This window comes from Henckelia pumila, chromosome 3 (genome assembly GCF_033568475.1).
Source record: "Henckelia pumila isolate YLH828 chromosome 3, ASM3356847v2, whole genome shotgun sequence".
In the NCBI taxonomy this organism is placed as follows: Eukaryota; Viridiplantae; Streptophyta; class Magnoliopsida; order Lamiales; family Gesneriaceae; genus Henckelia; species Henckelia pumila.
Window position 1 is genome coordinate 175,567,527 of NC_133122.1, and position 121,896 is coordinate 175,689,422.

Here is a 121,896-nt window from a genome sequence, read left to right on the forward strand (position 1 = left end):
TTTATGCATGCATAAATTTATACATGTTTGAATATTGTGTATATTATTGAAATGTTGGGTAGATATTTAAGAAACCCGATGTTGGATTATTAATTGGGTTATGCGGTATTTAAGTTGAACTAAATATAATATAATTTTTTTTTTTGTTGTGAAGGAAATAATTCAGAGTGATTGTGTGTCAACTGAGCAAAATTTTCAAACTCCGTAATTGCGGATGCATTTGTTATTGGGTTGGCTACCCAAGATGTTTTATGGGGCATGTGACATACATTGGTGTTGTCCATATATATGATATGTCTGTCCAATGGGAGTTTGTATTCGGTTTGAGCATTGACTCATTTGACATGATTTAAGTTTCTGTACAAACTAAAGTTTATTTGAATTATCCTGAAATAAAGTGATGACTTTCATTGCGGTTTAGCATCTGGTTGAAAGTTTGATTTTTGACTCTTTGAGTTATTAAGAGGACCAATTGAAAATACATGTATGTTTTTCGTTCACATTTATGTATTTCCATGCTACATATCCATACTTGATCTATGTTATTGTTTATGCCTTTATTGTGATCACTGCTGGGTATAGTGATTTATAAAAGTAGCGAAAGCCTATTTGGTTCTATATTGACATAATCAATATACCAGATTGTTAAAGAATATTTTGGTTTAGATAGCACGAGCTCAATCTAGTATTTTGCATGTACAATATCCGGATAACTTATGTGGCCCAAGTGAGAGATTGTTGGAACTATTTTGTGGGCTCACATAATTAAATTAATTGTACATGGACATGCTATCTAATAAAGGGCCCAATAAGGTGATCTAATTAATTATGGGTTTCCAAAATATTAAATAAGTTGGTATGGTCCACCTTATGTGTAGAAACTCAGCCCAATTTGGTCTTCTGTGATGGGTAAAAGACTACTTAGGTTATATATATAGGTTATGGTTCCCAAGACGCAGAGAAAAATTACAGAATACATACGGCACACATATTCTAGATCTATATCCTAGTTCCCATCTCAGGCAAGAATAAGGTGGTCGATTCTCTGTTGTCTTGGAAGATCCATAACTCCAACGCTAGATTGATCAATGGGTTCTGGTACGTATTTATTGTTATTTATATTTCTGATAATTTGACATGAATTCCTGGCTTGTTGTGATATTTGGTTTAATCACAATATTTATAGATTTATTATTAAATCTCCAACAGCTCCATGTTAGGAGATCAAGTATCTAAGTTTTGGTGTTTAACAAACAACTGTGCACGGAAGCAGAAGCAGAAGAAAAAGTTACGGAATAGAAGCAGGAGTTACAAAAGCAGAAGCATAAGCAAAAAAACTTAAATAGCAGACAAGTATATAAAGACCAGATCAGAAAAAATAATACTAACATAAATAATCAACCATGTCTTGATTCTTGGATGATCAAGAATCTTCTTGATGACAGAAAGGTCGGGCTTGAACTTATTCTCGAATTGATTCATCACCAGAATCACTCTCTTCAGTGCTTCTTCATCTCCATGCTTGAGCTCGAATTTCGCCTTCCAGGCTTGCTTACATAGCATTTCTATTAGCTCCTTGGTTTCGTACGGAACTTGGATCAAATTCAACGGAAAAACATCAAGGGCAGTCGCTATAGAACGAATCGATACCTGAAACTGGCTGATCACCGTGTCGGATTTCATCAAAATCCCACTAGTAGAATTTCTGCCTTTTACTCCTGCAATAACCAAGGCCGATTTGGAACTTTCGGCGAAGAACAGAGGAAATGCTATGCAACGATGTAAGGAAAAAATGTTCGAAATTATAATGGCTCGATTCTTTTGGATTTTGTGTCAGATTTTTTGTGAAATTATGTTGGAAACCTTAAATACGTTAAGTGCCAATTCTGCAACCATTAATATAATACTCCATCTCTTGTTTCCTTTTCTAAATTCAATTCTTCTCACAAACACAAGCAGACGAAATATTTTTTCTTCCCGACTTTGTTGATCTCTCCATCACTTGGAGGCATTTGTTTTGTTTTGTTTTTCTTATCCACAAATAATGAATATATTATGAACTCGTTTCCCTTCACCAAATTATAGAGTGGTTCTTTCTTTCTTTAACTAATTGTGTCAATGATCCTTGTTTGAAAGATATTTGGGTTTCTTTTTCGTTTCTTTCGGATAGCGAAGTCGCGCGTAGGAGGAGGATCAGAGAGGTTATGGGAATGGATACTGTAAGGCCCGAAAATATTAAGTTTTTAATTACGGAATTTAAGATTTAAATTCCGAATAAAAGTGAAAAGATGAATTTAAGAATATGGAAATTAGAGATTTCAATTTCGGGTCAGAAATATTTAATTTGAGGATTTTCGGATTTTAAGATTTTAATATCCAGAATTTTTAAATTAAAAGATTAAAAATTGCAATTGATATTTATGGAATTTAAGATGTGAATTCCAAGATGATAAATATCAAAGATTTAATTTGAGGATAAAATCCGAGCAAGGACCCATTTGCAAATATTGAGCAATTCAAGGACTAAAATGCGATAAGGTCCGAAATGATTTAATTTTAATTCGAGAATATTTAATTTGAGAATATTTAGAGTTAAGAATTAAATTCTAATATTCTTAAATTATTTAGAATTAAAATTAAATTAAATCGCTTGTCCGGGGACTGAATTGCAATTAGGCCAAAGTTAAGGGACCAAAATGCAAATTCCTTGCAACTTGATATGTTTATACGTGTAAAGTAAGGAATTATCAGATTGTTTCAGTCAACATTCAGAAAGTGAACGAGAGAAAGAGAAGGAAAGGTTCAAAGTTCATTTTCTTCCTTTCAACTCCGATATCTTTTGATCCGTCCGGTAGAATTTTCGATTGAATATATATTTGTGATCACAGCTCCGAGTACTTCGTTTTGACGTAAGTTTTATGAAGTTCTACCATGTTTGAATTTTAAGTTGTTGGTAGAATTACGATTTGATTGTATAAACATGTTCTAGCATATACAACGATAGCATATCTAAGACGGATCGAGAAAAGATTGTCGTTTGGACATGTTTTTTATTTTTGAAAGAATTGTTGAAATTCTGAAAATATGGGGCTGTATATTTCGAAATTATCTTGTGGAATTGGTGATGATATATTGTTGAGATGGTTGTATTGATGATGCTTATGCTTTGAGAATTACCGAAATCATACCGTTACGCCACCGGTTCAAGATTTTGAATTGATATGCATTCTAAAGATCTAGAGCTCATCTTCAAGTTTATTGTGGATGAATTGAATATGAGATTATGTTGAGAATGAAGATATAATGATATTTAAATCGAAAGATTTATTGGACTCGAATAGTTGCGACGTCGATTTGAATTTCGATTGTATTAGCAAGAATTGAACTGTATAAGCTTTAAAGAAACATCGATTCAGATTTGAACTTGATGTTTAGCTATGTTATAAACCATTTCAGATTGAATTGAAGATTATCGAAGTCGAATCGACGAGTTCGAGTTCGAATGACTTGAAGTGTTTGAAGTTGAATTAAGAATACCTTCAAGTAGCACTGATTGAAATGAGCAGATTGTATGACCGATTTGGCTAGCATTGAGATGATCAGCATAGGCAACAGATTCAAGAGGTTTGAATCGCGATGAAAGGTATGAATCGACATTATCCTGTTGTGGGGACCCGGGTTGCTAATCTCATCTTAGGATAATAAATGATTAATTAACAAGTAATCAAACAATACATGAATAATAACCCAAGAGCTAAAAATTTTTTTTTTTTTTTTTTAAAGAAGGCCCCTCGCTCGATCGGGTAAACTTTACCGATCGAGCGAGCACAAAGTAAAAACTCTCGGGTCTGCTTATCAAATGCATGTTCCATGGTTGACAATAAGAGTGTTTCCTGCAGATTTTCTGGAAATACAACTCGCTCGATCGGTAGGATTTCACCGATCGAGCGAGACCTTTATTTTGCAAAACAAAGGGTTGAGATTTTATGCCCGCTCGATCGGTAAAGTTTCACCGATCGAGCGAGGCCAATATGGATGCAGACCCGAGAGTTTTTACTTTGTGCTTGCTCGATCGGTAAAGTTTACCCGATCGAGCGAGGGGCCTTCTTTAAAAAAAAAAAAAAAAATTTTAGCTCTTGGGTTATTATTCATGTATTGTTTGATTACTTGTTAATTAATCATTTATTATCCTAAGATGAGATTAGCAACCCGGGTCCACACAATAGGTGGTATCAGAGCGTAAAGTCTTGGACTAAGATAGAAGTTGAGCGGGGTAGATTGAGTCACATGCATTTATAGTATTGCATGATTATGCTTTACTTGCTTTACAGAATTGTATGCGACGATGATTGTTTGATTGAACACTGCTTGCTTTATCGATATGCGAATTACATGCTTATATGCTGATATGTATGCATGATTTCTTGAATTCATTAGAATAAATGAATTCGTTGCAAGCATGTTTTATATGAAAAGCATGATAATTTTCAAGCATGTGTTCTATTCAGAAGCATGAGATTATATGTATGTTATACTTAAATTGTATGTTATAATCTCTGCCATAACGATTGCTTCTGTTATTGAATAAGACAGATTATGCAGAGAGCATGAGAACCTCAGATAGAACAGAACCGCAGATAGAACAGAACAGTGTTGAGGTAAGTTTTTGAGCCTATTGCACTGAGGAGTATGTTAGTTGAACAACTCCAAAGCTATGAATCGTCAACTCAGAAAGATATAGAATATACTATGTCTAGAAAGGATTTGATTTGAAGAGCTGGATCAGTTGTTCAAGAGAAGCATATTCAGATGAACATAGAACCATCCTGATTTTATATCAACTCCAGGACTTAGCAAGAAGTTGTTGAAGTTGCCAGAAGAAGTACTGAAATTGTTTGGCAGGTAAGTAAACAGAATTGTTTCTTTCCGTATATGCTAAAGAAGATAGAACAGTAGACTTTGCAGACTAGAAGCATAAGTTGATTTCAAACCAGTAATAGAAGAACGAAATCATGAACTGGTAGTATGAGGCAGAGTTGATTTTTTTTTATTCACGCCTCTGTAATTGTGGAAACACTATAATCATCACCTTCACTAAACTTTCATAGCAGTATAGCTATGAAGCAAGCGATAGTGACAATAACAGCAAAGATCGAGTCAGTCTAAATGCCAGCAGATGAAGATATATAAGCATAGTTCCACTAGCTGAAAGGCTCAAGTTGTATCAGATAAGAATATTATAGGTAAGTGAGTTAATTCTAGTTAACCGCTTATATATTGATTGCATAGCATACGTTCATAGATCAGTGATTTGTTATGCTATAATCTGTATCTGATGAGCCTGTATTCATCGTATTTGCTGAAATTTTGCCTTTGAGTAGATGGAATACATTTGAATGATTAGACAGAGAAGATGAAATGCAGACTTGAGGAAATAAGATTGAATATGCATTATAGATATTAATGAAATAAATGAGTATCGGATAAGAATTGATTGATTCTGTGCAGTGACTAAGTTAGATCAGCAATAGCAATGAGTAGAGATCTATTTGATATGAGTTTCAGAAATAAATTTCTCTTATGTCGGTACTGTTTATATCACGATGATCATGGAAGAATGTCAGTATAAGTCTAGTCGATATATTAAACTAGTACAGAATCAACCTAGAATTGACAGCTATGTCAGTGGTTAGAATGTACAGACATAGTTCAATGACATATATCGATTTTTCTACAACATAAATGCAGTTCTATATAGAGTGGTGTCTAGTACGATGGTATTATGACAACTTGTATAGAAGAGCATTACGTGAACTGAAGAACTCCAGAAACAGTTAGAAGATTGAGTAGAACAGAGTTATGTAGTACCGACATGATGATTAATTCTATGACAATAAGTTACGTCGAAAAGATTATATTCGACTATTGTCAGCTAAGAATTAATAAATGAACTCATGTCAATAGAGAATAAGAAAAATCAGTTACAGTTGAGCGTTATCTTCAATTTTGCTGAAACTATTACATCATAGAAATCGTGATTCTTGAATTTCTTAATATCGATTATGAGGTTTTTGTATTCGACCTCGATCAAGTTTGATGGACTCTTATTTTTTTTTACTAGAGTCTAATTTGATTCCATCTTCTTGATTTTTATGATGCAAGTGATATGGTATCACTTAGCAGATTTTATCATTCAGAATATGTAATTTTGGATGATCTTGATTTGAGCAAGTTCCTTTGAGCTGAGATTTGAGAATTTTGATTATTTGATGTATTTATTCAGTGTATTTTGAAGTAGTTGGCTCGTAACTGATAGAAATTCAGATTCAGAATACTAGAAAGATTTCTGGGTTTTAGCTAATTGCTGGATTTATTGGGTACAGATCTGTACTTGTTGAATATTTATGCTTGGCAGATACTTAAACAATCAGAATTGTTGTGATCCAAGCTAAACTCGAATTAGTTTGGACAGATAAAAACAATAGAATATTGATTGAGAATGCTAGAGTAAGATATGAGATAAGACAGCAGAGCAGAACAGATGAATTTTTGCGGTGAATAATTGTTTGATTATGCCAGATATTCTAGATATGGAATATCAGATTCTGAAAGAGGCATATGACAATATATTTCATATTTATTCAGTTGTCTAAACATGTATGACTTACATGTAGTCATTACTTGGAAATCAGTATTGGTGAAATAATTGAAAGCAGATACGACATAATTAACAGTACCAATACAAAAATTCCAGTGAAAGAAGCAGAAAAAAAGAATTCATATGGTTTATGTAACAGATTAGTTACATAAGAGTTGAAATCAGATCAACTTTTTGAACGACTTTGGTTCGAATCTACTCGAATCGTCATGATTTTGCGATTTAGAGTGTAGTAGATTTCGACAGATTCATGAATATGTTGTATTAGATATGATACAAACATAAAAAAATACTGGTTATGCATTTAGCAAGATGATCAGATTACAGGAATTCTTGAAATCTATTGTCGAGATAGAGACTTTAGATATGTTTTCTAGATTGTGGCATTGATTGTCAGATGTTCTGAGTGTTTGGTTGTATGAGATTTCATTATACCATCCTCTGATTAGTGGATTATCAGATGTGATTATCCAGATTTTCGAGGATATTCTCAGAACAATAGTACTAGATTCGGTACTAATTGATGGATTATTTGACACTTGATTACTATGATTCCTGTGACAGCTATTTGATAGATATAAAGACAGTATTTTGATGATTGATTGATCAGAAACACAGAATTGTCTTTATATTGAAATAAAATTTCAGAAATATCAGCTATCAGACCAGCTATGAGTCACGAAATGATAGCGAATGTGAAGATGGTTTTGAACAGAATAAGAACAGAACAGCATAGACAGAATGAGCAAATGAGTAACAGATAGAAATGTGAAGCCTGAACATAATGATCAGTTAAGAATTTCTTTTCCGAGCATCATTAGGTTTAGAAAGAGATTTCAGAATTGATTCCTATGAGTATTTGATCTAGCTTATGGAGTCATACTCGAATTTTCAGATAGATGAATTGTTATCCATATGCATTGGCTGAAGAATATCAGCTAGAATATGTATGTGCATTCAATTCAGATACAACAGAAGTCGATAAGATTGTAAGCAAGACAAACTAACTGATGCAGAGTTAGATCACGAGAAAGAGAATCTTAGATATAAGTTGACTGAGTGATTATATGTATTGCAGAAACAATCAGAAAGAAGATTAAGATACGATAGAAGAGAAGATATCAGAATAGATATCGAAAGCTTAGAGAATTGAAGTCAGTATTACTTCAGTCAGCTATACAGTTTACGAGAATCAGCAGTCAGATTGAATGCGATTTCGAGGACGAAATCATTCCTTAGAGGGGAGGAATTGTAAGGCCCGAAAATATTAAGTTCTTAATTACGGAATTTAAGATTTAAATTCCGAATAAAAGTGAAAAGATGAATTCAAGAATATGGAAATTAGAGATTTCAATTTCGGGTCAGAAATATTTAATTTGAGGATTTTCGGATTTTAAGATTTTAATATCCAGAATTCTTAAATTAAAAGATTAAAAATTGCAATTGATATTTATGGAATTTAAGATGTGAATTCCAAGATGATAAATATCAAAGATTGAATTTGAGGATAAAATCCGAGCAAGGACCCATTTGCAAATATTGAGCAATTCAAGGACTAAAATGCGATAAGGTCCGAAATGATTTAATTTTAATTCGAAAATATTTAATTTGAGAATATTTAGAGTTAAGAATTGAATTATAATATTCTTAAATTATTTAGAATTGAAATTAAATTAAATCGCATGTCCGGGGACTGAATTGCAATTAGGCCAAAGTTTAGGGACCAAAATGAAAATTCCTTGCAACTTGATATGTTTATACGTGTAAAGTAAGGAATTATCAGATTGTTTCAGTCAACATTCAGAAAGTGAACGAGAGAAAGAGAAGGAAAGGTTCAAAGTTCATTTTCTTCCTTTCAACTCCGATATCTTTTGATCCGCCCGGTAGAATTTTCGATTGAATATATATTTGTGATCACAGCTCCGAGTACTTCGTTTTGACGTAAGTTTTATGAAGTTCTACCATTTTTGAATTTTAAGTTGTTGGTAGAATTACGATTTGATTGTATAAACATGTTCTAGCATATACAACGATAGCATATCTAAGACGGATCGAGAAAAGATTGTCGTTTGAACATGTTTTTGATTTTTGAAAGAATTATTGAAATTCTGAAAATATGGGGCTGTATATTTCGAAATTATCTTGTGGAATTGGTGATGATATATTGTTGAGATGGTTGTATTGATGATGCTTATGCTTTGAGAATTACCGAAATCATACCGTTACGCCACCGGTTCAAGATTTTGAATTGATATGCATTCTAAAGATCTAGAGCTCATCTTCAAGTTTATTGTGGATGAATTGAATATGAGATTATGTTGAGAATGAAGATATAATGATATTTAAATCGAAAGATTTATTGGACTCGAATAGTTGCGACGTCGATTTGAATTTCGATTGTATTAGCAAGAATTGAACTGTATAAGCTTTAAAGAAACATCGATTCAGATTTGAACTTGATGTTTAGCTATGTTATAAACCATTTCAGATTTGAATTGAAGATTATCGAAGTCGAATCGACGAGTTCGAGTTCGAATGACTTGAAGTGTTTGAAGTTGAATTAAGAATACCTTCAAGTAGCACTGATTAAAATGAGCAGATTGTATGACCGATTTGGCTAGCATTGAGATGATCAGCATAGGCAACAGATTCAAGAGGTTTGAATCGCGATGAAAGGTATGAATCGACATTATTCTTGCCAGGTAGAACAACTCGAGAACGTGGTGGTTTTCGAGTTATCCTGAAATCACATACTTAGTTGTTTCAATGCTCTTATGTGATTTATATGAGTTTTGATGCTTTGATTGATTATGTGATTATATGTTCAAGATGTTTTACAGTCTTTAATGCATACATCTTATGTTGCATTCATCTTGAACTCCAGCCTGTAAAGCATAAGGGCAGATTAGCCTAGAGTGCGAAATGACGTTTGGAGAATTATAGTTGAGTGGCATGGATTGCATCCTTCGCTTTCAGAGCCAGAAGACTCTCTATAATTGCACCAAAGTCAGAGGATTAAAATACTTGATGCCGCCTCGATTGGGAGTGTCGGCGGTTTGATAGTTATTTTATTCCTCGGGATCCCAAAGAACTGAGCTTTATTGATATCAGATTTGATAGTCTATTCCTTGGCACATGCATTGCATTTATGCATTAACCTAGAGATTGTTATGGTTTAGATTATGCAGATATAAATGCTAGCATGTTGTGATACACTATTCTAGATATGAATGTGTGCTATTGCTTTAGATGAATCATTATGTGTTAAGAGTTTAAGCGTCGATGATGATTCTATGATTTACATGTTATTACATGTTTTATGATTTTAGAGTTTTATAGCATATAGATTCCATATGCTTTCATGATGTATATGCATGTCTTTCATACTGAGATTTATTCTCACCGGAGTTATCCGGCTGTTGCTTTGTTTGTATGTGTGCATTGCATCAGGTTGGGGGCATGAGCGAGTCAGATGTGACTTGGATAGCACAAGATTGAAAGATTAGAAGTGGAGATTCGGGTTTTAAGCAGCTGATATGTATTGTATACAAACATGTTTAGAAGACAAGGAATCTTGTACATGTTTATGTGAATCCTAGTTTATATTCAAGAATGGATGTATTTGAATATTAGGATTTATTTGTCAATGCATGTATATTATTTGGTAGCTTATCAAATGCATGTTCCATGGTTGACAATAAGAGTGTTTCCTGCAGATTTTCTGGAAATACAGCTCGCTCGATCGGTAGGATTTCACCGATCGAGCGAGACCTTTATTTTGCAAAACAAAGGGTTGAGATTTTATGCCCGCTCGATCGGTAAAGTTTCACCGATCGAGCGAGGCCAATATGGATGCAGACCCGAGAGTTTTTACTTTGTGCTCGCTCGATCGGTAAAGTTTACCCGATCGAGCGAGGGGCCTTCTTTAAAAAAAAAAAAATTTTTTTTTAGCTCTTGGGTTATTATTCATGTATTGTTTGATTACTTGTTAATTAATCATTTATTATCCTAAGATGAGATTAGTAACCCGGGTCCCCACAGATACTAAAGGGAAACTTGTGGCTGGTTCACACATCAAGAATGAATTTGTAATTATATGAGCCTGTGAAGTACCGGTCCTTTATGCTTTCTTTGTTTTCCAATCAGAGCATGGTGAGCTCGAGTCACAAAGTTGTTGTGATTATATGCACTAAGCTTATTAAAGGTTCTCTGGCTCCAAGAGGGTGGATAAAGCTAGTAAGTTTTGGAAATTCTTGAGAGATTTGGTGTGCCAGATCGTCCAGGCTGAGCGCCAGGTAAAATCTCGATTGATATCTTGTTTCGATTTTTTCATTCTTCTTTTACTCAGTTGATTATGCTTTGATTGTATTGACGTGCTCTTCTCTGAAACAGTTTTTGTAGAATTTCAGGAGAATGATATGTTTATTCCCACATCTATTTTGTGTTTTTCTCATAATTTAAGTGACGAGATTCTGTTTTTGGTGCAGATAGACTTGACTTCGCACATTGTTAGCCTTTATTTGACATTAAAGGTATTCGTTTTCACCCATCTTTGCTTTGATTGTGTTTTTTTTATAAATAGACTAACTTGTGAAAGGATTATCTTTGGTTGTCCTTTTGTATAGTCATTCCTCTTATTTTTCAGTTTTTATTGATATGCAAATCTAGACTTTGGTGATCTTCTTATTGCCAAGGGTCTTGGCTCAACTATTGTGAACTAGTGTCGTTACCATGATAACTCTGTATTGGAAATTTTGTGTACCAGCAGAAGTTTGTTTAAATTTAAATAAATTGAAATGGCAGATAAGAAGATATCATATCTTAGTTCCATTTTGTCTCATGATGTTCAAACTGGCTATAGGGGGTTTGAATGTCGATCAGCTATGTATCAGAGACCATTTAGTTTTGGCGGTTCAGGATTACAATATCCCATGAATGCTTCAGTACTACCTGTGTTTGTTGAGGCTCCGGCCAAAAAAGGGCTCAGTGCTGGCTTTGTTATTGAATTTTTAATGGGTGGAGTTTCAGCTGCTGTGTCTGAAACTGCAGCCGCCCCTATTGAGCGTGTGAAGCTTTTGATTCAAAACCAGGGTGAAATGATCAAGTCAGGCAGGCATTCCGAACCATACAAGGGTATTGGAGATTGTTTCAAGAGAACGACACAGGATGAAGGAATTGTATCGTTATGGAGAGGAAACACTGCCAATGTTATGCGTTACTTTCCCACTCAGGTTATAATTGATAAATTAATATATACTCTGCTTCTTTCATTAATATTATTTTATACGATATATTGTTGTATAAGTGCTACAGGCCTTGAACTTTGCATTCAAAGACTAATTTAGGAGACTTTTTGACTTCAAGAGCGATGGCTACTATAAATGGTTTGCTGGCAATATTGCATCTGGTGCTGCTGCTGGAGCTTCATCACTGCTTCATCTGGGTAACAATTTTTTAAAAAAATCTTAGTGTAGTGAAGTAAAAAACTTTTACCCCTTTCTCTAACTTGACATATTCTCTCCCTTCTCTCTGTGGGAACGTGAAAACATTTTCGATTCCACCCACATCTTACGAATTTTCCTACTGATTGTTACACTATTTTCGTTTGATTCAATACTGAGTTAACTTCTAATCACCTTCATTATCTCCCAAATCGAGTGATTAATCGCAAGGTACACTGTTGGTCGCGATTTTCCAATCGCGTTTTTTCAAATCTCCGCATCTTGGGCTCTTCTTTTCTTGATTTCTGGGCTTTTGGTTGTGATTTGCTGCAATATTATGATGTTCTTGGTTCGTTTCCATGGCTGTTAACTTCGTTAGGGACATTGGTCACGATTCTGTTCAAATCGCGAGTGTACATCTGCGTACACTTCGGTTTTTCAATCTCTGAATTTTTAGGCTTTCATCTCGTGATTGAGCTTCATTTTCAGAGTATTTTGGGGTCGATTTCACTACTGGACTCCTGCTACTGCATCTGCGTGAGGTACTTCGCTTGAACTTGGATTTTCCACTGCTAGGGTTCTTTTTTCTACGATTTATGGATTTTGCTTGGGGTTTTGATTGTATCGGTTGGAATATTGGCTCCATTTGAGCGTGTGGTGACTGTGGGTTGTGGTTTTGGGGCTGCATGCCATCTTCAAATTGGTTTGTTCTCGGCCAGCTTCATTTATGCACATTAGGTGTTTATTTCTTTGCCTCAATTGATTACACTCAATTTTGAGTAACGTCTAATATGATTGGCTTTAGGCATTTGTAAAATTGTGAATGACATGAGATAATATTAGAAGGTGGTATGAAATTTTCAATTTGTTAGGCTGTAAATAACAGTGGCCATTGAGCTTACATTTTAAGAAGAGTTTATGACAAATTTGATTCCTTTGATTTCAATTTCGTTGTCCGTGTTGATCCACAACTGCTTATTAGCATTTTTAGTAGCTTTATTTTCTTTCTGCAAACATACACGCTGACTCACCTTCACAAAGCCAACTATGGATCTGCGAGAGTCAATCCTCAACCAAACCGACGTTTCCTTGTCTCTGGCAAAGCACGTCATCAGTACCGAAACCGAGATTCAATCCTCAACTAAACTTCCACTATATATATCTTATCTTTAGAAAATTTTGATGTCAATTACTGAAAACATCAGAATTGCAGTCTAAACTTCCACTATATATATCTTAGTATCTGAAGGACTGAGAGAAAAGGGGTATAATATTTGACTTGAATTTATTTTATGGTACCAATGCATGTTATTCATTAGTAATGAATTCTAATTGTCTTTGACAGATCTGGAAACCTACAGAAAAGGGATCATCCCCTTCTTATTGGGCAACTATAAGGGCTGTTCTGCAAGCCGGTGTCTGTATGAGATTGTATTACTTGTATTTGTATCTTGTACCACATTTTCCACTTTCTCGATTCACTGAACTAGCATACCAAGATTGAGGGTTCTGGAAACGCTTGACATACCAGTACACGTATGGTTTTACTCATCGGTGGAGAATATTATTTCATTTATTCTTGTTCAATTTTGTGGGTTTCTTTTTTAAGTCTTATCATATAAATATTGCATTCCTATATCTTTGTTTATTAATTCAATCCATTTCATGAAGAGAATACATTTGGATTTCTGAAGATAGAGACCGGATGTTTCTATATTATTACTTATTAATCTGGAATAATATCATTTTTTTTCTTTGCAGACGACCGTCGTTTCTTGATTTGAGTAGTACATGCAATTTAAATCTAATAATTTTTTGTAAAAGACTAACTTTTTGTGATTGACAGTTAATTTTCTTCACATGCAATCCTGCAATTTCACTTTGTACACAAGAAACGGCCTTCAAGATCTTTTAATAGGTGAAAATTTTAAACTCTTTGACTAGTTGAGGCTATGGTCATTTGGAGCAGGGCGGCTTTCTATAAATTTTCTATTATGTCTTCTTTCATCAACCTATTATGGTGTATTTTTCATTCATAGATGCCTTTTTTTAGTTCACATTCATAAATTTAGCATCTTTCTTGGCATACCATGACTGATAAGGGAAATATTGGTTTGTTTTCTCAATTTACAGGTTCTTCGTTGTGGAAAGGAGTATGATCTAGAATACAACATACAAACAAAAAGCTAACATCTCAAAGAAAATTCACAACCATCCTTGTAACACAATTGAAAACACGTTGAAATCTAGCAATAATTCCATGCCATCAAAGACAGGACCATGGCTCAAATTGCAACATTTGAATCCACAGGTCATCAAATAGCAATATTTTAATTTACGGGTAAAGCTTTTTATTACTTTCAAATATCTGACCTAGCCCTTTATTTGATTTATATGATGATATATATTGTTTGAGAATATATTTTTCATTCAATATATTTTTTTTTGTTGTGGCATAATGGGTTATGCTTTTCCTGTGAGTATGTTACAGACATATTATTATCATGAATTTGTTCTTTATTGATTAATGGGAATTTTCGGTTGATGATATATATTAGATTACTAAATAGTTTCTTATTACTTTATTTAATGTGATTGTTATGATTTGATGTGGCATAACAGTGTAAAGTATGCCTTCTTGTGAGCTAAGTTTGGGGAAGCTTATTATTGTCTTGAGTTAGTGCTATATTGATTTAAAATGATATATTCTGATTGAGAATGATAATTAGATGACCAACAAATTTCCATGTTCTTGGTTGTGAAATATAGTTATTGCCTCATATCACTTACATGTTTCGTTTTTATATCTTTTGTTATTTAAATTTGACAGAGGATGGCATGGTTTATTGGTTGTGGGATTCTGGCAGATCACCCCCAATGACAAGTTCTGTTCTAGCGGGCCTCTCAAACAGAATTTTACCTCCCATGTGAGACCCTTTACGCTCGCTGTAAGAAAAAATAAAATTTATTTTTGTGCATCATATGCTAACACAATCTGCTAAGAATCGATCTTGGCAGCAAAGAGGATCTTGAACAACAATTTTTGTGGCAACTTTTAAAACTCATAACAAGCTGATACATGTCAGCATGCATACCAAATAGGTTGCTGCTTATTCTTTGTTCTGGATTTCAGTTTGCAACTAGCTGCCTTGTTTTTTGTTACTTTGTTTATTGCAAGATAGGATGAGATTGTCTATTTACTGCAAGTGTAATGCTTCTCCTATTGCATGAGGATAACTAAAGGATTCTAATTGTTTATGTTTTGAACAAATTTATTTTAAAGTGTCAATATAATCATTTAATTTCAACAGTGTATGGATTGTATTTTGCTTGGCTTGATAAATTGGGCATCATATGCTAACACAAGTCTGCTAAATTCTGGTATCCCCAAAATTTGAATTGCTGAGAACTGATCTTGGCAGCAAAGATTATCTTGAACAACAATTTGTTGCAATTTTTAAAGCCCATAAAAATCTGATCATACATGTCAGCATGCATACCAAATAGGTTGTTGCTTATTCTTTATTTTGGATTTCAGTTTGCAACTGCTGCCTTGTTGGTTTACCGTGACATTCCTTTTTTTTTTTTTGAATTTCAATTTGCAGGATACGTCAAGAATCAGTGTTACAATCAAGAACAATTTGACGAAGTTAGAAGTGAATGGAGTGAATTTGTCTACTCGCATGTAGGTGCTTAAATATGTCATTCACGTTGGGATAGTAATTTCTTTTGAGAAAATACGTGTGGATGTGTACACGTTTAGTTTTGAGAAAGTACGTGTGGATATGTGCATATAATTTTGCGTTATTTTGGTGGATAGACTTGTTGACTTATGTATGCTTGTCGTTTTGGGATGAATTTATTATTAGTGTATTTAAAGTTTCAAAAATATATTTATGGCATTATTGTACCAAAATTTTAATTTACAAGCAATGTGTTCTATTGATTCGGTAATTTTAGTATCAACATAGTAAATCGAAGAATTTACTTCATAATTGATTTAAATGCTGCAGTCATATGTATTCTATTGATTCGGTAATTTTAGTAATCGACAAATATAAAAGTAAATCATTATCTTCTACTTCGTATATTAATCAAAATACTGAAGTAAAACAAATTCTATTACTTCGGCAATTTCATTAATAGACAAATTAGAAGAATGCATTTTACTATGATAATATTGAAAATTAACGAATTAAAAGATATTATATCACTTCGTCTGTTAATGAAATTGATGAAGTAAAAGCTATTCTATGGCTTCAGTAATTTCATTAATAAGCGAAGTACAAGATTGCATTTTACTTCGGTGATAAAAGAAATTAACGAAGTTAAAAACAATCTTTCACTTCGTATACGAACCGAAATATAATCATAGTTGTTACTTCATTAAATTCATTAATTATCAAAGTATAAGCATATGTTTGACTTCGTAACTTATGAAATGAGCAAAGTAAAAGATATGTTTTTACTTCGGCACCGGTCCAATTCTGCCTTCAAAAAATGACCAAAGACTTCGGTAATTTAAGGTATAAGAGTTCGACGATTCAGCGAAGTAAAAACGTACTCTATTACTTCACGTGACACTACTTCGGTAATTAAGTTCCTACGACTTCGATTAATAACTGAAGTCTTACGCGATTTTTCTACTAGTGTCCAAAGTCTAGCCCCTTCACGTGTGCAATCTTTCATAAAGAACTTAATATATATTTATTTCGGATGTACTGATGTTTGGTACTCAATAATATTGTTTCATGTTGGACCAGGTTAGAATATCGATATTTTTAAGCTTATGATATTGAAAACTATAGTGTATAATTTATTTCAATCTGGAACTTCTAATAATAGAGTAGACCCTATAAATTTGGGTTTAGCTTGATTATTTATGTTAGTATTATTTTTCCTTGATCAGGTGATTATCCAATCGTGATTCCTCAATTTCCACCCTTTGGCAATTCTATGTTAATTTTTTTATGATGATGGCATTCAATCGTGATTCCTCAATTTCCACCCTTTGGCAATTCTATGTTAATTTTTTTATGATGATGTCATCATCAATGATGGTATTATATTTTACTGATAAATCGTAATTTAATTTGCAAGAAATTACTCATGAATTTTTCTGTCGTCGCGGTAGAGTATTTGTTCAAAATATTTCAGTAGTATTTATAAGTTCATAAATTCGTTTTTATCGTGGTTATTATTTGTTTATCCCAAATTTATATGTTTTTGTTCTTCAATTTCTTGCGTGGATCATGTTTATAAGCTTGTCCTCTTTAGTGGAATAAAAAATCATTTGAATTGCTTAGATGGGTTTGGAAAATCTCTTTTTGCACACAATTCCATTTGGTTATTCAAATTGCTTGTTAAAGTTTTTTCAATTTTTTGGAATGCATAAAGCTCGTGACTTTGATATAGTTCTCGTTTTCATATTGTATTGTTCCGAATTTTGATTATTTTTTCTTAAAATATATTTGATAATGTGATAATGTTAATCCTTTTATATAATTTTCAAATATGTCATGGATTACGAAAGGGAGAAATTGTTGATGATGTTGAGTTGATAAATGATGAGGAGGTAATTTTTTTCACAAAGATGAAATGTGGACACATGAGAAGACAATGAAGATGGACACTTACCGCGTTCGTATTGATGCGAATATAATTTTTTGTGAAAGAAGATTGCTGAAAAACAATTTTCATTAATATGTATCATATTGTTATGCTTTTGTTGTAGATGCAAATATAATCGTATGTAATCAGTAGTAAAATATTTTGTAGAAACAAGTTTGTTGAAAGTGTTATTTATACAAAATTTTAGGCATAATTCAGAATGAATTTTTTATATCAATTTCACTTTATAGAGAATATGTGTGAGCTTAGAAATTGGTACACCGCGTAACCAATAAGAGTACATATCTTACACAATATAGCATATATTGGTCGATGTCCCTGGTTAGAATTTTGGGCCATTATGGTTAGAATTTGGCCAAGTTAAAAATAATTAGAATCAAATTTTCATGTAAACTTAATAATTATGATTGAACATGAAATAAAAGAGGACATATACAAGTTGTAACACAAAAAATAGATTAAGTGGTTACATTTTTGGAGTTGATTTAAGTACGATAGTAAGATATTAGTGCATAATTTGCATAATTGAGCATAATTGTTCGTCTTTTGATGTTGATATGGTCTTACTAAAATTAAATATGCTCCATGTTAAGAAGTCGAGTACCTAAGTTTTGGTATTTAACAAGCAGTTGTGTACATAAACAGAAGCAGAAGCAAAAGAACTTTAAGTTATAGAAGTTACGGAACAGAAGCAGGAGTTACGGAACAGAAGCAGAAGGAGAAAAACTTAAATAGCAGATAAGTAGATGAAGACCAGATCAGAACATCCTATTAACTATTCTAAGTTATTATCCAAAGGTCTCTAGTACATTGAGTAGCTTTGACTTGTGCAGCCACAGTGTACCTTTTTACAGTGAACTAAAGGACAAAAAAACGACTATTTATCAACGAATGTATTTGAATCAAAGATGACCGTTATCTTGTACATATAAATAGAGACCACAAAATACAAAAAAATTAACCAACCGGATTACAAGAACTCACACCACTTACAACTTAGCAAAGAGCAATTGAACACTTTCAGTTGTTACATACATACAAAAAGAGTTCGACGCTTAGATAGAAGATTATATACAGAAGCCGAAGAACACTAGCACATACATCTAGACATATCAGATATCTTAGGATCACTTTGTGTTACGTGTTGAGTTTTACAATCTCTGTAAACTAATCAGTTGAGTGATCTGATCAAAACACTCTTGTAAGATCAGTTGAGAACTAACTTGTTGAGTCAAGGAGTCTCAGTTGTAGGCAGTAGGGTAAGTCATAGCTGAGGTGGGGTGTTGCAAGGGTTGTAATACTCAAATTTTTCTAGTAGTACCTTCTAGCAGAACCAAAATAAGGGGTGACGTAGGAGCAGTTGAGTCTCTGAACATCCAGAAACAAACCACTGTAGTATTTACTGTTTTCTACTCTTGCTTACCAGTAGAACAAACTGATGATGTCCAATCTCCTAGTTGACCTCTTTCCGTACAAGTATATTTGTTGGTTTACTCTTGGAGATACCATAAGAAATAAGAGTTCAGTTGCTCACAGTACTACTGAACTCAACAACAACAAGTAGTTACTGCCCCTATCAAATCAGCTTCGAGACGGTAGTGACCCTTACCGAGATCACCTAATAATGAGAACTTAGGCATGTATTTAACTTAAATAAAAATAGTAATCCAGAATAAACTGCGGAAGCAATAAAAATTATACAATCCCAAGAAAAGGAATCTGTAAATACCCAAATAATTATACAACCATATCGAATAATGTATTATCCCAAATACATCAGAAAATAAGGACCAAGGCAAAATCCCAGCTGGCCGACAACCGCCTAGTCCCTCCTGAATCCACCCGCCTCATTCAATCGCAAACCTACTGTAAGGCCCGGGATTATTTAATTTTAATCCAAGAATATTTTATTTGAAAATATTTAGAGTAGGGTGCTGAATTTTCCAATCTGAGGCAAGACAATTTGAACATTGAAGAATATGTGGCCAAATTTTCAAGTCTTTTGAAATGTTCCCCACATATAGCAGCGATTGATGAAACTATGGCAGACCATTTTATTAATGACCTCAATCCAGATGTGTTTACCCTGGTGAACAGTGGATGACCCAATAACTTTTCTGAAGCATTGAATAAAGCTAAGGGAGCAGAAGCGGGTTTATTGAGACAAAGAGGAGCACCGTTCATTCCACAGCCATCACCACAGTCAGTACCCACTACAACAAAAATGGTCATTAACAACAGTTAAAAGACAACGCTTTTTACAAAAAGCGTTGTTAAAAAAGGAAACACAACGCTTTTATAAGAAAGCGTTGTCTTTATTTGTTTAAATGTATAAAAGACAACATTTTATTTGTCATCCACAACGCTTTTTAAAAAGGGTTGTGGATGGCCGTAAAAAAACGGTCATCCACAACCCTTTTTAAAAAGGGTTGTGGATAAGCGTTATTTTTAATTTTTTTTTACAACGCTCTTTTTAAAATAAAAGTTTGAAAAATAAAGAAATAATTCTAATAGAATATACGAGAGCTATCCGCCACTCTCAAAGAAATCGATTGAACCCTCGATCCCCATCAAATCTCTCACCGTCTTCGCGACATGCGATGGCCTCGTCACATCCCAATCTTCAATTCGTCTTCTGCAGTTTTCAGCAGGCGGCCGAGTGATTCAGGCCACTACAATCAGTGTTCCGACGGCGGCTAATCGCTGGAGTCTCTGCCGCTTCTCTGCTGAGTATCGGTGCCAATTTAGGCATCATTACGAGCTTTCTTCTGAGATTCTCTCCGGAGGAAGCTCGACATCTAAAGATCGACGAACTCTAACATCTTCGCAATGCTTTCCATTTGTTGCTAACTTTCTCGATTCTACCGCCTATCTCTTAGGTATCCCGCTATTATTTGCATTTGATGAGGTGATGCAATTATCTCGATATTGAGTTCCAGAATTTAAATTTTTTTTTTTTGGTATTGTTTGTTGTGTGTTTATGTTTTTCTTTGGTTCTTATGCTTGTGAATGTATCTAATTTTGGATCGGTGAATCATTTTTTAGCTTTCTCTGTGCTAGATCGTGTTAGGTGACATAGATCTGCGATTTTGGTTGTGTACGCGTGTTCGTTGAATGAATTGGTGTGTCTGTTGTGTACTTGTGTTGATTGGGCGATAAGAATATCCTTTTGTTCGTGGATCCGTGAATAGTCGGGAGTATATGTTAGTGTGTTACGTAAGAGAGTGTATGTTCATTGATGTAATGTTGTATCTTAAGCATTTTATTTTTTCTGGAGAAATCAAAGCTTGTGCATGACATGTTCTTCCTATGTAATATGTGGTCTTGGATCAAAATAATTTTGTTTGATACTTCAAAGCAGAATTTAAACAAAAAAAAAGTTGATCATGGCTCCAGCTGCAGCAGGGGATTCAATTAAGCCTAGAGGTATCTTTTTTGTTTATTTAGCAACTATATATATGCTACTGCGAGTGTTTGTTGCTTCCATCCCTCAGCTTTCTTGTGGCGTTTCGGCATGCATGTGCTTTTTTGCTTAATCTCGTCGATTAGATATTCCAGTCTCAGTTTTATGTTTCCCTCATTTTCCTTGATTCTTTTGAATATTGCTTTTTCCGTTGAGCCTAAGACTCCGCTGAGTCGCTATTTTGCTCCTACGAAAGAAATTTTCGATAGTAAAGAAGTAACATCTCAACTCTAGTTTCGTTGATCTGATCCGACTACTCCAAACACGGGCCTGTTGAACGGCTGAATTGTTTTTGTCAAGAGGGTTCAGAAGTCTTTAATATGTTGCAAAGTCTTGGTTTTCTTCCTGGTTGGTATTATTCTGGTCCAAACAGTCTCAAGCCCTGTTATTCCCAACGTGTTGAAAATGAAGAAGAGTCATTCCTGTTTATAGCCAAAGCCTTATAACCTTACCGGATTTTGTTAACGGGTCACTTGTTTGTATACACAACGGTCTTAAATAAATCCATGTATGCAAATTTTTTCAATTAATGTGATTTACTGATTTCTTTCTGACCTATTAAAAGCTGAGGTGCATATAGGTAGTACTTTTTAGCAATTCAATACCTTTGAGAATATGCATCCTAAACCGATGCAATACAATTATCATTCAAACTGTGAACTCTTCTGCTAATAAACAATTTCTACCACGTATTTGCTTGCCCTCATCTGATCTACAGCCGATTTATAGATATATTCAACACCATCTATATACACGGATGAAAAACATGCTGCTAGTGAATCTTGGCCCATGAAAATTGATGATTATTTCCCGTGAGCACTAACTAACTTGTATTCCTATTTTTTTATTCTGATGTTTATATTTATCTTGATCCAAGATACTGTTACTGTTGATTTGGAACAGATATGCAACAATGATTATGCTTGCTGGACTGGATTTTATACAAGTCGACCTGCATTGAAAAGATATGTTTGTTTGCTGAGTGGTTATTATGCTTGCTGGACTGCAAACAATAATTTTTTTTTTTGCTCAGGGACAACTCCTAATTATGTGTTACAATGATTTAGTCATGAAACTTGTTATCTTAATTTCTTTATTTAACAATATGCTATAGTTTTTATGTATATATTCGTGAAGTATAAGAACATAATACGAAAACCATGACAAGAGACTGACATGCCATGATATCCAGCTACATTTTGCATGCTGGCAGCAATTTTTTGCATTTTTTTGGATATATTTTTGGCTTAGTGCATTACTAACTTATGTTCTACATGTCTAGGCAGCTAGGCAACTTGAATTTCTGAGGGGAAGAACATCTAGCACCAGTACTGATTTCTAGGCACTATAGATGACTATGCAAAACTACTGGCCATTGGAGTCACTGAGGTGCATTTCTATGATATTTTGCACTATAATCACATCACAACATCTTGCCTTGTGCTTATAAATGGACCTATACTTTAAAATCCTAGGAGTATTATCAAATGGTTTTATATTTGCAGGCAGAAACTGTGGTGAATTCAGCTTTGTCATATCTGGTTGGTTGTAATTTGGGGAGGCAGTGTGCTGAATCCACGGTGAAACTTAGCCAGGTCAGGTGGCACTTAAACTTTGTTTTTAATAATTTACAGTATTTATTTTATGTTTGTCATGATCATTTTAATTTATTCATATTTGTTTTATGTTTGTTTTTATTTTTAATAATTTACAGTATGGAGATACAAATTAAAAGAAAAGAGATTGTTGCGACTTTAATGAAAGCTCGAGATGCTAATATGTGCTGAAGTGAGGAATCAAATGGATTTAGCATTCTGAGATTTGGTATGATCGTCGACTCCGGTTTGAGGCAGAAAGTATAGCGCAAATGGCCGAGATAAACATGAAGAATTCGATTATTTGTTATATTTGAATGATTTATAATATTGAAATATTGTATATTATATTTAATTTTCAAAAAATTTGAATATTGAGTGATAATATTGAAAATTTGTGAATTATATTTTTTTTTTTGTTTTTTATTTGAGAAAAGACAACGCTTTTTAAACGTTGTCGTACGTGGAAAAAGTGTTGTCGTTACTAAAAAAGACAACGCTTAAAAAGCTTTTGAACTACGACAACGCTTTTTTGTGACAAAGATAACGCGGAAAAAGCGTTGTCGTTTTTAAATACGACAACGCTTTAAAAAGCGTTGTCTTTTCCAAAAACGACAACGCTTTTTCCGCGTTGTCTTTGAGCGTGGTCTTTTATAACACTGGTTACGACAACGCTTTTTTGAGGACATTAACAACGCGGAAAAAGCGTTGTCTTTGGCCGTTTTTCTTGTAGTGTCCCTCAGTGTTACCCCAGAATCCGCCATAGTTTCAGCAAACATCTCCTAGATTTGAGGGAGGAAGTAGTGGCAGAAAGGATTCTAGATTCAGGCCTAAAGGGAAGCAAATCAAGAAGGCAAACAGTAGTTCCTCCAGTTTGAGTGGAAAGAGGCCGTTTGGTACAGGGCAAAGATGTAAGGCCCGATATTATTTAATTTTAATCCGGGTATATTTAATTTTAGAATTTTGGAGTTTGAATTTAAATTCTAATATTCTTAAATTATTTAGGATTGAAATTGAATTAAAAAATTTCATAAGGACTGAATTGCAAATAGTGAAGTTTTAAGGGGCCAAAATGCAAATCTTGGATTTAGTGGATGACACATGTCTTGTATTGGCTTTGTACGTGTATATTATATCTTTTAGCATCAGATTAGCTTCTTCTTCAGCAGCAAACCGAGACTTCAATTTCTTTGTCTAAATTGATCTTCAATCTTCATTATTTCAAGATCCGTCCATCCAAAAAATATTCTGAGCACGGTTTTGGAATCCTTGCAAGCGGGGATTCGTTTTGATGTAAGAATCTCTTTGCTTCAGCTAGTTTAGAAATCATGTTGGTAGGGATCAGATTTGAAGCACGAATATGTTTTCTTGGTGTTATGTATAGTGTATATTTGAAGTCGAATCGAAGAACGAATGTCCTCGGCATTTATACGAATTTTTGAAGCTATTTTTGAACTTGTAATCTCTGATATGGTTGGTTTTGAGGAGTTCTTGCTGGTTTAAGTATGTATATGAGACTTATATGATGGTTGGAATTGATGGCTATGAGTTACGGTTACCGATTTTCAATCGTTACGCCGCCGGTTCGCAAAATTGATAGATTTTGTATTCTTGTGATTGAGCTGTGGTATAACTGAGTTCTTGCTGATGTTATGGCTTTGAATACCATTCATTTCAGATTCAATCAAAGGACAATAGCTTCGAGAGTTTCGGTTTCGAACCGGGAGAAAAATTGATCAAAGTTGGTGAGCTTTAGACTTTGATACTTGAGTTTAGTTTGAGCAGAATTGTTATTTCAATTGTGTATTTTGCAGCTTGTGGATATAGCTTGTTTCTTATCAAGAATAAGGTATAATACGACGATGATCAAGTGGGGATGTTCGTCGAGACGAGTTTAACTTCTCGATTCCCTTAAATCACACATTACTTGAAATACATGTTTATATTGTGGTTATTCTTGTTGAGCTAAGATAGGATGATTGTGGTTATGTCATTTTATTATATTGTGAGCCTAACATTTATTCAAGCCTTGCTAATATTGTCGATGAGTTATAAACTTCGATATCAAGTATCAATGACCAGAATTTATCATTGATAGATCGACTTTGGTTATAGCATCAGTGGTGAGCTTGAACCTGATGATGAGTGGTGCGTTTTAGCATCTATACCGAGTTGATCAGTAGGCTTTGAATCTTTATCGTATGGCTAACTGCTTGTGATATCTAGGATCCTTTTTGATTGAAATGCATGGAACTTGTTATCGATGTTTCATTATATGTTTTCGTGGTTTTATACTAAGTTTTATACTTACCGGTTTATCCGGCTGTTGTTTTGTTTTGTGTGTGCATTACAACAGAGGATGCAGGGCCGAGTCATAGAGGGTCTTGAGCGATGGAAGTTAGAGAAGTGACGTTCCGGGCTAAGTTGTAAAAGTGCTGTCAAAAATATGAATAATGTTTATAGCATGTGTTGGTGGTGTTTGTACCAACATAGTAAATATTAACTTGGAGTTAGTTGAGTACTTGTGGTATATTGTAATCTTGGCTTTTGAATAAGTTGTCATGTATTTTGTACATGTTGTTCTTGTATGTATAACCTTGTTTACATTTGATTACATGTTGTTAGATTTCAAAGACAACACAAGAGCACAAGAAAAATATGCAGATTTCTGCACTGAAGTGGCCGCTCGATCGGTGCAATTTGACCGATTGCGCGGTGCATATGAAATGCCAAACCCAAGAGTTTGGGATTTCTTGGCCGCTCGATCGGTCAAGTTTAACCGATCGAGCGGAGGGTCCATTTTTATAAAAAAAAAATTTATTTCTTTTGTATTACTTGTACTTAGTTCTAATGCATCGTGTTGAGTCTTTGGATTAAAGTAAATGAGCCCGGGGTCGCCACAAGAGATCTAGTGATTCAGGGGTTTATTGTGGCAAGTGTGGTGGCCGTCATGCTACTGATCAGTGTAGAGGAGTATCAGGTGTTTGTAATATTTGTCTTCAACCAGGTCATTATGACAAGGTGTGTCCTCAAAGAGCAACAGACGGAGCCTCTGGTGCAAGTTCTTCTTGACCAGTACCTCAGGCAAAAAGACAATCAGTGCATTCATTCCAGCCACATCAACAACCCAGAGCAGGAGAAAGCCAGACTGTGACTAAACCTCCTAGGCAACATGCAAGAGTATTTGCATTGACTAAGGAGCAGGCTCAGCAGCACCTGACGATATTATAGCAGGTAACTGCTTTATCTTTGGTTATCCTGCTTATGTTTTGATAGATACAGGTGCATCACATACATTTATTGGAAACATTTGTGATGATGCATTTTTTATGGTCTGAGCCATTTCCTACTGTTTTTTTTATTTCTTCACCTTTGGGTGAAGGCATTGTATCTGTTCGATTGATTAGAAACTGTGCTTTGAAATATGATGGAAATATGATTGATTTGGATTGTATAGTACTTGGCAGATTTCGATTGCATTATCGGTATAGACATGTTAACCAAGTGCAGGACGACCGTGGACTGTTTCCAGAAAGTGGTTAGATTTCGACCTGAAATGGCAGAGGAATGGAAATTCTACGGTAAGGGTTCTCGAGCCAATATCTCTTTTATATCTGTGTTATCTATGACCCGTTTATTGCAGAGAGGGGTAGAAGAATTTCTAGTTTATGCAGTTGATGTTTTAAAAACAAGCCCGACAGTGACAGATATTCCAGTAGTGCATGAATTTGCCGATGTATTTCCTGATGAAATCCCTAGTTTACCTCCATTTCGAGAAATAGATTTGACTATTGAGCTAATACTAGGTACACAACCGATATCTAAAGCTCCTTACAGAATGGCACCGATTGAATTGAAGGAGTTAAAGGACCAATTGGAAGATTTGTTGGCCAAAGGGTACATTAGACAGAGTGTTTCACCTTGGGGCGCTCCGGTATTTTTTTACGAAAGAAATATGGTTCTATGCGGTTATGTATCGATTATCGTCAACTGAACAATGTAACAATAAAGAATAAATATCCATTGCCTAGAATAGATGATTTGTTTGATCAGCTACAGGGTTCAGCTATCTATTCTAAGATTGATTTGCGATCTGGATATCATCAGCTGAGAGTAAGAGATGAAGATATCCCTAAAACTGCTTTCAGAACAAGGTATGGACATTATGAATTCATTGTCATGCCTTTTGGTTTAACCAACGCTCCTGCAGTATTTATGGGATTGATGAATAGAGTATTTCAAAAATACTTAGATGACTTTGTCATTATTTTTATTGATGATATCTTGATATATTCCAAGAATGTACATGATCATGCTGAACATCTCAAAATTATCTTACAGACTTTGAGAACTAAGAAATTATATGCCAAGTTATCGAAATGTGAGTTTTGGTTGCAGAAAGTTGTGTTTCTTGGGCATATCATTTCAGGTGATGGTATTTCAGTGGATCCAAGCAAGGTAGAGGCTGTACTGAATTGGCCTAGACCTATATCAGTGCCAGAAATACGGAGTTTTATGGGCTTAGCAGGATATTATCGCATATTTATTCGAGATTTTTCCAGCATTGCCAAGCCTATTACGCAATTAACTCAGAAAAATATGCCATATATCTGGACTGAAGCTTGTGAAGCTAGTTTCATAGAGTTGAAAAAGAGGCTTACCAGTGCACCTATATTGACGATTCCTTCAGGTACAGGTGATTTTGTCGTTTATTGTGATGCTTTTCACAATGGTCTGGGTTGTGTGCTTATGCAACGTGGTCATGTTATTGCTTATGCTTCGAGACAGTTAAAGCCACACGAAACTCGGTATCATATCCATGATTTGGAGCTTGCCGCTATTGTCTTTGCATTGAAGATATTGCGACATTATCTGTACGGTGAGAAGTTTGAAATCTATTTTGATCACAAAAGCTTAAAATATCTGTTTTCGCAGTCAAAATTGAATATGAGATAGCGTAGATGGCTTGATTTACTGAAAGATTTTGATTGCAAGATTAAATACTATCCAGGAAAATCTAATGCAGCTGCAGATGCCTTAAGTAGAAAGATATGTTCTTTATCCTTGTCTACGATAGGTGTATCTCAATTGGTTGAAGATTGCAGTATTTCTGGATTAGTATTTGAAACAGATATGCAACCTATCAGAGTTTGTGCTATTAGAGCTGAACCAGAATTATTGATACAAATCAAAGAAACACAGAGAGTTAATCAGAGTATTCAAAAATCGATTGAGTTGGTCAGATCGGGACATCAATCAGAGTATCAGGTCAGTGCTGATGATATTTTGTATGTGAATAACAGAATTGTTGTTTCAGATATTTTTGATTTGAAACAGCAAATTACGAAAGAGGCTCACAACAGTAAATTCAGTATTCATCCTGGTGACAGAAAAATGTACAATGATCTGAAAACACAGTTTTGGTGGAAACAGATGAAGTCAGATGTGACTGAATTTGTATCCAGATGTTTGAATTGCCAACAGGTGAAAGCGGAAAGATAAAGACCAGGTGGTCTATTGCAGAGTTTGTCCATTCCAGAGTGAAAATGAGATCATATTTCCATGGATTTTGTTACACAGTTACCACGTTCATCCAGAGGGTGCGATGCCATTTGGGCGATTCTTGATTGATTGACGAAGTCCACATGTTTCATTTCGTACAGGATGACGTACAGACATGATCAGATGACAGAGATTTACGTCAGAGAAGTGGTAAGATTGCATGGTGTGCCTAAATCTATCGTTTCAGATCGAGACCCTAGATTTACATCATACTTTTGGCATATCTTACAGCAAGCTCTAGGTACTCAATTGCATCTGAGTACTGCATATCATTCTCAAATAGACGGAAAGTTAGAGCGAACTATCCAGACACTTGAGGATATGCTGAGAGCTGTAGTACTAGACTTTGGTACTAGTTGGCTAGATTCGTTACCACTTGCTGAATTTTCTTATAATAACAGCTATCAGACAAGCATTGAGATGGCTCCTTTTGAAGCATTGCACGAAAAGAAATATAGATCACCGTTGTATTGGGATGATATCTCAGAAGTACCTGATGTTGGGCGTGATATGATCCATGAAATGACTGAAAAAGTGAAGCTTATTCAGAAAAGAATGAAAACAGCTCGGGACAGACAAGAAAAATATGCGAACATAAGACGATGACCTCTATCTTTTGATCAGGGAGACAGAGTTTTCTTGAAAATTTCACCTTTCAGAGGAACACTCAGATTTGGTAAAAGAAGAAAATTATCTCCGCGTTTTATCGGTCCTTATGAGATTATCGAGAAGATAGGCGATCTTGCTTATCGACTCGCTCTTCCTCCATCTTTGTCTGGTATTCATGATGTATTTCATATCTCTATGCTTCGAAAGTATCAGCCTGATGCTTCCCATATTCTCCAGCCTGATGAAGCTGAACTTGAAGAGACTCTTAGTGATTTTGAGGTATTGATTTTTGAGTATTCCCTTTTAAATCACAGATAATCCAGATGGGATAGAACACTTGAAATAGCTATGATTTTTGAGTATTTCCTTTTAAATCACATACTTGTTTTCTTCTATGCTTTTATGTGATTTTGATAGTTGTTATTGTTTGGTTTGATTCTTTGATTAATTGTTCAAGATGTTTTATAGCATTTAATGCATACAAAATATGTTGCATTCATTTTGAACTCAAACCTGAAAAGCATAGAGGGCTGATTGGCCTAGAGTGCATATGACGTTTGGAGGGCTGTAGTTGAGTGGCACGGAATGTAGAGTTACTTCCAGAGCCAGAAGATTTACTATAGTTGCACTAAAGTCAGGGGAAATAAAATACTTGACTTTACCTCGATTGGGTGAGTTGGTGTTAGTTTGAGATTTTATTTCCTCGGGATCCCAAGAACCGATATTTGATTGATATCCGATTTGATAGTCTGCCATTGAAACATGCATTGCATTCATGTTTATTATATTGCATGTTTTGTTATTTATACTGGGATTTTTTTCTCACTGGAGGTATCCGGTCATTGCTGTGTTTTGTATGTGTGCATGACAATAGGTGGGGCAGGAGCTGGTCAGACTCGACGTGGATAGCTCGGGATATAGTCTTAGCATGTGAGGACTCGGGTTTTAAGCAAGAGAACATATCTTTTGAGTTGTTAAACATGTTAGAACACAAACAAGAACCTTTGTATATATTTGCGTCAAATACTTGTTTATGTTGACGTCATGTCTCTGAGAAGATGAGATAATGTTTGTATGCATGTTTATGCCTTGATAGTTGAATAACAATTCATGACTATTAAGTTTGAAATTAAACAAGTGATGTATACTCTGTTATCAGCCTTGACATGTTAATATTTTGAATTTTTATAGCAGGGAACAGACCCCGTGCAGATTTTGGGTAAGGGTCTGTGTACCCTATTGTTTTCGAACATGTTTAGCTTAAAGAAGGCATGGACCTCGTGTATGCCATGTGCCAAGGTCCGTGTAGCCCACTGTTCTGCAAATTCTTCATTTTGATTTTTCAGCCATGGGCACGGACCCATGTCCAGAAGATGCACGGACCCCGTGCCATTGTCCGTTCATGGTCCGGACCTAGGTCCGTGTGGGTTGCCCATTTAAAAAAATTTATTCTTTTAGCGACGTGTTTTCGCGTCGCCAAATGTAACATGTTGCGTCGCCAAATGTCCTGTATTATTTATTTAATTATTAAGCTGACTAATATTCAGATTGAATATTTCTAGTTATTAATTGCCCTAAAATAAGATTAGAAACCCGAGGTCCCCACACCTTCCCCATGGAATAGCGTGTCCAGATACACAAAGTACGAGACGTGAGCATAAAACGCTCAGTACGAGAGTATGAGTATACCTTGTTATATAAATACATGAATGCAAATGTACCGCCTACTGAAACTAGAGGCCAGGATCAAATAACAAAGACATACCGGGCCCTGGTATGTAGAACTATGTGTCATCGCTTCAGGAGGTGACTCCCATACCAAATATCAGTGGATACTCCGGACCTAAATCGATGGAAGTCCATCCACTAACAGGATAGGCTAAAACCCTACTACCAGACATCTCAAAAGAGATAGCTCAAATGCAAATGTATGCAGCATAAAATCATGACACATAAATCATGCAGTCACATAATACATGCATACTCAGTCAAAATATCTCGAACAGTACTTTCGTACCTCAACTAAAGGCAAGCTCTACCAGCTCTAGGTCCACGCCTATAGTCCGCGCTACAATGTCAAACGATACTAATATCATTATATTATTTTAAAAGCCTTAACTAGACTATAGCATACTCCCTATTTACTATAAGGAGCCAAAGTTATACATGCATCCGTCGTCAGCCCGTTGTTGTTGCTTGCCTCAAAACTAGGCCACAGCTCCGCTACGACGCCTGGACCGCACTGCTGCTTTCGAATTTCCCAGGAAAAGCCTAGAATTCCTAGATCTAAACTAGAATACTAAGGAATCGAGAGAAGAGAGGAGTTCGGTGCGCCTGAAAATGAAGTCTCAGCCCTCTATTTATAGGCAACGTTCAGACCGTCCAAACTAGGCTTCGGAGCCTCCGAACACGTTTGGAGCGTCCAAACTTGACTTCGAAGGGTCCGAAGTCCCATCACCACGTCAGCCATGACGTCATCTTGCTGACGTAACCAATGACGTAATTCCCGAACTTGTTTGGATCATCCGAACCCGCCGATGGAGCGTTCGATCATGATCGGAGCATCCGATCCTTTCTTCGAAGCGTCTGAACACGTTCGGATCCTCCGATCTTCCCTTCGGACCGTCCGAACTACTATTTAATGGTGATTAGCCCCTTAATCCCCTTACTTGGTTACGGGCTACTACAGAGACAGTAGTAGCTCGCGTCTACCCCAGCAGTAGCAGCATCTCGATCCTGACACTCCATCAAAATATTTTATGATGGAATGCTAAATGAACCAAATAATTTTGAATTAATAAGGTACAATTTGTGACATTTCACAACACAGAAAGATCTGGTTTTATGTAGGTAAATATATGTTCTTCTAGGTATAATCTCTCATAATCTCTAGTTTGACTTGAAAATGACAATTACTGATCGTCATTTGAATATCTTAACATAAATTAAGTTTGAATGGTAAATATTTATAAATAATTTTATACTTAATCTATCACAACACATGAAAAAATAATAGTACACATACTGCCTAATAGAGCATGTGTTGTTCTATCCACATGATTAAAATTTGGTCTCTAAGATCGACCTTGCCAAATGAAAATAAATTAGGGTTCGAATTGTCCCATTGGAATAATCTCAAATATATTTGAAATAATTTCGGATATTTGCGACACAAATTGATAAGCAATTGGGAGTGAGAGATACTAGCTCATTCTTTGCACACGCTCCAAGATATTTTCATTTGGTGCATAACATGCATTTATGATGATTATGATGAGTTTTCACTCTCGTAACTGTTGAAGTCGGATATTAAAAATAATTACATAATTGTAGTCATTGGATAATGAATTATATCAACACATGTGAAGCTTAATTGAGCATGTGTTATTTTACTTTTCAGGATAAAATTTGGGCCCATAGGATCGACCTTTCTTAATGAGAAAAAAATTAGACTCGAAAGTCCTCAATTTGGAATAATACCAAATATATTTAGAATAATCTCAGACATTTGCGGCATAATCATGCACATAGGAAATTGGGAATGAGACTCGTTTTTTGCTCATACATAAGATGTTATAATTTGGTACATAACAAACATTATGATGTTTACGATGAATTTTCATTGTTTATGAATTGTCAACCGATTATATTTGTGTTGGTCATTCAATGTCATGTGCATTAATTTATCTAATATATGAGATAAATGTGTTGCTCATTATTCAATGGAATCACATGTGATGATATCATTTATTGTACCTAATTTATACAATTGTGTAATTAATGTAATTATAAACTTAAAAAATTGCTGAATATATATTTTAACATCGATTATCTCATTTGTAAGACGACACACGTATTTGAATTCCACTATTAAGCTCTAAAATAAAAAAATATTAAACACAATAAATTGAAACAATATCAAAACCAAAACCCTAGAAATTGGGGGCAAATGCATAAAACCTAGAGTAGTTTTGTTTTTTTCTTTTTTCTTTTTTCTTTTTTTACTTTTAGAAATCAAGCATATATATTCAAATACCAAAGTCCCGAGAAACAACGGAAAGGTAAGAAGGCAAATCATTTCTAACAAATTCTAAAGCCGAATCCAAAATATATGGTTTTTATAGTAAGGAGATAAGTCACTGCATTCTCCGATCGTTTCATATGCTCCCGGAAAATAAACACCGGGGAACCAATAAGATTCTGAATTTCCACTGCAATTGTACCTTTTGGTCCAAAATCCTGACAAGGTTGGTTAATAGCATGGACCGCATGTAGAGATCCGAGAAAATATAAATTTGGTAAAACTACGATTCAAGCAAAACTCCATACCATACCGGATTACAATCAGTTTAGCCCCTTTCACCGATCTTCGGATGTCAAAACCTAAAGTAGTTCTAAAACAACAAAATATCTAAAACCATAATATATATATTTGCGACAAACGACAAAAGAAGTCCTCAAAATGGACACGAGAGATTTAAAAAGATAAAGCTTCGAATCTTCTCCAACTTTCGTTTCCTTTTCCTTTTTCGCCGAATTCTTCTCCTTACTACCGCATGTTACTTCATTTCCTCTCAAAGATTTCCTTCGTTTTTGTCATCGGTTCTTTAACGAGGATTTTCGCCGGAGATTAGGGGTGTAAACAAGTCGAGCTACTCTCGTGAGTAGCTCGTGAGCAGCTCGGTCAAAACTCGACTCGAGATCGATTTGATCGAGCTCGAGCTCGAGCTCGAACTCGAAATATATGTGCTCGAGTAGCTCGCGAGCTACTCGATAACACATATAAATATAAAATATAATATAAATATATATATAAATATAATGTATATAATATTTTATTTATTTATTTATTCATATAATTTTTTATTTATATATATTTATATATAATTTTTAGGATCGAGCTCGAGCTCGAGTAGCTCGAGATGTAAACGAGCTCGAGCTCAAGTACGAAATTAACTACTCGATCGAGCTCGAGTAGTTAAATATGAGTCAAGCTCGAGCTCGAGTAGTGTGGTACTCGACTCGACTCGACTCGTTTGCACCCCTACCGGAGATAATCTACTTCGATTTGCACAATTTATTTTGGGTCCTGAAAATATTTGAGAGCAAACCAGTATGTTTTTGACATAAATAGCGATCTCAAACAAATGACAGAATTTTATTAAAAAGTGAAAAACAGAAAAAAAAAAAAAAAAAAAAAATTGACATAGAGTCCGGCAACAAACTTATATTATACATTTGCTACCTATCAGTTCCCCGTATCTCATTTCATGTCCAAACCCATTGGGCCCATACGCGTCGGCCAAGATTCCAACCAAATCATACGTCCCCGTTCTTTTGACGCCATATATGATTGTTTCACCCACTTTTCTTTTATTTATCCTTCAGAAAATTATCTAAATCTATGAATATTAGATTTCACAGATTTATCCTACATATTTGCGCCCATATCTCCGTGAAGTGAATTGTGCAATCGGAGGCTGTTTACGTTATCATCTTGTCCGTGGACGACCAGGTATCTGTAATTCTTGATTACTATTTTTATTTTTGTAGTGTGTGTGATTGCTTTTTTTTTTTTTCTTCTCTTTTTCCTTTTTGGGTTTCTTGATGATTAACTATTTGATGCAATTCAATCTGATCCGATTCGGTTCTTGTGCAGTCGGGTTGTTGAATGGTGTTTAGGTTCTTGTTAATTGATCGACTAGTTGTATTGATGATGAATGAGATTTTTATCGGCTCTCTCTTCGTTTGTGGCTTGTTGATTGTTGGTATTTTTCGGTGGGCTTTATTGTATCACTTTCTAGTTGGATCTACAGAACAATTGGTTTCGATCCATGAAGGAATCTGAAAAGAACTAGTTTTTGCAGGAGGTGCAAGGGGACAACTGCGCGTTTAATATTTTCGGGGAGAACTTCAAAGAAGATGCAGAAAGTACCTTCTTTAGTTGATTTATGCATTCAGGTGGCAATAGATAATCTTCGATATCTAGGAGATGTTGGAGAGACAGACAGTTATCTCTTGGACCGCATTCTACCCCACTGTACAGTTGACCAATTGATGCATATTGAGAACAGTACAGAAGTAATATTTATTTGCCATCCATTTTCTGTTTTTAGATATGCTGCTACATTTTTTTTTATGGTTAAATGATGTCCTGAACTTTGTGGTGTTGTTGCAGGGGAGAGATCTAAGCCCTGTAACTGATGAGCTGTGGAAAAAGTTTTACATGCGCCAATTTGGCACTGAAAGTGTCGATATCGTGGCTGAGAGGATGAGACAGAAACGAGTGGTCTTTAAATGGAAACAATTGTATGAGGTAATTCACTTTTTCTGCCTACTTGTTTATGAGTAATTGCAGAGTTTTCCTTCTTGATGTGTTGCTTTATGCAGGCAAAGCTTAAAGAAAGAGAAGAGGCGACACAAAAGTCTCTTGATCGGGTAAAGAAAAGATATCAAGAAGAGAATGCTAGTAAGCGGTTTTTTCATATTTATTAACTTTCCAAATTTTGGTTTTATGCTCGCAAATATAGGACACATCTAGAAAATGGAGTCACTTAACCTGGCCTCATCTTTGCATAGTCTTGCACCATGATGGGGTCAATTGTATCCAGTGTTTTAAACAGCGCGTTATAGCGCATTTTAGGGAGTGACTATTGAGCGCTACATAGCGCTTCTTCCTTTGCGATCTCCATAAATAGCGACACAATTTGTCAGCGGGAGGCTCATTCGCCCAAATAACGTGCACTATCTCATTATTTTGAGCATAGCTTGCGCTATTTGGGCCAGAACTCAAAGGCCCAAATTTGGCAGATTTATGTCAAAAATAACATCCAATACTCAAAGCCCCTCCCCAAACCAAAAACCCTAGAGCCGATTTCAGGTGTAAATTTCCGCATTCTTGGGTGATTTTCGGTCGATTGTTGGGTTCAATTTCTTGGCAGATTGTTGAATTAAAATTGGTTGTAAATGTCTACAAAATTGATTTGTGGATGGATTTATTTTGGCATGTAAAGAAAAAGATTAATCATTATGATTTCATGACTACGTCTCACTTATTTCCTTATATAAGTATATTTATATTTTTAATTAAATAATAGACGTGCATGAATAGCTTACGCTATGCGCTATGGTATCTACGCTACGCAATGACAAGACAAATAAATTCTTTGGGTCAACGCTACGCTTTTTAAAACACTGATTGTATGAAGCCTTTTAATTCTTATCAATTATCAATTATGGGTTCTGGATATCGTCGTCTATACTCTATACCTAATGGAGGCGCTTTGCCATTTATGATAACCATCTTTATGTTTCCATTACTATTTTCTTTGTGTTGAAACCTTCACCATTTTGTGCACATATGATTGACTTGAATTTCTTTTCCCTCCATCTAGTTCCATCGTTATAATCTTGTTATAAAATCTCTATTCTGCTACTTTTACTTGCTTGCATACCGCTTAATTTTTAGCCATCCAAATTCCACTAAGAAGTAGCTGATGTAACAGCTTCCTTCAACTTAATGTGTAGCTTCCACCGCACCAACATTGACACTGATCTCAAGTATTAAACTATTAAAACGAGTTTCATTATTTCTTGGGTAGGTGCTTCTTGAGCACTATCCTAAACTTTTGTTCATGTTGACTACTTATCTTGTAGGGAAACAAAGTCGACAAGTTCAGCTGTGCACAAAGATTCCACCTTCAAGCAGAAAAAGAAGCTTTGAAAGTATTTCTTCCCCTCGGTTTATTTGATGAATTAATGCTTCTTTATATGGTTTTGAAATGCTTCAGAAATAATAGTGTGTAAATTAAGTGATGCGTAAGAAATCATTTATAGGTGGAAGTAGCATCTGCAATGCTAAGAGTGGCTTGATGAAGAAGGCAAAGCTGGAATTCCTCAACAGGTAACTTGTTGATGTAGTAGACTATTTGCATTCTGATGTAGTATGATTTATACTCGCTCACAAATTAGGTAAATATTTTGCAATGACATTGGTCCCATTTTCGTTTTAATAGTGGCTTAACCTTTACTCTGAACTTATTGATTTCAAGATCTACATTCGAGTTGCATGTTTGCATTCCATGGGATTTGAATGACACATTGACAAAAATCATTTCTGCATCGAAGTAAGTTATCTTTGGCCACGTTCTTACATGTCTTTTTGTGCTTGTTGTCACGGCAGCCATGAGGTTAAGAACTTAGCAGCAATGAAGAATAAGGCGGTGCACAGGAGCAACAAGTAATGCTCTCAATAATCACAATGCTCTCAATAATCACACACACTTGGATCATTGATCTCTATTTTTTAGAGTTTCTGATGATGATGTTTTTATGCCAATGCAGTTCTTTCAGTGTTCCGTCCGTGAAGAAACCAAGTTCGTATTCTGGGTTAGCTGCTGCTTCTTCTTTGTCCAAATTGGCTAAGCCAGTTCAAAAGAGGATTTAGGCTACATTTGAGACTTTGGGAGTCTCATTTGAAAAATGTTAGTTGTCCAAACGTAAACCGTTATTTGTACCCAAAGAAAACTACATGTGATTGAGGTAGTGTTTGTTCGAGTTTTTAGGAAGCATTTTTCAACTTTTTTTAAATAAAATTTCACAATTTTAAAATTTTGTTAAAAACAAGTTGAAAAATGCTTCTTAGAAGTTTTCAAAACACTACCTGAGTCTATATTTTAATGCACAAAGTTCATATTTGTTACATATAAATTATAATGGCGCAAACGGCTGATATGGGGGGCTGGACGGAGAAGTTTGGCCATATGGTGTAATTTCCATTTCAAATTTTCAAATTGTTGTTTTTGGTTTTAAAATTTAACTTATTTCTACTTTCCAAATTTTGACGTTTCAGCCCAATTTATTGAAAACGATGGTTTTAAAAAGTGTGAAGTACGTCATGATCAAGCTTCAAATTTTATAATATTAAGTGAGTTTAGAACAAACTTAAACAAAAAAAATCGATTTTTATTTTTGGTATTATTTTAATTATATTAAGTTGATTAATAGAAAAATAACATATTATAAACTTAAAAATTTTAAAAATAAATACATAAATTTTCAAGTTACAAAATACGTAAATCTCATAATCTCAAAATCACAAATTATTTGAGGTAAAAACTTTTGTGTTGACCACTAAAAAAAAAATTACGAAAACTTTTGTGTTGGGTTGAGTTTTATCTCTTGATAGCAAAGAAATGAATTATGCAAGAAAATTTTTATTTCGATGTGGCAATTTTTATTTCGATGTCTTTTAAGTTTTTTTTTTTTTTGTTTAAAAAACATATATTATTAAATATTTATTATTTAAAATTTAAATATTTTTATAAAAATAACTTCATTATTATTTTTAAAAATTACTTTTTTCAAAATTATTTGTGTTTTTTTTTTTTTTACGTTTTTTCGCGCGTAATATTATCAAACAAAAAGTTGACCGCCTTTTTTCACGTTTTTTCCCAAAACAAAAATTTTTATTAGTACTTCACACTCAATCGTGCTTTAAGTGATGTTTCTCACGTTTTTTAGAACACGGTTGAAGACTACGAAATTGATTGGTAATATAACTTACATCTACAACTCTTTATTCATTATAAATACAAATAGAACTATTTAATGGTTTTAATTAATATGAGCTTAAATAATATAAATGGTATATCGATTTTTCATCAATAATTTTTCTTCGTGTAAATTTCAGCTCTCGATGGAAAACTAAAGATAAAATCCTGAGTCCGTCCGACCACGCAGATGCGTCATATGAATGAATCTCCACCGCTCAATAACTAACATGCATATCAACAGTAACATGCAGATGATTATTAAGTTCGTTATAAAAATGCTGTGATTACAAACTCATATGTATCTTATTCTGCATCTAAAACACACAAATCAGCCAAAATCCCTTCTAATGACAAAATTAATCCCAGCTGATGGTTCCCAACGCACCAAAGTCTTTTGATACTTATTAAATGCGGATAATCTATTGTAGATGTGTAACGAACCTAGGCTCCGGATCCAGCCAGTCGCCTCTTTGTTGCATTCGAGATGGACACTCGACCAAGTTTATCAGCTTCTGCAGACAACATCCGTTCTTTTAGGGGCATGTAGTGTCGTAGCCATACACCGGTGTACACCTTGAAATTACAAAACAAGGATCAATATCCGATGAGAAAAAGCAGATATCTTCTTGGTTCTTCCATGTTTCCCTAGTGATATTTACAGGTATGAGCTAGGTACCACGAAGAGTAAAAAGCATTTTTGTTCTTGTTAATTGGCTTAACATAATGACACCGGGACGTGCTAAAGGTTAATATAATTATATAAGCTGAGAACTAGGAGAAAAGATTGAAAATTTTGACATGTAAAAGCCCAGGGAAGAACTAAAAGAAAAATGTAAGGTAATACACAACCTGTGCTGGTCTCATTATCTTTGTGTCGGGATCATCCAGGGATTCTCTCCAGTGGGACAAATAACCAGCCATTCGAGGAATTGCAAACAAAACAGGAAAGAACTCTGTGGGAAAACCCATTGCCCTGATAAAAGTCATGGATAATATACATCAATGTAAAATTAACTATCAAAACAAAAGATTTTGTACCTACGACACGGGAAAATTTATAAAGACAGGTAATTTCTGCACGTACCTATAAATTAAACCAGAATAGAAGTCAACATTGGGATACAACTTCCGCTTCACAAAATATTCGTCTGATAGGGCAGCTTTCTCCAAAGCCATGGCCACCTGAAAAGTACATGAAATTGATAAAAAGGAATCTGTGTCAACCATGCAGAGAAGTGTTTCATGATGCGAATATCATTTATTCCAAATTTATTATCGGATCGATGCATAACATGCAACCACAGGCTGAAGACACCACCATTGTGTAATCCACATGAATGTAAGTCAAGAATCCACATGGCAATCACATCTATGACATTTGCACACATGAAAAAACAAGAGGCACGGGGTCATGAAGTCCCATTCCATTTAGCAGTCAAAAGTGCCCACCTAGGACCTGGTTGGAACAGCCAACCAACCCCATCCTCCATGCTGATCATAATTTTATTTTTATAACCTGACAAAGTTGGCCATTGCACCATTTGGTCCTTGGTGTGATAATCAAGAAGGTGGTGAAGGTCCTTGCACGCAAGTATAATACTTCAGACGCTTTGTCAGTTATTGTCATGTAAAATCGGGAAAAAAATAGGAGCAATATATCCTCCTAATTTTGATATGAAATGAATCTCAATCTTCTGTTTAGAACAAAAGAAAACTACTTTTTAAGCACTTTAAGCTTTCATTTTAGAACTCATTATAGAATGTCAAACAGGCTGCAAATAGGTTTATCATAGAATGTAGCACTTCCCGTTCGTTTAAATAAAACTCTAAATTCACTTTTGTAATTCACAGAACCCACCTCTATTAGAGGATCCCTGCCAACAATCGAAAATACTTCTTCAGCAAGTTTCTTGATAACCTTTGCTCGGGGATCGTAATTTTTGTAGACACGGTGCCCGAAACCAGACATTTTGCGCTTCCTGAGTTTATTTTCACAAACATGTCATTTGTTTTAAAGTCAATCCTGCATAGTAAAATTTGTACTCGCACGAAAGGTAACCACCATGGAAAGATACTGGGATACCAACCTATTTTTTACACCTTCAATGAACTCTGGTATGTTGTCAATACTTCCAATCTCACCCAGCATCTTGAGCACAGCCTATAACGTACACAAGAAAAGAGACACCATTCAGGGTGGCAAGTGTAAACAAGCATGGGACTCCTTGCTACATATTTATTTACTTATAGACTTCTTTTCCCATCCGACGAAAGGCCAAAGTTTCCGAAGAACAGCTACAAGAGCACTGAAATACTCCGTACCTCGTTGGCTCCACCATGAAGGGGACCATACAAGGCTCCAACTGCTCCAGCAAGGGCTGTATACACATCGACACCACTGACCATGCAAGATAACATTAGTTAAAATTTGAAAGAATGATTTCTCCATCTCAGTCAAACAAGACGATACAACCTTGAAGCTAGATGCCTAGCAGCAGCAGTGGAGCAATTCATTTCATGTTCTGCGTGCAATACAAAAAGAATATCGAGAGCACGAGCAAGTCGAGGATTTGGTGTATAAGTTCTGTTGCCCCTGTTCATTGCATACCGAAAACCTCCAGTTATAAGGCACCTTAGGCTTAAAAAATATAGCATATTTGCCAATTTAATTTTGCGTTTAAATGAATAATCCCTTGGCTTGAAAAAAATGTGAAAACAGAAAGTATTAAGGTAAATCGACATAATGAATCTAATATACTGAAACGGTTCGGAAAGAAGGTAGAAAATAGGTCATACAATGAATCAAGCATATATAAGAAGTTCTCTGAGTATGAAAGGTTGCCGGATGGTAGAACAGGTGGCCTACCGGCCATCCTCAAATATGCGGCAGCAGCTATAGTTGGTGCCTGCATTATTAGAATGTCTATTAGTGCTGTCACCACAAGAAGTCATTATAGATACGACAAAAATTGCAGAAACAATAGTCTGTGTCACAAGAATAGCAATATCTAGTCATGAACTCGGCAACAGAGTAGTAGTTAAAAGTAAAGAATAAAGACATCACCTTCCCCAGTATGCGCACTATTTGTTTGTCTCTCACTTGTTTAGACTTATATAACTCTTGCCCCTAAACAAAATACGAAACAATCACTCAAATTGCAGTTTATTGATATACGTTAAAAAAACCATAAAGGAGATAAGATGTCCCAGCAACAGGAGGATGATCTATAAGACTTAAAGAGACCCAAAAAATGTGCACTATTATGAAGGGTGCAAGCAGCTTGAGAGCTTTAAGAAAATGAAATTTTACGCAATCTTGATCCTAACTACATTTCTAAAAGCCCAGAATGTCACGAAAACAATCTACATAACCAAAAGTTGGTATCTTCAACGTATCCATTCCATGGTCTGGAAGCAGGGTCCTGGTAATAAAAAACCCCATACACTTTGAAGCGAGTTAGTCTCTCACCTTGACAAGGACGATTGTGCAAAATATATAATTAAAGGAGAGGTAGGACAGTAAGAAACTAGGATTCTCAAGCTAATGGCTTACTTTTAAAGCTGGATTAGCATCTGGATGAAAGACAGAAAGAGCACTCATTGCACTGACAAGGACACCCATTGGGTGTGCATCATGGGGCATCGACTGTATAATATCCTGCAAAACATGGTGAAAGTACATTGAGCAAACATATCATGTCTTTCCAACAGCAATTAGAATGATATCGGAGGCAAAAAAATATGGGTGGCTAAATGAAAAAAGTGATTTATGACTGATTCTCGGGCATCGATGAGCATGATAGAAAGAATTTCAATAAATTTGTTGTTCCTATCGAATTACGGAGGGGAAAAAGACAAGCGTACCAATATCCCTTGTGGAACAGCTGAATGCTGTGAAACAGCAAATTCCCAATCTGCCAACTGACTTTCAGATGGTAAATTACCGTACACTGCAATAGAAAGGGTAAGAAACTTACTAAAGAAAAGGATGGGTATGATACGTGTCGTTGTGCCAAAGATATGTGCCAATATTCTTAACCAGAAGACTTAGTCGATGGAAGTTGACGACTTATGTACGTAGTTGGAGAACTTGGTGGGAAGTTTAGAGAGAAGTTGACAGCATTGATCTGATATTTTCTATGTTTGTAAGACTCACAATAGTCATGAATGGAAGGCATGCAGAGAAGAAGCCAGAATGTCATTCTTCCTCTAATTACTTCTTTTCCCTGTTATTCTACCAAATTCTTCTTCTCAAAGTAGCAGTTCAAAAGGTCATTCATTAGTTCAGAAAAATCAGTTGCCAATTATTGCGGCCAAATAGAGGTACTAAGAATTGGAAGGCCAGAGTCTGAAATATAGTGACAAATGCATGCACGGATTGTTAATCGACAGGACACAGAAAATCATGTGTGGCCACATAAAAAAGATATTTGAGCAGACGAATTTTGCATAAATTGAACTAAAGATATACAAGATCTTAGTTCAAAGTTCTAAAGAATCATCCACACACACACACACAAAAATTAGACAGTTAGCAAACGGGGTGAAGCACAACTGTATATCTTAAGTTGATTATTTAAGATACAAACAACGAAGAGAATGTTAACACTTACTCAAAAGATAAGCCACTTCCAGAAAGGAACTCCCCTCGGCCAGTTCCTCAATAGGGTAACCCCTGTATCTAAGAACCCCTTCATCACCATCAATGTAGCAAATTGATGATCGAACCGGAGCCGTGTTAAGATATCCAGGATCATAAAGCTTGAGCCCCTTATCATTCTTACCCGTCGATATCTGTAATTTTCATTTAAATCATAAATCTTTAAAAGCACTTCGTTTTCATGTTACTCAAAAACAATATCTGTCACAATTATCCATGAATCAACAATCTTCAAATACTAATCGCAGCATAATTATAATTATTATAATTAGAACACAAAAGATCACATCCTCGTAGCCCAATTCCGTATTACCTTTTTCAAGTCGGTGGCTTTGATAGTGCCTTCTTCGGATACCTGAACCTCGTACCTTTTACCGGTACGCTGATCGATAATTGACAGCGATCCTCTGAGATCCATAGGAGGCTCCACGGCGGCGGAGCAGGTGGAAGATTCCAGGATTCCGGATGAAACGGTGCCGGATTTATCATTTGGAGCTGAGAGATGAGCTGAGAGCACTGCTAAGCGGCCTCGAGCAACCGTAGAATGATCGACGCTTCCCATTTGATTGGATTACTTGCTCTGAGATTGTCTTGCAAATCTTGAGAAATGCAAGCTTCGATTGCAAATCATGTATTTATACGGTCATCGGGATTTGCACCGATATTACTCCGCTTCTGTTTATTTTGTTACGCGAAAAAGTTTATTTTTTAATCATTTTGCATTCAGATTTTGGCTAATCAAATTTCTCGATTTAGCAATTTTAATTTTTCCCCTAAGGATATGTTCGACAATACACATGTTGGCAAACAAATGTTAGTTAAACTTATATTAATGATATAACTACGTGAGTGTAGAAAAGACTAAAATAACATAACTACGTCGATTCTCCTGCCAACATCTTTTTGTATTAGTCTGTCACAAAGGGTTTGCCTAGTATGGTTTACCTGACTAACGTAGTTTGCAGGCTATTGCGTTAGTCCGAAGTTTATCCAGAGCACACCGAAAAATAGCTGTTGTAGGTTATCATGTCACAAAAAAAAAATAATAAAATAAAATAACATAGCGAAAACAAAAATTACACAGTAAAATAAGAACCAGAATCACAGATATACAAGTCAAAAAATAAGTTTCCCGTTTATTATTGAATCGATCCATATGTAAATGGGGAGGTCTTTTATATATTTTTATTATTATTTTCTCCATGGTAATTTGGATTTCAATGACTTAAATCTCGGATACATGTGGCTGGCGTATCACATATACATGTGAACGAATTTTTTTTTTCTTTCCTTTTTTTATATCATTGAAACCTGCAACATTTATATTTAGTATTTACCGAGTACATCTCTGAGTAAACTCTTATGTAATGACATGCAAACTAAGCTAGCAAATTATATCTTATTGAGTAGGTCATGTATGACCAATTCGTCCGAAAAAATATCGACAAAAACAAAATATTTATCATTAATTAAACACCTAGCTATTCTACCAATTCAGACACCAACCATGATGATGTAAATAGCTAAAAGAATCAAAGTTATCGACAAAATTATTAAGCCGAAATTGATTTTAAAAATTAATAATGTTGATTTGTGGGGGTGGATTGCTGATAATTTTTAATTGGTGGGATCTTGGGATGCACATTAATAAAGGATAACAACCGTCATTGTGCACAGTTGGCGTCGCGTGGATTGGGATTGGGGATTTGGATAGGACTTCTCACAATTCTAATTCTATAAATATAAACAAATCAAACTTTGTTACGACACGCAATAAGTCGATAATTTTAAATATCTTGCGAACTAGTAAGAAAATGCATGGGCTGACTTCTTTTTAACAGAGTAGCCATTCTTGGAACACGAAATTTATTTTAGTAGTTGAGTATACTTAAAATTTGAAATACATCATTTTGGAAGACAATGAATATAATGTTTATTGTGAATGCGCATACTGTATAGAATATTGATGTATGGGAAAAAAAACACGTTTTATTAAAAATTAGATTTGGACCTAACTCACCTCAAAAGCTAGCTCAAAAGATGAGGATTGTCCTTGTCTATACAAAAAGCTCCCAGGTACTCTATCCTACCAATGTGGGACAATATTTCATTGTTGAGGTTTCTGTTCGACTTACATTAATTTGTACTACTACTGCCACTGAATTTGAAAATTAAGGTTCCGTTTGGACGTATACTTTAAAAACGTTTGTAGTATTTTATAAGTAAAAAAATCTTAAAGTATGTGTTTGGATAAAATTTTTGTGAAATGTTTTTAAAAAATATTTTTTAAAAAGTGTTCTTCAAGTATAGTTTTTAAAAAACACTTGAAATGTGTTTTTTGATGCTTTTGGAATGAAACTATGGAAGACAAAGATGAACAAAATTACTTTTGAAATGTTAAAATATTTTTATAAAAAAATTGTTCAAACACATATTTATTTTTAAAAAAATTATAAAAACATTTTATAAGTACATATACTACATAGCGAGACTGAACTTTCTATTTTTTTTGATATAACCTTGTGCTTGTTGCCACTGCTATTTGATTTTATCTTTTTCAACCATTTGGTCCAACTCAGTCCATTGGACCGAACAAACTTTGCCCCAAGGTATGGTATTCAACCGGAAGCCCAAATAAAGCCCATTAAATATCTACTTCATCTTTGCTTTCAAATGAGAACGTCTGCCAATCCAAATGAGCCCAAGATCATTATTTTTTGTACTCTCCTGCTTGAATTTTTTTCAAGTTTTTATATATTTATTAATTCCAACAGCCCATATCAAAAATAAAATCCTTCCGACGTCGCGATTACATTCGGTTTAATTTATCTGCTACCTTTTTTTAAAAAAAAAGTTATACGGTCAATTATTATAATTGGATCTCAAACACAAAATATCGTTTCAAATTTAAGAACTTTTGATCGACATTTATTTGTTGCACTTCTAAGGTCACTGAGAGAGCTTCTCAGGTGCTTCCAAGAAGCTCTTCCAAACACTACCTAAGTCACATATTTAGCCGCTTTTTTCAAGCTAATTATGTTAATACTAATGAAGTGATGATATTCTCGTAACCAAAACCACAAATTTAGTCAAATCCTATAATCCCAATTGGTCTTAATTTGTAGACTTTAGTCACGATTTCTACGTTTTCCAATAAACAAATGACACACAAAATGGATGAAAAACAAACTTGATTTGACAATAAGCACAAGATGATGAAGATTCCAAATACGAATAATTTCCTTATATACATACTTAGGTGATCTTAAGCTTTTAAACAGCACAAACTTGAGTGTTTCCGTATCTATAGACATTGATCCACTAGAGGCCATATGTTTTGATGGTGACAACATATAAATCACATAATTTGGATGGCCCATGTGCCCAACTTTTCGTGAACCCTAATCACATGTATATCCCCTCAATATTCTTCACCTCCAACAGTGACAACACTAGGGGATCAGTCTTTTTCTTGTGCATTAATTCCACTTTGATGATTGTAAACCAAACCACAACTAAAAAAACCCTTCATTTCATGTTTCTTTTGAGTTGCTTTCTTTATAATGTTATTCTTCTCATTTGTGCAACTTTCACTTCGTGGGATATCTTTTTTCATGTTGTACATGGTAGTTTGTGCATTGTGTGTGTCTTATGGGAAACGGTTTTGTGTGCAAAGAGTCATCATTGTTTTTTAGTGCAATTTCGTCTTGGTGGATGATTAATCTTGCTTCTTAGGTTTCTTCCTAAAAGAGTAGCCTAAAAATGAAGAACAATTATGTAAGATAAGAGGTGAAGAATAACCTTGGGTTATATATATATCCATGTGCAATCAATCACCCTTTGTTTCAAATTGTTGGCAATTCAACTAAAGTCCAAATCATGAAAAAATATTTTCATTTGTACGAAGTTTTTAATTAAGTAAAGCCTAAAAGCAGATCCATAAAAATTTAGGCTTATGATGGACAATATATCATATAATTGTGGAGATATGTGAGTTTCATGACATAATATATATACTGTTTCGGGATTTTCGACTTGCAAACAACAGTCTTCCCGACTACATTTACGTCGAATTAAGGTTTTCGTTTCGACTGTGGATCTTACAATGGATTTGTGATTTTCTAAGGTGCACGAATTAAGTTGTGTGTCAATATGTTGTGGTACGCTAAATACGAGACTGTTTTATGGTCATGCTTGTGTGTGTGTGTGTATATATGCGATGTATCTTCCTTTGTCTAAATCCAGACAACTTAGTTACGAATTATAGCAGCACATAAAATCAAAACGGATACCAAAAAAAATATGTCAATAAAATTGACCACAAATTCAAATTCAAGAATCAATCAAAATATAGAATGAAGAAATGGTGAAATTTGTACAAAATTTGAGAGAGGGAAGGGGGGACCATGAAAGCAATTCAAGAGAAGATGAATTGAAGATGTAATAATGATTGTGAAAGGTGGCAATAAAATCGAATGCAGTACCCATTCAATGCGTCATGCCCCTTCCTGTCTCTGTCACACTTCCACCATCTTTCAGACTTGGGGTAAATAATTTTTAATTAATTCAATAATAAATAAATAAAATAGCTAGTGTGGTGGAGTTATTTTAAAATATTTTCCGAAAAGTCAATAAAATATCAAATAAATTGATTTTTTTTATAAGTAAAATAATATGAGAAATATTTTTTAAAAAATGTGTGTGATAATAATTGATGATGTTTTTCACATGTAAAGAAATATATATCATGAGACGATGATGGTCAACTTCAATAATAAAGTGCTATCTTTAAATGTCTTAGAATAGAAATTACAGCATTTACAAAGGTTGTCCTATTTCTGGTTTTTTTTTCAGGGGTTGAAAATTCAGACATCCTAGACTCCGATAATGAACTCAAAACGTGTGATTGGACCATGTTCAAATGTACATTCACGGGAATATAAAAAATTAGTAAAAAGTAATGTGATAAAAAAAAATTAGTAAAAAGTCTTGAATGTTATTAGACCATTGTGAAAATATTTCTTATCACAAAAGTAAACAAAAACACAAGCAATTTGTCTCTAACTGGACTATATCTATATCTATACTATTAATTAGAGTTAAATATTTATACTATTACTAACTAATTTTTTGTATATTGATGAAACTTTTTATAATGCCGAAACTATCATTTATCCACTTAATTTTATATTTTACAAATATATTTTCATCCTATCTCTTATCTTCTATCATTTAAATTTCAAATTTTGATAATTTTAATGTAATTTTTTTTAGAAAAAACATTTTTCTTCATTTTTTTTACAAACACACACATTGTGTGTGTCATGACGTGTTAGTTAGTTATTATTTAAAGTTAAATATTTTAAAGTAATTAAGTTTTTGGTACGTACTAGTGAAGCTTATTTTAAAATTTCAGAAATATTCCTGCCTTTTTTTTTTTTTCTTTTAAGGCAAAACATGTTACAAATTTAACTAAATATTCTTCCAATTTTTATTGATTAATTTTCCATCCAAATTAAATTAGCATACACATTTTCAATTTCACAACCCAAGTAAAAATACCACCACCCGAAATCTCTAAGTTTCGAACTTGTCATTAATTTTTACATATACATTGAATTTGTTTCGATAACAAGTATAATATAATGGAAAAGCTATATATTTATCCACAACATCAACAAAACTGGGTCAAAAACTTGGCATCACTAGGTTGGCAACCACTATGTCATAAAATGTTTGAACAACATCTCGTAGAATCTCACTTAAGATTTAAATTATTGCAAAATATATATATATATATATATGATGTACAACAATTATGCCCAATTCTATGTCTACCATGTACAAGTCAACTCATCTATTGTATTGGTCAACTCACTTATTGTACATGGTGGGCACGGAGTTGGGCACAGTTGTTGGGCAGCATAATAAAACTCATATATATATATATATATATATATATATATATAAAGTTTCGATCACATGGGCAACTACGTGAGCAACAACTGACGTGGCAATCACTCATTAGATGTACAAGGTGTCACGTCAGCTGTTGCTTACGTAGTTGCCCATGATGGTTGCCCATATGATCAAAACTTTATATATGTGTGTGTGTGTAAAGTTTTGATCTCCGGGACATTTACTGTGAGCACATGTCAATCAATGTGGCATATATATATATACATATATATATATATATGTCAAACTTTAAATTGCAAAACAAATCCACAAAACTAACAAATTTCAAAAATAAGACCCAACCAATACTATTGTTAACGAAAAACACCACATAATAATTGCATTGATCTCCTGGAATATTTTTATGTGATTCTTTCTGAAATACCCTGATGCAAATAACCACATTCGATATTTTAATTTTGTTTTTCTAAAACATTTATTCCATCAAATTAATAACACTGACACAACTTATTAGTTTTAAATATTTAAAATTTAAAACATATATGATATTTTATTATAAATATTTTATTATTATGAGAAAAAAACTTCAGAAAAAAATCGATAAAGATAAATTTTTATCAACACAATATATTTATGTAAAAAACAAAATTTACATTTCGCTAATATGTATGGAAAGATATGTTGGGATCTAACTAAAAAGGAAGATTGCGCAGGGGAAACATTTGATCCGAAGTGAAATTTTGAAAGAGTAATCTGTTTACAATAATTTTTGAAATAATGAAATATAATTTTTTTTTGGGAAGTCAAATATAAAATTGAATTGTAAAAATAACAAAAATAAAAACACAGAATTCAACAGGATGGCCATCAGATTCGCCACAAAGAAACGTGTATATTTCATGAACGTAACTTATAATTAGTCCCAACGGTGACGCACAACCTCGTCGAAAGTAATTGCCTCGCTCCAAAGAATTCACTATTTAACTCAGACGACTATTTATTATACCTTTCTCCAAAAAAAGAAAAAAAAAAGTTAAATGAATTTCAAATATGTTATTCACGTTAAAAAAATGAATTTTTTTTGTAAATTAAATTTTTTTGTTACAATAATGGATTTACGCCTAACTTTACCGCAAAAAAAAAGCTAATTCGAGAGAAAAATATTGTCCAAATCAACATGTACAACCCTAAAAAATATTAATCCAGTCGATATCAAACATCTAATATTTTAAATGTTTCATGTACGCAAGTGAATTGGGACAATGCTCCACCTTGTCATGTATCCACTCCAGGGCCCTGTTACACCGGAAAATGGGAGATATTTTTGTTTTCGATTAAAACAGCATTTTGGTAGAATTCAAAGATATATTGTTCAACATAAAATAAAAAAAAAAATCATTTGAAACGGTTTTATGGATCGATTTTGTGAAACAGATATCTTATTTGTGTCACTGATGAAAAATTATTATTATTTATTATAAATATGAGTAATTGACCCATATAAATGACAAAGATATATGAGATTGTCTCACAAAAGACCTACTTTTACTTCATTATTGAAAGAAAATAATCAATGTGTTTCACAAACTAGTCGTGAAACAATACACTATTATGAAGAGAACACTTTTTTTAAAAGATGAATTCATCACGTTTGAGTAACCTCGTCTAGAATAAATATAATCTATCTTCACCGTCTTTATCCAAATTAACCTCGTGTTCTATTTCAAATTTCTATATCGCAATCATCATGGTTATAGTTTTTGTTTGATGGAACCTGAAGCAAAAAAGTAAAAACGAATCCTCCTTGTACGGTAAATAATTATAAAATTCAGTTTAAAAAAAACGATAAACAATACATAAATATATTAGAATCACGTCAATAACAAACTAATAAATGATTCAAATAATTGCATAAATTCTACTCGTCGAGTTTTTTTAGAGGTGAAATTTTGTTGTCAATATATATACAAACATAACTAACTCATTTAATCTATCATGTGGTATTATTGATTGAAAGTACTTCAGCATTGGTAAGTTAACAAATTTTAAGGTAAATATAAGTATTTTAGAATAAATCATTTAGTTTTTTCTAAACATTGAAACATATTAATTTTTTTTTATTTGTTAAATAGCATCTAACGAGAATCAATTTCGAACACATTTCATCACCATTAATATATCTGAAAGTCCATTTCTAAAAAAAAATTAGAAGCTACAACACTTCATCAAGCTAGTTAAAACCTCAATCCTTGACTTCTCAAAATCTAATAAAAGCTCAAAAATTATCTTGATATTGTTTAAATTGTTCAAACGAACTTGAAAAGAAGATCAGAGTTTATCAATTATAAACAATTAAATATTCAATCAGGTATTTTTTTTATTTTCTATTAATATAGGGATATATATTTATTTATTTATTCAGTGGATCACCAACTCAACATATATATAATTTAATTTTAAAAAATTGGGCCCCCTCTTGGGTCCCTAAGGTGGTGACCTCGTCGGCTTTATGGAAAGTAAGGCTCTATCAAACAATATTCAATTAGGATGTAAAAGGAACTAATGAGTTCGCGAGATTTTCGAGTTGACTAGAAAAATATTTTATATGCCATAGAACTATCGAATTTGATCTGAACTTGAACATGTAAACAATTTTTCTTCCAATCGAACTTGAGTCCAAATCATATATTTTGAGTTTTTATTTTCGAGTAACTCGCAAATATATTTGAATATTTTGAGCCTTAATCCAAAACAAATTCGAAAAAAAAAATTGAATCGAATTCAAGCTCAAATATACCTAATTCAGACTAGCCTTAAAGTTTTCTTCATATTCAACTTGATCCGTTTTGTTTACATTCCTAATCTCATTTAGGACTATCTTTTACTCCTTGTTAAATATCACACTTGTCATTAACAGCTATCGAGGGTTGATTAAAAGCAAATCACATATAGCATATGATATTTGTGTTCAGTGGCGGCTCCACTAAGGGGCAAGAGGCAGCTTCACCTCTAAATTTTTTTGAAAAATTACCAAAATTCCCTTATTTGAAAAATTAAAATTTATAAAGACAAATTAGGAACCAAACACGGTAACGCAAGTGCGGAGCTAGAAAATTTAAGCTAAGCTTCGTTATTTAGCGGGCAAATTGCATTTCATCCCATGTGTTATCACTTAAGAGCATATAACCCCCTGTATAATATTTATTGTCTTATTAGTCCTTGTGTTCTTAAATTAGGTGCACACTTGCCCCATTTGTCATCTGAATAATACTTATTTGTCAAATTACTAAAATGGTCAAGATATATATCATTTTTTTATTTCTTTTCTCACACATCCTCTAATCGTAAAACCTCATTTGATATTTTCAAAAAAAAAAAAAAAAAAACTCATTTTCGGGTAAGCGAAGAAACTTAGGGCAAAAATGAAGACGATCAAACTCTACAATCAAGCAATTACAGTCATAAAAGAAGAGAAAATCGGTGCTCTTTGGTTAGTTGTCTCTCAAATGTTAAATTTCTAGTATTTAAACCTTACATTTGGGTAGTGTCGGCCGATTTTGTTTTTGAATGGAGAAGCTATTTTTTTTCCAAAATATATATTTTAATATATTTTTTATGTATGACATGGTGGAAAATTCGAGTGTGATAATGAATAAAAAGTGCATTGTGTTGGTGATATCAAAGCATGAGTTTTGAAAAATAAGCTTTGACAGATTAAACTTTGATAATTATATTCATTATATAGCTAATGGCGAAGCAATTAGGCAAATGCCAAATGTTGAGTTTATTTATTTATTTATTTATTTTTGTAACAATATTCTACATATGTGATTGAACCATGGTCATATTTTCATTTATAAAAATCGACAGATTGATGAAACGATGAGATAATGATTTCAACATCATATATTAAGGAAACGATGCACAAGCTTGATATTGTAATGGACCTGAAAGGAAATTTAAAAATTTCTAGGGGATAGACGGATGGTGGCCGCTTAGGCGATTTTTATGCAAATATTTTAATTAATTATACAAATATATATGAAATATTAAATATGCATAAATTTGTTATATATTTTCATTAATATTTTTTCAATAATGCTTACATGTACAAATTTTTTATGTGCATATATTTCAACAAAATATGCAAAAATTTGTTCATTTTTTTTTAAAAAGTTTTTATCAAGAAGTATTTTTTCAAAAAAAAAAATCGAATTTGTTAGACAATTTGTCACTTCTAGCTGGCAGTCAAATTTTTCAACGACACCTAAAAACACAAAATTGATAAAAATCGAGGTAATGGGTGATTGCCTACACCGTCTAAGGCAGCGTTATTGCTCATGCTAAAGAACTCCCAAAAAAAAATAACCCTACGAGGGACTTCATGTTCATAGATCTTAGATGTAAAAATTGGTATATTAAAGTTAAAAATATGTGGTAAGGGTAATTTGGGCAAAAAAGGTGTAAAATATAAAAAAAAATGCTTGAATACATGCAATTCAGGCGCGTGAAAAAACAAACACCATAATAGGGACTAATATGCACCTAATTTTAAAACACAAAGGTAAGACAATAAATATTACACAGGGGTTATATGCTCTTAAGTGATAACACAAGGGGGTAAAATGGAATTCACACTTATTTAGCATCTGAAAAAATTTGAGGTCCAAGCACTAATTTTTTAAACATAAAAACAAATAGGTTTTTTTATACCTAAAAACTAATGGTTCAAACAAGAAGAGATACGACATATTCATTAGCTTATAAGCTTCTGACATTGGTTTTGATTTTATTGGTGGTAGCCATTGTAGTTTGTAGAGCATTTTCTGCTATGAAGATTATTAAAAATCATCTTCGTAATTTAATGAGAAAAAAATATGTTTTAATTTTTTATATTGAAAAAGATATATTTCTTAGCTTAACGAATGAAGTTATTATTATAACAATAACTTTCAGAAAATATTAAATCTTAGGGGTCAATTAGTAAAATTTAAAATTTAAAAATATTATTTAAATTTTATTATTATATTTTGATTTTTTTATGTGATTACATATATATATATATATATATATATATTTGTGATCTTTGGTTCTTTATCCGACTGCCCTCCCTTGACATAATTCTTGGATCCGCCCTGTTTGTGTTTCGATCATTTGATTTGCAATAAGTAGTTAGTTCAAGTGTTATATTTCAAGAGTCAATCGATCCACACTCACCAGCAGAATCCATACCATAACCAATTAATTTAGGACAATATTCGATTTATGAAACAGGAAAAATATTGCATCAATGCAATTATACACCAAAATTTGTTTCTCTGATAATTAAAAATTAACTGACAGAATATAATACTATTTCCAACTCTCTTTTATTTTTTATATTTTTTTAGAAAGGTTAACGTCAATATAATTATTATATATTATCTCAGAAAAAAATAAAATAATCATACAATGTTTTATCTTTTAATATGTTGATAAGAATATATTTTGGAAAGAAAATTGAGGTCTGGTTCTATAATTTATATTTTTTTTTTCATATTTGTCTTATTATTAGTCAGTTCATGTACCCACTAATTTTCTCATCTTTCAATTTTATTATTATTTTTTTACTGAAAAATTGATGTGACATCGAACACGCTATATAGAATTTTTAGTGGCTCATCGTTATTTTTCAAATGTCTGGTCATCTTTTTTCTCTTGCCACGTTAGCATTACGATAAAAAAAAAAAGGCTAACTCGGAAAATTAAATACAGACTACATGGACAAAAATATACAAGTTAGAGAATATAATTTTCCCCGTGGGGGAGTAAACAAAATTTGAGACTTTAATTAGTTGTGGGGAGAAAAAGTGTAGCTCGACGATTAATTTAACTAATTCATTTTTTTAAACATGATTAAGGAGTTTTTAAATGAGTTAAAGGAGTGAAAAATTGGATTCAGGACGTTCGAAAGTGGTTCAGGGAAGTTCTTAAGTGTTTGGGAATTCGGACGATCCGAACCAAGCAAATCCAAGGGATCGGACCATCCGAACAGTTCGGAAGCTATGTTGGAGTTCGGAGGCTCCGAAGAGATCGAACGATCCGAAGTCAGGATCGGACGATCCGATCGCGTTCAGATAAGAGATATGAATTTGATTTGACAACACGCAGAGATCGAACGATCCGAAGGTTGGGATCAGACGATCCGATCTCCTGTCGGCTGATGGCAAGACACGTGTTCGGATGGATTTTCTTGAGAAGGATCGGACGATCCGATCTCAAAGATCGGACCATCCAATATCCGTCTATAAATGAGACCGAGAGCTCCTCATTTCTCACTCATTCCTGCTTTTTCCCTCTTGTTTCTAGCTCGGTTTTAGGGCCTTTTAGTTGTTTTTTTCGGGGGCAAAGGGGCGACAGAGCACTGTCGGAGTTGTAGAGGAGTTGTGCCCAAGTTGTGGGGCTATCGCCATCAGTGAGCTAACGACAGACGTATGTATACTACTAAACTCAAATTAGTTTAAGTTAGTATCTATTAGTCTAGTTAAAACTTTTAGAAGATTTATAGTGATACAATGATTGTCTGCTTATAGACTTGGACTATAGAGCTTGTATCACTAGGTTGTTTACTTGGAGGTACAGACGTACTATCCGAGATACCCTGATTGAGTATGCATTTTCTATGATTGCATGTCTTATGTGGCATTGATTATATGTGCATTTATTATATCACGGATATTATGCTGCATGCATTGGCATTTTCAGCCTATATTTCATTGATACTACCAGTAGAGGGGTCGCTTAACCCCAATATTTGTGGGTGGATTTCATGGTTTTGGATCCGGTGATAAGCCCACAGGGTTTATGGTATGGGAGTGTCTCCTGATGTGACGGCCCAGCGTACTACATACCATGAAACCTTTGACTGAGCAATGTTTCTAGATAGGTTTCGGGTACCCTTCATTTGAATTAGCATTCATAGCACTTGTATACTCATGTTGTTGTACTCAGTTTTTTATGCTCACGTCCTCGGTTTTGTTCTGGACACCTCATTCCACGGGGCAGGACTCAGGCTAGACAGACCTGGTTGTAGCGGTCGTTGAGCTACAGCAGAGAGGATTTGTACTATAGTAACCCGTATCCAGAATTAATGATTAATGAGTAATTAATCATGTGATAATATTTTTATTTATTAATACATGATTAAGAAAGTTTCTCTTGGATTAATGGACTTCAGAAATTGATTCAGAATGATCGGAAATGGCCCGAAGGGTGACCAAGAACGGAAGCAACGTTCATGAACGGAAGCAACGTTCTGGCTGTGATGTCATCCGTGACGTCAAAAATATTACGTCATTGCTTACGCGCTTGATGGGACATCGGAAGCAACGATGGGGATTGAAAGCAACGTTCGTCAGGCAGAACAGACGCAACGTTGAGGAACGGATGTTCCGTTCCGTGTCTATAAATAGAGGGTCCGAAAATTTATTTCTTGCACCTCTTTCCTCTCTTCTATCTCGATTCCTTAGCCTTCTAAATCAGATCTAGGGAAATCTAGGCATCCTATTGAGATTTCGGAAGTGACATAGCGATCTAGGCGTCGTAGCGGAGCTGTGGCCTAGTTTTGAGGCAATTGTCATCATTGGGCTGACGACGGACGCAGATATAGCTATGGTTTTCTTAAATTATTTAGGAGTATGCAATAGCTTAGTTAAGGCTTTTAGAACTTAATTATTGATGCATGAGTATTTGCATTGTAGAGCTGATGTAGGCTTGGAACCTAGAGTGGGACTGCTAGGAACTGCCTGTAGAAAGGTACGTAAGTACTGACTGAGATAGCCAGCGGGTTTTGCATGCTTATATGTTGCATTTGTGTGTCATATTATTATGCGGCATGTGCATATCATATTGTGTCTGTACATCTTTTGAGATGAGCCATGTAGGGCCGCTCAGCCCTGTTCGGACGGTTGATGTCGAGCGCCCCGCGATCGACGGGTTAACCGGCACTGGCATCTGTAAGACACGGTCTACGTCCGTTAGGAATGAGCAGTGTACACAGGGTTGCTCCCTGGGTTGTACCACTCATGTCCTAGGCTCCATTACTGAGCAGTTGTATACAGTTATCTCAGATATGGATACCTTGTCATATGCATGCATCATATTTGTATGTTTTACCCGTGCTTTCGTATTGAGCTTAGAGCTCACGTCTAGTCTTTTCTATGTATCTGGACACCCCATTCGACGGGGCAGGTGTATGTGCAGGATTGAGCACCAGGAGCTTGGAGTAGCTAGTGACCAGTGAAGACAGCAGGATTAGCTGTAGGTTTTTGCCCTTTAGGATTATTTATTCGATTGGGTTGTATAATCGAATTTGTTTAACCGGCTGTATTCTGCCGGTCTGTTTTTATTTAAGTCTTCCGCAGCGATTTATTTAATGCATGCTTAATTATGCTCTTAACTCTGATTAGGTAGTGGATCCGGGTAGGGTCGCTACATATACTGTACCAGGTTTAAATGTTGTATTTGGGATTTTAGTTTTACCTTCGATGGGGTTGTATAACAGTATTGGTTATTATTAGTATTTGCTTGGACCGGTTGTATTCTGTCGGCAGGCTTTAGTTGCTTTAATTAAGTTTTCTCTGGATTTTTTGATTTTTGCTCTTAAGTTAATTTGCATGCTTTAAGTTTTGGTTAATTGGTGATTTCGGATTGGGCCACTAAAAAAAATAGTTTTGTAAGAGAAAAAAACTTGTATGATTTATATTATAAAGGTTTAAAGGAAAATTTCAAATTGTCATGTAAGTTAACCTATTTTCCCTTTCCCTACAAAAAATATAAAAAAGATACTATTTTCGCTTTTGGTCTAGTAAATCGTTAAACATAATGACTTGATGTCAAATATTGTTGACATAACAATAAATATTGCTGACCTTTAAAAATCATCTAAAAACACATCTCAAGTGTTCTTTAAAAAATTATACTTGGAGAACACTTTTTATTAAAAAAAAATTCAAAAACATTTTACAAAAAATTTATCCAAACAAATACTTTAAGTTTTTTTTCACTTATAAAACGCTAAAAACGTTTCTGTAACGCCCCACTGTATCAAGACAGGTCTTTTTCAGCGTGCTTATGTCCTCACTCACACGCACCATGAGAAACTTCCCAGGGGGTCACCCATCCTATAATTGCCCCAAGTCAAGCACGCTTAACTTTGGAGTTTTTATGTGATGAGCTTCCGAAAAGAAGATGCACCTTCTTACTATGAATAGTACATATGAAATCTTTTAAACCCTCCTCAACCATGTAGTCCCATACCTACACAGTCTCAGAATCCCTCTCATTCCGGCACGGGATCGGTTCATTCATGTCTCCCTCCGCCTAGAAGCCTACCAGGAGCCGCTCATTGTCCGTGCAACCTCTTGGCACCGGCGATCACTCCCTGCCTCTTCAGCCCCGGGCGTCACATGCCCACCAGCTTCCGCTTGGTTCGTCCCCGAACCATACCGTACTAAGAGAGGTCGGCTTTGATACCATTTGTAACGCCCCACTGTATCAAGACAGGTCTTTTTCAGCGTGCTTATGTCCTCACTCACACGCACCATGAGAAACTTCCCAGGGGGTCACCCATCCTATAATTGCCCCAAGTCAAGCACGCTTAACTTTGGAGTTTTTATGTGATGAGCTTCCGAAAAGAAGATGCACCTTCTTACTATGAATAGTACATATGAAATCTTTTAAACCCTCCTCAACCATGTAGTCCCATACCTACACAGTCTCAGAATCCCTCTCATTCCGGCACGGGATCGGTTCATTCATGTCTCCCTCCGCCTAGAAGCCTACCAGGAGCCGCTCATTGTCCGTGCAACCTCTTGGCACCGGCGATCACTCCCTGCCTCTTCAGCCCCGGGCGTCACAGTTTCTATAGTCCATTTCCAAACAGTACCTTAATTTTTTTGTTCACTTATAGTCTTTTTCAGTAATTATAGACATTAATGACTTGATGTCAAATATTGTTGACATAATAATAAATATTGCTGATTTTGAGGCAAACATCGTGAGTAGTTTAGCGAAAGAGCCAAAAATGGAGAGAAAGACCAACATGTTGTAGCAAGACCAATTTTTTACAATTTACGGGATGAAAAACAACGATATCATGACAACCAATTAAACTAAATTTGTAAGTTTTCCTCGTTTAAATTATGTTATGGAGAGGATGTTTCTTCTGCATGTCTTGTAGTTCTTAATGAGGGGGCATCAATGGAAAAATGGAACAGAACAATTATTATCATTATTCCTAAAGTCCCAAATGTGATGCTAATGAAGGAGTTTCGACATATTAGTCTTTGCAATGTATGCTATAAAATCATTGATCGGGCCATGACTACTAGATTAAGACCGATGATGACATATATAATTGATGATACTCAGAGTGCGTTTGTTCCTGGTCGCTTGATCTCGGATAACATCATTATCAGGTTTGAGACGATGCACTGGATGCGAAACCATAAGAAAGGTAAATTTGGGTATGCGGCTCTGAAACTTGACATGAGCAAAGCGTATGATAGGGTGGAGTTTTTAGTGGAAATTTCTTGAAGCTATCATGTATAGGTTTTTGCACTGAATGAATTGGCAAGGTTATGGGATGTATTTCGAGAGTCAGCTACTCTTTCTCATTGAATAATCAGGTGGTTGGTAATCTGAAACCGAGAAGGGGAATCCGCCAAGGAGACCCTCAATCTCCTCTTCTATTTACTTTGTAAGCCCAAGGCTTATCCTCTTTGTTAACCATGTTCGAAGCAAGGGGCCGACTTCATGGGGGTGTGAATTGCATGTCATGGACCAATATTAACACACCTCTTCTTTGCAGATGACAGTCTCGTATTCTTTAAGCTATAGAAGATGATTGTGCACCCCAAAAAATGTTAATAACGGTCTCACGTAGCTTTATCCGTGAGATGGATCAATGCTACTCATATTTTTAATAAAAAGTAATACTTTTAACATAAAAATTAATAATTTTTCATTAGTGATCTATGAAAATATCCGTCTCATGAAATTGACCCGTGAGACCGTCTCACAAAAGTTTTTGTGATTAATTACTGGACAATCTTGCCTTATAATATCCTTCTTATTTTTTTGACAAGAATTGTAATTAACTATTTATTGATGAAGCCAAAGGTCTTTAGTTACAATACTAACCAACCAGTGTGGAAAATTCTCAGACACCAGTAGAATGATGCAAGGGAAGAAACATCAAATTTTTCTAGGGAATTGGCCGCCTCATTGGTCGTTCGCCTAACATGAACAATTGAAATAATTTATAAATCATCAATCATTTATTTGATCTCTGAGCAAAAGCACCAAGATAGCTCAAATCACTCAATGACGTTGTGACTGCTTGCACTGCCAATAGTGAGTCGGATAAGAAGATTAAAATTTTTGTTCTAAAAAAATATCCTTCCTTTTATCTCTTCAAAAGAATTTTTTTTCCTTATAAAAAATTGATTTAATTTTTTTTAAAAAAACTCAAATACAATACTTTTATATGCGGATAGTTAAAATTTTTGTTCTAAAAAACAATATTAATAATTTTTTTAAAAAAAATCACCTAATTTTAGTATATAAAAATATAAAATAACAAAAAATTCAGTATTATTTATATTTTATCTCAAATTTAGTATGCAGAGACATGAAATATTTGAAAATTATTTATAAAATTTTATATAACTTATTGGGATGTAAAAAAATTGATTTATATTAAATTTGATATGAAATACAAAACATTTCTAGATCAAATTGTGTGTGTGTGTGTATGTGTCATTTGGTGATTATTAACATGATTTCTACAATATAAAATATATTGTTTGAATCTATTATGTTACGTAGATAAAAAAGAAATATTAAATTAATTTATTTCTATTTTTTATTTTGAAGAATTTTAATACATAAATACATCAATTATAAATTTAAGAAATAATATTTTGTTTAAAATAAATGTTTTTATCAGATATATCTATTTTATTGGATATTATATTTGATTAATTAAACAAATTAGGTTATGACAAAAAATTAATAAAAATATGTAATAAAACAAATTAATTTAAATTAAGGACGAGAATTTGAATTAAAATAAAAATTAAGATGAAATGAAATGAAAGTAGTAGTTAGTTTTTAACAATTTTTTGCGTAATTTTAATTTCTTTATTTAATGTGAAAATGTGATTTAAAAATTTAACTATATATTTTGTAATTTATTTTAAGAATGGAGACTACAAATTAATTTACCACAAATACAATCAATGAAAGGGTGTTAATTAATGTCAATTTAGAGTAGAAAACTTAGAGATAGAATATATTTAACAAAAAATGGAGTGTAAGTAACACTTCCCTTTAGTTTATCGTGTATTTTTCCAAAAAAATTTAGTTGTGTATAGATTTTTAAAAAGAGACTGGATAAAGGGAGCGTACTAACAAATTAGAATTAAAAAGAAATCTAGAATATGTGGCCATTAAATTTCTTAAATATTTATTAAATTTTCATTTCAAAGAAAATATTTCTTAAATTTTAAGTGCAATATTTTCAAATCTATTAACTTGTCTCACTAAACTTCGATCTCATCGTATCATAAGATTATCGTGATATAAATTAAATGGGAAAATAGCCAAATTCGGCATATTTGGATCATCTGCTGTCCAAACATAACAGCACCCCGTGCTGTGCAGTGAAACGACGCCGTTTCACTGCAATCTTTATTATTATTATTATTTTTTTTGAATTGAGATGTTCCAAGATGTTCACGCGAACATCTCAATTCAAAACAAAAAAATAAGGCAGCACGGGGTGTTGTTATGTTAGGAGGGCAGAGGATCCAAATCCAAATTCAGCGTGCATATAAATTTCCTATTTTTAGTTTTGATCCTTTAATCAAAATTATATTTTGGTAATGTAATTTAGTGTTTTTTTTTGTTCTGTTTTGTTTTTAACTTACCTCGTTGGAGTGCTGACGTAACACCAAAATATAATAAAATGACAACGAAATGCAGATGTATGATTGAAAAATATTGAAGTGTTTGACATTGTCAGTTCTCTGGCGAATCGAAAAAAATATTTTTTTTATTGTATGGAATAAAATAATTAACTTATAGGCTCAAGATCTAATTTGGATAACTTAGATAATCAAAACTCAAAATAGGTTCCCTTGAAAAACCATTTGCCCTAATTTAAATCGTTGTCATTAAAAATATGTGTATAAATTACTATTTAAGAGAAAATATGTTTTTACAAATAATTAATATACTCTTTAATTTTATTAAAAAAGAAAAGACCGAATGCTTCTATCTACCTCGTTCGAGATAGTGAAATAATGAACGCAACCATGTTATTTATTGTCCACGCTCATTTAATTGAATAACATAATTGACGATATAATTTAGTAAGTATTAATGAATGGAAGGTATGTATGAACTATGAACTACGTACGAAGCATTAAATTAATCAATGCAATTACATATTACTATATTATTATTTTTATTTTATTTTTGAAACCCTATTATTATTATTATTATTATTATTATTATTATAGTAGAGTTCTTAATTGGTGACGTTTGAGCTGAATTTACGATTATATTCTAACTTAATTCATATGAAAATCAGAATTATTAGGCAGATTAAAACCTTTGATGTTTTATTATTTATTAAAATGACACTCACTTTGTGTTCTTTGGTGTTTTTTTTATTTATTAAGATGTCAACTATCTTTGTAAAATCAATGTATTTATTGAATTTTGATGACTATTTGTTTACAAAAACATTGCATTTTTTTAAAAAATATTATTATTATTTATTTTATTTGCTTATTAAAATGGGCTATAAAAGTACGCAACGCATGCACCGAAGTACTAGTTATAATAAGAGTATGTCTCTTGTGAAATAGTCTATTGATCTTTATCCGTGAGTCCGTCTCACAGGAAATTTTGTGTTATAATGATTAATTAACATAACAACTCCAACTAATATATTTATATACAGAGGATAGTAAGATAAATATTTCATAAATAAAAGGAAAATATTTAAAAATAAAAAATAAAAAATCTTTGAAATAAGTTTTCTTCTGAAATGGCTTGAGTGTAACCTAACCAAGGTCACATTCAATACCATTAATAGTCACTTTCCAAAAGAACCTCTCATCATCTCTCCTCCTTTTTCCCATACTTGTGAGAAATGGATGTTTAATGGGATTTTAAAATAAGTGGACAACAATGCCCTCATTCTCTCCTACCTCAATGATTATCTAGTTTTTGAGGTTCATCACAGATACTTTTTTTTTTTTTTCAAGGATGTATCCAAACTTAAAGATATTATACACATATATAGTTGGAAATTAAAATTGCATTTTCGGTAATGTAATTTTGTCACATTGAGATTTTTGTTTTTTGTGTTTTCAAATTTTAGTTTTAGTCATGCATCTTCAGATTTTCAGAAATTCTGATCTTTTTTAATCGTGAAGTTGATGTCACATTATACACGTCAACAACACATCTACGTACGCACGATAGATTGATGTCACATTAACGTCACGTCGAAAAATGACAAAAATTAATCGAAAAAAACAAAGATAGGCAGATAGCAGACTAAAACTGAAAATCCGACAACTTAGAAGATCCAAAAACGCAACATAAAAAAACACAAAAAAACAAAATTTCTATATATATACTTACGAAACCTATGTATATATTGATTTGATTCTCATATTCAACTATGAAGATCATATTGTAGTATTTACTTGAATTAATGCTCATACATAGTTGTGAGCTAAATTAAGTTTCAATTTTATCTTTGTTGAGATATGCAAGGGAAAATATATAGTAATTAGGAAAACTCACATACCGATGAAATAGTATATAAACGTACATCTCCCACATAAATTTCAACACGAAAAAATTACTAACCTAAACGGGTTAAAATGAAAAAAAGAAAAGAAAAGAAAAGAAAAAAAAAAACAATTTGACTGAGTATTATATACATGTTACTGATGTACATATACTGAATATAAACAACACAAAATAAAATCACAGAGTGTAGTTGGATGGTCTATATTTTAGCTATAAATACCTGCCTGCTGGAACAACTCAATTCCATTTTCTGCAACTCTTCTGTTCACAACTGTTGTATGGCATAGTGTAAAATTGACAACAATTTTAAAAGAGCAACAAACTAGCTCCTTATAGTTTTCATGCTCTCCCTTTTACCTTCCCTTCTTCTCCCCCTTCCTTAGTTTCCCAACCAGGTTAGTGACTAAACTAATTCAAACCATTGACTACAAAAATCTTGTTTAGCTTATTTTGGATGCTTCTAAATTTAAATTCTAATATCATTTTGCTGTTTTATATATACAAGCATTATATTATATATATATATATATATATTCCTTAAACCAGCTGGCTAGCTATAATCTTGATGAGCTTTTCAAGAACAATCATCTGATTTTGTTTTTGCTTATTCCAGCTTTCGTGGGGATGGCTTTTCCTAATCAAGAATCCGAGTCATCCAATTCATTGAGGAAAAATGGGAGAGGGAAGATTGAGATCAAGAGGATCGAAAACACCACGAATCGACAGGTCACCTTCTGCAAGCGTAGAAATGGGCTGCTCAAGAAGGCCTATGAGTTGTCTGTTTTGTGTGATGCTGAGGTTGCCCTTGTTGTCTTCTCGAGCCGTGGAAGGCTGTATGAATATGCTAATAACAGGTTAAAATGTTCTTTCTTTCTTGCTTGCTTTCTTTCTTTCTTTTCCATTTTTTTTTTTTGAATGTCATTTTCATTAATCAAGGTTTTTGTTTTTACAAGATTGCGTACGATCTTATGTTTTGATTTTATTATTTTTTTTCTTTTTGGGACGTTTTGAAATCCGTTTTTACACAAATCTAGGTCACTATCTAGTTTTCTTGGCATTTGAGAGAAGATCACAGTTTCCCATGATTCTTGTGTGTTTTTGGCATCAAGAAACTTTAAGGAAAGGTTTCAAGCTGTTGTTTCTTACTCTTCTTTTCTCTGATTTGTCTTGTTTCGATGGTTCTTTGGGAAGCTAGATTTGATGATCGCATGAATATTGCTTGAATCTAACCTTCTGTCATGTAAATTTAATGAACATTTCGACATAAAAATTAAAACATATATATATATATTTTTTGCGGTTAAAGATGGAGTCTTCCATCACCATTTCAGATTCACTTGTTTTTCTTGCTTCTTTTTTGCTTGCTGGCTTTCCTTTCTGAGTTCCGCTGCCTTCTCCTTTCTTTTCTGTGCCATCTCTCAGTTCCCTATTGGATATACCTCCAAGATCTGTTGTGATTAACCAAAAAAAATACAAGTGTGATGTATTTATACAGTCAAGAAATTTATATATATGCACGAAACTTTCTCAAAAACCAGTTTTCATTGTGAATGTTTGTATGTATGTGTATGTATGTATGTATGTATATTTGTTTTCTTTCTCTCTTCTCCACATGTCATCTGTCAGCTCAAGAAACTCTCATCTGCAAAGCTGTCAAGTTCCCATTTGCCCATTCCCCTTTGTTGTTCTTCTTGACCCTTCCTTAATCTCGGGTCATTTCAATAGTTGAAAATCATCAATCTTTTAAAACCTAAAAATTAGCACTTTAGGGTTTGGGATTTCAAAAGGGCAGGAGCTAAAAACTAGTTTAGCACACCATTTTAGGTTTGGTCAAAACATATATAATATCATCTCAAGATGGGGCATCTAGCTAGGGCTTGAGCAGTTTTGACCGTTTTACCCCTAGGATTAGGGCATGGGGACTATGGTTAGGGTTTGAAAAAACAACTTGTGCCTAAAGTGATGTGTTTTAACCATAGAATCTTTGGTCATGTCAGACATGATATTTCAGTTCTACACTTGAAGACAAGGGGAGAAGGGTTGTCATCATATTCCCCCACTTCTTTTTTTTCTTTGGTTTTTCTCCTTCATACCCCCAAAGCCTTCTCTTTTTTTTATCTCTAAAGGTGAAAAAATTACCCTTTCTGTATTTGCGGTGGATTTGTTCTATTAAGATTTCATCTCTTTTCTTTCCACCCCTCTCAAACTCTGACTTTTTTGAAGCTCAAAAAGAACTCATCTTTAGCTCTGAAAAATGTGGCAAAGGCCCGGGAAGCATGAAAAAATGACACGGCTAAAGTGGCCGATCAGTTTCTTCAAAAAAGACATTAATGTGAAGGGTTTCTTGAAATAGAAAATGGGTTCTAGTATCTAAACGAAATAAAGCAAAAAACACCGCCACACCCCATTTGTTGCCAAAACTTTCAAGAAAAGGGGAAAAAAAAAAGAAGCTTGAATTAATTTATGCTTCTCGATTTTAATTAGATGGGAAATGTTAATTTTTTGTACTCATAACTTTTGCAAAAATAAAAATAAAAAATGGCTGCTCTGATGAAACAGACAGCCTCACTGATGCACTCCACACTGTACAGAAGAAAGAAGAGATTACAGACAAACAAGACTTACTAAATGTGAATAGAATTTCAGTAAACAGGCGAAGAAATGCAAGTTTTTTTATGCGTTTAAAACCATATTGAAATTTGCTGTAATAAAGTGGGGAAAACTGAAAGGGAGGGAGGGGGGGTGGGAAGCATTATCGGGATTTTGAAACAATCGAGGTGGGTAATATCCAATCGGGGGGGTTCTTGAATCTTGATGTGAGGTATTAACCTGGGGGTAAAAGGGTGTGGGTACACGTGGCAAGATCCTGGAACAAAGATGCTACAGCCAATCATATCGTGGGATCTTGAGCCAGCGTGGCAGAGAGCAGCCAATCAGTGTGTCGAGGAAATTAAGGTTTCACCCCCACCCCCCCTCCCCCAACTTGTCCTGACTGAAAGTGAATGTATGTGTTTTCACTGTGATGTTTCTGTGATACTGAGATTTTGATTATACATTTATGTCATGTTTTTTAAATCTGAGGTGACTTTTTTGGGTTGCCAAGGAATCCTATACTATCTTTTCTTTTCTTGATTAATATTTAATAAGAAAAATTGTATCAAGAATCTAGACAAATTTGTAAACTGATCCAGATTTAATATGTCTCAAAGTTCTTGTCCATATAATAATATTATAAAAATAATCAGCTACAAATTTGTTTGAAAAGCATGACTTTCTTGATTAGCAATGTACTTATTCACAGAATCTTGTTTCATTATATTATTAGCCGATCCCTAATGTTCATTTGATACCTACGTTCCATCAAAGTTTTGGTTTCTTGAATTTAGAATAATGAATTATATGCTCAAAAAGTATTAACTTACTAATGTTCTTGGCAAATTTTACGCGGCTTTATTAATTCAAGGATCTTCCAAGGATTATATATTAGATTTATGAATGTTTACATCTTGTATATTCTTGCACTTGAAATTAATAGATTGTAATTCTTGGGGGATGAAGAAACGTAGGAGAATTTTTCGATGGTGATGATTAATTTTATATTTGTTGGCATGTCACTTTATAACTGGCTATGGTGTCAAGTATGTACAAATGGTTCAAAATGGTCTTTGTCATAAATCAAGTATACCTTTAACCTCAAACATATATATACTAATAACTTGGAATCTATACTCATTAGGAATATCAAAATCATGATGGTTTTTTTTTTAAACTAATTATTTCAAAATTAATATTTTTGTGCTATAAAGGTTTTAAATTTTATTTTATAACGACTGTTTGTTAGAGAAGAAATTTTAAAATTTTATTGGAACAGAAATACCAAATGTTTTTCATCACAATATTTAAGGTATTTATACAGTTGAAGGTTTTTGTGGATGCAGTGTTAGGGCTACTATTGACAGGTACAAGAAAGCAAGCTCTGATCCCTCCAATACTGTGTCAACATCTGAAGCTAACACTCAGGTAACTTCATTTTCTTTTTATAACTTACATGAAAATATATATAAAACAAAAATAACAAATAAATACCCGTTTGGAATTAATATATAAATTGTTGCCTATCAAATATTCAGACTAAAGAAATGAAATGTAAATTATTAAGTATATTATGCATGAAGACGGAAAGTTATAATTTTGAAAAACAAAATGAAATGTTTTCTGGGAGAGTTTAAACAAAATAAATGATTCACGAAAACAAAAACACAAAAAAAAAAAATCAACATCAACACGTAAATTATATATACAATCGAGAAAATCGTTAAATATTAATTTGATTACCTTCCAAAAGTGATGCATGGTTCTTGAATTTCCAGTTTTACCAGCAAGAAGCCGCCAAGCTGCGCAGACAAATACGAGAGATACAAACTTCAAACAGGTGTAGTATGTGCATATATATCTGTGTTTGTGTGTGTAAGATATATTGTTTCGGACGTCTGATTAAGCGCGCGCATGTGTATATATATATACACACACACTAGGCAAATTCTTGGGGAGGGTGTGAGCTCCATGTCTTTGAAAGAGCTGAAGAATACTGAAAGTAAAGTGGAGAAAGCTATCAGCAGAATCCGTTCCAAGAAGGTATATATAAAAAAACTTATAATTTGTATATACTCATTTTTTTAACTCATGGATTCATCTCTCCCATAAAATAGTTATAATATTATGTTTTATAATTTTAAATTACACACATTATTTGAAAAAATCAATTATCGCATCAAAACTTATATTTGAGGAAATAACACTTGGGTATATATGAAAACAAAACTAATATAAAAGTAAAACTTGAATCTTTGTGCATGCTACCACTTGTATTATATTTTTGAAAATAATTGTGTATTTATAACATATGGTTGAAATTTTCGCAGAATGAATTGCTATTTGCTGAGATAGAACTTATGCAGAAGAGGGTATGTGTCTTTTGTCTCTGTTCATTTAATTTACATGATCAGAAAAATACTTATTTCAAGTATTTTGATATTTTTGTAGAACTTTAGCTAAATTAGTATTTAGTGAATAAATCAAACGATTGAGTACTTGTTTGAAATATTAAATAAAAAAATTATTGTTAAATATGTGTTTGGACAAGTAATTATAAAACATTCTTATAAAACTGTTTTTTTACAAATAAATTATAAAAGGTTTTAAATGTTGTTTTAATAATAAATATATGTATTATGCTTAAAAATAATTGATAAGGTTTTTGGACCATCATTGTATAGAACATTTTAATTGTAATCATTTTTTTCTTGTTTGTGATTTATTGCCCATTTGATTCGCATCTTTGATTTTAAATTTATCAAAAATACCTTTAACTCTTTAAGTTATTCTTAAAAAATTATGTTTGGAAACAATTTTTTTTAAAACATGTCATGAACTCTTTACTAAAAAATATGTTCATGAACTTTTTACAAAAACTTTGTCCAAACACATTCTTTAATTTTTTTCATTGTAAAAAATTAAAGACGTTTTCAAAATATTTGTCCAAACAAGCCTTAGTTCTTAAAAAAACCAAGATCACCTATAAATTCATGGAGGAGGAAGAAAAAAAAAAAACTACTTCGCGTAAAATGTTCAAGTTTTGTAGTGGAATACTAATTTTTGATCGCTATGTTGATATTAATGAATAATCTCGAGTACCACTGAAATAATGCACTACATATGCTGTTTTATGGGACTAAAAGTGCAATTTTGTTCTTTTATTATTATTATTATTAAAGCTAAGATTGAGACTTGCTTTGAAATCATAATGCTGAAATTACTTTGGCAAATCATGAATTTGATCATATTGTAACAGGAGCTGGAGCTGCATAATGCTAACATGTATCTGCGAGCAAAGGTCATATGCTAATCCTCTTTACTTCCCTTACACACAAACATAGTTTCTTAAACTGGAAATTAGAATTGATAAAAAAATATAAATATATATATGTATATACTTGAAAATAATTTGAAGGTGCAGATTGCTGAGAATGAGAGAGCACAGCAGCAAATGAACTTGATCAATCCTGCAGCAGCTGGGGGCTCGGAGTATCAGCCTATGTCGTCCCAGACATACGATGTTCACAACTTCCTCCCAGTTGTCAACCTTCTTGAACCCAATCACCCCTACTCCCGCCAGGACCAAACGCCTCTCCAACTAGTGTACGATACCCATTTCATGTTATTCATCGTCATTATTTCTTGGTTTCATGGACCAAACGTTTTAATTTAACAAGAATTTTCTTCGTAAAGTTGCTGTCTCCTTGACTTGATGCTTCCCTATTATTTACTTCATTTCTTGTTCCCAACACTTACGCTGCCCTAAAACTTTGCGTTGCAGTTGACAATGGTTGGAAAGGAAAATTTTATATCCTGCTTCTACTAAGTGTACTTGGATCATGGCATGCAAGAAAATGTTGAAGATCAGTATCTTGTTTGCAGACATTTATGCAATGTAAAATAACAAATTTACTTTGAAGTTAGGGCAACTCTTGCTCCATGAAGATTGAATCCTTTAAATACACATAATTTGTTTGCTATTATCCCAACTCTTGTTAAATGTTCCCTCAATTGTGTGTGTGTGTGTGTTTGGGAGATTAGTAAATCACAAGTGCATTCGCTAATACTACTTAGTTTAGAATAATCACAAGTGCATTTGCTAATACTATTTAGTTTAGAATATGTTCTGCCAGGAAGCTGAACTGACTTTACCTGCCTATAATAGCAAGATGCATTAAAATAATGTTTCTGTACTACAACTGAGACTTTTTGATAGCCAAATAAGTAGAAGGGTATATTTTCCACTACAAATCGATAGTTATAACAATTGTGCAAAATCATTAAACAATACAATCAATTAGGAGATATACACGTACATAGGTTAAGTAAAATCCTTTCGAGGGGACGAATCCACAAACTAAATAGATTTACGTCGCTCCAGCAGCAAGGAGGAAATGAATCATCAGTATACAAAAGGAGAGAGCAGTCAAGAATTATTCTCTTGCACCCTGTTTGTATTTATATATATCTACGTTTGCTTAATCACAATATCATTTCAAAGGCGACTTTTGGGTACGCTTATAGGTTCTTCCTCATCACATCCCATTCGATCTTGATCAGAATTCCCCCCTGCATTGGGATGATCTTTCTCTATGATATGGCACGAAAGCATTCTTGGATGAGAGAGTAATGCTGCAGAAACGTCACCCCACCAGTCAAAATTTCTTAAATACCACTCCATAGTTTTCCTCAGACCGTTTTCCCATTTAGTTCGCTCCGACCATCCCAACTTTTTCAGCTTTTGAGTGTCCAAGAAGTATCTTTGATCATTAAAAGGCCTATTCTCCACAAACTTTATCGTTTGGGAAGGATCTAACGAAAACAGTCGACAAATATCTGTTGCCACATCAAGAACTCTCTTTTCCTCGTCCGTCCCAACATTATAAACATGTCCCACTTCACCCCTGTGAAGAACTATCTCAAAAGCCTCGGCAACATCTTCACAGTAAAGATAACTTCTAACATTGGATCCATCCCCGTGAATTGGAAGGGGTTTTCCATTCATAGCTAAGAGAATAAATTTTGGGACCAACTTCTCAGGAAATTGGTGGGGACCATATACGTTGTTTCCTCTAGTGATTATAACCGGTAAATCATATGATCTTCCATATGCCATAACAAGCATTTCAGCCCCCGCTTTAGATGCAGAATAAGGATTTGTTGGGAGGAGCTGCGAAGCCTCGTGGTTACCCACAGCGGCATTTTCATCCGTCTCCCCATAGACCTCATCAGTGCTCACATGGACAAATCTCTTAATTTTCCCGAAAACTTTGCAAGCCTCAAGAAGTACACAAGTACCATAAACATTGTTCTTGATAAACTCAAAACTATTGCCAAATGAGTTATCTACATGCGTTTGCGCCGCAAAGTGCATAATTGTGTCAATGTTCTCTGTGTCGAGTATATACTTCACAAGGTCAGGACTACAAACATCTCCCTCTACGAATTTAAAGTTCGGAAAAGATCGGGAAGGGTCAAGGTTTTTTAAATTTGAACAGTAATCTAGCTTATCAAGAACAATTATTCGGTACTCCAGGTAATTCCGAACTAGCCTATTTGCAACATGTGACGCTATAAATCCAGCAGCTCCAGTGATCAGGATATTCTTTGGCTTATATTTTGCCATAAAGAAACTAAATCCAGAATGGCCCTTCAATCTTTTGGAAAAAAACGGCGAAAACTTCTTAGATATACACACAGAAATTACAGTAATCAATAGCAAAATATCAACCACTCCCCAAATTTCAGCGATGGAAAAATTAAAATGACAAGAACTGCTGATCACAGTCAATCAATAAAAAAACTACATCATACACAAGGGAACAATGAGATATTTATTAAATTGAAATCCTTATAAATTGATGAAAGAACTGTAAAAAAAACGCATCTAAAAAAAACCCGCATGTAAAATCATGATTTTCCATAATCGCAACAAACCCATCACGAATGAAAAGAAATTAAAATAGAAGGAAACACCATCAAATCAGCATCTCATGATTGCGATTCAATGCAAATATTCAGAATAAAACACGATAAAGACTCGAACTTTCTGCAATATTTCCAAATGGGTCACGGATCCACACCCAATTACAACATAAAACAACAAAAAATAAATCACCCATTAGACGCATGGATGAAATCAAAGAGTTCGATCGAAACTTACCAGAAAAAATAGGATCGTTGAATCACACGAATGAGAAAGAATAAAAAGGTTTCAATTTCGAGCTGCGTTTCTTGCGTGGAATGTGGTACTTACGCGCATAAAGCTTGTAAAGAGAGGGAATGCAAATACCGACCGATCGATTCTTCTTCGATTCGTAAAGACCGCAGAATCGAAGTGCAAGACCAAGGAGGAGACGCGAGAAATATTGAAAAGGATATTTATAGGTCCACAATCTCACTTTGAAACGTTCTCTTATTCGAACACGTGCACCTCCCAATTTGGTTCATTTCTCAGCTTTCCGTTTTATCTGGCGTTACAAATATATTTTTAAATTTTATAAATTTAAATTTTGTTTGAATTTGAATCTTTGATATCATATTGTTTAATAAATTTATCGCATTTTAATATGTTGCTAATTCTAATTGCTTGCACCCTAATTTTCAAATCTTTTTGTTGATTGTAATCTAGCCGACCACTTGATAGGATTATCATAATTGAATTTCGACTCGATATCTTGATATCAGATGAACTACACGTCATCGACTAACTATTTTTTATATACACTAAAAGTGGGAAATTTCTTATTTAATCTATCTACTTCACACACATGGACGTGTAATTTGAACCAAAATTATATGTGTTTTGGACCTCATTTTTGTCACTAGACTAAGAGATCATTCCGTGTGACAAGTGGTTAAGGTTTCGATTCTCCATCAACGTTTTTTTCGAACGATCGTTTGACATAAGGTTTACCAAATGCACTTTATCTGACTAACATGATTTACAAATTATTGGATTAATGTAAGGTTTACCAAATGTACATCCTATGATAACGACCGAGAATTTTGTGGTGATTAAAAAAAATCTTGGAGCAATTCGATAACCGTCTAAAACTCTGGATTCATGCATTTGTGAATTAATATTATTCGAATCCGAATAAAACAGTGTTGGAATTTTGATGTGATCGATGACTTTGTACGCACTTTAATAATGTAGGAATATACAAAGTGATGAAATTTTACGTCCTTGTCATCATACCTATGAGAATCATATATGTTTTCAACTTATCGAAAGTTAAAAGTTTGATTAATCAAAAAAATTTAGAAAAAGTGTGACATTTATAATTAAAATATAAGATAACTATTGTTTTAAATATATAATTAACATCTTTTGAAGATAAAAATACTGGAAAGAACAGTCTATAAAATCGTGAGACCTAACTGAAGAATTATGATATCACGCACCCTTGTGTGTAGGATTTTCGTGAGCGATCCCTACAACCCATCAGTAGGTTTTAGTGTTTCATTTCTTTTATATAGAAATCACTAAAACTCAATTGTGGGTTTTAGTGGTCGCACACGAAAATTTTACACACAAAGATGTGTGTATCAAAACTACCTAATTAAATGAATATGATATTTATTTAAATTGATCTGAACATGATTCTACTGTAATTCAAACTAGCTACCGTATACATGAAAAACTAGTTATTGTATTTGTGCGACACTTTGTCTATGTAACATAATCATATTATTACATAAAAACTTTTGTGAGACGGTTTACAGTTAAATTTATGAGATGGATCTTTTAATTGTGTCACCCATAAAAAAATATTAGTTTTTAATTATGCTCAAGGTATTACTTTTATTGTATACATGGGTCGGGTTTATCCGTCTCATAAGACTTACTCATATTATATAATTTGTTATTAAAATTCTTGATAATGACTTTTTTTAATGTCAAATTTGGAAACAAATTATTGGTATTATTGTAGGTATTTTTTAAAACTAAAACTAAGGTCAATTATGGTATTAGGAAAGTGTTAATTTGGTGGTCGGTCTCTAAATCAAACATGAATACATGCTCAGTCTCCTGTTAAAAAAAAATTGTTTAAACTCCTTGGCCTTACATTTTTTTTCGGATGAAATTCGGTACAAAACGTTGAAAATATGATACGAATACATGATATTTGAGTATCATCTGTTTCAAATCTGCTACAATTGTATGATTTTTTAGTACTTAAACATGTAAACAAATATTGATATTAATGACACATTTGTCTTCTTTGGATGAAAATATTTACAAAATATCAGAAATACGGTATTAATATATGATATTTGAGTATCAAATGTGTTACATTTGGTACAAATGAATGATCTTTGAGTAATAAAAAATATTGATATTAATGACACATTTATCTTATTTGGATGTAAATCGGTACAAAATATTGAAAATATGGTACTAATATATGATTTTTTAGTACCAAATGTGTTAGATATGATACAAATATATGATTTTTGAGTATTCAAACATATGTTGCAAGTTCATATTAATAAAGATGTTCAGGTTTTATACTCAAAATCTTTTTTTTTATACCCAATCTTGAACATTTAGTGCCCGAATATCATTTATTCTTACCATATTTTAAATGTTTTGTATCGAATTTCATCCGAGAAAAAATATGTGGGTCCAAAGAGTTTAAACAATTTTTTTGTGACAGGAGACTGAGCATGTATTTATGTTTGGGTTCAGGGACTGAACACTAATTTACCGGACCGGACCGAAAAAGGCTCCACCTTTTTTCTGATTTTTGAAAGCTCATCGGTGATTCCAACGTCCAATTTAATTTTCTGCGAATGATTCATCGAAATCGCAGCTTGTAAAGTTGTGATGTTGGTAAGTAAATTTCACCTGTGGATTAATAATTACCCACAGCTTCCAAGATTGCAAAATATGGTATTCCTTGATGGTTAATTTGTTTACGTTGTAGGGGAAAACCTTTATTTTCCACTATTAGTTCTGTTGTGAAGTGAAAAGGATCAGTTTTATGTGTTTATGGGATGTAATGCTCATGTTTTGTGAATTCGAAATAATCCAAGGCTCCGCTTGGACGAAAGTATTTCAAATCAATAGATTTTAAATGCATTTTTGTTGTTTAAAAAAGTAGCATCACAAACATCAAATCTACATTAATTATATGGTAATTCATGGTAGTTAGGATGAATTTTAAATTTATTTAGAATCTTTTTAATCCATCTATAATGTATAAATAATTAAACTATTGTATTGAGTTTAGCATTTCAGATTATAACTTATAAGCAATTGGGATAGGCTACTGGGGAGTGAGATTTGAGGATTACAGAAGTTGGGCATAACTTTGAAATATTTCCTTGATGTGTTTTAACTTTTTAATTCTACATAAATATTCAACCTCCGATCCCCTGCAGTTAAGAATTTACTACTGCTCTTTCTTTCTTCCTGGAAAGATAACGGTGTTTGAGTTTGAATTCGAAAAACCCTCGGGTGAACACGATGGTTTCTGGATTGTGATGAAATGATCTCTTGAAGATATAGTAGGCATGTGAGAGTATGATGAAATTGTATTTTGGAGCCATACAGCAAAAACATCAATAAATTTTGAATTTTGACCTTCCTTTTCTACTCTTTCTGAGTCTAGCATCTGGTATTTTGCATCTCTTCTCATTTCCTTCAGGGCAGAGTTTTCTGTTTTCCCTTCCATTTGGTAAATATATATATATTCTCTTAAATTTCATCTCATCTAGATTTTTATTTGGTTGTCTCTTAAATCTTTTGCGGTCTTCTAGATCAATTACTCTAAAAAAAGATGGTAAATATTTGAAACAAGTAATGAATGAAATAGAATGATTAAGGTAGTGACATAAGATGATAAGAAAGGATTAGGTTGGCATCTGTCTTGATTTTGGTTACAATACTAAAGGTAAACTGAGCTTAAAAACACCATTCTAAGGACAAAACAACGTTGTGATTTCGGAAACAGCGAGAACAGAGCTGAATATAAGACAACACCAATCCACAACATAATTAGATCACTAATTTTCAGGCTCTTTTCTTGGCTTTACCCTCATTAGCAATCTTGAAGAGCCGTGCCTGAGTTGCTGCAGCCTTGTTCGAGCCAAGCGCGGCCACAAAACTGTTCCTGACCTGTGTGGTTGTGTAAGGAAACCTCGTGTCAGCTGCGGAGTTTAGAAAAGCAGCTGTCCCTTGTCTGTAAAGCTCTCCAAAGCCATCCTTACGAGTGTTTGAAAGAGCTTCTAGCAAGTTCATGTTAGCACCGATTCCTGGTAAACCGGGCGCTCCGAATGCGCTGCCAACTGTTCCAAGCCAACCAAGCAAACCCCATATCAATGCAGGGTTAGTGCTCCAGTAGCTGCAATTCACGTGTAAAAAAAACAGATTGTTTGAAAGCAGCCAAAGTAAGTTAGTAACTGTGTGAATGAAGGAGAAGGGATGCTAAAATCTTGAATCAAGAGCGAGATTTGATAATGTGATATGAAATTTTTTTATATGTAAAGACATTGAAGAAGTTGACATTGGGAGAAAGAAGTATAAAAGGCTGATGGAGACTTACATGCAAGTAAAAGGTGGCGAGACAGGCGTGAGAGAAAATGGAGGTGATGGAACGGTGATGCCTGGAATGGTCGGAACTCCGGGGCCGATAATCGGGATGGTCGGAGGACTTCCAATGGGTAGTGTTGGAGTAGCCGGAGTAGTTGGGAGAGGGATTGACGTTGGAGGGGGGTTGTAAGTCACGCCACCAGCACCTCCGGCCGGAGGAGTAGTTGGGGTTGGGATTGAAGTTGGAGGGGGGTTGTAATATCCGCCGCCACCAGCACCCCCGGCTGGAGGAGATGGGGTGGTGGGGAGAGGTCCACCGCCTGGAGGATTACCGCAGTTGACGGGTGGCGTGCGTCCGCCGCCTCCGTGAGAAGGTGTTGGTGCTGCATGCCCACCTCCTGAACCATGTGCAAAAAGAAAAGCCAAGAATTCAGCTGAGGGGTTGCTTGCCAACTAAAGACCACCATTCAAATACATAATATAGTTTCATCTCAAAACATATCAAATGTTTTATTTTCATCAGTACTATTCCATAGCATGCATAAAGCGATGTAATTGTCTTTTTTGATTCACAGTTTTTAATTGTCCTTAGCAAGAATGAACCCACAAACACCGATATATATATGCATGAATGAGGGCACATATATATTATACACACATGCAACAAAACAAAAGAAAAGAGAATTGCCTGTTGGAGGAGTTGGAGCATAGTAGCTTTTCTGATCCTCAAATGACATGACAGGGATGACCAAGTTTTGGGAAAGCAGTAGAGCAACAGCAGCAGCCCACAGAGGCAGCGGTGCCGCCGGCTTGTCTCTCATTCTTCCCATTCTGGAATCCATATTTCAGGAAGAAAGTTATGTAGGAAGAAGGTGAAGCTATTCAGAGATATACTGAGGATGAATCCAAGAGGAAGCAGAGTATATAAAGACTAGTAATTAAGGTACACATAAACAGGTAAATAAGTTTGTGTGGTTAGTAGGTATGTGCTGCAGGTGCATTTAAACCATCATTTAACTCTCACAAGAAGGTGCAGTACTGTATTTTCACAGTGCATGTTGCATCATATTGGGTGATACTCACCCATTTTCACATACGATGTGAATGAACTTTTAAGTCTTATATAAGATATTTGCATGTTAACATTTCATATATTCATGTAACATATGATCGAGCATCAAATGCACGGGAAGATTTGAATCTCTCTCTTTATTTATTTGTATTGAAGTAACATTTCTATCTAGCTAGCAACATGGTGCTTTAGGTGATGCATGGATTAAATCAGGAGATTGTATCTTTAGATTTGGCGGAATTGAGATTGAACATCAATTTTCATGGATCCGACGTTTGTGTTAAGATACTTGTAAATGGAAGTGTATATGGTAATACTCTTGGAAAATTGTGACTATAGCATATGACAGGACATGTTAAAGAAAAATATGGTTAATGGGCACATGCCCAAAACATGTAAATAATCTGGTTTGAAGAAAGACAATATAGTGTAGGAGTGGACGATTTTTAATGGGCAATATGAGTATGTACCCGATGCAAATAATTACATTCGAATCTTCTAAATAAGGACTTGATCTCTCGAATTTTTACAAAGAACCCACATGATCTAGTATTGACTTCAAAAATCGAGTATCCAAACCCGACTTGACCCAATGCAAATCATTACGTTTGGCATCCTAACCGGCTCCCCAATTTCAGAGGTAAGAATTGATCACCTCTATGTGGTTCCAGTTTTCAATTTTGAACATAAGAATTATATTTAAGAAGCAAGTAGGACTGTAGGAGTGTAAGGAGAGCTAAGCTAAATCTCAACTTTCTTGATATTCTCCACCTGTCATAATTCACAACAGGCTCTAATTAATCTATGCATTTGGCAATTAATGAGGGTTTCTGTGAAAAGTAAACATAGGTTACAGTGCTTCCCTCCTAAATTCGAAGCATCTTGTTTGGTAGCATGATACCGACCCACTTGATGGGACCTAGGTCGTTTACCTATAGAAATATTAGAAATCGTGTTTTGGTTTTGAAAACAAAATATCATATAAATCTTACGGTATAATCCATTTGGTTCATTTACACCTTTCACATGTCCAAGTTTATGAAGAAAAACAAACCATGTTCATTGTCATTTAAAAAAGCGAAAATTGTAGCTTTCTTGGTTACCCCCTAAACTAAACTAAAAGTTGCCTGCATTTAATGGGCAGGGAAAAGACTGAAATGTTGGTAAATATAAATATTAAGAATGATTAGTGGTGCATTTAATTCTTGAAGTAAATGAGAAACGTCCCTGAGTTCGCTTTCAACTTTGTCGATTACTTCTTCTGCTTTATTATTATTTTTGTGCTCGAAAACAGAGCCTCTCTTTGAACTAAATGGTTTGATTTTGACAAATAATTTTTTAGACTGAATTTTAAATAACCCCATGTAATAATATATATTCTCCATAGCTCTGAAAAACAACTCGAAATTGGAGCTAAATAATTTAAATCCCATCGTTTTAAAAATCATCTAAACACATTGGATAAGTATTCAAATTCCAAATTCACGTCCAATTAACGCAAATTTCCTATCACAAGAAATCTCCCATATGGTGAAATAGACGAGTGTTTGATTATTGTTAATGAGTTCGATTTCTTTGTCAATGTCTTCTCAGATAAGTATGTCGACTTGTCCAATCTAATTTACAAGTTGGAATACTCTTTGGAGAACCGTTTTCAATTTTCATTCGATACATGTATTATGTATATTTGTGCAGGAAGTCTATTAAAAATGTGATTGATAAAAAGTTAAAATAATATTAAGATGTATATGTCCGAGAATAAATTTGATGGAACTATAAAACAAGTGCAAAATTTAAGAAGATTTAGTTATTATATATTTAATTATCAGATAACATTAGTTGGGCCAACTGAAAGGGTAAAAAATCCCGGTCCAGATTATTCTGGGTTGGGATTCCTCGGGCCAGACCGGGCTTTCCAGTGGCCCAATTATCCAATGTCTTTAATTCTTTTGTTATCAAATCAGTGCGTTAAATATCAAAACGCTGAAATAAATAAATAACTAAAATCAATACACATAATTAAAATTGATTTAAATTGATGTGATAATTTATTTTTTCCATAACTAAAATAAAATTACGTTTTAGGTCATGTATTTATTTCTTCATAATTTTAGTTTTTTACGTTATCATATTTCAGTCTTATTTTTGTATCTTCCAATTTTTAGGATTATAACTCATCGAAAGTACTAATGTAACACAACACACGTCAAAATAAAGTTAGAAAAATGAACTATCAAGTGCCATATAATAGATTCCAAAACCGTAACAAGAACAAAAATGAGAACTTTATTATCTGATGTAAACATTTATAAAGTATAATATAATAGTTGGAAAATTCCGAGTGTTGGGGTGTATTCAATTCAAAATTCTAATGACTTTCAGTGACTTTTAAAATGACTGACTTTTATGGATTTTGACAGATTTTTATTGATTTTTATAGAATGACATAGAATTGTAAACAGAATTCTATGGATTTCTGCAGAGTTTTTGGCAGAATTTTATAGACATATGTTTAATAGATTTTATAACTTGAACGGCGTTGAAAATATCGATAGTTAAATATCTACAAACAAATACAAAAATTTTAAAATTATAGTATCATGGCGAAAATAATATATTTACCTATCATAATATATTTAGTTTTCTGTGGTATCATTTAATGTCATTAATATTAAAATTAGTTGTATAATTTATGTATTAAAAAAATTCCAAAATTCCAACCGGCAAAATTCAAAAAATTGAAATTTTTTTTTAAAAAATTTTGAATTTCAAATTATAAAAATTAATTAATCAACAATTTACAAAATATTTTTTAAATCGGCTAAAAACTAGAAAATTTTGAAGAGAAAATGTGTTTATAGAAATGTGATTTGAATTAGAAAAGATAGAAATATGTAGAAATATTATTTGAAATAGGAGAGAGAATAAATGAATAATTAGAAGTTCATTCAAATCTTGAGGATGAATCAAAGATAAATCTTGACATTTTAGCATTGTACATTATGTTTTTATGTTTGTACTTCAATGACTTTAATGGAGTCATTAAAAATCCATTGAAAATTTGAATACCTCTAGACTTTTATGAAGTTTTTAAAAGTTAATGTTGAATACCACATGACTTTTAAAAACTCTACGGAAGTCTATTTTGGATACCTCTGGATTTTCGTAGAGTTTATAAAAATCTAGATTGAATACGTATTGACTTTTAAACTCCACCAGACTCTATGAAAGTAATTAAATCTCCCACTTTGAATACACCCACCCAAAAATTACATGTTATCTGATAAATTATAAAAATATCCTAAAATCTAATTATATCACTTTTAATTTTTTTTTTTTTTTGTAATGGACCTAACACGACTCATGGTATGGTATTTGTATTGCTCCTTAATGAAAGAAGCTTCGTTAAGAACCTAACTAAATAGCTGTTTGAATCTTAAAACCCATTTGGTGGCTCCAACGCGTAAACTCCAGCTCGATTTCACAGGATACCTCACATCACACACCCACCCTTTGTTTTCTTTCATTTTCTGCAAACTCAAACACAGCTGTCACCAATCCCATGCAGTCTTCTCTTCTCTATATAAAATCATTGGTTTCGCAAGCCATTCATCTTTCTCCATATATTCCTACGTTTTCTTTCAAGGAATTAATAAATAAGCTGATATGGCTGCAGCAATGAGGTTTCTTGATTCCAGCAGGGCCCTGAAGTACTCAAGCTCACCAATGCTTCTGCTCACCATTTTGATGGCTTGTTTCCTCTCCAGTACTTGCGCTGATTTCAACCGAGACGCTGAAATCACTTGGGGACAAGGCCGTGGCAAGATTCTTGAAGGTGGCCGGGCATTGACTCTGTCGCTAGACCAGTATTCGGGATCCGGTTTCCAGTCCAGGAACGACTACTTGTATGGGAGATTCGATACCCAACTCAAGCTTGTCCCTGGAAATTCCGCTGGAACTGTCACCACTTTCTTCGTAAGCCTTTTAATTAATTTGTTGTTGAAATAATCAACCAACCTTCCTTTTTCAGCCAAGAAAATTAATAAAGCTTGGGTCTTTTTAGTTGTCATCTCAAGGGGCAGGACACGATGAGATCGATTTCGAGTTCCTGGGAAATTCTTCCGGGGAGCCATACACACTGCACACCAATGTTTACGCTCAGGGTAAAGGAGACAAAGAGCAGCAGTTTCGTCTCTGGTTCGACCCCACCGCAGCATTCCACACTTACTCCATCGTCTGGAATCCTCAACGCATCATGTATGTATATATATATATCAAAGCTACAATCTTTTTGAATTTGAATGAAATGATCATGGTCTATTTAATTAATTTAATTCATTCATGTTGATGATTTCAGATTCTTGGTGGACAATAGCCCGATCAGAGTATTCAACAACAACGAAGCCATCGGAACTCCCTTCCCCAAAAGCCAGCCCATGAGAGTGTACTGCAGCCTCTGGAACGCCGACGACTGGGCGACGCAAGGCGGGCGGGTGAAGACGGATTGGAGCAGAGCTCCGTTCGTCGCCGCTTACCGGAATTTCAACATCGAATCTTCTTCGAAACCCCTCGGTGATTCTTTGAACGGGAACCAGCTTGCGTGGAGGACTCAGGAACTGGATAGCAGGGGCAGAAACAGGCTGCGATGGGTTCAGCAGAAGTTTATGATCTACAATTACTGCGCTGATTCTAAGAGGTTCCCTCAGGGAATCCCTGCTGAATGCAAGCGCTCCAGATTTTGAATGCTTTTGACAATTCTGTGATTTTTTTTACCGACCACCAATTCTTTCATTCTTTTTAGTAAAATTCTTTTGTTCAGTTGTCATATTCGTGGTGATATATATGTTCGAATAATGAAGCGATGATTGATATGAAATATACATCTTTTTTTACTCTTATTATCTTGACACTTCTTTTCTTTTTTCAATTAATATCATATTAATATATACAATAGCATAGCACCTCAAATTTTATAAACAGGATGTTTTGGGAGTTTACAGCGAGATTATTTATGCGGTGTATTTGTTCAAGATTTTGGGTGTATATCTATTTCGAAAACAACATATATATATATATATATATATACATATATATATATATATATATATATATATATAAATTTCACATACTGCATGTGTTTCACTTATTTAAGTTATATTTTCTTTTTCATCATGCCCAAATTGTATAGTCCAATTTTCATATTTAATGTTATTTTTTCTATTTTTTTTACCAATTTATCTTTCTAAATTAATTACTTATACAATTATTTTATTGTATTAAAATTTTATTTAATAGGAGTAAAATAGAGTCTTGCTTTCTAAAATTTATTTTCTCAAACACTTTCTTAAAATGTGTGAAAACTCACACTCATGTATATGAATGAGATGGGAGAGTATTTGTTTTCAATTGAAATATTCACGCTAACAAATCGTACGGAAAATAGAAGGAGAATTTTTTTTCAAGACCTCATGTTTCTACTAGAAATAAGATACAAAAATCGGAGATTTAACCTTAAAATAATACTATAAAATATAAATATAATTATTAGATAGGTCATAGGTTTGGTGCAACGGATATGAGTAGGAATGGGCATAGATATTTCAAAATCAAAACAGGTCACATATAAGGACCCGACTTTACCGTATCTGTTTTATCATATGAACAATTTTTCTTGGATATAAATGAATTGTGGAGTAATTTTATCTTGCATAATCAATTACATATTTTATTTAAAAGGTTTATGTAAATGGAACTCTCGTAATGAATGCTTCATTAAAGAAAACTTTAACACGCCTTTAATGTACTCCATGGGCCATCGCCGGTGCATCAATTGAGTTAACGGTACTTGTGATAACCTAAAACGGTAGATTAGATCCTAACATATGATAATACTCAAATCATGCATTCAACGGTTCGTATTTTTACACATAGACGTAATTAATTATATACGCTTTCGCCAACATAAAATCCGACTCAAAATTCTCTTATTGAAAAAAAAATATTTACTAATTCCACGTGTTTTAACTTTCCAACATATTTACGCTCGTGTTTTCAAATCTTGAGCACACTCCACCTTTACACATACGTGTTTTTAGGGATACGTGTGCTTAAGATTTGAAAATACAATAAATTAATAGACATGAAAATTTTTTGTTTATTAAAGAAGATGGAATGAGGGAAAAAGTGAGGTTGTGATTGGATTTTTTTAAAAACAAGGATTATAAATTTGAAAAGCTCCGACCAATTATTTCCATGTTAGATCGTGTTTATAAGAAAGGGGGTTAGATTTAAACTGAAGTACAAAATATTTGATAAATTGTAACTAATTAATTAATAGCTTCATGATCAATAGCATAGAAGGAAGTGGTCCATGATATAGAATGGCTATAAAAATGAGTAGAAAAATTTTCGCCCCAAACAATAATTTGGCTGAAAATAGTCATCTTGCATACCTTGTAGTGTACAGGTGATAACCAAACCAGGACTTGATGGATAATAAATTTTAAGCAGCTAAAGATGCAAAACAAATGAAAATCGCGGAAAATCTACAATACCTCAAAAATAAAATTGCACCTTCGTATCAAATTGTCAATATGTTACAGTAGTTCATGTGCTTCGCGGACCAATGGCTTCATTCCCTAAGACAGTAGCGAACGTCATTCACAAATGAGCCTGCCTACTCAGATGTAAACGTCGAACAACTCCAATCCCTGAAGTGAACATTCCAGCAATATCGGGACCTGGAAAAGGAGGTTCACGAAGAAGTATGCAACCTCAGTCACAAAGATTCTGATTATGTTGCCACACACGAAAGCAGAGTTAGCAAGGAATAGTAAACGAGGACATCATGTAGATATTGATTGGTTTGCTTTAACTCGCGTGATCCCAGTTCTGTGCGTCTTTCTATAACATGATATCTCCGTAGGTAAACACAATGTGCATAGCAACCAAAATTTTTAGAAATCAAGATAGTAGTAAAATGAGCTTGCAAAATGCCTGTGATTCAAGTTAAGCATAGAACCAGATGCAAAAGAAGGAAACTGCAATGTAGATCCACAAGAATACTCATAAGAACACAGCAACAACATTTGCAAGGTTTCCAATCCATGCGGCAGCCAAAGAAATATTTTTACTTGATAATTCTCTCAAATTTGTTTTGCTATCCTGAGTTTGGTTTCTCCCCAAATTTCATCCTTCATCTAAAATCAAATACACAAATGAGATTCCTATCTAGCCCTTCAAGAACAAAAATTTACTACGAATAAAATAGAAGGCAATAGTGAATGATTCTTCAAGGCTACATAACTCAATTGATTCCCCATCTATCAAATTCCAATAACGAACAGTAAATGTTGAAGAACGACATGTAATCTCTGTTTTTCCCCCCGAGACACTAGCATTTTCGATTAGTGTTTCCAGTTAATTTGTGGTCTTTTAGGACTAATGGCCTTAAATCATAAATACAAGAGCAAAACCCAAGAGAGTGAATTCTAGCGGAATGTCATATAATGCAACCTCTTTAAACTACAGGAGACTACCATGGATAACATAACTGGATGACATTTGTGACTTCTGAGCACTCATGGCTTCAACCACATCTGATGTCTATCGAATATCGAAATCTGTGTCCTAAATGTTGCGATATATGCATATATACCGAAAATTAGGACCATTCTCAACTATTCAAATTAACTGTTTGAGCTTATAAGTAACGCACAAGAAAAGCAAAGAATCAAACAATGGAAAAAAAACGCATGACGCATCCCTCAAAGATTGGCCAGAAAGAAATTGTCAAGAGCATTTTTTTCCAGTTTTGGGGCTACAATTTTAAATCCATCTCCCAGTGATGAAGAGACTCTGACAAAGAAAACAAAAACATACAGATGGCAAAAATAAACCAATTTTCATCAATATGAATGCTATGAACGTGCGACGGAACAATGTCTCTAATGTTTGGAAATAAGAGACAAACTAGCTTTAAACAAGAAAAGACATGAAGGGAAGGCCCCGGTAAAGAAATCATTAGCTTTGTACCTCAGCAATATAACAAATTGATGTTTTAAGAAACTAACAAGATATCAATGAACCCATCAAGAATATGAACTAAATCACAAACCCAAACAATCAAACAAAATCATGAAAGAAAAATGTCGAACCTTAGTTTACCTTTGGGGATGAAAACCCATGTTCCAAGACAAAGAACACAATCCAATGCCATGGCCATTAGCTCAAATTTTCGTAAATGGCAAGCTCAGAAAACTGCAATGGGGTTTGTTTGACTTCCACAGAGAGAAAAGAAACAAAAAAGGCAAGAACTTTGCAGCAGCAGACGCATTAAGTAGGAATAGTATTGGTTCCTAAGGATTTTGTTAGCAAGACAGTCTTTATATTTCCCTTTTTCCCACCAAGGATACAGAGACCCAGCCAAACAACGCAGTGCTACTGCTTACACATTTGATATTCGCTCCTATCTGCAATGTAACTGGTATATGTGTTGTGTCATTTTGTGTATAGGTTTTTCGGATTACACGAATCGCGAGGAAGAAGGCAAAGGGTTCAAAATGTGAACAAAGGTAAAGGTTAAAACTGCAGTAAAAAGGGTTTAAATTTTGTCTTAAATAGTGGGCAATGGCATCCCACTATTTTCTTGTTTTGAACTGTCTTTTTCTTTGCACTTTTGACTCTCAGATGTCGTTCTCAAATCTGAAAGTCTCATTCTTTCAACTTCTTTTTTATATATTTTGTGGGATTTTAGAAAAAGAAATGTATGATTAGAATTTGGGCTTCCTGATTAAATAAATGAAAGTAAACTTCATATTTTATCCTTCTGAGAAGAGTAATGGTGTAATGGTCATATATCATCATCATCATCATTAATGAAATGGACCAAACATGTGTTTTATTTGTGCAGCCCCTCAGAAAGAGAGAATGGTTGTCCATTTATTTCCTTCCTCGTACGACTCAAGGGGGTCTGAATTTTGGGACTTGGCTTATTTCAGAATCATATTTTTGAAGCATCCTTTAACATCCATGTTTGTAATAGGAAATGTCAGATTCCATATACCTTTGATTTTGTACTTGAAAGATTAAATTCTCAAAAACTGATGGCGATTACACAGCTATCCTGTCCAATAATATTCCTTCTTGTGGGGCTTGATGCCCCTCTTCTTCAGATTTTTACAGAAACCACATCAGAATTATCACATGCTGCCTCTGCAAATTCTTGGTTTTGCAGAGCTTGTAGGGGGTCAAACAAAATACTTGGAATCAAATTTAAGACCTTTGTCCTCTTTTGTTAACAAAAACTAGAACATTTTATACTAAATCAATCCACAGGATCAGCAGAAAAGTTTTGAAATGGCTTCGACTGTAGTTTAATCGAATTCATAAACTTACAGATTTGTTAAGTCAGTAAGTTAAATTTTTTTCATCACTTAATGCAGCGAGACGTGCTAGTTATTATACCACCATCCATGAGCATATCAAATATGAAAGGTACGACGCTACATCGCCAGAGTTAAAAATCCTCACAGGTTCTCCACATTGATCAGCTTCCCTGGCTCTTTTGGATACGTCCCACTAAATATCCCTTCAAAACTGACAGAAATATTAACCACTTGGGTCGTGAGATGAGACAATAAATTAAGAGATAAGAACAATATAATTATTTTATTCTCTAATTATAGTAGAAATAAAGGCAAACTGGAACGCGTTGATTCAATCCAAGCGCAACATAATGTAATTGTAAAGAAGATTGTCAAGCGCAACTTAATGTAATCGTAAAGAAGATAGCCGTAGCCAGCAGATTTACTTTGGTGGTTTTGTCACATAAACATTAAATTTGAAAGTATTGATTCACTAGCAAAAAATCAAAGACCCAGTAAACAAAAAAGACGCGAAAGATCTAAAATGACAGAAGCATGGTAGGCTCAATGCTTTTTTAAGCATTCATGGCTTCGAGAATGTTTTAAGTTGACTTGAATACAAATCCAATGTCAATTACTAATATCATTATCTCATGTTTACCTCAGCCAGTCAGTCTAAGTAACATCGGTGTTCCTACAAAAGAATTATGATTGCCTTCAACTGTCATGCAAAAAAAACGAAATAGTAAAAGTCCTACTCCAAAGTAAAAGCAGTACCAGAAAGTATATCCTCTAAGATTTGAATCAAGCTCAACAGCCTTGCGAGAAGTTGAATATCACAAGGAATACTCCATCAGGGTAAGAACACTAACAGATGATAGTATCGTTGTACAACAGCATTTCGTTCCATTTTGATGTGATCCAGTTTCAAGTTTTCATCACAAGAAAGAAGTTTGAAGTCCAAGTACTTTTTTCCCAACTGATAGTCCTCGGCAAGATCATATTCATTAAAGAAACAAAATGTGTTTTAAATATAAGAAAGGAAACTTACTCAACCAAGCAACATCCCCTTTACAAAATGTTCTTGTCACCTGGCATTGCACCATCGCTGGAGAGAATTCATTCTATTTCATGCTTGCCCTCGTATCTTATTTATCGTACAGAAAGAAACGCCTTTGCAGAGAGACACCCAGCAAGAAAGGCCTTGCTAGAATATGAATCGTATGTTAGGTTTGATCCGAAAGATTGGAATAAGTTAATTAAAGACTACTTGTCTGCCCGAAGCTCTTTGGTCTAGCTTACAAGCATTCTCCACATAGTCTAAGGCCTAATAGTATAGTTGTATCAATTCTCTTATAAAACAACCAAAGATCAAGTCTACAGCTATGGTTACCAGTTCCAACCTGAATTTGAGAACTACAACAGAAACCTATTCTTCTGTCTCCTTGATTTAACCACACATTTGACAACCATTTGATTGTGTCATTTGTGTGAAACTTAATATATTAAGAACTCTCATGATTGTTAATTTAGCACTTAATATGAATAACAAGGAAAAGGAAAACATATTAACAGTTCAAACATTTGTCCAGCAATCCATGGTAAGTTCTACACACACACACACAAAAAAAAAAAAAAGAACACAAAACAAATGAAGTAAATCTAGATTATGGCGGAGAACTGGAGATAGTAAAACTACTTCAATCTGAATTCTATGTCCCAAAACTGTTTACTATTCTCCCTATACAAGTGTTATCGATTATGCAAAAGAATGGAAGCATATATAGAAGTAAAAGTTAACAAGGAAATAAAAATCCAATACATACCCAACGATAACCAGAAAATAAATTCAAAACTTAAACACCCACTGTCTACATAGTATAACGTTTGGTTTTTATCATAGTAAATGATCAAGATGGCATGATAGCATAATTCTAATAATAAAACAAGACTTCAAGAAAACAAACAAAATATTAGTGCCAACTTTGTGGCAAAAATTTATGACCCAGCATAAACCAAGTTCAAAAGAGACTCCAAATTCCACGGCAGTAGAACCTTAACCATACAGCATCCCGTAAAAATAGCCTAAGCAAATTCTGCATCTAGCTTGATCATTCTCTTGAGGCACCTTTCTTTGGTTTCACATCTTTCGCCTTTGCAATCCTTCCACTTGTTTTTCCATTATGCTCCATGTTTTTCTTTCCCTTCTTTCCACCGGACTTCTCTAAACCTGTTAACCTATCTTCCTTTGACTTCCTGCCCTCCACCTTCTCTGCTTTGGCCTTTTTCTTCGCCGGCGGTTTCCCATTCAACTCATCCAAAACTCCTCTCTTCAAAGTTTCACGCTTGTTCCTTTTATTCCCCATATTTTCTCGAATTGTTAGAGCATCATCTTCAATAGCATTCGTCTCTTCATTACCATCAGCATCACTTTCGTTCATCAAAATTCCTTCCCTTGTCTTCTGTCCCACAAATTCATCATTATCCGCAATCCCCACTGGTTCACTCCCGTTCATATCTTTATCATCCTCCTTCTCCATAACATCGCCAACATCCATATATTGAAGCTCATGAATTCTCCCAGTCTTCTTCTTCTTTTTCTTCTTTCCACTATTACCATCATTCATCCCACTCATTTCCTTAGACTCAGCCTCATTATCACTCGATTTCACTAGCTCGGCTCCCTTCTCACTTTTCGCACCTTCAATTTTCAACTTGACGTCTGGCAAAGCTTGATAAATCGGCAGAGCCACAGAGTCATAGAACTTCAGGTGCAGACTCCTCACACCATTCCACTTCTTTGGCACCTTCTCAGTAGCCCCCACAATCACATCAAACACATTATCCACAAGTTCATCCTTTTCCATGGACACTTTTCCGACCTTCACCACACAACATGTCCCGGTCCTCAAGTACAGTAACGCACTTCCCAAAGCCCTCTCCACTTGAAACTTCAAATTTTTCTTACCCAAATCCACCCCCAAAGGCAGCTTCTTTTTCTTGAAAAACTCCTTACCTATCAACTTGGGCAGCAAGTGAACAACCCTTTTATCCACCAAAAATAAGTCATAACTATCACAAAGCTTCCTTTTTGCTTCATAGGGCTTGTAATTTGTCTTCAGCTTGGAAATCTTAAGAACTTTTGAGATGGGAATGTTCTGTGATTTCACAAGTTTCTTGATGTCTTCAGAAATATGAGTCGGTGATTGAGCCCTGTCGTCTATAATCAAACAAATCTGCGACGAAAGGTTTAAGAGTGGGTGAGGAAGCGAAATTTGAAACGGTTTGGTACGCGATTTCGACGGAATTTTCTTGAGGGTGAGGTTCAGGTAGACGTAGTCATCGTCGGGGAAAAGCTGCGGCTTTTGGCTGGCAGATTGTTTGGATTTGTACTTCAAAAGAGCGCTAACGGCCCTCTCAATCGTCGACTTGTTTACTCTTGATTCGGCTCCGATGACTTGTTTAACGGCGGAAACCATTTTTGAGCACAGAGAAAATGAGTGCGGCGGCTACCAGGCGTTTGTGTTGCGAGGTAAAATGGCGGAGCATGAAATTGGTGCTACTCAAACACGAAAGCCCAATTCAAATGTAAGTGGGCTACATGGACATTCAAGCATGAAATTGTTGGTCCTCAAACACAAAGCCCAATTCAAATGTAAGCAGGCTGCAATACATGGACTGCGAGCTGAAATTAGTGGTCCTCAAATACGAAAGCCCTACAATACATGGAGATAAAAGGCCAAACATCCCAATTCCCAATCCCGTGCATAGATATCTTTCTTTTAAATAATAAGTTTTGAATTATCTAAAAAAATCCTCAAATACGAAAAATATACTTTCTAATTTCTAAATGACAAAAATAAATCTCAAAATTTTTTAATATATGCAAAAATATAAATAAAAAAGTTATTTTGATCTTAAAATTTAATATCATTTATATTTTTATTTTAAAATATATGGATCAAATTTTGGGAGAAATATACAAAACATTGGGATATAAAAGATTTTTATTTAAAAAATTTTATTAAAATTTTAGTAGTACATGAAATATCTTTAAGTTCATATCTTACTATACTTACTATCTTAGTAGAGACCCTCTAATTAACTAACTTTTAATTGAATGATGAAACTTGAGATGAAATTACGATTATATCATAATTTAATTTTCAACAAAACCAAAATTATTAGACAAATTAGTCATTTTATATAATCTCCTCTTTTTTAGCCACTAGAAACAATATTATTTACCAAAATAACACTCGTATCTTTTGTTGTATTTTTGAATTTTTAGATTAGATATTTGTTTTTTGAAAAATTTAGATTAGATAATTATCACTCTTAAATTTTGAATATCTAATTCATCATGTGAGTTCTAAAAAAATATAAAAATTAATTAACATAAAAAAATTATATATATGCACGCATCGCATGCAACGGACGCTAGTTTAAATTAATATTAAGATTCCTGTCAAAAAAAAATTAATATTAAGATTTTTTTGCTATATTTTTATTTTATGATATATCCTATAGTGAAAAACGAGATAATTTTTATAATAGAAAGATGTTATTTGAATTAATTTTTATATTATGTAGATAAAAACTTAAATATTAAAATTAATTTATGTCTATTTTTTTTTTAATTTTGGAGGACGTGGGAAAACTTCTTTCGAAAAATTGATTGAAAAATTAATAATTTGAACACGTTGCACATGCACTGTTGTTATGTCCATTTGTTTTTCAATCTATTTATTTTATAAGATATATTGTTATAAATTTTTTTTAAAAATTAAATCTTTTAAGATGGAATTTTAAAAAAATATTCTAAATATATAACATAACCTCTTCCGTAAGATTGGAAAGAATATGTAAGTAATCAAAATATTACGTTGCTTTGTTATTTGTGTGCCTCATAAATTTAGAGAGTGTTTGACATAGTTTAACTCTTTCAAACAGTTTATAAGTTGTTTTAGAGCTTTTAAACTTTAAATTTTTGTTTGGCAAATTTTTTTAAAAAGAACTTATAATTGTCAAAATAAGCTGTTTTTAAAAAAGTAAGAGGAAGATACTTTTTTCAAAATAATTTTATTTTAACATTCTATCTTTAAAATATCTTTAAATATTTTAATAAATCTCAATCATATCCTCCACCCATTAAATATTAAATATTATTTTTTTAAAAAAATTACAAATCACATAACTTTTTCTAAAATAAAATATTATAACAATTTTATTTTTTAATATATGTTTATTCTAAAACTATTTTCATATATGTATAACTCGAAACATTATTTTTATATAATTATACTTTTTTGGTAATTTCGACGATAAAAAGATCTTATAATGCCAAACACATCAACATCTTTAAGTTATAAAATAAGTTTATCCAAACACTTTATCAGCTTATTTTTAAAATAAGTTCTAACAACTTATAAGCTCGTAAAACAGCTTTTAAGCTCTAGAAGCTCTTTTTTTAATAAGCTTATTCTTTGGCTAAGCTTATTAAAAACACCCTCTTAGAGGGTGTTTGACTAAGCTTATTAAAAAAAAAGAGCTTATAAGCTCCTAGAGCTTAAAAGATGTTTTACGAGCTTATAAACTGTTAGAACTTATTTTAAAAATAAGCTGTTAAAGTGTTTGGATAAACTTATTTTAAATAACTTAAAGATGTTGATGTGTTTGGTATTATAAGATCTTTTTATCGTCGAAATTACCAAAAAGGGTATAATTATATGAAAATAATGTTTCGAGTTATATATATATGAAAATAGTTTTTGAATAAACATATATTAAAAAATAAAATTGTTATAATATTTTATTTTAGAAAAATTTATGTGATTTGGATTTTTTTAAAAAAAATAATATTTAATATTTAATAGGTGGAGGATATGATGGAGAGTTACTAAAATATTTAAGGATATTTTAGAGAGATAAAATGTTAAAATAAGATATTTTTAAAAAAAATGCCTCCCCTTTACTTTTTAAAAACAGCTTATAAGCTGTCAAAATATAAGTTGTTTCTAAAAAAAATTACCAAACAGATTCGGAGAGCTTTTAAGCTCTAAAACAGCTTAAAAGCTGTTTTTAAGAGCTTAAAAGCTCTCCCAAACACCTTCTAAATGATATTTGTTTTTAAGCTCTAGAAGCTCTTTTTTTAATAACCTTAGTTAAACACCCTCTAAATGATATTTTGAGTAATTAATTAACATTTAGAACAAATTATTTTAAATTAAAACCCATTAATTAATTTATTCAGAAAAATAAATCAATTAAAGGGTGTCATTATCAATTGTTAATATAAAAACTAAAGATGAAATGTATAACAAAAAGTAGAGTGTTCATGACACCCTATTTCATTTATATACCTCAGTTTTAAATTTTGTTACTTTGATTAGGTTCTTATTTGACAATTCATTCTAATAACTACTGGTCAGACACCACAATTATTTCATCGTATTCGAATAGCATAAATTTAGTAGCTAAGACAATAAATATCCAGCCTGAAATATTTAAAACGAAATTGAAACACTTGTGCCCACCCATTTGAAAAAGTAAAGAAATAAAGCATTGAGAACAACCATTCAACGCTTACAAGTTGCAAAAACATTTATGAATAATTACTAAAAAAATCATATTGAATTTACTCTTATCGAATAATGTACATTTGACTGATATTAACAAGGTATCTTCTTATAGTAATATGATATTTTTGGAATAATTTTATAAGATGGTTTCTATGTTACACCGACATGACTACTTCAAAATATGTTGCATAAGATATTTGCGCAAACATTTCGCTTCAAAACAAACACTATGGAGCGAACATCTCATACAAAATTCATTTGTAGCAGAGCGCAAACCAATTTTATATATATATATATATATATATATATATATATATAAATAAAGATGACAATTGAGCTTGTTACCTCTCAACCTCAACGTGCAAACTAGTCAAATCCTTGGCTTCCATATATATATATATACTGCAGTGCTCATCCACAACTTCAAACGAATTCAACTCCAAATCTTTATAGCAACATTAATTACTTCTTGTTGGTGATTACAGCTTTTTCTTAAAGCTATACACATCATCTTCCAATTCAGTGTTCAACAAAGAAACTAGCCGAGAATTTATATGGCGGACTCGGAGAAAAATGGAAGTGTGGACCAATGTGAAGAGGCCGGGGCGGGGGAGACGGTTCGGGTTGCGGAATCCGGGTCTCCCAAGGATTCTGTCGTGAAGTCTTTGGAGGAGGAATTCAGTGAAGCAGCAAGATCAGTGGAGGACGAGGTGGCAGAGTCTTCTTTTGTTCAAGAAGTTGAAAAGTTGGCTTATTCGTCGGATCCATGGGCTGCTCTCAAGAATTTAGGGGGTCACAAAGATGAACAGAATCAGGGGCCGCCGGAGGGGAGCAAGTCGCCAGCTTCGGATGAAAACGTCGGAGAATCCTCGGAGAAAACGTCCGAGGAAACTCGGGTTGTGGCCTCGAATGAGCGAGACACGGATGATCTGCATGAAAATCCAAAAGCCACACACACTCAGGTATGGTATGATGTTGGCTTTCTTTCAGTGTGGAGCTTGGATATATCATATATATTATGCCTTTTGACACTTAACAAATGTTCGTTAGAAATATTGCTAACCATTTGGTGTGGCTGAAACATGCATGGAGCAGCCATTTGTTGCTGTAAGTGCAGGATCAAGGGCCTCTTGGGCGAATTGCTGCGGTTTGCTGGACTTCCTGAAACCTTCCGACCAGTGATTTAAGTTGTGGTACGTTTCGTTTTTTCGACAAAATCAGATAGATGTGTCCAAACGGGGCAGTTGTTCCCTTGGTTAGAAATTTACTTCTTGTTCTTGTATGAGTGAGTTTTATTATATAAAGCTTCATTGTTGGGTGTGGTTTTTTGGCAGGATCCATGGAAGAGAGTATGGTGTGACTGTGGCGAGAACCGGTGTTCGATCAATCGAAGTTTATTGGGTTTTGTTTTGCGTTTGATTTGTTCATTTGATAGATTATGATGAAGCTTTTGTATTTGTGGATGTAAGGTTGAGACCTCATGAGTGTTTTACTTGCTGGTTCTTATTCATGTCATGTTAGTTGGAGAAGCTAAAGATGGAACTTATTGTGTACACGTGAATTTTTTGTTTACAAATAATTTGATTTCATGTCTCATAGTTTAAAATTACGTTTGGCTAAATTCCCTCCTTATGGAAAACCCAATCTAGGCGCGATGAAGCAGACTCTACCTAAACAAGGAGAGCTGGACTAACTTATCTGTAAATAAAAAGAACTTAGCAATCCATCACAATATCTTTTTATTTAACAACCTACACAGACATGACTACAAATCATCCTAAGGAGGGTACAATCCTCTCATGGTATGAGGCTATGAGCTACCTGATTCGCTGATGAGGGAACAACTATGTATGAGGTTTATACGTCTTGGAATAATCCAATTATCTACAATACACTGAGCATATACCACACATGTCAACTAGCATTTACATGTCTCACCTGATATCCAGGAAATTGGTCAACTAGCATTTACATGTCTCACCTGATATCCAGGAAATGGCTCTTTTGGAATGTCCAACTCAAATGAAGTCATCAACATTACTTGCTAGTTATTATTATGCTGCATATCTTTACCAAGACCCTGAATTTCTTGAAGCAAGCACGTAGAACCCCAAGTGCTGCTCGTGAAAAGTTATACTCCACATTCAACAGAAACATAGGCACAGTGGATCTTGTAAATTAATAACGTTTTGGTGGAAATCAGATCTCATAAGTTATAGACTAGCTTCAAGCTTTAGCATGCATCATCTTATGAAATAATGGATTACAACACAGAAGACCGTGCCATATTCCCCTTCCTACTATTCCCTATTCAAGGTAGCTGGATTTACTGAGGAGACGTTTCCCTATTTCCAGATTCGTTCGGTAAGCTAATCAGCTCATGATCAGCACATATTAAACTACGGGGACTCAAAGCAATGCCAAGTTTAACATCACATAAATTCAAGCAGCTTCACAGTGACAGTGACAATGACTAGACTACATGTAATCGGAACACACTTTCGTCATATGGCTTCACCTAGTTGGCAAGTATAAAGAGCAGGAGAAAGAGCAATGGAAGCAATGGAAGCGTTCGATAATTTTCTCCAAAGCTAAAGGGAGCAGAAACACACATTTATCATCTTTCTGTCCATGGTAGCACATGAGAATTGGAATTTATGTGTTCAATTCCGAAACTAGTTTCTTGAACAAGCCCTTTGAAAAAGGAGGAGGACACAACCATAATTTTTACTAAATACAGCAAATCGCAACCTCGTATATTTGAGCACAATTCTGCCACAAACTAAACCATCAACAACCTAATGAAACTGACACGCGCAATGTAACATCCAACACACGAAGCATAAATTTTCAAGGATGGTAGAAAAACAGATAGTAAATTGGTAATATTCCCTATGGCATAGGGCACCCGGGTCACTGATGTGATTGTGAGGGATAAATTAAGCTGGAGATTATAAAAGCAAATAGAAACAGGAAAACACGTGCTCGTCTCTTAAAGCATAACATTGAGAAGCCAGCGTAAAACACTTCATATCTAAGATTCAAAATATGCGTAGCCTCAGAAACTGCACTATATAATTGGATGAATCAATAAATGAAACAGAATACAAACTACAAGGATCCAAAAACCTATATGATCATACATCAATCAACACAAGCTTTAAAATAAAAACTTACAAAGTTATTCTGAATAATAATCAATGCCCGCAGTTTTCTTAGAAACATTACATATTTCTTCAGCAGCGATCCACAATAAAACCGAATATTCAGCTGAGATAACCAAACTTTCTATTAAAGAAATCAAAGTCACAACCGGGAGAAAAACACCACTAATCAAAACTGATATTTTGTCTTACAGACAGAAAATATTCTTCCAACCACTAGCATTATGCAAACTTGCGCCATGCAAGCCGTTATTTTCTTGAAGCATGTTGAATGTGGAAAGCAACCCCCACAACAACGATGGCGGAAAAGACTGAGCCTGCCACTAGCAACCAATCTTTCTGGCTTGAGTCACCAAAAAATCCCTTCTTTCCAACCCGAACTGCACCATCACGTTCAATACCACCATTCACAGCATCCACAACTGCTCTTTCCTTCACTTCATACGCGCTAATCATCTTCTCTTTCTCATTTAAACAACTCTCCAGAACACTGATTTCCACTTTCATTTTCTCAACGGTCTTCTCCAGATCATTCTTCAACTTCTCCAAATTCTTGCTACTTGCTAACGTTGTTTCCAACTCTTCAACCCTCTTCTTTAAATCACCTACTTGCTTTCCTTTCCACTCCAACTCATTCCTCATACTACTCCCCACTCCCTCCAAATTCTCAACTTTAGAAACCAGCAAATTTCTTTCCTTATCAATTGCCTCCAACATAACATCCTTTTCCTCCTCCCTCTGTGTAATCCCCGCCATTTCACTCCTCATATCTGACAACTCGGCCGTCGTCTCCTGCAAATCGCTCATGGTGGATACCAAATCATGCTGCAGCCTAGACACATCAGCTTCCAACTCTGCAGCTCTAGCAACCACGGCTCCTAAAGCCTTATTTTCTGTATCCACCTTGCTGACCTGTTTTTGGAACTCGTCATTCTCATTCCCTAAAACCTTGACGGAGTCCTCCAACTCCTCAATCTGCTGCTTATACTCCTTGTTTTGCTGATTGATTTTATCATTTTCTTGTTCAAGATCACTGACCTTCAGAGTAAGCCCTGAAATTTTAGCGGAATTATCACCAGAGATTTCCAGTTCTCGATGATCAGATAATTCTCCATTGATCGTCGTCTCATCGGCCATTTCTTACCCTGCAAACAAACAAACAAACAAATAAGAGTCGATCGAATTAATAAATAAGAAAATAATTTCTAATTTCGAGTGTAAGGCTAAAAAGAAACTAAGAGGGACGAAAAAGGGGCTTCTTCAACTCAGTTTCCCTACCACTACAAGCAAAAAGAACCTGAAATATCGTCCCAGACCCCAGAGAAAAATCAGAGTGGAGCAAAAAGGTTTTTTCAAATCATGAGTATTAGGTAATGTGGGCTCAAAATCAAAATCAAAATCAAAATCCAAATAGATTTCTTGGGTTAAGAAATAAGATGGAATGTAAGAATTTGGACTCGCCGTCGTGGGAGGATTTAGGGTTGGAATTCTCTTTTAAATAAAAATCAGAAAAATGATTGAAAGTCGTGTGCTTTAAGAATCGTGGTAGCACGTGCTGAAAAAGTACAGAGCCCGCATGTTTGCCATTGGTGGATCCGAATACAGTTTTTTTAATAAAAAAAAAATTAAAAGAGATTCGAACCCGAGTCCCTATTCTCAACCTGAGAGCGATTTAAAACCTTGACTACACATCATGGACAAAGCAATTTTATTTTCAGTACCTCTTCATGAATGAATCACAGTTTTACTGTTTTTTTTTCGAATTTCCAAGAACTTTACTAAAAATAAATAGGTTATCGTATCACTTTTGAAGCATTAATTGAGTTCAGGTTTGATTTTGTAAGTAAATCATAAAATGAAAAAAAAAAAAAAATACATTTATCAAACTCATGACCAACAAAATTAAAGGTTGCTCCATTTCGACAAATCAAACTAATTTATAACTGATTAAATGTAGCTGCTATCTTAAAATTTGCACAAAAAAAATAAAAAGAGGAACTGTTTTGTCTTTAAGGAAACTCAGCAGTAAGCACCAAAGTTTTCCCTTATCTGTACACCATGCACAACCAACAATCACAATGTACACAGACCATCCTCTAAAAACGACCATAAGCCTTTCATGAGTACATCCTTGCCATACCATACTGAATCCCGCCAACTTTTCTGTGGGCAGCCATATTTGCTACGCCAAGCCCACTGTATTGACCTTTCGACTGCAGTAGATTAGCGTCGATCATCACAGCTCTATCTTCAACATGGTCCACCTGAGTCACCCCCGCTCGAGCAATATAATATTGATTGCTGTCTATGTTAATAGCTATATCGGGAGCAAACTTGGAGGCCATGCTGCAGTTTGGTATTTGTTTGTTGTGTGACGAAGATAGTTCTCTCTCTGTCTTGGCAGCCGATCTTTCTGGTATTCCTGTACCGTTTCTATGGTAGTAGTAAGCTAACGGAGGAGGTTGGGTGGGAAGGACTGTACTTCTAACTAGATTTCTAGGATCATATGTATCTTTGATGACATCCCCGTTCTCGTAAGGCAAAACTGGACCAGCAACTTTCCCAATTTTAGCTGACAAGCGAAAAATTTCACAAGCCGTTGTTAATACTACTTTATAAATCAAGAATGACTCGACTGGAACGGAACAATCGGTGAAGTTTTGGCATTTAAAAAGCAAAAATACCTTGTGTGATTCTCTGTTGTGGTTGTATGGTCCTTGATGAACCATTATGAAGTCCAGTAAGTTCTCTAGAGTTCCAGCTAAACAACTCTTCATTTTGTCTGTCTATCGCATTTGCAATGATCGACGGTTCTTTAGGAGGTATTGTATTCGAATGTACAATAGTTGACCTGCATCATTACAAGAATTGATAATGCACAACCGCACAAAAGGTCTGGCACATAAAAGACCAAACATGATTGAAAATACAACCAAAAGGTCGCCGGTTCTATGGAAGTAAAATGAGCTGAATTGTAATAAAGTGGGATGATTTTGTCAGGATAAGTCAACTATTAGTTTAGAATATAGAGATCTACTCATGTTATGTTGGTGACACTTTGACACACACGAGGTTTACCGTTTAACTCAATCAGAGAATTGCACCAAGTTCCATGATGTGGAAGAAAAGTATACTTATGATCGATTCAGTGGATTCATTCAGTTAAACAATCCCAAGTCAGGTTATATAATTAACGTCTCCAACATATGGAAAGCACCAGAAGAAATCCCACAACAAAACGAAATAAAGGGCCACAATAAATATAACTATGTAAGCAACATATTAAGGGCTGTTTATAGAGAATTATTTGACATGAAACTCATTCCTTTCCCGATGCAAGCTCGAGAATGAGTGAAATCGCCAGAGCAGCACTCACTGAATGCAACCAGCTCAGAAAAAATTCTGAACCAGCAGCAAATTTACCAGGATGTGTACATGGAGGACACTTTTCAATGACTTCTATATCACAACAAAACGGGAAAAAGAACAGAGACAAAAATACCACGTTCTGCATATACCTAGGAAGAGAAACATGTTTTCTGTCAAGTGGGATCACTGGTCCACTTTTACCACCATTTTCTTCCAGATGAGCGAATTGCTTTTTAAATTGGTCGACAGCACTATATAAAAGGTTAATGTTCCAAGATCAGTAACATATACAACAAGGAGAGTTGTACATAGAGGAGAGTTATAACCTAGGGTAGAGAAAATTAGTTCTCTCAACTCCATTGATGTAATCTTTCAGCAGCTGAGGATGGTACTCCAGTATCTCACGGAATATTAACTCTCGAACATCCTCCTTTGTCACCCTTCGCCTCTCAAATTCAAATTCCATCTTCGAAATTGGCTGGCAAGACGGTTCTCTCTCAACTTTCGCCAACCCCTGAAAATAAGGATCACCAAGTGCCTGAAAATGGAAAAACAAATAAATAAATATATTTGTAAAACACAAATATCACTAAAAGGATATCCTGTATCAAAAGAAAGAGAGTAATCGTATCTCAAAACCCTGATAGAAACAATTAGAATCATGGTAGATAGATGAATGGCCAAGAATGAAAGATGGGTGTGATCAAATGAAACTCCAAGGTAATTATTTTAATTACCTAACAAACATAACCATCCTTTTGCTCCTGGTTTGACAAGGTTTTTCTAAGACTACTCCAGACAAGGTCCCCTCACCCAACAATATTGCACAAAGCGTGACTTGGAACAACACCGGATAGGATTTACTAAGCCACTAATTCTCTCATGGGCTATTTCTGCATAAAACTGATCATATCTTCCCTTATCTGTTCTCGTATTTCTTTTCCTTTGTATTTCTACCCTTTCGATTTCAGCGGAGCAGAAAAAGGGATTCCCCAGAAGTAGATTTATACCAAGACAAGGAGTCAAGAATTGACGGTGCACATTGAGCAGCAGCACATGGAATCACAACAATGAAGCTAGCAACCAAATTCTGAACTATCTCTTCCCAATTGTCTAGAGGAATGAAAACAAGGTCCATCATTTCTTCTAGTTTCATATACACTTGACTTTTGTCTCCAGGAAATCACTCATTAAGGGTAAAGTTAACAGAAAATTTGTAGCACTCTGAATATTTTTATCTTCTTTTTTTTTTTTTTTGATAAGAAACACAAATATTATTAATTTGAAGAAAAACAGTAACGATCAGTATCTTCGAGACATTAAAACATTTTACTTCTCAAAATATATGAATTCAGACAACAGATCACTGACTGTATAACATTCTGGTTGGACAGTCAATTCAAGTGTTACTTGGGTAATTATCGAACGTTTAAGAAATTTAAATTTTTCAGTCACCGAAATTTCATGGTTTCAAAAGCATACCGAAGAAAAAGGTACGAGTGGTCAAGCATTTAAAAGAATCCTAGATGGTTGAAGATTATAACGAATTACAACATAACTTATATTTCTTCTTAACTGGATCAACTAGGGTTCCTGAATTTCAAATGACTTAAAATAGAAAATATTCATAAGAAAGAACCTAGGCCATATCAAACCTCTTCAGCAGTTGGACGGTCCTTGGGATCAAAAGCAAGCAACCTCTCCAAGAGTCGAATGGCCAAAGGATCAGCATTTGGAAATTTCTGCGCAAAGGAAACAGGTTGCTTCTTCCTCATGCTTGTAAGATATCTCCTAGCCTTTTCATTACGCACCTTAATAAGGAAACAAGATTTTAAAACAATGAACACGTTGGATCAAAAAAGCTTACTCATAACACTTGTAAATTGTAAAATTACTGATACTACTGAACAGGTTTCACTGATGCATACTCGAGAAATGGTATCCATTGAAGGTGTGCCGAGAAGATCAGTTATCAGATCAAGTTGGTGAACTATATTCTTTCCAGGAAAAAGTGGTTTCCCAGTCAAAACTTCAGCAAAAATGCAGCCGATACTCCATATGTCTATAGCCGGAGTATACTGAACAAAGATACAAAGTACAAACAAACAGAAACCTTGATATATCAGCACTTGTTAATGTGGAAATGTAAATGCTATAAAGCATCAATAAATTAAAAGCCTATAAACGTGCAACATGTATGAGAACTACTGGATGAGGGTGCAAAACCAATATTAGAATACCAAAAAAAACAAACCACCGCTTAAATTCATACTTAAAACTTTGTTCGGTTACTCTCATCTATCTGACTAATGTGAGTCTATTGTACTCATACATTAGACCCTCAATTTTGAACTATATGATGAAGTGAAAAGGTTCACAACTTGGCAAATAGTTATCAACACAAAAGCCCTTTTCACGAAATCAACATGTTTTTTTGGGCTACAAAAATGATCTTTAAACAACATCCAAAAGAAACTACAAAATCAATTAAATCAGAGAAAACTGAAGTACATTGACATGGAAATGCGAAAACCATACACTTAATAAAAATTAAGAGTCTGATAAAAATAAGTCAAATCATAAAAAAGTATGCAGACATTTGACTAAAAATGAACGACCAGGTAGCAAAGCAGGAAAAGTGTAGAAATATACCTTCGAAAAAAATGAGCCACACAATTCTGGAGCCCTATACCATCTAGTAGCAACGTAATCCTGTTATTGATGCCATCAAACTTTTGAAAAATAGAAGCAAGCAAACAGATGAGAGGGTAATGAACAAGAAAGGTAAAGAATTGTATTTACATACCGTCCAAAATATTGTTGTAGGTGTGTCATTAAACGCAACTCTTGCCAGTCCAAAATCGCATATCTTGAGTTTACAATTTGCGTTTGCCAGAATATTTTTCGGTTTTAAATCTCGATGATATACATTGGCTGCAGGGAAAAACCTTCATCAGAGATTGTATAACAAGGCTGCCAAACAGTACCAACATCATTCTACACATATTGCCATTGGCATCATCTATCAATAGAAAATCAAATTTTAATCACAATTGCACTGGTCATGGTAGAAGCTCGAGATTATACAGAAGCAGCAGATGAGAACTGATATGAAATCAGGCTTATCTTGCAATCTACCATCATATTCAACAAGAGAATACATAGAATACAGAAAAATATCAGGAGTCACCTGTATGGATGTATTTAAGGGCACGAAGCAATTGATAAAGGAAAAACTGATAATGTTCCCGTGTCAAATCATCATTAGCCTTGATCACTTGATGTAGATCAGATTCCATTAGCTCAAAAACTACATAGATATCTTTGAACTCTCTTCGGGAAGGTGGAAGCATAATGTGTTTAATCTCAACAATGTCGGGGTGTCGCAGAAGCCTGAGAAGCTTTATCTCTCGAAGAATTCGAGCAGCATCAGAAAGGTGTTCAAAAATGTCACGTATTTTCTTTATTGCCACTTTTTCACCAGTATGGGTGTCGATTGCTGAGCAAACAACACCATAGCTTCCTTTCCCAATGACCTCCTGAATTTTATACCTGCTTGCATCACCATATTCTGAGAAGAAATCCATTTCTGTCGAACTCTGTTGCATAGAACAAGAATTTTTCAGTTTTTAATGATTAAAACTAACAGTTTATGTTGAACATCAAATGACAAGTAAGAATAAATGTGCCTTTACATGCAATTCGGATAACATATTCATTACATATGCTCCTTCCACATATGCAGAGAAATGCGCAACAAAAGCACATGTAAACATATGAGCTGAAAGGTAACACAAGGTCTTCCAAATAAATGCAATGTGATGGAAAAAATGGTCAGGAATCACAGAGAACACTTCCAATATTAGTAAAAGTTAATGGTTAACCCCTTACTCTCTGAAAGTTGAAAAAATAATATGTAAGTGGCTTGTGTGCCATGGGATCCCACAACGAGGTTGGCCCAAACAAAAAAGTCAATTCATAAACTTACCAGTAGAAATGCACTCAAGAGTAGTAAGCTGCTAACTACAATAGAGAGTCAGCCAATATGATTCTATGAAAGGAATAAAATTATAAAGCCCACCTGTGTGAATTACCTAAGTCAAGTTTTAAGTACAAAGAGCATTTAGAAGTTTCCAGTTTACAGCAAAACTGGCTACGAAATCAGATCAATCAAAGTTTGATAATTCGGGTGGATCCAAAAGCATCTCTTTCCAAACCTCAATAGGCATTAAACCCAAAAAACAAACTAACAAACAAACTACTTATCGAAAAAATTAGAGATAAAATTATAGTCCTTCACCCTTTTGTAAGTTAAAGCAAACGTAAGACCAACATATACAGCTGTGATAAGTAAACCCTCACACAGGAAAGAGCTGTAAACGAGATATATGATATCGAACTAATATACTCAATGTTAATAACATAATATACAGCATGAAACTCAAATCTTTTTTCACCTCAGTTAACACTACAGATTTCAACCAGGAGAAAGAAAGCAACCATTCGAATTAAATAACTCGGATCCATATAAAAAAATTGAAGGGGAAAACGAGGAGTGAAACTTAACCACCCACTTTATGCCAAAGAATTAAGTATTTATGATGAAAGTGTGAAGTGCATAAAAAATACCAGGAGATATAACTAGGAAAAGAATAGATGCATTCACTTGTATATTTTATTAAGAATTTCCAATGCAAAACATTCACATGAAATATATACATAATTACATATATAGTTGCAAATATCTGCATAACAAAAATCATATCCAATTATCTATCACTTCGCCATAATCAGCCTAATCTATTAAGTATTGAACATCTAATTCACTTTAAACATCAGGCCATGAATAACTAAATCATAGCCACGCAGTGATGTGTAAAATTTCCAGAAATCAAACTCAATTTTGCAATTTAACCTAATAAAACGAAAACCATTTAAACAAACAAGAACAACCAAATCTCAAACTCAAGAACCGCGCACAAAATTTCATTCACACAAAACAAGAACCCAAAATCAATTTCTTTAAGATTCACAATTTTTTGTCGAAGTAGAATAAAAAATATATGGATAACCCGCTCACTTTCTTTCGGTGTTCCGGCTGCATTGTGAAGGAATTTGAAAACCCACAAAAGATATCAGCGGACACCCTTTTCAACAACGAATTCCAGAAGAAAAACCCAACTGCATCCCCCGGAAGATCTCAAAGAAAGCTCAGCCGCATTTCCCCCACCGACCGCGGCTCCGAATGGCAAACGAAAAGTCCCACCTCGTGCGCTTGGAATTGTCGGTAGAGCCAAAAAGGAACCGATCCTTCATACAACGCAATCCCGCTCCTCCTTTCTCACCCACAATCATAGAACAACAATCCCGACCATCAAAAAACACCCCAACAGATGAATAGAAAGGAGAGAACCCATACAAAGCCTCGCTCGCGAATTTATGGATCTGAAGGAAGAATAAATTTCTGGTGGTGAGCTGTGGGGTAGATGGAGGGTGGCGTTGTTGAGATCTATCACCGACAGGAGAGAGAGATTGGGAGATATTGAGAGGTTTTGAAAAGACAGACAGCTGCGGTGCAACTGCTTGTACGTTTCCATTTATACGGTGTGTACGTTTTTTCTATCTACATTTTTTACACAAATTTATCAAAATATTTTTAAAAAAATAATAAAAATGTTGAACATTCTTTGTAATACAAATAATCGTGTAACGAATATACATCGATTCGACTCATCTTGCATATATAATTCGTAAGACTCTCTTGTATAAGATTTAATCTAATTATAACGTGAGAATCGAAGTTTGAAACCGAAATGAATAAAATTCTTTAATATAGAATATTATTTAATTAATTGTTTATTAATTCGCAAAGATTCGTGTGACACGATCGTACGGGTCAAATTTTGTGAGATATATTTTTTATTTGGATCGTTTGAATAAGTATTATGCCAAAATTATTGCTTTTTATTGTAAATATGAGCAAAAATGACCTAGATCGCATATAAAGATTCGTGAAACTGTTTCACAAGATGTTTAATTTTGTTATTTTTGCGCTACAGTACGACATAAAATATATGATTATTGGATGAATAAGCAAGCAACTATAATTATTTTATTTTTAAAAATAATTAATAAATAATAAAATGAACCTTATGTGGGACTTCCGCTTCTAATTATTAATTCAATTATTGATAATTGATAAAAGAGTAAAAGACCAACTTGACAATGAAAGGATTAGACAAAAATAATGATGAATAAAATAGTAAGCATGATTTAATTTCTACACATGGACAGAGGGTAATGAAAATGAAACTTTGCTAATAAAAGAGGCAGATGTGTTGCAACTTTAATAATTGATGAAAATCATCACTTTGTTTCCTCGTGAGAAGTGAGCTAATTTTTTTTAAAACTAAAATTTGAAATTTTCTAATTTCATTAAATATATACGTTTTGTGACGAAAAAAATCATAATAATTATTGTTGAAATTGAATACAAATCTACGTCACTCCAAAACTTCCTGATAAAAGTCGAATCATAGACTTGTTGAACTTAAAAAATCAGTGTATGTTGGGTATGAGTCATTTTATATTTGAATATGTAAAAATTATAGTGGGGAAAAAATCATTTTTGCACTTACATAAATATTATATACCACAAATTATTATTTATTTTTTTGACCAAACGTATCTCTATCGTTGCAGGCAAGATGGGGACATTGCCTCTTAAAAAGGCAATGCAAATGAATCACGAATGCTAACCGAAAGGCTAAAACCAAAATTAAAAAGTTCTAAATCAAAATCTCGAAAAGATGAACAAAAAAAGCCAAAAGTCGCTCTTAACTTTACTTCGTGAAACAAGAGTGGATGAATGATCCCAAGTTTTTTGTTCTTTTCAAGAAAGTCGATTTAGTTTGAGGGGGTGTTTTTGTTGCAGAAATTTATTATTATTATTTTTAAAATGACAGATATTTACAATGTTGATAGATTTTTATCTTAAATTACGTTTGGTCTGATTTGAGAAATTGTGAAATGATTTCACGGATCTATATCCATGAAAAAGACCGAATCAATCATATTTATAATAAAAATTAATAATTTTAACATAAAAATAATATTTTTCATCTGCGAAAGAGATCCAAAGAGTTTGTTTGGTTACAATTAGTCAATTACAGATTAATTCAGACCAAGCTCAAATTAATCGTCGATCAAATGGGTTGGGCCAAACCAGCCTGAATGAAATGGTCCAGTGTAGTCAATTGGTCCCGAATTCATGAGGCTCACTTAATGGTTGCCACGGCAAGTTTTTAGGATTTTAAAAGGGAAAAAACTAGAATATATTATCAAGATAGGTAAGATCTTACTAGTAACATTTAAAAAGAAAAACAATATTTTCAAACAAAATAATATGAGTTTGTGTTTGGATTGATGAATTTAAAATCTATGGGTTTTAAATGTATTTTTGTTGTTTAGAGAAGTAAGATCATAAACTTCAAATTATCTCTTACATATTTATATAGGTATAAATATTTTATGTTATAGAAATGAATTTATAGTTTACATAATAACTATTGTAGGACCGAGCACTTGCCACTTTACCAAAAGTTATAGCTGGTGGTAATGGTGCAACTCAAATTTTTTAAATCGCACAGCAGCCCAAGCGTGAATGGTTCAATCGCTCTACCAAGAGGGACAATTATTGCACTCAATAATCTCTCTCCCAGTAATTGCACTCTTTGCAATCAATGAGAATTGAACTCATGATCTTTGCTCTGATACCAATTGTAGGACCGAGCGCTTGTCGCTTTACCAAAAGTTATAGCTCGTGGTAATGGTGCAACTCAAATCTTTTCAACCGCACAGCAGCCCAAGCGTCATGGTTCAATCGCTCTACCAGGCAGAGACAATTATTGCACTCAATAATCTTCCTCCTAATAATTGCACTTCTTGCAATCAATGGAAATTGAACTCATGACCTTTGCTCTGATACCAATTGTAGGACCGAGTGTTTGTCGCTTTACCAAAAGCTATAGTTGGTGGTAATGGTTCAACTCAAATCTTTTAAACCGCACAGCAGCCCAAGCGTTATGGTTCAATCGCTCTACCAAGTAGGGACAATTATTGCACCCAACAACTATGTCACTTGGATTTCAAGTTCATCTAATAATGATAAAATTGAATTTAATTATAATTCGTTATTGACATGTAGATAAGTAATGTGTAGATTTAATATTTGATTTATTTTTTGTTGTAATTATCATCTATTGATATGTAGATAAGTAATGTGTAAATTTAATATTTGATTTATTTTTTGTTGTAATTATCATCCTTTGCTTTCGAATATATCTATTCAAGTGCATTACGAGAGTTTTCATTCATTATAGTCTCATTTCAAACAAAAAAATATCTTATAACACGCAATGGTACGTGTCATGTTGGCTAAAAGTTGGCTTCCTTCAGATTCTCACTCTGAAAAAAGATACAAAGTTTGACTCTCGCTTATGTGCGAGCTTATATCTATTTATCAGGAGTTGATTGTATCGAATTGTGTTTGATTATTTGATTGCACGATTCAATTATTTGAGATGAATTTTACTATGTTGTTTATCGATTCTACTGCATTGAACGTTGAGTCAGAGTCGATTCTTGTTGTTTAGAGGCCCTGAACGAAACTATAAACTTTGCTTCTTTCGATCAATAATTTGTCTTTCACGAGAACTACTTTTTCAAAAAAAAAAAAAAAAAACTTTTACATCATTCATGATAGCATATATACCTAAAAAACACTAAATAACAATAATAAAAAATTAACAAACCCGAGCCAATAAAAAAAAAAGAGTTTCTCGTGAGATTGTGAAATATAAACCTAAGTGTTGCAAGACAACATGGGCCAATGATTTTTCTCTTCACCAATTTCATGGAGCGGATTTTTTTATAGATATAGAGAAAGATTTTGATCGACAAGAAAGATTGTGAAGATATATATTTTGGGTATAATAGATTTATTTTTAGAAATATTTTATTTGATATATATATATATAAAGAATTTTGAGCCACTCATTTTTTTTCAAAATTTTTGGGCTTGGTAGCCCTCTCCCAGGGCCGCCTCTGCGTTGAGGTAAGCGTTAAGAGAGGATATATTTACAAAATTTGCAATTAATCAATGCATTAATGGAGATTTTTTTCTACTAAGCATACAGACCAATGAATTTAATATGGTGTCACACGGGAAATGAGACAACCTATCAACATGATAAGAAAATATCTTTTATTATGAAGAGAAAAAACAACGTGATCGTTGTGAATTGAAACGGATATGATTGTAATATTTTGTATGTGTAATTAATTTAACAATACATGTAATATGAAGTAGAAAAAATCGTTATATTTAACAATGTTCGTGTTTTTTCTCTCTTTATAGTTGACAATGACCGATAAATGATCGAAATTGAAATACATATATGACCTATCATTATTATAAAATGTTTTGTCTCCAAATGAATGATAATACGAGCACCTTTCTTCCAAAAGCTGAGAATGACGTAACTTTCGGTCAACGTCTTAGAAAGGGACCTGGCCTATCAACATTTTGTTGATCTTAATTAATCAATTATATCCCATAACAAGTAAAACAAAATTAAATTCATAAAATATAAGAGGAATCTTTATTTTATCAATATCAATGAAATAAAATAGAGAGTAATAATTTTGGTCGTGTTTTGTTGCACTTTACTCGAAGCAATGAATTACCATTTTCTTTAAAGTTATTTTCAAATTTGTTGGGATCAAAGTATTTATTTATGTAATAAAAAGAATACAACATCGTTTGAAATTTGAAGTTTGAAGTTTGAAGTTTGAACCGCATGATCTCGATGGCTCAACTTCCGGTCACATCCCTATGATAATGGCCTATTCGCATTTTCAAAAGAATTTATGATTGGGCAGCCATGCACAAGTACACATATCTCGTGGAAAAATTATATTTTTTGTCATGTAATTTGTATAGTTTCTACTTTGGTTATGTAAATAATGAATTTACATTTTAGTTCGGTAACTTACAATTTTTTTTTTTATTTTTGATCATCTGTAGCAACCTGAGTTTCATTTTGCATATTATAAAAGTACGCTAAATTTTAAAAGTGTCAAAACATGATTTAAAAGTCATTATTTGAGAAAATAAGTGTAAAATCAGTTTTAGAATGTCCGAAAATGGCAGGGGGTCCTAGGGGCCCGAACAGTTCGAAAGCAGCATAAGCGGTTCGGACTTTTCGAACTCAGCAGAGAACATGTGTCATGGTAGGTTGAACAAGTGTCAGTTCGAACCTTCCGAACTCTATGAGTCAAAATGTTGTCTACACGTGGAATTCATGTCCAAAACGGAGCTTCTGAACCCAGATCGGACCTTCCGATCTCTAGCCTATCAATAAACGTCCAAAGCTCATTTTCAGATGCTAATTTGAGAGGTATTTTGAATATTAGTCCATATTTTAAGTGTTTCCAACCATATTCTCTGAGGGTCGGGTACTAATGAGGTGCTACGAAACTTGTAGCGGAGCTGTATTTGGATCAGGACATTCGACATCAACGGGCTGAGAACAGACTGAAATATAATTCTTGACTCTTAATAGCTATTGGGAGCAACTATTAGTCTAGTTTAGACTTATAGATGCGTTATATGTAGGGACCCTACACGGATCACCTACTAAGACTTAATAAGAATGCAAACAAGTCGACTATATAAGGCGATAAATCAAAATAAACAACGGATACTAAAATCGAGTTTACAAACTAAACCGACGGAATATAATCGGCGATTAAAACTGTAGCGACCCAACCCGAATCTACTACCTAGTCAGAGTTAGAGCATAATAATGCATGCATTAAAAATAAATCGATACGGAAAACTTAAATACAAGCAGACCGACAGAATACAACTGGTTAAACAAATTCGATTATACAACCCAATCAAATTAAATAAGCCTAAAGGGAAAAACCTATAGCTAATCCTGTTGTCTTCACTGGTCACTGGCTACTCCAAGATCCTGGTGCTCAATCTTGCACCTACACCTGCCCCGTTGAATGGGGTGTCCAGATACATAGAAAAGGCTGGACGCGAGCTCTAAGCTCAATACGAAAGCATGGGTAAAACATACAAATATGATGCATGCAAATGACTGGGTATCCATATCTAGGATAACTGTATACAACTGCTCAGTAATGGCGCCTAGGACATGAGTGGTACAACCCGAGGATCAAACTCTGCGTACACTGCTCATTCCTAACGGACGTAGACCGTTTCTTCTAGATACTAGTGCCGGCTAAACCCGTCAATCGCGGGGCGCTCGACATCAACCGTCCGAACAGGGTTGAGCGGTCCTACATGGCTCATCTCAAAAGATGGACAGACACAATATAATATGCACATGCTGCATTATTATATGACACACAAATGCAACATATAAGCATTCAAGACCCGCTGGCCATCTCAGTCAGTATTTACGTACCTTATTACAGGCAGTCCTAGCAGTCCCACTCTAGGTTCCGAGCCTATCATCAGCTCTACAATGCAAATACCCATGCATCATTTAATAAGCTCTAAAAGTCTTAACTAAGCTATTGCATACTCCTAAATAATTTAAGGAGACTAGAGCTATACCTGTGTCCGTCGTCAGCCCGCTGATGAAAATTGCCTCAAAACTAGGCTGCAGCCCCGCTACGACGCCTGGATCGCTATGCCACTTCCGGAATCCCAAAAGGACGTCTAGAATTCCCTAGATCTAAGTTAGAAGACTAAGGAATTGAGAGAGAAAAAGGAGAGGTGCGAGTTGAAAATGAAATCTCGGCCCCCTATTTATAGGCGAAGTTCGTAGCCTCCGAACTCGACTTCGGAGCCTCCGATCCGGTTCGGATCCTCCGTTCCTGACTTCGGAGCCTCCGATCCTGACTTCGGATAATCCGAAGTCCCATAAATGACATCACCAATGACGTATTATTCTCGGACAGCTGGCCATGCAGTTCGGAGCCTCCGATCTCAGGTTCGGATCCTCCGAACCAGTTCGGAGCCTCCTAACCCGGTTCGGATCCTCCTAACTCGGTTCGGATCCTCCGAACCCTCGGAACCTTTCCTGCCATTTTTGAGTGTCCTGGATCCATTTCTGGACTCCGTTAACCCATTTGAAATTTCCTTAATCATGTTTTACTTAATCTAAACATGATTACATGATTAATTACGCATTAATCGTTAATTTTGGATACGGGTCACTACATTCTCCCCCCCCCTCCCTTAAAAGATTTCGTCCTTGAAATCTAGGGTAAACCTCGAGAACGTACTAGAAACCCTTGCTCGAGTGCCTGGTTGAAATAGCTTCCGACACACTCAGACTCTTGTCGAATTTCCTGCAAGCTCCATTAATGCTGAACCGCATTAACATTCCCCCCAACTGAAGATTACTGCGTTACTGGTCGACAGTCGAACTCCTCCGGCACTTATGTATCACAACACTGATACATCTTCCATCTTGACCACGATCTCTCTGATCACGAAGGATACAAATACCCGCTTGATCGAGATTATCGTCTCAAAGAAAGTCTTAGACTGATGAAGACCAAGTCATAACCTGATTGGCTTACGACATTTGCCGAATTACTAACGGCATCTAACCACTCAATGGTTCCAAAATCTCTCGATGTCTAACACTTCTAGTCAGGAAACATCATTCCCAACACTGTGCTGACATATCCTAACATGAATCTCTCGTCAAGAGAATCTAGTTGACACAAAGTTATACACCAGCGTAACTGCTTAACACGATTTCCAGACTGGTCATCCTTCCTATGCTCCACCGAAGCAAACCCAGCTTCTCAGGCAATACTGGTAATTCAGTCCACCATATCTAGTGTGAATCACAGTTCACGTTTCTCATTATAACTTAATATTGTGTCCTGATGAAAACTATCATCGCTCGCCAATAATGACACTAAGTCATCTCCTAGTCATTGGCCTACGAAGCCACGCATTCATTGCAATGGAAGTCATCACGCCTCTGATGATCTACATCATCTCGACCATATGTTATTCACGCATGAATTCAATCGATGGACATCCTTCTGATAGTTTTACATACTCGCAATGATTGTGCACACATCAAGACTAAGTCAAGCTCCCACCAATATGCTCGACTGGAACATTCCACAGTGCACAAACATATGGAAACGCTTCATATTCTGTCTCAAAACTCGACAGTCATTGCACCTGGTATAACTCATCACAGAGTCTTTGATGATACCATCATCGCTTGCTACCGATCACGCACCGACCCTTGTCCATTGCTAAAACGCAATATCCTTGACAAACAGTCCGCACAGATGTGACTTTATGACTTTGAAATAACTAATTCGATCCGTCCCGATCTTGCAAAATCTTCGATCCCAAAGGCAACCTCATTGGCTACTAAGTCGATCCTTGACTATCTCAATCCTTCAGAAACATCGCGCATCACTTGCTGAATGTGTTTTAGTGCATGTGTGTGTATTTCACTCTCTTGGTTAATTTTGTAGGAAAATGGATTTTTGAAGAATGAATTACGGAGCAGTTTTGTTCAAAAAATAAAATTTAATTTTAGAAAGATTTAAATCCAATATCCACCGTTCAAAATTAATTTCTAGATGTTTTAAAGTTTCTGTCCAAATTTCAGCTCGATCCGACGGCTCGAAATGAAGAAATGAATTTTTTAAGAAACCTACGCGCTGGCAAGGATGTATGCACGGACCCCGTGCAGGGGTCCGGATATGGGTCCGTGCATCTTCGTAAAAAAATATGTGTTTCCAGTTTACTGCACGGACCTAGACACGGACCATTATCCAGGGTCCGTGCACGTCGCATAATAAAAAAAATAAAATTTTTGGGAATTAAAACTTTCAACTTTTCGGGCTTTATTTTTTGGGCTTTCAAAGACATATAAATAAGAGAGTTCAGAACGTGATTAACGAGTTGGAATCGCATAAGAGAGACGGCGGCTAAGAGGCTTGGAGATTGAAGAACGCTTCATTCGAGTTTTTCTTCCTTTATTCTTTAGATTATTAAACTTTTGTTGAATATTGTTTTCGTTATTTGAGTAGTTTTTCTTCAACCAAGACCGTGAGATTGGGCCAGACAATTTTATGTTGAATATTTGGATGTTTATTTAGTATTTTTGGATTTTTGTTAATATTATTGATTGTTGGATTTAAATTATGTCTTGTGAATAACGTGATCAACTATTTACTTGCTTGTTAATTGATTCCAAGTCTACAGAGGAGGAATTGATTTCGATCGCTCCAATAATTGACATATGGTTAAACCGACTAGAAATAGTATTCGGTTTCAATATGCGATTTTAGGTGAAAACTGAATTATCACAAATATTGAATGCATTCATGTTTGATTAGAATTATGAAAATTAATCCGTCATAACTTAAATAGGTTTAACATGTTCTAGAAATAGACTGCTAAACAAGATAGGATAATTCGCCGTGATTTAAGATTAAATCTGGATCCTGGATTCGCCACTTGTTTGCATGATTTGTTTGGTACCTGCGTGTGTCTTGGTTGTCTTTATTTAATTGAATTTATTTTTTTTCTATTTTAATTCTTATTTTATTTTAGTAATTAAATTTTTATTTAATTTTTAGTGCTCGTTTTATTATTCTGTCTAGATTAAGCTAAATAATTAGTTTTTGAGAATTGACAACAGTCCCTGTGGGATCGATACTTGGACTCTTTGTCCACTTTACTATTACTTGACCTAGTGCACTTGCTAGTTGATACTGAATTAAGCGGTCACATAACCTGCTAGATCTCGAGAACTAGATCCTAGCTAACGTCTCATATCACGATCAGACAAGTGATGTCTCCTTTGCTAATGTCTGTTAGCATTTCCAACTACTCATTGGACCCAAACACAATGGTATACTTAGATGTTATCACAGGAACACTTCATCGAAATGTTCGGTTGACAAACTTCACTTTTGTTGTTGGACAACTCTTACATGAAGCAGAAACTTGATCCCTTCCGTTACTCAACCCGAGTACGCAATTGCTATCACTAAGTAATTTCTGGAATCAATATCAGTTTTCTTCTTAACAAGAATGCATAATCCTGGGAAACCACCAACTCCCTTGCTTGTCTCCACTGTCAAGTTATCGTCTAACATGACTATACAAGTCCAATTGCAATCGTCACCGATTACAGCAATCCCAAATTACCGACTGCTCTGAGATTGTACCCAGTACTAATCTCTTTAAGCATTACGCGCCAAAATACTATCCCAAGTATTTCTTAATTGCTACACCCTGATCATCACAAATTGGGCTCAACTAATCGACCTCGTCGATTCTACTGTGGATTACACTTAGCTCAACTGCTCAACAGTGAAACTCAAATCAGACTACCACTGATCATCAACACCTATATGGTTCGATCAATAATCTTGACTTGACTGCCACAAGTCTACTATTTCCAACACTGGAATAACCAAATCGTTTTGGTTCCAACAAACCTATACTCGATATACAGACAATAACTATTAGTAGTCTATTGACACCATCTCGCGCCTTACTACTGACAGCTTCCTCGTACATTGGAATCGAATATTAGGGCAAACTATACCCAAGAAATGCTCGTGATATAACAACCTAGATCATTCTCCATCCCATGGAAAAATCTTACGCTTAAATTCTGAAAACATCAGACAATATTCAGCGCAATCACTGGACTCATTATCCTTACCTCGTTCATTCAGGATGAATGCCACGGTTCGTCAAGCCCAAGAAGCATAACTAACGAATCCCAAATATTTTCACAATCTCCGGACACGCTCCTGATTATATCCCTCGCTAAGATTGTGAAAAAATTCAAGACTAAGGTAGCTTACCACAATAACCCACCTGGACAACCACCAAGGCTTCACGGGTATAGGCCACGCTTCCCTCACATCTCAAATAATCTTGTAAAATCATTAACATCTAATATAATTCGTCATAGATGAAGTCAATCATCATGGAGTAGTCCTCGTATTCGAGTCGAAGTCTTAAAACAACATCCCATCCAAGTTCTTGGATGACTCCTAACACAAGAAAACTCTAACCACACTCTGATGACAACCCCTAGTCATCGCTAGTAGAAATCCGTCTACCTACTAGAACCACTAGTCTAGCAGTATCTCATAGGTCAAAACCCATCTGCTCAGAGTACAAACTTGTCAAGAAGATCCTCAAAGACTGGTTCTCATAGCAGAACACTCAAACTAATATCTCTGGCACACCAGACGATATCGAATCATTGATATCAAGCCTGATATCTAATCCAAGGTCATACCTCGTCGTGACTGTTACCAAAACTCTAGACTGAGTAGCCTTCCCACTACCAATCATGAAGAACAAAGGCTCCTAGGCAACCTCTGAAGTACAAAGACTCCCAGAATAACACTGGCATATGATTGCGTCCCATCACGTCTAGTCATGGTCATAGTCCACAACTCTTGGCATATACTGGACCGGTATCCCGATGAAAACCCATCATCACAAGTATAAACCTATCAAAGGTCAGACAACCTACTGTTCTAAGGAAACAACCTAGAACAAAGCCCAGATGTTCTAAACCGAACAATACCCTTAACGCCTCTAGATGAGTCCACTCATCGCTGGCACTATCTTAGTCTTTTGACTAACTAGATCAATCTTAGGAAAACACCTAGACTAACCGCAAGTCAAACAGTCATAGTCGGCCCACTCAAATCCCATGAGCTACAATAGTTGAACACTAATCAACTAACGTCATGCCAAAACTTAGCAGAATCATGCAATCATCCACGAATTGCTGAATAAATAATACATGTATTATTACTTCAAGTTATGTACAATTCCTTTATTACAATCCCATGTAATATATACAGTATTAAAAATACAATGAAAATGTACAACCATTAACTTGAAATGATACAACCAAATCCTGATGATTTATTACAACTGAAATACTATTTACAACTACATCAATACAATATTTAAATCATCGTATTAGTCTTCTTTCTTGAGCATGAAGCTTCTAATAGACACACGCATCGATACAAGCATACTCCTGCTCAAACCTCTTGGTATCTCGTCCTACCAAGACTTTCGGAGAAATAACTCGAGCTCGCTAACCAGCTATGCTCTGCATCAGTGCCTGTCAGTCGACCTCTTCTGTTCACGATCTACCGTCAGCTTTCTTCTTGTATCTAATTCATGATTTTGAACATGAAGTTTCTCGTATGCCTACTGAAAGCATCGATACAAGTATACCGGCAAAACCATGTTTTGCATGAATTTAATGACCTTACGTTCACAACTAGTCATGCCTTAGACACTCGAAACATTCCCTGGTAAAGGTCGATATAACAATCTCTCCAACTACGAGTGGAGAATCTCCTCGGACTGGAACCACATGGGTTATTACATACCATTCGTTCCAAAAAGTCCTCAGAGGTATCTGACGCGTTATACTTGATCTTGTCTTCCAGTATTCCCTGGCTAGAATCCATATGTTCTTCGATCGGCATTCCAATGATGAACCTCCCACAACAGTCAACCTATCTATCGATATGCTACTACTGGTGTTATCATCACTGTTGCATTCCTTATAGCAAATACTTCTGCTGCAACCTCTTCAAAGAACCAAATCGTCCTTCGTTAGGTCTCACCAATCCTACAAGGATAATCCAAAGTCTCAGTATTATATCCCAAGTATTCTTTGCATGCCTCTCTGATACCAATAAATGTAGTGACCCAACCCGGATCCACTACCTAGTCAGAGTTAGAGCATAATAATGCATGCATTAAAAATAAATCGCTGCGGAAGACTTAAATACAAGCAGATCGACAGAATACAACCGGTTAAACAAATTCGATTATACAACCCAATCGAATTAAATAAGCCTAAAGGGCAAAACCTACAGCTAATCCTGCTTTCTTCACTGGTCACTGACAACTCCAAGCTCCTGGTGCTCAATCCTGCACCGATACCTGCCCCGTCGAATGGGATGTCCAGATACACAAAAAAGACTGGACGTGAGCTCTAAGCTCAATACGAAAGCACGGATAAAACATACAAATATGATGCATGCAAATGACCGGGTATCCATATCTGGGATAACTGTATACAACTGCTCAGTAATGGCGCCTAGGACATGAGTGGTACAACCCGAGGATCAAACCCTACGTACACTGCTTATTCCTAACGGACGTAGACCGTGTCTTCCAGATGCCAGTGCCGGCTAACCCGTCGGTCGCGGGGCGCTCGACATCAACCGTCCGAACAGGGCTGAGCAGCCCTACATGACTCATCTCAAAAGATGGACATGCACAATATGATATGCAAATGCTGCATAATAATATGACATACAAATGCAACATATAAGCATGCAAGACCCGCTGGCCATCTCAGTCAGTAATTACGTACCTTATTACAGGCAGTCCTAGCAGTCCCACTCTAGGTTCCGAGCCTATCATCAGCTCTACAATGCAAATAACCATGCATCATTTAATAAGCTCTAAAAGATTTAAGTAAGCTATTGCATACTCCTAAATAATTTAAGGAGACCATAGCTATACATGCGTTCTTCGTCAGCCCGCTGATGACAATTGCCTCAAAATTAGGCTACAGCTCCGCTATGATGCCTGGATCGCTATGCCACTTCCGGAACCCCAAAAGGACGCTTAGAATTCCCTAGATCTAAGTTAGAAGGCTAAGGAATTGAGATAGAAAAAGGAGAGGTGCGAGTTGAAAATGAAATCTCGCACCCTATTTATAGGCGAAGTTCGGAGCCTCCGAACTCGACTTCGAAGCCTCCGATCCGGTTCGGATCCTCTGTTCCTGACTACGATCCTCCGATCGTGACTTCGGATCCTCCGAAGTCCCATCAATGACGTCACCAATGACGTATTATTCTCGGACAGCTGGCCATGCAGTTCGGAGCCTCCGATCTTAGGTTCGGAGCCTCCTAACCCGGTTTGGATCCTCCGAACCCTCCGAACCTTCCCTGCCATTTTTGAGTGTCCTGGATCCATTTCTGGAATCCGTTAACCCATTTGAAATTTCTTTAATCATGATTTACTTAATATAAACATTATTACATGATTAATTACGCATTAGCCGTTAATTCTGGATACGGATCACTACAAAAACCCAAAATCGATAAACTGTTTATACAACCAAATCGAAACTCAGTATCTACACCACTGAAAATGAGAAACTCACGGTGACCACAACATCGGCTCTCAACCCTGCCTCGATCCATCGGAGCCATCCAACCTGAGACCTGCCCTATCGAATAGGGTGTCCAAAAAACAAAACACTGGACGTGAGCGACTACGCTCAATACAATAAGCACGAGAATACAAACCTAGTATGATGCATGCAAATGAATGGGCTTTGGTTATCACAAGTCCTGCTCAGTCTAGGCGTCAATGAGTATGTAGTACCATCCGGGGTCGCCTCCGCTGGGTACATCCAAACACTCGTCCAAATCACAGTCGCGTCAATTCCCATCATCATAGTGTCTCCCGGTGTCAGACAATATAATCAAGAAACATAGGGCTGAGCGACCCTGCTACAAAGGCTATCTCGAAGGGGACTCGACTCAACATGCATATGCACATGCAACATCATATATCAAAGCAGTAAAACATGTATTATGACAGATAAAAGCAAGCATACTTGCTGGCTATCTCAGTCATTACTTATGTAATTTACTAAGGCAGTCTTAGTAGCACAATTCTAGGGTCCAATCATACAAGCAGATATTTACTATATCATTTTTACTGATCTAAAAGCCTCAACAAAGCTAATAGATCGATACTCCCTATTATCGTTAGGGATTTAGGGTTATACCTGCGTCTGTAGTCAATCCTTTGTTGTCGAAAGCTCTAACTTCTGGGCACAACTCCGGTGCGACTAAGAAAACGCCAGAGCCTCACATAGATGGCTAGAATCTCCTAAGCGAACACCAAAAAAGGGAAGGAACTAGTGAATTGACGAGAAATTTGTGAGCCTCGCATGCCCTATTTATAGGAAACGTTCGAAAGCTCCGATATCTGCATGCATGTCACGTTCTGAACTGTCCAGTTCCGAATCTCCGATCTCTAATTTGAAAGTTCCGATCTCATGCATGTGTCTGCATATCCAAATGCTGGCGACACGTCACTAGTGTGCATGCCCTAACCTTTGGTAGGTCCGATCTCTTCGGTGGTTTCGAAGTCCTGATTCCACATTTCTGATCCGGTTAATTACTTGGCTAATTTATATTGGTAACCCTTAATCATGTTTAATCATTAACCTAGTAAAATGGGATACGGGTTACTACATTATAGTGATCTGATATTCACTTGAATTGTAAGCTTGGACTGTAGACAGTTGCACTGCTAGACCAGTGAGTTGAGGTACGTAATAGTGTAATACAGACTGAGATAGACAGCTGAGTATACATGTTTATGTATTGCATTATTATCTATCGTATTGTTGGGTGCAATAATTTTCTCTGTTTGATAGAGCAATCGAACCATGACGCATGAGCTGCTATGCTGTTTAAAAGATTTGAGTTACACCATTACCACCAGCTATAGCTTTTGGTAAAACAGCAAGCGTTCGATCCTACAATTGGTACCAAAGTCAATGTCATGGGTTTGATTCCCACTGATTGCAAGGATTTCAATTATTGGGAGGGAGATTGTTAGGTGCAATAATTCTCTCTGCTTGGTAGAGCGATCAAACCATAGCGCTTGGATTTCTGTGCGATTTAAAAGATTTGAGTTACACCATTACCACCAGCTATAGCTTTTGGTAAAGTGGCAAGCGCTCGATCATACACGTATGATGCATGATTATATTTTTCATGGTTTATATGCAACATTGACATACCATATTGAACATGTTATCCTTTCAAGATAGCCGGTTGTTTCTAGGGTCACTCAGCCTTAGTATTTTCCTTATACGATCAGGTACTGTGTGACACTCACTTGACCGACGGGGTAGTGTATGTGGGTTATCCAACATGGCGATAGTCCAAGATCGGGTTCAGTATGTGGGGGCACCCACTAGATCTTCGGAGCAGGGTGCGCATACTGGAGGTGCCTACGTTCTGAGCATGATATTCTAGAAATTGATCCCAGTGTACCAGAAAATTCAAATTTCATGTTGCAAGCATCATATAGACTTGTATAGTCATACTTTTGTAC

General features: G+C 34.6%; 10 protein-coding genes and 1 long non-coding RNA gene across 17 annotated transcripts; 5 read left to right on the plus strand and 6 right to left on the minus strand.

Annotated features, from left to right (window-relative positions):
• Positions 1-11,869: 11,869 nt before the first annotated feature.
• Positions 11,870-15,990, plus strand: LOC140890978 (uncharacterized). 3 transcript variants are annotated; one of them, XR_012152371.1, is made up of 6 exons: positions 11,878-12,641; positions 13,445-13,635; positions 13,946-14,017; positions 14,233-14,440; positions 14,930-15,026; positions 15,705-15,990. It is a non-coding gene; the product is annotated as an uncharacterized lncRNA (long non-coding RNA). The 3 variants fall into 3 exon arrangements; XR_012152370.1 differs by having other exon boundaries at positions 11,870-12,641; positions 13,445-14,017; XR_012152372.1 differs by lacking the exon at positions 13,946-14,017 and having other exon boundaries at positions 11,875-12,641.
• An 18,273-nt stretch (positions 15,991-34,263) lies between these two features.
• LOC140891555 (uncharacterized) lies at positions 34,264-37,725 on the plus strand. Of its 2 annotated transcripts, none has more exons than XM_073300108.1 (8): positions 34,264-34,474; positions 34,818-35,040; positions 35,138-35,275; positions 35,350-35,428; positions 36,616-36,684; positions 36,796-36,862; positions 37,142-37,198; positions 37,303-37,725. In XM_073300108.1, exons 2-8 carry the CDS (start codon positions 34,882-34,884, stop codon positions 37,403-37,405), a joined length of 672 nt encoding a protein of 223 aa, XP_073156209.1. In that variant the 5' UTR covers positions 34,264-34,474; positions 34,818-34,881; the 3' UTR covers positions 37,406-37,725. The 2 variants fall into 2 exon arrangements, with proteins under 2 accessions (XP_073156209.1, XP_073156208.1); XM_073300107.1 differs by having other exon boundaries at positions 34,266-34,474; positions 34,827-35,040.
• A 1,022-nt stretch (positions 37,726-38,747) lies between these two features.
• On the minus strand, positions 38,748-43,903 carry LOC140886736 (citrate synthase, glyoxysomal). The gene is made up of 13 exons (XM_073293501.1): positions 43,487-43,903; positions 43,127-43,307; positions 42,378-42,463; positions 42,067-42,171; positions 41,578-41,640; positions 41,310-41,419; positions 40,987-41,106; positions 40,836-40,911; positions 40,601-40,674; positions 40,372-40,492; positions 39,598-39,695; positions 39,363-39,486; positions 38,748-39,086 (listed from the first exon to the last, which is right to left on the minus strand). Exons 1-13 carry the CDS (start codon positions 43,733-43,735, stop codon positions 38,955-38,957), a joined length of 1,539 nt encoding a protein of 512 aa, XP_073149602.1. The 5' UTR covers positions 43,736-43,903; the 3' UTR covers positions 38,748-38,954.
• A 20,278-nt stretch (positions 43,904-64,181) lies between these two features.
• On the plus strand, positions 64,182-70,544 carry LOC140887023 (agamous-like MADS-box protein MADS1). Of its 2 annotated transcripts, none has more exons than XM_073294021.1 (9): positions 64,182-64,361; positions 64,580-64,820; positions 67,905-67,986; positions 68,337-68,398; positions 68,502-68,601; positions 68,889-68,930; positions 69,818-69,859; positions 69,977-70,164; positions 70,343-70,544. In XM_073294021.1, the coding sequence occupies exons 2-9, from the start codon at positions 64,591-64,593 to the stop codon at positions 70,344-70,346; spliced, it is 750 nt and encodes a 249-aa protein (XP_073150122.1). In that variant the 5' UTR covers positions 64,182-64,361; positions 64,580-64,590; the 3' UTR covers positions 70,347-70,544. The 2 variants fall into 2 exon arrangements, with proteins under 2 accessions (XP_073150122.1, XP_073150123.1); XM_073294022.1 differs by having other exon boundaries at positions 64,185-64,361; positions 69,983-70,164.
• A 238-nt stretch (positions 70,545-70,782) lies between these two features.
• Positions 70,783-72,919, minus strand: LOC140890820 (trifunctional UDP-glucose 4,6-dehydratase/UDP-4-keto-6-deoxy-D-glucose 3,5-epimerase/UDP-4-keto-L-rhamnose-reductase RHM3-like). The gene is made up of 2 exons (XM_073298921.1): positions 72,725-72,919; positions 70,783-72,218 (listed from the first exon to the last, which is right to left on the minus strand). The coding sequence occupies exon 2, from the start codon at positions 72,185-72,187 to the stop codon at positions 71,057-71,059; it is 1,131 nt and encodes a 376-aa protein (XP_073155022.1). The 5' UTR covers positions 72,188-72,218; positions 72,725-72,919; the 3' UTR covers positions 70,783-71,056.
• A 3,490-nt stretch (positions 72,920-76,409) lies between these two features.
• Positions 76,410-78,045, minus strand: LOC140893016 (uncharacterized). The gene is made up of 3 exons (XM_073302092.1): positions 77,790-78,045; positions 77,115-77,499; positions 76,410-76,913 (listed from the first exon to the last, which is right to left on the minus strand). The coding sequence occupies exons 1-3, from the start codon at positions 77,941-77,943 to the stop codon at positions 76,583-76,585; spliced, it is 870 nt and encodes a 289-aa protein (XP_073158193.1). The 5' UTR covers positions 77,944-78,045; the 3' UTR covers positions 76,410-76,582.
• A 3,738-nt stretch (positions 78,046-81,783) lies between these two features.
• On the plus strand, positions 81,784-83,071 carry LOC140886475 (xyloglucan endotransglucosylase/hydrolase protein 24-like). Its single transcript, XM_073293061.1, has 3 exons — positions 81,784-82,148; positions 82,237-82,430; positions 82,531-83,071. The coding sequence occupies exons 1-3, from the start codon at positions 81,840-81,842 to the stop codon at positions 82,913-82,915; spliced, it is 888 nt and encodes a 295-aa protein (XP_073149162.1). The 5' UTR covers positions 81,784-81,839; the 3' UTR covers positions 82,916-83,071.
• A 6,438-nt stretch (positions 83,072-89,509) lies between these two features.
• On the minus strand, positions 89,510-91,057 carry LOC140890988 (putative ribosome biogenesis protein C306.07c). Its single transcript, XM_073299184.1, has one exon. The coding sequence runs from the start codon at positions 91,015-91,017 to the stop codon at positions 89,650-89,652; it is 1,368 nt and encodes a 455-aa protein (XP_073155285.1). The 5' UTR covers positions 91,018-91,057; the 3' UTR covers positions 89,510-89,649.
• A 3,496-nt stretch (positions 91,058-94,553) lies between these two features.
• LOC140890892 (uncharacterized) lies at positions 94,554-95,662 on the plus strand. The gene is made up of 3 exons (XM_073299042.1): positions 94,554-95,081; positions 95,215-95,312; positions 95,454-95,662. Exons 1-2 carry the CDS (start codon positions 94,674-94,676, stop codon positions 95,299-95,301), a joined length of 495 nt encoding a protein of 164 aa, XP_073155143.1. The 5' UTR covers positions 94,554-94,673; the 3' UTR covers positions 95,302-95,312; positions 95,454-95,662.
• Positions 95,663-97,187: 1,525 nt separating this feature from the next.
• On the minus strand, positions 97,188-98,781 carry LOC140890891 (peroxisomal and mitochondrial division factor 2-like). Of its 3 annotated transcripts, none has more exons than XM_073299040.1 (2): positions 98,745-98,768; positions 97,188-98,428 (listed from the first exon to the last, which is right to left on the minus strand). In XM_073299040.1, the coding sequence occupies exon 2, from the start codon at positions 98,418-98,420 to the stop codon at positions 97,533-97,535; it is 888 nt and encodes a 295-aa protein (XP_073155141.1). In that variant the 5' UTR covers positions 98,421-98,428; positions 98,745-98,768; the 3' UTR covers positions 97,188-97,532. The 3 variants fall into 3 exon arrangements, with proteins under 3 accessions (XP_073155141.1, XP_073155140.1, XP_073155139.1); XM_073299039.1 differs by having other exon boundaries at positions 97,189-98,428; positions 98,581-98,781; XM_073299038.1 differs by having other exon boundaries at positions 97,189-98,428; positions 98,562-98,781.
• A 390-nt stretch (positions 98,782-99,171) lies between these two features.
• LOC140890889 (mitogen-activated protein kinase 20) lies at positions 99,172-106,219 on the minus strand. The gene is made up of 10 exons (XM_073299037.1): positions 105,733-106,219; positions 103,843-104,251; positions 103,459-103,586; positions 103,305-103,364; positions 102,581-102,730; positions 102,308-102,463; positions 100,979-101,190; positions 100,802-100,903; positions 99,968-100,134; positions 99,172-99,855 (listed from the first exon to the last, which is right to left on the minus strand). The coding sequence occupies exons 1-10, from the start codon at positions 105,754-105,756 to the stop codon at positions 99,401-99,403; spliced, it is 1,863 nt and encodes a 620-aa protein (XP_073155138.1). The 5' UTR covers positions 105,757-106,219; the 3' UTR covers positions 99,172-99,400.
• Between the last annotated feature and the right edge of the window lie 15,677 nt (positions 106,220-121,896).

Excerpts from the sequence above, each read along its gene's own strand:
- LOC140891555 (XM_073300108.1), top strand. The coding sequence starts at position 34,882 with ATGCAGAAAGTACCTTCTTTAGTTGATTTATGCATTCAGGTGGCAATA. Across the intron at positions 35,041-35,137 it reads ATATTGAGAACAGTACAGAA|GGGAGAGATCTAAGCCCTGT; the intron begins GTAATATTTATT and ends GTGTTGTTGCAG. Across the intron at positions 36,863-37,141 it reads AAGCTGGAATTCCTCAACAG|CCATGAGGTTAAGAACTTAG; the intron begins GTAACTTGTTGA and ends TTGTCACGGCAG.
- LOC140886736 (XM_073293501.1), bottom strand. The coding sequence starts at position 43,735 with ATGGGAAGCGTCGATCATTCTACGGTTGCTCGAGGCCGCTTAGCAGTG. Across the intron at positions 42,172-42,377 it reads CTGTTCCACAAGGGATATTG|GATATTATACAGTCGATGCC; the intron begins GTACGCTTGTCT and ends CATGTTTTGCAG. Across the intron at positions 39,487-39,597 it reads TATTCTGGTTTAATTTATAG|GGCAATGGGTTTTCCCACAG; the intron begins GTACGTGCAGAA and ends GACTTTTATCAG.
- LOC140887023 (XM_073294021.1), top strand. The coding sequence starts at position 64,591 with ATGGCTTTTCCTAATCAAGAATCCGAGTCATCCAATTCATTGAGGAAA. Across the intron at positions 64,821-67,904 it reads TATGAATATGCTAATAACAG|TGTTAGGGCTACTATTGACA; the intron begins GTTAAAATGTTC and ends TTGTGGATGCAG. Across the intron at positions 69,860-69,976 it reads ACATGTATCTGCGAGCAAAG|GTGCAGATTGCTGAGAATGA; the intron begins GTCATATGCTAA and ends AATAATTTGAAG.
- LOC140890820 (XM_073298921.1), bottom strand. The coding sequence starts at position 72,187 with ATGGCAAAATATAAGCCAAAGAATATCCTGATCACTGGAGCTGCTGGA.
- LOC140893016 (XM_073302092.1), bottom strand. The coding sequence starts at position 77,943 with ATGGATTCCAGAATGGGAAGAATGAGAGACAAGCCGGCGGCACCGCTG. Across the intron at positions 77,500-77,789 it reads TGCTCCAACTCCTCCAACAG|GAGGTGGGCATGCAGCACCA; the intron begins GCAATTCTCTTT and ends CACATGGTTCAG. Across the intron at positions 76,914-77,114 it reads TCGCCACCTTTTACTTGCAT|CTACTGGAGCACTAACCCTG; the intron begins GTAAGTCTCCAT and ends CGTGAATTGCAG.
- LOC140886475 (XM_073293061.1), top strand. The coding sequence starts at position 81,840 with ATGGCTGCAGCAATGAGGTTTCTTGATTCCAGCAGGGCCCTGAAGTAC. Across the intron at positions 82,149-82,236 it reads GAACTGTCACCACTTTCTTC|TTGTCATCTCAAGGGGCAGG; the intron begins GTAAGCCTTTTA and ends GGGTCTTTTTAG. Across the intron at positions 82,431-82,530 it reads TGGAATCCTCAACGCATCAT|ATTCTTGGTGGACAATAGCC; the intron begins GTATGTATATAT and ends TGATGATTTCAG.
- LOC140890988 (XM_073299184.1), bottom strand. The coding sequence starts at position 91,017 with ATGGTTTCCGCCGTTAAACAAGTCATCGGAGCCGAATCAAGAGTAAAC.
- LOC140890892 (XM_073299042.1), top strand. The coding sequence starts at position 94,674 with ATGGCGGACTCGGAGAAAAATGGAAGTGTGGACCAATGTGAAGAGGCC. Across the intron at positions 95,082-95,214 it reads CAAAAGCCACACACACTCAG|CCATTTGTTGCTGTAAGTGC; the intron begins GTATGGTATGAT and ends TGCATGGAGCAG.
- LOC140890891 (XM_073299040.1), bottom strand. The coding sequence starts at position 98,420 with ATGGCCGATGAGACGACGATCAATGGAGAATTATCTGATCATCGAGAA.
- LOC140890889 (XM_073299037.1), bottom strand. The coding sequence starts at position 105,756 with ATGCAGCCGGAACACCGAAAGAAA. Across the intron at positions 103,587-103,842 it reads CCTTAAATACATCCATACAG|CCAATGTATATCATCGAGAT; the intron begins GTGACTCCTGAT and ends TTTTCCCTGCAG. Across the intron at positions 102,731-103,304 it reads GTGGCTCATTTTTTTCGAAG|TATACTCCGGCTATAGACAT; the intron begins GTATATTTCTAC and ends ATCTTTGTTCAG.